We start from the raw sequence: 139,168 nt of genomic DNA on the forward strand, positions 1-139,168 counted from the left end.
TGTGTGTGTGTGTGTGTGTGTGTGTGTGTGCGTGCGTGCGTGCGTGCGTGCGTGCGTGTGTGTGTGTGTCTGTGTGTGTGTGGCACTCACCTCTCCTGCTAGTTGTCCAAACAGAGATCTGAAGCGTTCTCCAACATCATCTTCATCAATGTCCACCTGGTTTAAACAGATCATTCTTTATCGTCATCACTCAACATTTGAGGCCAACCACCAGGTGTGTTGTGACGTTTGTCAAAGCAGACGACCGAAGGCTGGTTACGCCATTGACTACTACTTTGAACCAGAAGTTCTTAAACTCCTTCATGCTTTGTCTGAATACTACTACCAGCACCACCATCTCCATAAGCAGCAGTGCACAAAATAATCTAGATTCAGCAATATCACCATCTTCTCATCTGCGCGGTAGTGAATAATGAAAAACAAACCCCCACACCCACCCACCTGTTTCACGTTACATTCCACCGGGTCGTCCAGCTCTCTGCAGGAGAACACACGTACTTTAAGCTCCTCGCCGCTTCATCAACAATAACAAACAGGAGATTTACGAATACTTTGTCTGACTTTGTCCAACAACACCTACTGGAACTCGACCTGCTTCTCAGAGAACACCCGGACACAGAAGTCTCCGTTCTTGTTGGGTTCGAAGGTGGAGGGGAGGATCAGGTACTCCCCGGGGGGCATCAGGAAGCGGCTGCACACCTCCCGCAGGTTGACAAAGGTCTCGGAGCGCGCCGCCGCCGCATGACGCAGGAAGAAGTTCTTGTTCAGATGAATGTTCCTCTGGCCGGAGAACTGGAGAGGAGAGTTATCCATCACCAATAGCCTCGTAGAACCGCATGACGACAGCTCATAAGCCTTTGTATTGACCCGCGCTGTAGCCCAGAGGCTAGAGCCTGGGAGCTATTTCAAAGAGTTTAGAGCCTAAAGGCTTGATCCTGGAGTTTAGAGCCTGAAGGCTAGATCCTGGAGTTTAGAGCCTGGAGGCTAGAGCCTGGGGGAAACTTCCTGGAGTTTAGAGGCTAGAGCCTGAGGGCTACATCCTGGAGTTTAGAGCCAGGAGTTTAGAGCCTGGAGGTTAGAGCCTGGAGATTAGAGCTCAGAGGCTAGAGCCCGGAGCCTGAGCCTGGAGGCTAGAGCCTGGAGTTTAAAGCCTGGAGGCTAGAGCCCGGGGCCTGGAGGCTAAAGCCTTGGAGCTAGAGCCTACATCCTGGAGTTTAGAGCTTGGAGGATAGAGCCTTGGAGCTAGAGCCTGAGAGCTACAGCAAGGGGTTGGAGTTTATAGGGTTTGGAGCCTTGCAGCAAGAGGCTGGACACCAGTCCACTGCCACTGTCCGCCGGCCGTCTGTTTTGCATGGGAGCTGCTCATTGCATTTGATTTGTTTCACCTCTCCCTACCCGATAAATTTTATTTGCAGAGCAGCCAGTCTACTTCATTCAACTACTCCACCCTTTTGTTTGAGTATAAAGAAGTTAGTCACCTCACAGGTCTCTGTGATAAGCACAAAGATAGATAAGGTAAGGTAATCCATTCAAATGGATTTAACTGATCTATCAAACCCAATCCCTAGGGTAGGTTTAATGTTGTCGTGCCTGTAGCCAGCCAATCTGATTCATCTTAAAGTCAAGTGTTCCAAAGTCCATCCAATCGGAGGCCAGGAAAGACGGGTGTCACATACCTCCTCAGGAACCTGGAAGACACAACAGGAGACAAGATATCAGAGAACATCCTAGACCACATAGACTTCATCAGAGGGCTGATAGACCTCGTAGTACTGTACTTAGTGTATAACATGTTTACTGTGATACAGACAGCTTCCTGCAGTAACCATCTACATATATACCTCATAGATGGCGAAGCCCATGGTATGCATGTCTTCTCCAACCTTCCTCAACTTCCTACGGTTCTTCTGGATCAGCCCGACCACCATACTACAGCCCTCCTCTCCGTCCTCGGGATCGTCATCCTCCTCATCCAGCTTGATCACAAATTGGGGGTTTGTCCAGAAGGTGTCTGGAACCCACGATAAACAAGATCAGAACTGAGGACCTGGTGTCTGGGGTTCCAGAGCTTAACTGAGGTGCCATGTCCAGCTTAATGTGGCTATGTATGGACAGGTATCAAAGACCAGTATACTATGTTAGGACAGGTATAGACCCGGTACACTAGGTATGGACATAAGACACCAGGTGTTCAGGGTTATATATGGACAGGTATAGACACCAGGTGTACAAGGCAATCTATTGACAGGTATAGAAGACAGATGTACTAGGCCATATATGGACAGGTAAAGAAGCCAGGTGTACTAGGCCATATATGGACAGGTAAAGAAGCCAGGTGTATAAGGCAATATATGGACAGGTATAGAAGCGAGGTGTACTAGGTTATATATGGACAGGTATAGAAGCGAGGTGTACTAGGTTATATATGGACAGGTATAGAAGCCAGGTGTACAAGGTTATATATGGACGGGTTTGGAGCCAGTTGTACTAGGCAATATATGGACAGGTATAGGAGCGAGGTGTACTAGGTTATATATGGACAGGTATAGACGCCAGGTGTACAAGGAAATATATGGACAGGTATAGAAGCAAGCTGTACTAGGTTATATATGGACAGGTATAGATGCCAGGTGTAGGCAGGTGTGGTGGGCGGACGTCGAAGGCAGGTAAAAGAGGCATACGGGGGTAGTTGCGGCAGCCTCCTGCAGTGGAGCCTCTCCTCCAGTTGCCGTTGTACATGGACAGAGCCCACTTGGTGATGGAATCATCAGAGAGCGCGTCAGGAGTCAGGTTACAGATCTCCAGCCTTGAGTAGTGGCGCAGGAAGTCTGTGAAGGACATCCTGCAGGATGGACAGCAAGGTGAGAGGACAAGTCAGCGGCTTTTGTCACAACATGGATGTGACTGCAGAGGGGGTAAGGGAGCAGCTAAACCATGTTCTTTGATGAGAAAAATAGAACGATTTAAATTGGTCATTTGCATTACTTTGAAATTGTAACAAAATGCAAGTGCATGTTATTCACTTTGGGGAGTATACTGAAACGGATTGAAAAACTTTAGTTTACTCATTTTTAAATTTTTATGCCCTTAAATAATCTTGCCCTTTTTGGGGTATTGTTGATGCCCTCACTGTAAGGGGCCTCAAGAATAGACAAAAAACAAAAGCAACTGCTATATAAATGCAACGTTAAAGATTCATTCATGGCCATATTTGGCAGCAATTTGGCAACTATCCGAGGCGGCTTCAAGCTCTTGAGCCTCTGTTGCTCTCGTTTCGGGAGTCTCTGTCTTAGATCGCAGACTGTGTACTGCACTTTTTACAAAGGCTGTCATCTGACAGTTGTTAACACATCCTAAGACTGTTGCGTAGTGTACATGTGTAGTGTAGTGTGCATAATGCTTCTTACCAGAACTCACCGTCCTCGGCGCGATGACTCAGTCGTTCGCGGTCGTCGTCGTTGACCTGACGCCACTGCATGGAACTGGTATCACGAGACACAGAAAACGCCATCAGCCTCCATCATGCCATAACCTTACGCTATTCAAGATCCTATCAGGCTCCGCTTAGGGGTCAGGTTGAGTAGACCGAGGCCCCGGTCTACTCAACCTGACCCCAGGGGTTAGGGGTTAAGGGTTAAGGTCAGGGGTTAAGGGTCAGGTAAGACACTGACTTGTCACTCCAGGCCCTGGTTTACTCCACCTGACCCCAGGGATTAGGAGTTTGGTTCAGGGGTTAAAGGTTATTGTAAGGTTCTGACTTGTCGCTCCAGTTCCCGGTCCACTCCACCTGACCCCAGGGGTTCCTGATCCGGACCAGCTTCTCCATGTCACCACGGTACTCCACCTGCGGCCAATCAAAACACAGCTCTCATCTGCCTGATCTTCCCTGTCCCTCGGCCTTGTCCAGTAGGAAGTTTCCTCTCACCTGCTCCGCTCCAGTCAGCGAGTAGGCGTGGCCTTTCACCAGCTTCTGGTATGTCACAGCCTCAGAGTCAGATGAGCTGGTAATCTATACGAGTCAAAACAATACAGGTTACCCCACCTCTACTCCAGCTCATATATCAAGCACATATAACCAGTTATACACAGTAGAGGTTGTTATATAACCAGTAGAGGTGAGTTATACTAGCCAGCAGAGGAAAGTTATATTAACCAGTAAATTTTAGCTAATTGTTAGACGGGTTAGTATACTGGATATATTACAGAGAAGGCTAGTTATATGAATCTTTAGGTTAGTTATATTAACCAGTATCATTTGGTTTACCAGTAGACAAATAAGTTATATTAACAAGTATCGCTGAGTTAACCAGTAGATAGGTTAGTTATACTAACCATTGGAGTTAGCTCTATTAAACAGCAAGTTAGTCACATTAACCAGCATCGCTGAGTTAACCAGTAGATAGGTTAGTTATACTAACCATTGGAGTTAGTTCTATTAAACAGCAAGTTAGTCACATTAACCAGTATCGCTGAGTTAACCAGTAGATAGGTTAGTTATACTAACCATTGGAGTTAGTTCTATTAAACAGCAAGTTAGTCACATTAACCAGTATCGCTGAGTTAACCAGTAGATAGGTTAGTTATACTAACCATTGGAGTTAGTTCTATTAAACAGCAAGTTAGTCACATTAACCAATATCGCTGAGTTAACCAGTAGATAGGTTAGTTATACTACTAACTGGTTAATGTGTAAGTTAGTCACATTAGCTTCGCTATAGTAACCCGTGGGACGGTTGTCCTACAGCTCCAGACTCACGTCGATGGAGCAGCCCATGAGCGACCCCCTGCGCAGGGCCTTCTGGATGATGTGGAAGAGGTTGGGGCTGGGCCTGAGCAGCTCATGGACCTCCGCGATGCCGCCGGTGAAGTCCTCAAAGCCCTCCGTGGTGGAGCCCCCAGAGAGGGCCTCATAGCAGCCATTCACCCTGCACACACACACACACACACACACACACACACACACACACACACACACACAGGTTATCACAGTTATGTTTTGTGTTTTGTGTTGCCAGATGGTGTGAAGCATAACTTCCTTGAAGATTGGCCCTCAGGTAAAAAAGATCAAACCGATCATATCACAATAGGGGAGACATCGCTACAACACGGGATAGACTGTAGAGGGAACTGGTTCTAAATTCAGGGCAGCCCAGAGAGCATACAGCAGGCTGACACCCTGGAACCTGTTCTACCGGCTGAGATCATACGGGGAGGAGACCAACTAATACTGCCAACCTTCTAGAGACACGCCTCCAGAGAGACAGGCACAGACAGACAGGCAGTAAAGACAGGAAGACAGAGACGGACAAGCAGGCAGTAACAGACAGGCAGGCAGGCAGTAACAGACAGACAGACAGACACCCTTACTTGGCATAGGCCTTCTCCAACAGAGCGCTCCAGAATTCACGCCCCTCAGCAGAATGGACGAATAGCAACTCTCCATCTTTGACTGGCAGGCGGTCGTCAATGACAACGTCCACCCACTCGCCGTACTGCCAGAACTATGGACACACACAAGGGGTTCGGGTTAAGTGTGTTCCTAGTGTATTCCTAGTATTCTTATTGTATTCCTACAGTAATATTCCTGGTATATTTAGTGTATTCCTAGTATTCTTAGTATATTCCTACAGTAATATTCCTGGCATTCAAAGTGCATTCCTAGTATTCTTAGTGTATTCCTACAGTAATATTCCTGGTATTCTTAAGGTATTCCCACCCCAGAAATATTCCTAGTATTAATCCTAGTGTAATCCTGTGTAATCCTATTGTTGCTACTGAATTCCTACAGCATTATTCCTAGTGTTCCTAGTATATTCTTACAATTATATTCATAGTGCTTTAAGTGTATTCCTGCAGTTATATTCCTAGTATTCTTCGTGTATTTCAAGGGTTTTCCTACAGTAATGTATTCCTACCAATGTAATCCTAGTGTTGCTACTGTATTCCGACAGCATTATTTGTGTATTCCTTGTGTTACTTGTATAATCCTAGTGTTCCGAAGTGTATTCCCAGTGTCTTCCAGTTGTCACTAGTCTGTTTCTAGTGTTTCTATTATGTTCCTAGTGTAATATTCCTAGTGTTCGCATTCTGTTCAGAGTGTAATATTCTTAGTGTTCCTAATCTGTTCCCAGTGTAATATTCCTAGTGTTCCTAATCTGTTCCCAGTGTAATATTCATAGTGTTCATATTCTGTTTCTAGTGTAATATTCCTAGGGTTCTACCTGGAAGTGGAATATTCCAGCGTATTCTCCGTCCTCGAAGCTCTGTCCGTGAGGAACGACCCTCGCCAGAACCTCCTTGTTCAGCGTCAGCGAGGCGATGGCGGCCAGCAACCAGCAGTCACCTGTTACCAACGGCACGGTACACACGTACTAGTACTATGGTATACTGCCAATGCTGTAGTGGTACATATGGTTACTACGGTAACACTCCTATTAGGGCTAGGTGGTTAATCGAAATTCGATTTTGATTTTAGCATCAAACGATCACAAAATTATCATAATCGAGTTTTCAACTTTTAATTTTTTTTTTTAATTAGCTGGATACATATCTGTACATTATTTTAGATTTCTTTTGGACCATTTCGTGTACATTTTTGAGGCGACATTTCTAAGTTGTCAGTTACAAAGTGTTTTTGAGAGAGACATGCTGAATAAATACATCATGTTTTCAAACTCCGAAAATAATCGTTTGAATAATCGTGATTTCAATATTGACCAAAATAATCGTGATTATGGTTTTTTCCATAATCGAGCAGCCCTAACTCCTGTTATACACCAGTGCTACTGTACATCGGTAGCACTATACTGTAAGAGTACTAGTTTGTCCCACACACAAAGGAAGCCTGAACACAAAGGACACCGGCTCCAAGCCCCACTTAGAAGTGTTGTGTGAGTGTTGTGTGTTCTATGACTGCTGAGGGTGTGCCGTGTGTGTGTACCTAGTGATTGCATGTATACACTGTGTGTGTCTATGCATCAAGTTTGTGTGTGTGTGTGAGTGTGTGTGTGCGTGTATCAAGCGTGTGTTTATATCAAGTGTGTGTGCGCGTGCATATCAAGTATGTGTATATCAAGTGAGTGTGTGTGTGTATTGTGTGTGTGTGTGTGTGTGTGTGTGTGTGTGTGTGTGTGTGTGTGTGTGTGTGTGTGTGTGTGTGTGTGTGTGTGTGTGTGTGTGTGTGTGTGTGTGCGTGTACGTGTGCGTGTATGGTGTGTACCTAGTCCTCCCTGACAGATGTCTGTCCTGGTCGCTCCCTCTGCAATGAACTGGGGATTGGAGGTCAGCTCCTAGACACAGGTAACAAGTAGCACATCACACACCAGGAGGGAAGTACATCATACACAAGGCAAACAGGAAATAGGAAAATAGGTGTTGCACAAAAACACACGCACACAAACAGCTTACACACAACCTAACCAACCAAACCAACCTAACAATTAAAACCCACACTGTAAGATAACTAGAACAACAGACCGGTAGACACGCAGAGGAACTAAACAACCAAGGACACACCTAACAGGTGATACTGCTGGTTCATCATATCAGACATCATCTAATAGAATAAGTCCCAACATTTGAATCGATCTATACAGACCTTGTTTATATATACGTATATACACGCACACGCACACAATAATAAATTATATTTATATATACACACGCATACAAGTTCAGGTCCATCCTTCCAGTCAAAAGAGTGGAGAAACGCGTTTAACAAGCAACACACCGAGTTGGATATTAATAATAAGAATACTTAATATTAGCATGTTTACCGTTGGTCTCATCCAGGTAACACCGCGGACTTTGGGTGACCTTGGTCCCAGATCTTTGAAGCCCAGAGCGGAGTAGGTGGCAGGGAAAGTCTCGTCCTCGAACAGCCTGCCGTAACCCAACCACTCTTCCCGCAGAGTGTCATAGTCCTGGCCCAGGTACCGGACCGCCTTGCTGATAGTCCCGATTCCGGACTTCAGATCGCGCTTGTGCTGCAGGGTTTCCGCGATGCCCGACATGTTGAGTTATTTTGGTTCGGATATCCTAACCTGTTCCGTCTCTTGACTTCTGCTCTGACTCTTTAGTTCTCTAGCAGCAACCTCTCCTCACTCCAACTGATGGAAGGTGTGGCAGCGTTCCACTTCTGGTTTTGATGACTAGTCTGTTTGTCGACTTTTAAACTCTTCCCAACGATCCTGTTGAGTCCGACAAGCTGCACAACCACATTGTAGGCTTGTTGGATATCAAGTAGCGGCGACGGCAGCGTTAGAGCGAATCCCCATTTTAGTTTTTCCATAAACACTTCTACGAGAGCATTCTAAATGAAAAAAAAAACAGGTTTTGTGGTTGTTAGGATTTTATATTATTTCACAATAAATAATATCAAACTTTTTATTAATGACAATAAAAAAAACATGAATCCGAGGATCTGAAAGGATGAATTCTGGGATGAGTTTACCACGTGACAGGCGGGCCCCAGGTGTCAGTTAATAGCCAGACACACCCACTGGAAACACAAACATACGCAATAAATACATAATAGCCACACACACACACATACACCACACAATAAATAAATAATTCACACATATACGCACACACACAATAAATAAATAACACACACACAATTCATAATTAATATACACACACATATACACAAATATTACAAACACACACACACACAAAATATGTATATACTCTTTATATATAATATAACTAGATGTTCATACTGTGGTAGGCCTATCTGGTGGAGAGCCAGTTACATGTCTAATTCCACTCTAGATGTTAATACTGTGGTAGGCCTACCTGCTGGAGAGCCAGTTACATGTCTCATATGAATTTACTAGATGTTAATACTGTGGTAGGCCTAACTGGTAAAGATCCAGGTCTGTGTATGTGTGTGCCTGTATGCAAGTATGTGTGCCCCTGTGTTTGTATGTGCGTGTGTGTGCTTGTGTGCGTGTGTATCTGCGTGTGCATGTGTGCGTGTTTATGTATCTCTGTGTGTGTATGTGTATGTATGTGCGTGTGTGTGCATGTTTATGTTTGTGTGTGTGCATGTGTGCATATGTGTAGGTGAGTTCCATCCCTCAGTGAGGATGGAGGGGCCAGGCAATCAGCTTCCCTCGAAGGAGAACAGAGGCCAGTAGAAACAGGGTGTTTCTGCTGTGTGTGTGTGTGTGTGTGTGTGTGTGTGTGTGTGTGTGTGTGTGTGTGTGTGTGTGTGTGTGTTGATGTAGGGATCTCATCTTCCACTCACATAAAGAGGGGGGGCGGGTTTCCCAAACGTGGCTTGGGTATACACTGCTATCAGGCTGACACACCTCATCAGCATGCTCAACAATGATGAGGCCACTGTAAGAGAGCGTGCCAGAGCTTCCCTCCTGCTGGACCTCAGGAAGAGGAAGGTCCCTCTGGCCAAAGCAGGCCAGGACAGCTTCCTAGGCATTAGGAGGAAAAGCAGCCGAAAAATGGACGCACAAGCTGCAGGCTTTGGAGTTCGGTCAGACTGGCTCGACCTAAATGACCTGTGCAGAAGAATGACAGTCAAACTGGAATAGACATAACACAACTCACACACAGCACCAAAGGCGTCTGATGCAGTTGTCAAAGACCCATCTGTAACAGCAGAGGCTACTGTATACCAAAACGAGGCACAACACACACTACAGAAAACAACAGTAAGGAGATTCCTTCTTAACATTAAACAGAGACCAAACAACACTGGACTGGACTTAGAATGCAGGGAAAGCTAGCATGCCTAGACTTTGCCGACCACTGCTTCACATTCCATGTAACCAAATGCTGCTGTTGGGAGGACATCCTTTGTTTCACTGCCAAAGCCAGACTGCAGCTACCTACCGAATACAATCTGGCATTACGGTACCCTGCACACCACCATCCACACTGTATAATGCACACAGACTCTGGCCATCAGCTTGAATCAGTTGCCCATATTGTAAATGGCTGTACTATGTACAAAGGACTTTATATTGCACGCCAGGACCGAATTGTCGATCTTATTTCCAGCACTGTTAAAGAAGTATTTCTAGAAAATGTGACCATGTACAAACATTCACGTATTATGCCAAAATGGTTCAGCAGCTATATTGATGTGTTTTGTAACATCCCAATTACCCTTGATGTTGTGTTTTTTTAACAGAGATAGAAGGGAAGTGCTGCTCGTTGAGATAGGATGTGTGTTTGATCTCTAGATGGAAATTTCTTTCAATGATAAAATCATTAAGTACCAGCCCATTCTGGAAATACATGGGACCTAGGCTATCAATGCAAGCTAATAGTGATTATTTTTGGCAACCTGGGGCAAGTCCACAACCGTGTTTTCAGTGGGTTAAGGCTGGCAGGGCTCTCCAGCAGAAAATCGGAACAATTAGCAAAGTTCTGCTCCATATCAGCAGTGATAGGCAGTCTGGCAGTGTGGCGCAGGAGATGTTTTTTGTACCCTTGAACAAAGACCTATCTCATCTCTGAAATTTTTGAATCCTGTCTCTTGTAATGTGGTTGGTGGATTCAAATAAAGAATTACAATGTGTGTGTGTGTGTGTGTGGGTGTGTGTGTGTGTGTGTGTGTGTGTGTGTGTGTGTGTGTGTGTGTGTGTGTGTGTGTGTGTGTGTGTGCGTGCGTGCGTGCGTGTGTGTGTGTAAATGTAGGCTGGCTACAGCACCGAGGTGGTTGACGAACCAGGAGTTAGTGATGGAGGGAGTGGAGCTTTCGCGCCTGTGAAGACATTGTGTGCGCGTGGCTTAACAACGGCTGTGCGTGTAAATGATCAATGGTCTGGATATGTTGCGTAGCGGTGGTTATGATCCAGGTCCACAAGACCACCACTAGGGGATGGTGGTTATGACTCAGGTACGTCACTAGGTTGTCGTGGTTATGATCCAGGTTAACCACAAGGGGGAGGTCGTTATCCAGTAAGATCTAAATAAATATAGATATGTTCTGTACAGTTGTTCAATCCAACAGTCTATACACAAATTGTAGCTCTGCTCTGTCCAGTAAGATCTATATGAATATAGATTTTATCCAGTAAGATCTTTATATAAATATCGATGTAACCTGTTGCTCTTGTCTATCTAGTAAGATCTATATACATATAGGATGTGATCTGTAGCGCTGTACTATCCAGTAAGATCTGTCCTTATTGTGACCATTTTGTTCTTTGATAATAATAGTAATAATAAAGATCCTATAATGATGTGTGTCTATCCGAATAGGATCTCCTTCATAACTATAACTAAAACAGGCTGGGATGCAGAGCCCCGCCCGTGGGGCGGAGAGTTCGAGAGAAACTTTCCACCAACTCTCGGATCTAAAATCTCAACATTTCTGGTGAGAGCAGGAAACGGTTCTCTCTCTCATCATGGCTGGCGTGGCTTCTACTCTGGCCAAGAAAAGGGCCCTGGCTGCGGGCTTCGGGACAAACGCCAACGCGGTGAAGTACCTGAACCAGGACTTCCATTCGCTACGGGCGCAGAGTCAGAGCCAAGGGGCGCTGTTCTGCGACCCCACCTTCGCTGCCGCGCCCGAATCTCTGGGCTTCAAAGACCTCGGTCGGAACTCCCCTAAGACCCGCGGTGTGATCTGGAAGAGACCCACGGTATGTTACTTTAGGATTTACTGACAAACGAGGCAGACATCCGATAGGCTTCATACTTGAACCACAGACAAAACTTTAGTTATTTATCAGCTCTCTGAAGTGTTTGTGACACGCCCCTCACAGTAAAGGCCTCTCCACCAGCAAGCCCTCCGCCTCCAGCTCTCGCCCTGCACTTCTGTCGACGGGAGGGTGGATGTGAAGTATGATTGGATGTGAGGTTGGATGTGACGGGTCGGTGTTAGTGGTGGGTGTGATTGGGTGGATGTGAGGGAGGGTGTGACGGATGGATGTTATTGGTGGGTGTGATTGGTGGGTGTGATGGGTGGATGTGAGGGAAGATGCCATGTCTGACGCGCATTGGTTTATTAATCCTGACAACAACTAATTAGTCAAGCACCTATCTAATAACTTAGTACGTATTACAACCAATCTAGCAATCAGGTATTACAACTCATCACTTTTAGTGTAGGGAGGTATGTAATCAGCTATTGAATATGTAAAATATGTAAACTATTCTTCCATGTGTTCTTCTTCATTTGTTGGAATTAGTCTGAATAAAATCACAAAACAACCCTAATATGTTTTGATTTATTTATTGTATTAATAAAGGTCTCATGCTGCTATCTTTGTCTTTGTTATATCTTCCATATTAATAGGAAGATGCGTGACTTGAGGATGTCATAGTAAAATGTTGTTGCACAAGAGCTGAAGGTTGTTAAAGTAACATGTTGAACTTGATCTGGAGGTTGTCATGGTAACATGTTGTTGTACAAGAGCTGGAGGTTGTCATAGTAACATGTTTAAAAGGAGCTTGAGGATGTCATAGTAACGTGTTTTTGTTAAACAGGTGTTGGAAGTTGTCATGGTAACATATTGTTGTACAGGAGCTGGTAGTTGTCATGGTAACATGTTGTTGAACAGGAGCTGGGGGTTGTCATGGTAACATGTTGTTGGGGCACAAGAGCTGGAGGTTGTCATGGTAACATGTTGTTGTACAGCATCTGGATGTTGTCATGGTAACATGTTGTTGTTGTGGTACAGGAGCTGGTGTCCAGCCCAGAGTTTATCATTGGAGGAGCGACCAGGACGGACATCTGCCAGGGAGGACTAGGTGAGTAGAGGACCCCCCTCATACCTGTAGGACCTATTCTAGGTCCTGCTCTATGACATGTAAGTCAGGTCCTAGACCGGGAACTATCCTAGGTCCTTCGACGCAGGGCTTAGACCAGGTACCATACCAGGTAGAAGACAAGGTGCTAGACTAGACCAGGTCTTAGACCCGGTTTTAGACCAGGTATTAGACCAGGTCCAAGACCTGACAAGGTACTAGACCAGATCCAAACCATGTCCTAGACCGGACAAGGCACTAGACTAGGTCCCAAACCAGGTTCTAGATCAGTTACTACTTCAGGTACTAGGCCAGGTACTTTACCAGACCTCAGATCAGGGTTTATGAGTCCTCTCAGATCAGGGTTTATGAGTCCTCTCAAAGCAGGGTTTATGAGTCCTCTCAGATCAGGGTTTATGAGTCCTCTCACATCAGGGTTTATGAGTCCTCTCAGAGCAGGGTTTATGAGTCCTCTCAGATCAGGGTTTATGAGTCCTCTCAAAGCAGGGTTTATGAGTCCTCTCAAAGCAGGGTTTATAAGTGTCCTCTCAGATCAGGGTTTATGACTCCTCTCAGATCAGGGTTTATGAGTCCTCTCAAAGCAGGGTTAATGAGTCCTCTCAGATCAGGGTTTATGAGTCCTCTCAGATCAGGGTTTCATGAGTCCTCTTAGAGCAGGTTTTATGAGTCCTCTCAGAGCAGGGTTTATGAGTCTTAGCTCAGAGCCGGGATTGTGAGTCTCCTCTCAGATCAGGGTTTATGAGTCTTCTCAGATCAGGGTTTATGAGTCCTCTCAAAGCAGGGTTTATGAGTCCTCTCAGATAAGGGTTTATGAGTCCTCTCAAATCAGGGTTTATGAGTCCTCTCAAAGCAGGGTTTATGAGTGTCCTCTCAGATCAGGGTTTATGAGTCCTCTCAAAGCAGGGTTTATGAGTCTTAGCTCAGAGCAGGGATTGTGAGACTCCTCTCAGATCAGGGTTTATGAGTGTCCTCTCAGATCAGGGTTTATGAGTCCTCTCAGATCAGGGTTTATGAGTCCTCTCAAAGCAGGTTTTATGAGTCCAGGGGTTATGAGTTCTCTCAGATCAGGGTTTATGAGTCCTCTCAGATCAGGATTTTATGATGTTCTACCACAGTAGGGTTAAGGAGTCCTCTCAGATCAGGGTATATGATGTTCTCTCAGAGCAGGGTTTATGAGTCCTCTCAGAGCAGGGTTTATGAGTCCTCTCAGAACAGGGTTTATGAGTCGCCTGAAGGAGTTAGTCGCATGTGTGACTGAGCCCTGGGCACGTCTGTTTCTGTACTGCCGCCACTGATGTGGGCGGTGTTTACTCAAGAAAAGAGTTAGTTGGGGACAGAATCTGCCGCACAGACACCCTCTCACACACACTCACACACACACACACACGCACACACACACACACACACACACACACACACACACACACACACACACACTCAAAATGGCAAAATAGCAGGAACTTCTTGGTAATCATGCACCTATGGCTCACATGCTAGAAACAAACCACGAGAAAAAGCTATCTCTTTCTCTCTCTTGTTTCTTTCTTTCCTTCATTCTTTTTTCTTTTTTCATTCTTTCTTACTTTCTTACTTAATCTCTCTGTCCTCTGTTGACATGTTATTTTATTACTGGAGAGGAGTGGAAAGGGCAGAGTAGCTTACAGGAGAGGAGGTGTGTGTATATAAGGTGTGTGTGTAGCCCAGTGTGTATTCAGAGGTGTGTAGCCCAGTTAATAAATAAAACTGTGCGTGTGCGCATCTGTGTGTCTGTGTGTGTGTGTGTGTGTGCGTGTATCTGTGTCTGCGTGTGTGTGTGCGTGTGTGTGTGTGTGTGTGTGTTTGTGTGTGTGTGTGTGTTGGTGTATCTGTGTGTGTGTGTGTGTGTATCTGTGTGTGTGTGTGTGTGTGTGCGTGCGTGCGTGCGTGCGTGCGTGCGTGCGTGCGTGCGTGCGTGCGTGCGTGCGTGTGTGTGTGACCAGGTGACTGCTGGCTGCTGGCCGCCATCGCCTCCCTGACGCTCAACGAGGATGTGATGGCCCGCGTGGTGCCGTGCGACCAGGACTTTGGAGACCAGTACGCTGGAATATTCCACTTCCAGGTGAACCGTCTGCTACTGGTTCTACTGGGGTCTGCCCAGTACAACCACCGTCTACTACTGGTTCTACTGGGGTCTGCCCAGTACAACCACCATCTGCTACTGGTTCTACATGGGGCTGCCCATCACTGCCAGCCTGCTACTGGTTCTACTGGGAGCTTCCCAGTCCTAGTTAAAATGTTACCAGCTCCAGATCTCTTGTGGTTCTGTCTCCATAGTTCTGGCAGTACGGCGAGTGGGTGGACGTTGTCATTGACGACCGCCTGCCAGTCAAAGATGGAGAGTTGCTATTCGTCCATTCTGCTGAGGGGCGGGAGTTCTGGAGCGCTCTGTTGGAGAAGGCCTACGCCAAGTAAGGTGTCTGCCTACCTCCCTGTCTCTCAGTCTGTCTGTCTGTCTCTGTGTCTGTCAGTCTGCCTGCCTCCCTGTCTTTCTGCAGTGTGAGTCCCTGCCCGCTGGTCCAGGCTAAGGTCTTGTGTGTCCCTGCAGGGTGTGTGGCTGCTACGAGGCCCTCTCTGGGGGCTCCACCACGGAAGGCTTTGAGGACTTCACTGGAGGCATCGCCGAGAACTTTGATCTCAGGAATGCCCCCCCCAACATGTTCCAGATCGTCAAGAAGGCCCTGGAGGCAGGATCACTGCTTGGCTGCTCCATTGATGTAAGGCATCACTACCTAGATATAGGTGGACCTAGAAGCTACACATAGATCTATACATCTACAAGACTAGCACTACATCACACTACATAGTTATAGGTAGATCTAGAAGCTACACATAGATATCTCCGCTAGACGACTAGTACTACATCACACTACATAGTTATAGGTGGATCTAGACGCTATACATAGATCTATATAGATCTATACATCTAGAAGACGGAATATGGATCTAGACGCTACACGTACTATACATCTAGAAGACTAGTACTACGTCCCACCTTACTAACAGAGTACCACAGTACTATCCTAGTTCCACAGTACATAGTATTAGCATATAAATGTGTTTCATGTTTTCAGCAGATCCATAGTATACATAACAGTATATAGTATTAGTATCATAATATATTTCACGTGTTCAGCAGATCACTAGGATACATAACAGGACATAGTTTTAGTAAAGTTATATACTTCAAATGTTTACTAGATCACTTGTATACATAACAGTACATAGTATTAGCATAGTAATATATTGAATGTGTTCAGCAGATCACTGGTATACATAACACTACATAGTATTAGCAAAGTAACATATTTCATGTGTTCACCAGATCACCAGTGCTTCTGACTCTGAGGCTGTGACGCGCCAGAAGCTGGTCAAAGGTCACGCCTACTCCCTGACCGGCGCTGTAGAGGTGAGGTTTCCCTTCCACTGGGTTACCATGGATACAGCAGGTCACTGAGGAGAGGAGAGGGGTCATCTAGGCTCCTCCACATCAGTGAGGAGAAGAGCACTGGACAGCAGTCTCAACTAGCAGTCCAGGGTCAGGACTGTCAGGACTATCAGGGCTATAAGGGCTATAGGGACTGTGAGGACTATCAGGGCTATAAGGACTATAGGGACTGTGAGGACTATCAGGACCATAGGGACTATAGGGACTGTCAGGACTATCAGGGCTATAAGGACTATAGGGACTGTAATAACTGTCGGGACCATAGGGACTATAGGGACTGTCAGGACTATCAGGGCTATAAGGACTATAGGGACTGTAATGACTGTCAGGACCATAGGGACTATAGGGACTGTCAGGACTATCAGGGCTATAAGGACTATAGGGATTGTAAGGACTGTCAGGACTGTCAGGATTGTGAGGACTGTCAGGACTACAAGGACTGTCAGGACTATAAGGACTTTCAGGACTAGTAAGGCCTTCTAGTCAATGTAGGCTATTCCACTGGCTACGATCGCAGCACGGCACAGAACCGTCTCCAAACCGGCACTTCGTTTAAGATACTTGCCTCTTCTATTTTTTAAGGTTGCCGGTTCACAGCCGTGTCTCAGAACACTTCTACAGCCAATCAGTTTGCATTTGCTCATGAATATTCTCGAGCTCAATTCGACCCCTATGCAATTCACTAACAGGATAATATTATACAATATTGTCTATCTAGGGTATCAATAGCTAATCAGTTGCACCTTGCTAATGGTTGAATACTACAACAACTACGACGTAGGATTTGCTAAAGGCTCACAGACAGCATTACTTATTTTAATCTAAAAGCCTACCTGTTTTGAAAACAGTTCAACACACTACACTTCAACAACACACCAACACAGTACATGTTTCTCTAAATGTTGCTCATCAATGAGGTTGCAAAGTAGTTACTATCTTTATTCATTCATTGCGCCGCTGCCGAACTGACGGAGATATTCTCTGATATTATGAATCTTAAAGACTTCATCGGGTTCTCCGACTCCCTGGTACTTCCACAAGAAGTAAAGACTCGTAGTGGGGGTTATCTCGGCCATGGTTAAGTAGAATTGGGGGAAAGGAACTTTAGCTTTGACTTTCTAAAGTCCAGATTGAACCGTGACGTGGAGGAGAAAGGGATTGTTGCCGTATGCGGGATCTGCCGCCGAAGGAGCGATTCATTAACGTTACAAAAAGTCAGTTAGGGGTGAAATATGGGTGATGAATTGTTGATCCTCGAGGCGGAAAAACACTGTCCCCTGTCCTGTGCCGTCTCTGATTCACATCTCAGCCGGAATGTGTTCGGACCGCTTCTAGTGTGGATTGCAGTACGGAACACAGCCGCTTAGCTGTCGTACCGCTTCTGAGACGGATCTGGTGGAAATTGGCCTTAAGGACTGTCAGGACTGTCAGGATTGTCAGGACTGTCAGGAATGTGAGGACTATATGGAATGTCAGGACTATGGGGACTGTAAGGACTAAAGGGACTGTCAGGATTATAAGCACTGTCAGGACTATAGGGACTGTCAGGAATATAAGAACTGCAGGACTATAGGGACTGTCAGGAATATAAGGACTGTCAGGACAATAAGGACTGTCAGGACTATAAGGACTGCCGGACTATAGGGACTGTCAGGACTATAAGGGCTGTCAGGACCATAAGCACTGTCAGGACTATAGGGACTGTCAGGAATATAAGGACTGCAGGACTATAGGGACTGTCAGGAAAATAAGGACTGTCAGGACAATAAGGACTGTCAGGACTATAAAGACTGCAGGACTATAGGGACTGTCAGGACTATAAGGACTGTCAGGACTATAGGGACTGTCAGGACTTTCAGGACTGTCAGGACTATAAGGACTGTCAGGACTATAAGGACTGAAGGACTATAGGGACTGTCAGGACTTTCAGGACTGTCAGGACTATTGGGACTGTCAGGACTATAAGGACTACAGGGACTGTCAGGACTATAGGGACTGTCAGGCCTGTTTTTTCCCAGGTGTGTGTTCTGGTCAGGACAGGTGTGTGTGTGTGTGTTCCCAGGTGGGCTACCGCGGTCGGCGGGAGAAGCTGATCCGGGTCAGGAACCCCTGGGGTCAGGTGGAGTGGACCGGGGCCTGGAGCGACGGGTCAGTACCTCACAGTAATCTTTAACCCATAACCCCTAACCCTGACCCCTGGAGTTCATAGCAAGCTATTTTCACTATGGCAGCCTGCAGTGATTCTGATTGGTGGATGATTCATTAGTACTAATGATGACATGTGATTGGCTGAATCCAGGTCATCAGAGTGGAACTCTGTCGAGGGAGAATGTCCCAACGCCAATGCAGAGGACGGAGAATTCTGGTGAGTCATGAGGATGAAATATATAAGAGTCATGGAGGTTAAATATACAAGACTCATGGAGGTTAAATATATAAGAGTCATGGAGGTTAAATATATAAGATTCATAGAGGTTAAATATATAAGAGTCATGGAGGTTAAATATATAAGAGTCATGGAGGTTAAATATATAAGAGTCATGGAGGTTCAATATATAAGAGTCATGGAGGTTAAATATATGAGTCATGGAGGTTAAATATACAAGAGTCATGGAGGTTAATTATATAAGAGGCATGGAGGTTATCAGGTTAAATATAAATGAGTCATGGAGGTTAAATATGTAAGAGTCATGTAATAATATAATAATTCTTAACTGATTGGGAAATGGGGATTTCTAAAGGGTTCCCAAGCTATTTCTAAAGTGAGTTATACAGAACTGTACTAAGGGATTTCTTAAGTGATTCCTAAAATGAGATGTTAGGGATTTCTAAAGGGATTTCTCAAGTGAGTTCTAGTGTGATTACTAAATGGTGTTCTAGTATTATTACTAAAGCGAGTTCTAAATTGAGTTCTAGTGTGAATACTGAAGTGAGTTCTAGTCAGAATACTAAAGTCAAAGTCAAAGAAAAATAGAATGAAATATATATATATATAAATAAACAAATAAAGAGAGTTCTAGTGTGATTACCAAAGTGAGTTCTAGTGTTAGTACTTAAGCAAGTTCTAAAGTGAGTCCTAGTGTATTTACTAAAGTGTGTTCTAGTGTGATTACTAAAGGGAGTTCTAAGTGAGTTGTTAAGTGAGCTCCAAAGGGATTTCCAAAGTGATTTGTAATAGTTTTTTGTCATGTGAACCACTGCCCTGTGTTCCAGGATGTCCTTCACTGAGTTCATGAGACACTACTCTCGTATCGAGATCTGCACCCTTACCCCAGACACCATCCTGGACGACTCTATCAAACACTGGAGTGTCGGGAAGTTCGACGGAACCTGGAGGAAAGGGTCCACAGCAGGGGGCTGCCGCAACAACCCCTGTAAGCTTACTGCAATGCTACCACAGAACTACTCATAATAATACTACAATACCACCTAACACTAGTACTGTAATTACCAACAGCCTATGTGGCCTACTAGAATACTTCTACAGTACTACTAATACTGTCATACTATTGCTACACCATTGTTACAACAGTGATACTAACAAGACTACAATACGATACTACATTGTACTTACATAACTATTACGGCTCCTAATATTACAACCTAGGCTATACTACTGCTGGGTAGTACTGAACCACTTGATGATGCTGGTGGTTATCATGGTGACTGACATGTAGCTGATGGTTAACATGGAGACTGAGATGATGCTGGTAGTTACTGTGGTGACTGAGATAATGCTGGTGGTTACCATGGGGACTTAGAGGATGCTGGTGCTTACCATGGGGACTCACATGATGCCGGTTGTTACCATGGTGACTAAGATGATGCTGATGGTTACCATTGTGACTGAGATGATGCTGGTGGTTGCCATGGTGACAGAGATGATGTTGTGGGTTCCAGACACCTTCTGGACAAACCCCCAGTTTGTGATCAAGCTGAATGAGGAGGATGATGACCCCGAGGACGGAGAGGAGGGCTGCAGTGTGGTGCTGGGGCTGATCCAGAAGAACCGTAGGAAAATGAGGAAGTCTGGAGAAGACATGCACACCATAGGCTTCGCCATATACGAGGTATTGATATATATATATATATATCTCTTTATGTATATAAATAAATATTTATATAAAGTCTATACTTTGTACAGTACACAGCAAACGTGGTCTATATATGCATATGTATCTGTATTTTATACTAACTATAGTATACTGTAAACCTGTTGTATACTAATTAGAATACATCTACGAGGTATATGTTATATATATATCAAGGCGTTCAACACGTTAACGCTCCCGATTAAACTCCAAACCTTGAATCGTTAATTTAGTTTTAAGGCAAAGGAACGCACTCCTCATGTCTTTGAGGAAGTGTCTTTGATATTTGAAAGAACACACTCAACTTTTTGAGGAAGGAACTGCCAAGCCCGCTCTCAGCCAAAGGTTCAAAGTTTGTTTTCCAACGTCTGCCACATTCCATCGGGCATTGTTGTTAATGAGCATTATCCATATTGATTTAGGTCCAAACAACAAGAAGAGAATCATGTGATAAGATGATCTCGTCAATATAATACAATGTCTATTACAAAAACCAATGCTAGCTACTAAGGTTAACTACTTAAACCTAGAGGTGCCTAAACTATGGGTCGGGACCCACAATTGGTTGCGATACACAGAGGAGGGTCGCGGCCTCCGAACCGAAGAACACCTTCAAAGTGTTCCGAGTTTTCAGAGTGTTCTTTTTTTGGAGCCTTCAGAGTGTTCAGAGTGCTCCGATTATTCAGAGGGTCAGAGTGCAACCTTGCTATCCTAATCTTAAAGGGGACATATTATACCAGCCTTACAAGCCGTTTCGAAAATTGGCCCCATATGACATCACTAGTGGGCGTGTCCACCTAGATCTGTGCTGGATAGATGAGCAACGTTTACCTCAGTCCACTGGCTAGGCTGCTAGACTGATCTGTCCAGCACAGATCTAGGTGTCCCCTTTAAGGTTGCCTATCATCTGAAAGCTGTTTCCTCTGACACTAAGTGGTGAATGCTAACTGCTTTTCAAATGTTAGCTTTTGCTTGTCCTGCGGTTTTGTTCTACTGTCTTCATCTTGATTCTCGTTGTTTTTGTTCTTCTCCGCAGCTCCCCCCACAGGTGAGAACTGTCACCCAGAACACAACGCAAGTGGAAGGTCAAGTCCGACACAACTCCTAGAAAACATTCCAAACAGGAAACCTAGTACTTCAGTAGTGCTCTACCAGTACAGCAGTGGTACTACTAGCAGGACTAAGCTCGTACTAACAGCTGGTGTTTGTGTGTGTGTGTGTGTGTGTGTGTGTGTGTGTGTGTGTGTGTTTCCCTCCAGTTCCACGGGCAGACGGAGGTGCACCTTGATAAGAACTTCTTCCTGTCCCACGCCCAGAAGGCTCGCTCCGAGACCTTCATTAACCTGCGTGAGGTCAGCACGCGCTTCAAGCTGCCCCCTGGGGAGTACCTGGTGGTGCCCTCCACCTACGAAGCCCACCTCAACGGAGACTTCTGCATCCGCGTCTTCTCAGAGAAACAGTCCGAGACAATGTAAGGTCTACTGAAGTCTTATAAGGCATACTCAGGGCTTATATTGCTCTACTGAGGTCTTATAAGGCTTACACAGGGCTTTGGTGCTCTGCTGAGGGCTTATTAGGCTTACACAGGGCTTATAAAGGGTTTATAAGGTTACACAGGGCTTATAAAGGGTTTATAAGGTTACACAGGGCTTATAAAGGTTTTACAAAGGGTTTAAGGGTTTATACATGTTATAAAGGGTTTATAAATGGTTATAAGGGTTTATAAAGGTTATAAAGGGGTTACAAATGTTTTAAAAAGGGTTATAAGGGTTTATAAAAGTGTAAGTGTGTATAAGGGTTTATAAAGGTTTATAAGGGTTCATACATTTGTCAGTGTATATATGCAATGATTGTGGAGCTTTGGTTGTGTAAGTGTGGTTGTGTGTATGTGTGAATGTGTGCCTAGGTATGGTTGTGTATATGTGTGTCAGTGTGTTTGTGTCTATGTATGTCTAGATATTGTTGTGTCAATGTGTGTCTACGTATGGTTGTTTCTATGTGGGTCTAGGTATGGTTGGGTCTTTTTGTGTGTAGGTGTGTTTGTGTTCATGTGTGTGTATTAAAGTGTGGTTGTGTGGCGGTGGGGTTTTACTTTACCCTTTAATATGACTCTGTGTGTGTCTCAGACCGTGTGATGATCCTGTCGAAGCTGACCTTCAAGATGTAAGTACCAATACAAAACATCTCCACAGAAATACACTACACAACCACAACTCTAGAGTGGTTCTAGATGTTGCTCTGCATGTTGCTCTAGATGTTCAAGATCTTACTCAATGTGTTCTAGATGTTCTAGATGTTCTTCTAGATTATCCTCTATGTGTTGCTCTGAATGCTGCCCTAGTTCCAGAAGAAGATGCTTTTCTGGACTTTGTTGAATGTGTTGCTCTAGATGTTGTTGTTTATGTTGCTCTACATGTTCTAGATGGTCTTGATGTCTTAGATACTGTTCTACATGTTGCTCTCGATGTTTTAGATGTGGTTTGGGATCTTTTAGTTGGTGATTTTAATGCCTTTTCCCTGTGTAGGAGGAGGTTTCTGACGAGGATGTGGATGATGGTTTCAGAGGCCTGTTCACCAAGCTCGCTGGAAATGTAAGTTTCTCGAGAATATGACACTGTCCTAGAAGAGAAAAGACTCACCTGTTTCTGTTAGTTCCTCTTGAACTCTTAATGTTTTCGTTTTTATTGTCGAAATACAGAGGGAAGACTTAGAATTTCATGTTTTTTATCCATTCTTTAAAAAACAATCACACACCTTTTGGTGTTTTTTAGGATATGGAAATCTGTTCGGGGGAGTTGAGAAACATTTTGAATAAGATCGTTTCCAAACGTAAGTGTTAATCCTTTCCTTATTTTTAATTAAAAAAAATCTCTTAATATTATAATAAAATAATAGAGTTGAACTGCTTTTATTTTTATTTACAGGAACCGACATAAAAACTGATGGCTTCAGCCTCGAAACCTGCAGGATCATGGTCAACCTATTGGACGTATCCTTCTTGCTAACGCTAACCCTGACCCTTACCCTATCCCTGAACCTAACCCTAACATAACCCAAGCCCTGGACATAACCCTAACATAACCCGAGCCCTGACACTAACCCTAACATAACCCGAGCCCTGGACCTAACCCTAGCATGACCTGAGCCCTGACCCTAACCCTAACATAACTCTCACCCTGACCCTAACCCTAACCTGAGCCCTGGACACAACCCTAACTCTGACCCTGACATAACCCTCACCCTGACCCTAACCCTAACCTGAGCCTTGGACATAACCCTGACCCCGATTCTAACCCTGAACACAACCCTCACCTTAACCAAGGCCCTAACCCTGACCCTTACCCTGGCCCTAACCATAACCCTGAACACAACCCTAACCCTCCTCCTAACCATGATGACCCTAACCCTGCAAGGTCACGGTCACCCTGTGGCACTATGGTGTTGCATAATATTTTAGTACTATGTTGTAGTATTATAAATCAAAAGTACTATGTTGTAGCATTATAAATCAGAAGTACTATGTTGTAGTATTATATATCAGTAGTAGAATGTTGTAATATTATATATCAGTAGTACAATGTTGTAGTATTATATATCAGTATTACTAGGTTGTGGTATTAACTCCAGACCAGGACAGTGGAAACGGAAAGCTGGGTCTTGGAGAGTTTGCAACTCTGTGGAAAAAAGTTCAGAAATATCTGGTAAGTCAAAACCCAACATATATATGTAATATAATAAATGTAATATCAAATAAAGATGTCTGAAACCGACGCATGGTAGTGTTATCTGTATTATTGTATTCTTTCTAATTGCTATTATCTGCTTATTTTTGTAAATTAGTAATGTCTGGTAGGGTTACCTATGTAGATTAGTACTGCCTGGTAGGGCTATCTGTATAGATTTCTACTGTCTGGTAGGGTTATCTATGTGGATTAGTACTTTTTGCTAGGGTTATCTGTGTGGATTAGTACTGTCTGCTAGGGTTATCTGTATATATTACTATTGTCTCTGTCTGCAGACGATCTACAAGCAGAATGACAATGATAACTCAGGGACAATGAGCACAACAGAGGTGCGTTGCGCTTTAAAAGATGCAGGTGAGCTCAACATGGACGCCTAATTCCATATCATGACCTTGAGTGGTTGAGATCTTATGTTGTCCCTGGCATGTTGGACATCAACCTTAACATAAAGTGTGTGTTAGTCCAGAGTTCCCCGTTCACATAAAGTGTGTATTGTGTGTGTGTGTGTGTGTGTGTGTGTGTGTGTGTGTGTGTGTGTGTGTGTGTGTGTGTGTGTGTGTGTGTGTGTGTGTGTGTGTGTGTGTGTGTGTGTGTGTGTGTGTGTGTGTGTGTTCAGGTTTCACCCTGAACAACGCCATCTACCAGATGCTGGTGTGCCGCTACGCTGAGCCGGACATGACGATGGACTTTGATAACTTTGTGGCCTGTTTGATGCGCCTGGAGATGATGTTTAGTAAGTCTGCTGAGTCTGCCCCAAACATACTATAATAGAACTAGTAGTATGTGTATATGTGGTTCTAATGGAAAATCTGTGACCCTTAGGGATCTTCAAGAAGCTGGATCCAGAAGACAGCGGTTTTGTGGAGGTCACCTTGGAAAAGGTGAGGCCTTTTCTGTTACCACTACTATTGCCTTTAGAACCCCTAGAACACAACATTACCTTCTAGAACCTTTTGGAATCGGCTAGAGCTTCCTCCAACCTCCTAGAACCTTTTAGAGCCTCCTACAACATTTCGAACCCTCTAGAATCTTTAGAACCTCCTAGAACATAATATAACCTAGTTGAACGCGTGTGAACATTTACGTTCAGGGGTTAGGGAGTCTGTGGATGACACAACAATTCAATTAAATTTATGTTGTCAATGACAGCCAAACTAAACTAATTATTTCCCTCTTGCTCTCTCACTGTGTATTTGTATCTGTATGTGTGTGTGTGTGTGTGTGTGTGTATGTGTGTGTGTGTGTGTTTGTGTGTGTGTGTGTGTGTGTGTGTGTGTGTGTGTTTGGTTGAATATGGATGTTTGGTTGTATATGTGTGTGTTGTGTGTGTGTGTGTGTGTGTGTGTGTGTGTGTGTTTGTGTGTCTCCCTCCTCTCCTGCAGTGGTTGAACATTGCCATGGTCTAAGGGGGGCGTTCCAACAGTCCAAGTATTACTCCAGCTTTACTGTCGTCCTGTTTACAAACCAAAGGTTTCATTTATTTTGTTGTTTGCGATGCTGCATGTCCACTATGATATCTATGTCAGGAATATTACCCAGCAGATTCACTTCATGTGACCTAATAAAACATAATACACACAATAGATAATAAAAAACAGAATAAAACATTACCTTAATGTCTACCGTGTTTTTTCTCGATGCACGCTTTGCTATCAATGATCATTATTCATGCGTGTACATGCGCCTGAGTGTGCGGTGTTTCACTACGTCATGACGTCATGTGTGAGAACATCTTGATGCTCTGGGCTGGGTTGCACCAACTGGGCGTAAGCCTGGTCTTAACTACGCTTGGTCGTAACTTGGCGTTCTAAGTCCGACCTAACCATTACGCCGGTTGCACCAACTGGGCTTAGCATTCTTTCCACTAAGACCAGGCGTAAATCCTACGCCCGGTCAGTGGCAGGCGTAGAGTCGAAATTCCAGGCTGTTTCTATAGCAGTTACATCGAATCCATCCAGCACAACCATGGCACGTAATACATGTACGAGCAAGCATTTAGACGGGAAAGAGTAATTAGGGACAGAAGCAATCCATTGGACATTTATGATGACGAGGAGCTGATTGAGAGTTTTCGATTCTGTAGGAGAGATCTGTTCGAATTAATAGAAGAGCTGTCACCGGATTTACAGTTCGTGTCGGCCCGCAATGCAGCGCTACCACCATCCTTGCAACGGCTCATTGCGCTTCGCTTCTATTGTGGCATCCCGCCCCTTAAACCTCGGCCCGGGTGGGTCCGAGGATCAGTGGTGGACGGCGTATACCGCCGCCACCCACTAACCGGCGACATAGAGCATCACTTCTCTCCCCCCAATCAGCGAGATAGGGGACACCTGGCCGGAGGGAGGAAAAAGCCCAGGAGCCATTTTAAAAGGGACACCAGGATGGGAGAGGGAACACGAGTGACACGGGGGATCAGCTGGAGACCCCAACCGAATAGAGGCTCTCGGAGACCCTATATAGAGTACATGTGTTCTCCGTCTTGAAGGAACTTGATAATAAATGCTGTGTGTGGCTTAAACCCTGACTTCGCAGTGTGATCTATCCTTGACCCCCGAGACATTGGGGAGCGGGTACCACACTATGCAAACGGGGCATTTCAAAACACAGCCGGCGATGTGATCAGTGCCTTCATGGGGAGATGCGGATGAACCCAGAACGGGTCTGCACAGTAATAGCTGTGTGCACAGTCCTGCACAACATCTGCATCTCCAAGAGAATCCCTCTCTCCAGAAACCATCAGCCACCGGCAGTCCCCGTGGCCCAGTGCTTAACTCAGGCGCGACGGATCAGTAGATACAATCTTAGATAACAAAATATTTCATTAACTATTGTATCTTTAAAGTTTGTTAACTCTTTGATAACAAAGCGTTTAAGCTGTGTCGACCCCTAAACAGAACAATGTTGGACCAAAAGGGTTTTGATAAACATGATGCTATTGTTACAGATGTGACCTTGCGTTGTGTTTCATCAATTACCACGAACGCAAGTTCCCAGTTCACTTGGTTCTACTGTTCTTTTCCACGTATATTCAGCAACACTTGCTGAGGTAAGTTAAAGTGGAACGCTACCCACAATACAAAATACAGCATAATTATGTGACAGACACACAGCTCACTAAGTGACTATGCTTGTAGCATTGCCTCCAATGTCCATAGAAAAGATAGTGTAACTTCAATTGCAAAATACCTATTTGTCAATGTCTATACCTCGGGGTAAATTTACATTGGCGAAATTATAAACTTGTGAACCAGATTTATTTATTTTTTATTTCTGAATATGAAATGCGCCCTGTAAATAAAATGTCTCAATCAAAAACTTGCTTGGGCACGTTAGGTTGGAACGTGCCGTGCACGTACGCTGCGTCATTCCCTATAGGAACTTGCGTAAATGTTTTAAAGTGACGTGACACCAATATACACTTAGACATGTCTGGCACAATTACCAGTGGAAACATTATCAACCCTGCCACACTAGCTAAACAGCCAACTTGTTGAGGCATTGTGGAAGGTAGTTAATAGATTAGGAGGTTGCCTATCCTCTACGAGGACAAAGTTCAACTCTTCCTGAGTCCTAGTCAGAATGTGCCTGGAGCAGAGACTATCCGGTCTGGGCTGGGCCCACGGCCTGCGTCTGTTGTGGGCGGTTTTCACTGTGTTGTAAACGGTCTGGGACTACTTCATGTCCATAGATGTTGCTCATGTTGCTCATGTTGTGCTCTTCTAAGCAGCAGGGAGCTCTGTTAATAGTTTTCAGGTTGAAAACAGCAGGATGTTCTCAGCTTCACTCAACGACTTAACTCAGCACCAGAGGACTTCAGCTGAGATTCATCCTACCTATTCCTACCTGTCTGAACTCCTACCGTCTGGCCCCCAACCAGTCTGACCCCTACCTGTCTGACTCCTACCTGTCTGACCCCTACCTGTCTGACTCCTACCTGTCTGATTCCTACCTGTCTGACCCCTACCTGTCTGACTCCTACCTGTCTTACCCCTTCCTGTCTGACTCCTACCTGTCTGACCCCTACCTGTCTGACTCCTACCTGTCTTACCCCTTCCTGTCTGACTCCTACCTGTCTGACTCCTACCTGTCTGACCCCTACCTGTCTGACCCCTACCTGTCTGACTCCTAACCTGTCTGACCCCTACCTGTCTGACTCCTACCTGTCTGAATCCTACCTGTCTGACCCCTACCTGTCTGACCTATACCTGTCTGACTCCTACCTGTCTGACCCCTAACCTGTCTGGCCCCCTACCTGTCTGACCTATACCTGACTGACACCCTAACTGTCTGTGTGCCAGGATGTTTGGGGGCATGTCAGCTCTTGTATGGAGATACCGCCAGCTTGCTGAGGGTTTGGTTTCTCACCATGTAACCTGTAGTAACACAAACCTTCAGTTACACTAATTAACCAGTTATTATGTTTACCTGTCAGTGCACAGGTACTGGTAGTTACACAAGCATAACTAACCTGTAGTTAACCTAACTAAACTAAGCTCTATCTAAAAGATTGATGGGGATAAAAAAAGTAAAGACCTTAAAGAAGGTCATATTGAGACGAAATTCACACCATTCGCACTCCATCATGAGGGCATGCTATGACGAGATTTGCAAGTCTAATGGAATTTGAGAAATATTTCAAAATCAAAAGAGGTCAAATTTAGGCAAAAAATAGAGCTTAATGAGCCTTAATGACATACAATAAAATAAAAATTAAAATTCATCCTGTATACAGTTATTAGAGGAATATAATAGGATATCCCTCTAGGTCCCGCTATGTGAGTCTGTCTCTCTGCTTGTCTGTCGGTGCGTCTGTCTACCCTTCAACACAGCAGACAGGATTCTCCTTGGAGAGATGCCATTACAATTAGCATGAAATAAGTAAACTTTTGTCTGGGAATATTGTAGTTTTCAAGCAGTGATGTATGCGTCTGTGTGGTGTTTGTTAGAAAAGTTTGTTTGTGCGGTGAAGTGTGGGTGGAGGAAGTGAAGTAGACCAGTGAGAGAGGGTGTGTGGGTGTGTGTGTTGCTTGTTCTATCGGGGGGAGTGGTAAAGGACGCTCCCCCCCTCAGGGAGTGTGGCGAAATGTTCCAGTTTACTCCCCCCTGATTGGACACAGCTTGACTGCACTCAAACCGATACAGACGACGTTCCACTGCTCATTATTATAATCATACTTTTATTACCAACAGACCTTCCCTCTAACTCGATCACTTCAACACAAAATCAACTGACGCGCACTTCAATCAGCAACATTATCATCGTAGTCATTACTAAATTGGCTGAGTTAACAGTCTACAGGCTTGACAGATTTCAGGGTTAACAGATTGAGGCGGGTGTTTTTGTGCCCCTGTATTTGCATGTGTGGACCGCCGCTCTGGAATGTTCTGATGACTCACCAAGAAATTACCCGAATGGCTGTCTGTCTGACTGACTTAGAATACTGGCTAGCTGACTGAGTGACTGTTGATCTTGCTGGGAGTTGATCTGACGGACTGGCTGTTGGTCTGGCTGGGTGTGTCAGGAAAGCCTTAATGAGTCAGAGCACGATCCCGTGGCTCCCAGACCGCTGGTATGCGTTTGTTTAAACATGAGGAGGCTCCCTGAAATACAGCAGGGAATGGAATTCACCCGCACGGTTTTGACATGTTGTCAAACGTTGTTCTTGAAGCGGATCTATTGGCACCTATCTGCCTTCAAACACACACCTTCAGTTGTCTCCTCATATCGTGTTTGTTTTACATAACTAGAAACAATAAAAACAAAGTATTTAAACAGCTGTGGTCTATAGACCCCGGGCCCCCCCTGGTGGAAGCTTTAGGAACACACAGCGATGGTTCGAGGAACTTGTGGTTACGAGGAGTCGACAGAGTAGGTCTTAATGCAATTCAAATAATGAAGGCCAAACAGTTCATTATTTGGGCCCTAGCAACAGCTTAAAACCTTTGACCATTACATTATACTCATGATATTGTGCATTGAATTGTATAGGCTACTGTATATAGCAAGAAGCATCATCAGAAGCTGCTTCAAGGTGCATATTCCTACAAAGTTAGCCTTGCTTCTCCGAAATCCAAAGTGCAATTAGTCTGGAACTTCTCCGTTCATTTTCGATTTCCAAAGGGCATCACCAACGGGCGCCGACCAAGCACTGAGCAGTGTGCGTCGAGCGACGAAAAAACTAATTTCTTCCCAACATTAGCTCTACGGGCAGTCTGTTATTTTAGTTAAAATATACCGTTCAGTTCGTTTAATACTGTCTGATATTGGTACTCAACCCACCGTCTCACATCCGCGGCAGACATTCTATGGTTGCCAACGGCACTCCCGTACCGATATCCTATTTTCCCGCCTCAGGTTAGATAAATGGTTAACTATGATTGGTCGGCCTATTTCGTACCTTATTTTTGTTATTGGAGCGGCCTGAAATTAAACATGAGGTTGCGAGACTTGTCTGGCCAATTAGTGGCTGGCTAATGAATCAAGGTTAAAGGTCCCATGGCATGCTACTTTATGGATGCTTTTTTTTATGGATGCTCTTTTTTAATTGTTGCCCGCGATTGTTGACCGTGATTGACTGCCGCCGGTAGCGGGGCCTCGGGGACAACAATCGCGGGCATTCCGGGCAACAATCCCTTTCTCCTCCATGTAGCCTACTACAGGGAGTCAAAGCCAAAGTTCCTTTCCCCCAATTCCTTGTCAACCATGGCTGAGATAACCCTCCATTTCTATGGAGCCAGTATCCTGCTATAATTCAAACCTGAAAAATAAAGTTTCAAAGGCTTGTAAGTCTGGGTTTGAAAACTCAACACCTTGTAAAAAAGGTTTTGCAACACTGAAAAAAGAGATTATAGCCTGAAAAGAGTTTCAAAAATGTCACCAGCGCATTTGCAGAGTTTCAAATCTGGCACTGTTCTAACAGTGTATTTCATTGTTTCCCGGTTTTGAAACCTTGTAAATGGGATTCTGCAAACAGGTGTTCATACATTGAGAAATAAGTTTTGAAAGGTTGAATATTTATTTTTAAAAACTTGTAAAGTTGTAAATTTACACCATTGCAATGTATTTTTTCAGAACTGACTTTTCAGCACTGACTTCAGAGATTTGACCACACAGGCGCAAGCTTTGAGTCACGTGATTATTGACAGTGTTCTGTCGCGCATTCGTTTTAAAACTCCCTGACAGTCAAAGGTCTGAAATCTTTGTGGGTCTGCTTGGTGTAAATTTACACCTTTACAAGTTTATAAAAATAAATATTCAACCTTTCAAAACTTATTTCTCAATGTATGAACACCTGTTTGCAGAATCCCATTTACAAGGTTTCAAAACCGGGAAACAATGAAATACACTGTTAGAACAGTGCCAGATTTGAAACTGCAAATGGCGCTGGTGACATTTTTGAAACTTTGGAAATGTGTTGGTGAAAATGATGAAGATAAAATAGAACACAAAATCATGTTTGCAGATGTTTTAATTTTTTTTCAGGCTATAATCTCTTTTTTCAGTGTTGCAAAACCTTTTTTACAAGGTGTTGAGTTTACAAACCCAGATTTACAAGCCTTTGAAACTTCCTTTTTCAGGTTTGAATTATGGCAGGATACTGGCTCCATACATTTCCACATCAATCTGAAGTAGACTGAACCGCGACTTGGAGGAGAAAGGGATTGTTGACCCCGATTGTCTACGTCTACCGCCGGAGCCCCGCTGCCCAGGCACCACCGCCTCGGCAGCGGGCAGCGGGTAGCGGCGCTCCGGCGGGAGCAGGGACGCGGGAAGTGGGGGTGCATAGGGTGCACCCCCCCCCCCCCTGGCTGTAGCTGCAAGTGAGAAAGTTTTCTGAACAAATCAATACTTTTTTATTTTTAGAGTATAACTTTATCATACATGATCTTTCATTAAATTATTGACATCCATCCTTTTTATGATATTTATCATATTATCATTTCATTTTATTTGGAACATTGTCTGTGTAGGCTGACGTGGGCTATGACGCACAACGCAGAACAATGCTATGCGCGGCGGGAAAATTCAAAAAGTTAAGCTTGTTACAAGTGCAACATATTGCAGAAAAGATGTATTTCAGATTTTTTTGGCCGGAAGAAGGCAAAACTTCGTCAAAACACCAGCCGGTCATCCGATTCCCTGTCAGCAGCCCGCTGTCTCCCCAGCACCCCTGAGGAAGAGAGTTCATGTTCACAGACGCTATTGCTGCAAGACGGCGCCGGCAACAATGGTGCTATTGCTAGCCCCCGCCCTCCGGTCGAGCCGATTATCCACTGCGCCGGCAACAATGATGCTAACCCCCCTCCGGTCGATCCTAATATCTTGGCTTTGGCTAACGTGCAACTGCCGGCAGTCGCAACAACTATTCTGTTGGTGAAGAGCCCTGCCAGCCAAAGGAGTTTCACTTCCCAGCCAGGTGATCGGCAAGTGAGAACTTTAGCCGGTCATTTAAGGTTGGTTGGTTTGGCCAGTGGACGTGGCTACACTACGTGGGGGAAACCGACACCGCGTTATGCTTCGTGTGCTGCTCTGCAATAGAGAAAAAGCTTGTCAGGGCAGACGGGATAATTAATGCTCTCAACTTCATGAAAAGGAGGGTTTGGCAATTGGGGGAAGGCAGGTGAAAAGTTTCGGGAGCATGAAAAATCTTGTTTCCATACTGTGGCGAGCAGCACGGGAAGGACGAGACGGGAGCCCAGGATGAACAATTATGCAGTTCCGTGCCCCATACACCGCACGACTACGGACTGCCTTTATTAACGAACCGAACGTAACAGAAACACGGGACACCTGACCAACACACGCAACACTCTCACTAACGGTCCCGATCACACTACACATCACACAACAATGGAACAACACACAATTAACACACATCATCCCGAGAAATTAGCCCCAACAACAGAACAAATCAACAAAACCCCCTTTGTCAACTGACTACCCCAACTCCCAGAATCCCCGCGGCTCCGAAACATGGCGCCCACACCCGTGGTCGCCACAATACAGAAGCCATAAGCAAGCTGGCGGCATTGAAAAGGACCCCAATTAATCCGCTTATGTCACAAGCAGTAGCTAAGGAGCATATGACTTCGCAGACTGTTTTGGACAGACTGGTTGGCAAAAAAAAGAGCAAAGACGGACAGTTCACTTGACGGAGAAGCCGTCACTTGCCTCATAGCAGACAACTCGTAACTCTGGATGAAAATTAAGGCTTTATTTTATTGTCACTTTCCTTTGTAAACCTTTAGAAATAACCTCCTGAATCCTTGTTATAACGCTGTGTATAATCCCGGACCGCAACAGTTTATCGGCATGTTGTTAGTGTGTGCAATTCAGCACAGTATCAGCCGAGTTGACTCTAATTTCCACATTGTTTACTTGCTAACGTTTGTGAATAACAGTGGCTAGTTGGCAGAGTTAGTCTTTTTACACACCAGTAGAGTGTTTATCAGAGCGGAGCCCTGAATTTGACGTCACCTGTCATCTCGTCTCTGTAAACATGGATGTTGCGCAGCATTTATTATGACGTCATTATATAGACTCTCTCAGCACCCCCCCCCCCCCCCTCGGACTGACTTCCCACGTCCCTGGGCGGGAGACAATTGCGGGCAACAATCCCCTTCTCCTCCATGTCGCAGTTCATGTACTTCAGGGAGTCAAAGACAAAGTTCCTTACCCCCAATTCCTTCTCAACCATGGCTGAGATAACCCCCACTACTAGTCTCGTTTTGGAAATACCAGAGACGTCGGAGAACCTGACGTGTTATGCGCCATAACACCAACAGCAGAACGGTTATCCAAATAACAAAGAAGTGTACAACACTTAGGTCACAGTGTTTGTATTCACACACACACACACACACACACTGTTACGGCTCCAGGATGTTAGCTTGCTACGTCTAGGGGGGGGAAGTAGGGGAACCATAACACATGTAACTGTTGGACTGACTGGGAGAACAATAACGCATGGCACAACAGCAAACTAGTTACATAGGTATTTATTTGGCGAGCATTCCGCCAAGGGGAATAGGGAACTATAAGCGGAGCCAAATCAAAGAAAACAAGATAAAGTGACAACTAGTGCACACATACAACCTAGCTAATACATACAGAGGGTGGCCCCCTCTGTATGGAAAAACTACGTGATGGTAGTGTACACCCAAGGGTATCTTACCTATTCACCTAAACCCCTATGGCATCTCAAAAACAAAGGCAACAGCATGACACAGCCAACAAACAGGCAGACAATGGCGTGTTACAATGGAGACAGGCAGGTGCAGGTTATCAAGGCCTGATGACACTGATTGGCCATCAGACAGCTCCCAGATTGGACAGGGGGTTGGACGATGGTGGAGGAACAGCCAATGGCGTGAGACCTACAGAGAACACAGGAAGACACAGGAAAACAACCACACACGTAACACCCCCACCCATAAGAGCAAACATCACACACGAGAAAGGGCATCCACGCACACATTTTCGGAGCCCTTGTGACGAATCACCAGGTTGTACCCCTGCACAATCAGCGCCCACCGCATGAGGCGCTGGTTCTGATTATACATCCGGTGGAGAAATACCAGGGGATTGTGATCCATGTAGACCACAATAGGCCTAGAACTCGATCCCAAATAAACTTCAAAAAACTGGAGCGCAAACAGCAAAGCCAGAGCTTCCTGTTCGATAGTAGAATACCATCTCTGGCACTCATTGAACTTCCGCGAGAAGTAGCAGACCGGATGGTCCAGACCGTTGGAATCCTTCTGGATAAGAACGGCACCGGCGCCTACAATACATGCGTCTACCTCCATCTTGAATGGCTTCTCAAAGTCAGGAGCCACCAGAACAGGGGTACTACATAGCAGAGCCTTAACGGAAACAAAAGCTTTTGAATTGATTGAATAAACTGCGTAATCCAAACGAACCCCTGGCTACAAACACAAACTGCTAGTGAGGAGACCGGGTGGGTTAACAACGAGATAAGTGATTATGATTGGCTAGGGCAGAGTCATGTTTCATGGTAGCCAATCGGAGCCAGTGTTTTTACACACGACAGGACACGCGCGCCACACACACAGACACGCGCACGAACACACAAAACATTCGATGAAGCAGCAGAAATGGCGAGTCCGGAGCAATCCGATGAAAAGTTGGCATTTTCTGTAGTATTCGGCAGATGTTCCACAGCCGTTGCAACCAAGCAAATTAAAATTCAGTTGCAAGTATATCAGGGCCTTGAATGGGCAGTTCAACCATTTAACACAATAAGGCCAAGTGAAAACTGCTCAGAAAAATCCAAATTCTTTGACATATAGCAACTTTCTGTTTTTTACAGTAACCCAAATAGTTACTTTCGCTGGTAACAAGTTATTTTTATTATAGAGTAATTCAGTTACTAACTCAGTTACTTTTTGAAACAAGTAGTGAGTAACTATAACTAATTACTTTTTTAAAGTAACGTTCCCAACACTGATGACGACATATGGGGCCAAATTCGAAATCAAAGCATCTGAGCTTTCATTCTTCCAAGGCGGAGCAGGATAGTGCTCGTTCTACACCTAACGTCATTTCTAGCCACTGGGGGACCATAGGCAAGCTAGGGGAACTCATGTTAGAAAACCTCATAAACTGAAATTTTCATGCCATGGGACCTTTAAAAATTGAGCTAACAATGCAGCTAAATTAGAGCTAATGATGCAGCTATTCTCTATAACATTCCAATGTTACATGTTCTTCATGTCTCTTCACTCTTACATGCTCCTTACGTAACTTCACTAGTCTTCTCTATCTAATATTACATTCCTATATAACATGTACCATGTCTCTTCACTGAACACATTAGATGCCGACACTTTCTGATTGGCTGATTCCATCTGATTTGTTGTGTCTCCCTTGGCTCTACATCACAATGTGTGGATAACGGTGTCTTCACGACAGGGATTGTGGCATAGGATGACAGCCCTGCTAGACCAAAGAAGACCCATGAAAGCATGACCCAACTATTACTGGATGTATAAAGATATAAACACTGCCAATACTGCCTGTCTGACAGAACTGATATATTCATTACTATCAAGTAGACTAGACCATCGGAACGACGTTGAAAAAAAATGCTGTTATTTAACTATGCAGTAATTACTATTTTAATCCTGCATGAAAACATTTGGAACGGTTTAGGAGCTACTGATAGGATAGTATTAAACTGTAATAAACAAATACATTTAATAATAGAGACTTTTGGGAATGGTCTTTGTAGTAGCTGCCAATAGATTGTTATAATCCAATGAATTTCACCAGGAAAACTTTGATATAGTTTACTACATACCTAAAATATTAATAAAGCGAACTAAGATCGTCAATTCTCTTGAGTTTGTGAACGCATGACATCTTCCATCCATGTGTCCATGGGTCGGATAAATAACTTAGGCCCTCTTTGAGGCAATCAAAACAAACAGATGCAACATACTAAATACTTTAATGTTCCAACATCCACTACTTTGTTCAGACCTCCAATACACATAATCTCAGCTGATTAAGAGTCCACCGCCACGACCCCTAGAACCATCTCGGCTACAGTTTATTTGGACTTGGTCTCCTTCCCGTCCATCAGTCCCAGCAGAACAGCGTCGGCCTCCAGCAGGGTGGTGTCAGTCGCGGCCCCTAAGAACCGCGATGTGAGCTCCAGGTCCTGCAGCCTCAGTCGGACTCTGGACCCCCGCAGGTACCGCTCCGGGTCCTGCGCAGGGCGCTTGCACACGCAGTGAAACTTGCCCCCGAAGTCAATGTACAGGTCGTCCTTCACGACATGGAAAATTCTGCCCACAACGACCTTGTCCTTGGCTGGACCCATCTGGATGAGAGGAGAATGCCGGAGCAGCGAGGCAAAGGAAGACTCATCTCTTGTCCAGCTGGTCCTGCTGGAGCCGGGTTGGTCTCTCTGCTGGATGTCCGTGTGCTGCTCAAACGCCGCAGCGAAACCGCTTTTTGGTTTACTGGCAGCTGGTTCATCGCTCTTTTCTCCTTCAGACCCACCCGACTGTTCGGTGCTGTAGCAGGTGTTTTCGGTAGGTTGCAGGACTCTGGGCCTTAACCATGTTAAAAAAGTTTTATTCCGCGAGGATCTCACAACCTTACACAAGGTCGCCATGTTGATGTATCCCACAATGCAGAGCGACATCTTTCTGAAGCTCAGTCCTCTGGAGCCCCCTGGTGGTGATGGTTGGCACCGCGCAATACTTTCAGGAATTTAAGTCATAAAGTGTAACGTATCAACTAGCTCGTATCTTAAAACGACTTTGACGTGTTTTTTTTGTTTTTTTTAATGGTTCTCTCCTGTATTGTTTACATTCTTCTCCATATTAATATCAGTTTCTAGTTTGTATTTTATACAGTCCAGATCTTCCAGCAGAGAAGAAGAGGCGGTCCTCCAGCAGAGAAGAAGAAAGAGGCGATTCTTCAGTAGCGCAGAAGAAGAAGAAATCAACAACATGGAACTGTTTGTTTCTAGCTCCGCTCTCAGATTCTCTAATGTTTCTCTTGTTTCTCTACCCGTTGGCTCGAGGGTCGGAGACCTGGTCCAGGACGTCCTGACTGATCATGTAAGTATAATATTCTGCTGATTGGCGTACTGAAGACGAGGACATGCGTCCAGCTGAACTGAGCTTTGTGTTGCTATTTAGCTTAGCACACCGTGACCAAAGTCTTAGTCAGACACCTAAACTACGAGCAGTCGTTATTGAGATATGTGGTTGTTGTTGTCGTGTAGATATACGGCTAGCTAGGTTGTGGTCTGCTACAAGTTATTGAAGCAAAATGTAACGAAACTTCTGGAACCTTAAATTGACCGTTCAGTCTTCATTGAAACTTGTTTTTCGATGTGACGCGAGGGGATCGATACATAGAAGTGCCTCTCTCCCTAGAGTGGGAAGAGTTAGTATCTGGTTAGTTGATGTACTTTGTACTTTGGTCCCCTGTACCATGTACTTCAGGGTCTTCCCACTGATGATTTCTACGTCACGACCAACGGGCGTGTGTCCGGGCAGGCGGAGCTGCTCCTGCAGGGCTCTGTCTACCACCTGGAGCCCCGGCTATGTGGAGGGAAAGGAGGTGAGGCACTCACTCGCACAAACGCACACCAGGGAGGGTGGCTTTATAGGTGTGTGACTGTTTGTGTGTATGGGATGTGTGACTGTATGGTATTCGAATGTGTGTGGGTCTGTGGGACTTCATGGGATGTGAATGTGTTGCAGGGTTTGGCTCGATGCTCCGCGCTCTGGGAGCTCAAATCGAGAAGACGACGAACCGCGAGGCGTGCAGAGACCTGAGCGGGCGCCGCCTCCGAGACGTCAACCATGAGAAAGAGTAAGACGCCTGTTGTCATGGCAGTGCTTATTCCGTGTTTCCAACGGAGGGTGCGGGTCGGTTCAGTTCGCAAAGGTGCTGCACGGATTGTGTTTCCACCGCCAAAAGTGACCGTGAGCCGGACTGAGCCGTACTCATCTCGCAGTACTCCTCCGTTGGGGTACTGAGACGCCTGAAAGGGTGCCGGCAAGTTCGAGCTACACACGCCGGCCGCTGTTTGGTCGACAGAATCGCACTTCCGTGCGACGGGGATAATAACAAAAAAACACATTATCCGCGAGGTATTTCTGGACAACGGCGAAAGCGTAGTTTATTGAAGAAAATGTTGCGCAAAAGTATGGCGTCCTTCTTGGACGTCTAACATGGTTGATCTTTGTTCATTGTGCACATTCTTCTTTTTCCTTGGATTTATTAGCAGGCTACACTGTGTCGGGTAGCTATGAGGTCACGATGCTAACGTGGCTATCGCCATCAGGCTTAAACCCCCCCTACCATAAGGGTACTGTCGGCGGTGGAAACGCGAGCCATGACTGAGCTGCGCTGAACCGCATCTTCAATACTCCACCAAGCCGCACCTGACCGACACGCACCCTCCGGTGGAAATGCGCCATTTGAGAACAAGAACCTCTAATCTTTATCTGAATCCCATCAGAGTGAAGCATGACGTTCTGAGGGGTTTCTCCATCAGGATGGCGGAGTGGCTGAAGAAGCAGGCGGAGCTAGAGGGGGAGAAGGACCAGCGACGGGTGGAGCGACTGCAGAGGAAGCTGGTTGAGCCCAAACACCACTTCACCGACCCGGACTACCAGCAGCAGTGCCACGACCTGTCGGAGCGCCTGGAGGACTCTGTGCTGAAGGGTGGGTGAACCGGGCCTGGCCATACACCGGGCCGCTGAGTCCAGCGGATTTTAGAAACCATCAAGGCTTCATACAAGACCGGAAGGACGATCCTTTGTCTTCACTCCTTATGAATACCTTTTGTTGCGTTTCCACTTTTTGAAGCTAAACCCAGGACCCTAAAGCTAAAGCCTAGACCCATAAGCTACACTCTAAAGCTAAACCCATCGCTTAACCCTGGACCCTAAAGGTCTCTTTACCGTGGACCCTAAAGCTAAACCCTAAAGCTTAACCCTGGTTCCTAAAGGTACCCTAACCCTGTGTTGTGGATGTGGTCTGTATGGGGCATGGCCTGGGTAGTGGGCGTGGTCTAAGCTCTACTGCTGGTGTTTCAGGCATGCAGGCCTCCTCCTCTGGGGTGGTTAGTGCGGAGGCGGGACCTAGTACTAAACGGGCCAAGCAGCATCCAGCTTCAGTCCCCAAGAAGAAGAAACGCTTCTGGTAAGTCAACCAAATACTTTTCCTGTTTGATTTAGCGTAGACATAGCTTTGGTGAGTAGTAGTACATATATAGATAGTGGGTGTAGTAGTAGATATAGATGCTACTAGCTGTATGTATATAAATTGGATGTAGATAGATAGTGGAAGTAGTAGCTATAGCTAAAGATGTAGCTGGTAGTAGTTGTATGTGGACTCTGATTTTCTCAGGAGCGGGGTTGGAGATCTAGACCTGGACAGTGAGGAAGAGGATGAAGAAGAGGAGCTACCCGGTCCATCTCACCAGACCAGGTACAGTCATGAAAATCTGAAGCCCAACTGGGTTCACCCTGGTCCTCTCCACGAGGTCCTTGTGTTGGACCCACATGGCCGCGAGGGTCTGTCCCCCTTCTAACGTAGACTCTCTAAACCTTCCTCAGACCCAAGGCGGCCGTGCCTTCCAGTAGTACTCCTGCCAGACCCTCTGCAGAACCGGTCTCTACTGGCTCAAAACAACGTGAACCGGTTTCTACCAGCTCAGACAAACTGAAACCTGAAGCGGTTTCTACCAGCTCAGACCAACCGGAACCTGAACAGATGTCTACTGGTTCAGACCAACCTGAACCGGTCTCTACCAGCTCAGACCAACCGGAACCTGAACAGATGTCTATTGGTTCAGCCCAACCTGAACCGGTCTCTACCAGCTCAGATCAACCGGAACCTGAACCGGTCTCCACCGGCTCAGACCAACCCGAACCCGAACCCACGACCCAGATAAACCAAGACCCCCAGCCAACTGAGCCCCAGCAGACGCAGTCCGCACCACAGGTAAGACCCTGGGTCCTCTCTAGCAGTAACTCACCTGACCGGCTGTGATGGTGTTGGTCTGACGGTGGTTCTGCCGCCCCAGCAGGTGCTCCCGCCCTTGGACCTGGACGCTGCAGGCTCCCCTGAGGACCTGGAGGCTGCGGGTCTGGACCAGCTGAAGGAGGCGCTCCGGAGCCGCGGGCTGAAGTGCGGCGGGACCCTGAAGGAGCGAGCGAGCCGCCTGTTCTCGGTGAAGGGTCTGGCGCCGGAGCAGATCGACCCCCTGCTGCGGGCCAAGACCAGCGCTAAAGGCAAGAAGTGATGCTTCTCAGCCACGCCTACTTTTTTTAAATGAGTCTCAATGTTCTTCAACTTTATTTCAATGTACATTTTATATTTACATTAAACTCTGCACAACCCATCTCAAGTTTCCTTTCTTAATTCTGACAGAGCGCGGAGGCTTGCTCCAGTAACTAGAACCAGACTGTCACGGCCTTCTCTGCCCTGTTGCTTGTTCCGAATTCACAACGCACGGACCGTCCATAACCTAGCAGGTCTAGAAAGTCTCATCAGATGAGCTGGGGTCTTGAAACCCGGGTTCCACCGGATGGGCTGGGGTTCTTTAACCCAGCGGTTCTAGAAGCCTTGGTTCATCAGAGGAGCTGGGGTCTAGAATCCCAGGTCCCATCGGTTGAGCTGGGGTCTAGAAGCCCGGGTCCCATCCGATAACCTGGGGTTGGCTGACCTCCTCGTAGCAGACGATGACATCACCAGGGCTGAACTCCAGGGCGGTGTCGAGCGAGAGGCCGCACTCCACCCCCGTCCCCACCTTCTGCACGTCGTCTTTATGGTGCTTCAACGCTGTCAGAGAGCCTGGCGGTGGAGTTACAATATACTATTATACAGGGTGTTGTTGTATGGTGTGATCACATTATATTAATACAGCCTCGGAGCCTGTTATTATATATTAATATGGGCTGTTTAGAATTACAGTAATCATGAAATAGGATTTTTAGGTATTCACAGTATCTGGATACCTTTTGTTCAGGTATTTTTATTTTAGGGTTAGGAGTGTAGTATGGTGCCAGTTCACCCATAGGGGGGGCTGTAAGTCAAGTTTAAAGTTAAACAATCAGCTCTGCTAGCCCGATGCATATACAATTCTGATACTTGGTGTACATGCCTTATGCAAGCTGAGCATTTTTGCCTCTTGGAGCCATAACGTCCGTCTTAGGTGTTTTCTGTACAGTGAAGACTTTGTGAAAACATCTCATGTTCTTCTAAATAACCATTGCCTCAAATTACACATTTAGTCCACATGATCTATAGATGTGTCTGATTTTAAGTTTAGCAGGGACTTAAATTGCCTAAAAAATTAATAGAGTTATGGCCAATTCAAAATATCTTAATTCGCTAACATTCCATCAACCACAAGTCCACTTCAGAATGAAGTGGACTTGACGAAGTCGGAGGCCTAGTTGAGACTGGTGTCGGGGTGGGCTGAATCATGCTGCTTGTTATAATGATAACACCTCTATGCATGAGTCCTCACCCTCCCATAGCGTTTCCTGGTCCCTCAGCAGACGGAACCTCATGCGTCGGTCCAGCAGCCCGCTGCGGACCCTACAGCCGGCCACCAGAACCTTCTTCTTCCCCACGCTGACCTGGAACACGGCTAGAACCGCTGCCTCTCCTGGGGACACAGCATGGGCCGGGGCTCCATTAGCGCACATTAACCACATGGGAGGAAGGGCTCAAGTGTAGCAAATACAGGATCAGGATCAGGAGGAAGAAGCACATCTTGCAGTGGTCTGAGGAAGGTCCCTAGTGAGGCAGATAGAGCCATGTAGTCAGGCAGGAAGAGCCATGCACTGATGTGAGGAAGGTCTCTAGTGAGGCAGATAGAGTGATGTGAGGATAAACTAAAGTCTGCACGTGTAGCGTAGCATAGCGAGTGTAGCGTAGCTAGCATGTGTAGCTAGCGAGGGTAGGATAGGGTATGTAGCATAGTGTGTGCAGCTAGCCTGTGTAGCATAGCACAGCTACCGAGGACGTTGTGCGACAGCAGGGCCGGCAGCGTGCGGCTCAGCTCCGCCTTCAGGCCGTCGATCAGCTTGTAGATGACGTTGTGGAGGTGGATCTGGACGCCCTTCTTCTCCGCCAGGCGCAGGATGGACTTACTGGCCGACACGTTGAAGCCGTAGATGGAGCCTGAGGGCGGGGGGAGTTAGTGCTCCGTCATCAGGAGCCGTCTGAGCTCCACCAGCAGCCGTATCAATGAGGCAAGACAGGACTAGGGTTGCTTCGCAAAGTGTCTCTGCCAACGCATTGTGCAAACATCAAACCAGCCCATGTCACCATGGTAACATGTTAACCCCATCCTCTCGGGAGGAGTACATCCATACATACTTGTGGACGGCTGCCCCTACCCGAGAAGGTCTCCGCTAGGTTCACGTCTTTCTCCGAGATTTCCCCGACGCCGAAGTGGACCAGCTCCATCTGACACTGGTCGTGGGCGTCGTAGCTCTCCAGCAGGCTCAGGATGGCCTCCACAGAGCCGTCCACGTCCCCTGAGGTCAGGGGTGAAAGGTCGTCAAGATCAGTTACAACTCGGACCATATTAACACTTAGCCTAAACATGACACCCTCGCCACCTAATGATACGGTCAATGTCATGATATTTGAGTTTTCACATCCCTAGGGTACCAGAAGGTGTACAAGGCCCTAGGACACTAGATGTTTTAGGAGGCCCTAGGACACTAGATGTTTTAGGACACCCTAGGGTACCAGAAGGTTTAGAGGGCCCTAGAACACTAGTAAGGTACTAGGTGGTTCGGGGACCAGGTGGTTGGGGTACTAGGTGGTTCGGGGACCAGGTGGTTGGGGTACTAGGTGGTGAGGTACTAGGTGGTTGGGGTACTAGGTGGTGAGGTACTAGGTGGTTCGGGGACCAGGTGGTTGGGGTACTAGGTGGTGAGGTACTAGGTGGTGAGGTACTAGGTGGTTCGGGGACCAGGTGGTTGGGGTACTAGGTGGTGAGGTACTAGGTGGTGAGGTACTAGGTGGTCCTACCTTTGACGATGAGGGGCAGACAGTGCTGGTTCTTCTCGGTCTTCTCGCTGGGCCTCATGGCGGCCTGCTGGCGGTTGGCGCGGTACAGCGCCGCCTTCCTCTGGCGCCAGCTGAGGTGGGCGGTGCTCTGCCGCTGCTCCTGGTAGCGCTCCTGGTGCTCCTGCTGCCGCTCCTGGATCACCTTGTGCTCCTCCTTCAGCTGGGCCTGCTCCTCCTCGTAGCTCCTCCACTCCACCACCTCCCGCGCCCGTTGCTGGCAGATCAACCGTGATTGGTTCATTTTGTTAAATGGAGCATGAGGAGGTGCTCAGGAGAGGAGAACCCTGGAGAACCTTCAGGTAAAACTACGACTGGACGGGAAGCTGGTATAACCAGGTTACCATAACCAGGTTACCATAACCAAGCTAGCATAACCAGGTTACCATAACCAAGCTACCATAACCAGGTTACAATAACCAGGTTACCATAACCAAGCTACCATAACCAGGTTACAATAACCAGGTTACCATAACCAAGCTACCAAAACCAGGTTACAATAACCAGGTTACCATAACCAAGCTAGCATAACCAGGTTACCATAAACAAGCTAGCACAACCAAGCTACCAGAACCTGGTTACCATAACCAGGTTACCATAACCAAATGAGCATAACCAAATTAGCATAACCAAGTTAGTATAACCAAGTTCGGTGACCTCTCACCTCAGACTCCACCTCCAGTAGCTCCTCCCCCGCGGAGGGGAGGTCCTTCCAGCCAACCACCTGCACCGCCCGGCTAGGCCCCGCCTCCTCCAGCGCCTTGTCCTGCTCGTCAAACAGGAAGCGCACCTTGGCCCAGCTCCGCCCCGCCACCAGCACACACCCCCTCCTCAGAGTGCCCTGCTGGACGATGACGGATGCCACCGCACTGCACACACACACACATCCAGAAGCACACACACAAGCGCACACACACACACACGCACACACAAACACAAACACACACCTTAGACACTCATAAGTGCATATACAGTATGCTACACACACACAGAAGGTGCTATAGTGTAGTTGTGCGGGAGCCATGGTAACCCACCCCTTCCCCCGGTCGGTCCGGCTCTCGATGACCACGCCCTCCACCGGGCCGCCGGGGTCCGCCTTCAGCTCCAGGACCTCCGCCAGCGCCACCGTAGCTTCAGCTAGCAGCATCAGGTTGTCCCCCTGCCACGGCACACACCCACCATGTCACCACATGACAATCACCCTGCCACGACGCGACACTCACCCTGTCACAACACACTCACCATGTCACGACATGACACACTCACCCTGTCACAACACACTCACCATGTCACGACATGACACAATTTCCCTGTCACGACATGACACTTCTTTCTGAACACACTCACCCTGTCACGACAAGACACACTCACCCTGTCGCAACACACTCGCCATGTCACGACATGACACAATCACTCTGTCACGACATGACACTTCTTTCTGAACACACTCACCCTGTCACGACATGACACACTCACCCCGTCACAACACACTCAACATGTCACGACATGACACAATCAGCCTGTCACGACATAACACACTCACCCTGTCACAACACACTCAACATGTCACGACATGAAAGTCCTCTCCCAACACACTCATGACTTAGCACACTCCTAGTTACCTAGGAAGGCCCCTATGTGCTGAGTGATGCCCCCAGCCTCCTGGTTAGTTAGTACTAGTTAGTAGTTACCTAGGAAGGCCCCTATGTGCTGAGTGATGCCCCCAGCCTCCTGGTTAGTTAGTACTAGTTAATAGTTACCTAGGAAGGCCCCTATGTGCTGAGTGATGCCCCCAGCCTCCTGGTTAGTAAGTACTAGTTAGTAGTTACCTAGGAAGGCCCCTATGTGCTGAGTGATGCCCCCAGCCTCCTGGTTAGTTAGTACTAGTTAGTAGTTACCAAGGAAGGGCCCTATGTGCTGAGTGATGCCCCCAGCCTCCTGGTTAGTTATTACTAGTTAGTACTAGTTAGTATTTACCTAGGAAGGCCCCTATGTGCTGAGTGATGCCCCCAGCCTCCTGGTTAGTTAGTACTAGTTAGTAGTTACCTAGGAAGGCCCCTATGTGCTGAGTGATGCCCCCAGCCTCCTGGTTAGTTAGTACTAGTTAGTAGTTACCTAGGAAGGCTCCTATGTGCTGAGTGATGCCCCCAGCCTCCTGGTTAGTAACTACTGGGTAGTAGTTACCTAGGAATGGTAGAAGTGTCATGTCGTGACCTCACCCTGTCACGACATGACACTCCTCTCTCAACACACTAACCCTTTCACGACACGACCCACTCACCCTGTCACCATACACTCCCCCTGTCACGAGGGGCTAGTACAACAAATGGAGGCGCTAGTCTGACAGTGGGAGGAGTCAGTGCGAAAGTGGGAGGAGCCTTGTTTCCGCGGCGCTGCTGACCTTCAGGGCGGAGACGGGGATGACCTGGACGTCTCCTCCATGCTCCTCCCCCACCACGCCGTGCTCCAGCAGCTCCCGCGCCACACGCTCCGGCTCCGCCTGCGGCTTGTCGCACTTGTTCACCGCCACGATGACCGGCACTGACACGCGTTAGACACGCGTTAGACACACGTTACAAACACCTTACAAACACGTCTCAAACACACGCTACAAACATGTTACAAACACACCTGTCAAACACACGTAACAAACATATTACAAACGCACATTGCAAACACCCGTTACACACACAAATTACACTCACACGCTACAGACACACGCTACACTCACACGCTACACTCACACGCTACAGACACACGCTACACTCACACGCTACAGACACACGCTACAGACACACGCTACACTCACACGTTACACTCACACGTTACACTCACACGTTACACTCACACGTTACACTCACACGCTACACTCACACGCTACACTCACACGCTACAGACACACGCTACACTCACACGCTACACTCCCATGCTACACTCACACGCTACAGACACACGCTACAGACACACGCTACACTCACACACTACAGACACACGCTACACTCACACGCTACAGACACACGCTAGACACACGCTACACTCACACGCTACAGACACACACTACACTCACACGCTACAGACACACGCTACAGACACACACTACACTCACACGCTACACTCACACGTTACACTCACACACTACAGACACACGCTACACTCACATGCTACACTCACACGTTACACTCACACGTTACACTCACACGCTACACTCACACGCTACACTCAAACGCTACACTCACACGCTACAGACACACGCTACACTCACACGTTACACTCACACGCTACACTCACACGTTACACTCACACGCTACAGACACACGTTACATTCACACGTTACACTCACACGTTCACACACATCTTACAAACACACAGTGCGTTCATAACATGTCTAACACACTAGTGTGTATGTACCTCGGGCATTCTTGGCGTGTTGAATGGATTCCACCGTTTGGTTCATCACGCCGTCGTCGGCGGCAACCACAAGGATGATGATGTCGGTGGCGTTGGCTCCCCGGGCCCTCATGGAGGTGAAGGCAGCGTGACCGGGCGTGTCCAGGAAGGTGATCTGCTCACCTGTCGGGAGCGCCACTACACACACACACACACACACACACACAGTTGGTAGTAGATAGTAGTTACCTAGGAAGGCCCCTATGTGCTGAGTGATGCCCCCAGCCTCCTGGTTAGTTAGTACTAGTTAGTAGTTACCTAGGAAGGCCCCTATGTGCTGAGTGATGCCCCCAGCCTCCTGGTTAGTTAGTACTAGTTAGTTCTACTTAGTAGTTACCTAGGAAGGCCCCTATGTGCTGAGTGATGCCCCCGGCCTCCTGGTTAGTTAGTACTAGTTAGTTCTAGTTAGTAGTTACCTAGGAAGGCCCCTATGTGCTGAGTGATGCCCCCGGCCTCCTGCTCCACCAGCTGACTCCTCCTCAGAGCGTCCAGCAGGCTCGTCTTCCCGTGGTCCACGTGGCCCATGATGGTTACCACGGGGGGGCGCGGCCGCAGACTGGCTGGGGCCAGAACCCTGCACACATAGAGATACAACGCCTAGAACATGAGCACAAACACATAGAGGTACAACGCCTAGAACATGAGCACAAACACATAGAGGTACAACGCCTAGAACATGAGCACAAACACATAGAGATACAACACCTAGAACATGAGCACAAACACATAGAGATACAACACCTAGAACATGAGCACAAACACATAGAGATACAACACCTAGGACATGAGACAGCACCCTGAACACATAGAGATACAACGGCTAGAACATGAGCTAGCACCCTGAACACATAGAGGTACAACGCCTAGAACATGAGCACGAACACATAGAGGTACAATGCCTAGAACATGAGCACGAACCATTGAGGTACAACACCTAGAACATGAGCCAGAACACATAAAGATACAACACATAGAACATGAGACAGCACCCTGAACACATAGAGATACAACGCCTAGAACATGACCTAGCACCCTGGGCACATAGAGGTACAACGCCTAGAACATGAGCAAGAACACATAGAGATACAACACCTAGAACATGAGCCAGAACACATAGAGATACAACACCTAGAACATGAGCCAGAACACATAGAGATACAACCCCTAGAACATGAGGAAGAACAAATAGAGATACAACACCTAGAACATGAGCAAGAACACATAGAGATACAACACCTAGAAAATGACAGAGTACCGTGGACACATAGAGATGCGACACCTAGAACATGAACCAGCACCCTGGACACATAGAGATACAACACCTAGAGATACATCACCTACAGATACACATGAAATTGATGCAAGTCCCTTCTCCGTGCGTTGCCATGGTAACCATACCTCCGGTTGGCGTCCCTGTTTTCCCGCTCCTTCTCCTGGGCCAGGCGCGCCCAGCGGTACTTCATCCCGGAGCGTGTCACCACCTCCTTGATCCAGCGCTCCTCCAGCACCTCCTCCTCCTCCAGGGTCTGCGACTCCGCCGGGGTGTTGAGGAGCGCCTCGAACACATGGTCTGCACACACACACACACATTATAGAATATACACACACACACATTATAAAATATACACACTCATACACATTATAAAAAATACACACACACACATTATAAAATACACACACACACACATTATAAAATATACACACACATTATAAAATATACTCACACACATTATAAAATATACACACCACAATATACACACACATTATAAAATATACACACCACAATATACACAAACATTATAAAATATACACACCACAATATACACACACATTATAAAATATACACACACACATTATAAAATATACACACACATTATAAAATATACACACACACACAATTACAAAATATACACACACACACACATTATGAAATATACACACACACACACACACATTATAAAAAACACACACACACACATTATAAAATATATACACACACACATAAAATATACACACACACACATTATAAAGATACACACACACATAAAATATACACACACATTATAAAATATACACACACACACATTATAAAATATACACACATTATAAAATATACACACACACACACACATATAAAATATACACACACATAAAATATACACACACACATTATAAAATATACACACACGCACACACATTATAAAATACACACACACACATTATAAAATATACACACACATTATAAAATATACACACACACCTTATAAAATATACACACATTATAAAATATACACACACTCACACACGTTATAAAATATACACACACATTATAAAATATACACACACATTATAAAATATACACACACATTATAAAATATACACACACACATTATAAAATATACACACACACACACACATTATAAAATATACACACACACATTATAAAATATATACACACACACACATAAAATATACACACACACACATTATAAAGATACACACACACATAAAATATACACACACATTATAAAATATACACACACACATTATAAAATATACACACATTATAAAATATACACACACACACACACACATATAAAATATACACACACATAAAATATACACTCACTCACACACATTATAAAATATACACGCACACATTATAAAATATACACACACACATTATAAAATATACACACACTCATACACATTATAAAATACACACACACACATTATAAAATATACACACACATTATAAAATATACACACACACACATTATAAAATATACACACACATTATAAAATATACACACACGTTATAAAATATACACACACACCTTATAAAATATACACACATTATAAAATATACACACTCACACACGTTATAAAATATACACACACATTATAAAATATACACACACACATTATAAAATATACACACACACATTATAAAATATACACACACGCACACACATTATAAAATATACACACACACATTATAAAATATACACACACACATTATAAAATAAACACACACACATTATAAAATATACACACACAGTATAAAATATACACACACATTATCAAATATACACACACTCATACACATTATAAAATACACACACACACAATATGAAATATAAACACACGCACATACATTATAAAATCTACACAGACATACACACACATTATGAAATATACACACACGCACACACATTATAAAATATACACACACGCACACACATCATAAAATATACAAACACACACACACATGATAACATATACACACGCGCACACACATTATAAAATATACACACACACATTATAAAATATGGACACACATTACAAAATATACACACACGCACACACATTATAAAATATACACTGACAGCATAATAAAAAGTATTCACACACACACACCACATTATAAAATACACACACACACACACACAATACAAAATACACACGCACGTTATTAAATACATACCCCCCCACACACACACATTATTAAATATATACCCACTACCTCACACACACCTTATTTTAAATATACCTCCACTGAGGGGGTATAGGTGGTCAGATGTTCTAGATTCTAGGTAATTTGGTAGTAGGTCAGGTGGCCTGGAGGTCAGATGTCAGGTGGTCTAGAGGTAATTTGGTTGTAGGTCAGGTGGCCTGGAGGTCAGAGGTCTAGAGGTAATTTTGCTGTAGGTCAGGTAGCCTGGAGGTCAGAGGTCAGGTGGTCTAGAGGTAATTTTGCTGTAGGTCAGGTGGCCTGGAGGTCAGAGGTCTTACCAGGATCTTTGTTCATGGCCCGAGCGAGTTCCGCTACGGTCATCCGCTTCCTGATCTCCACTTCCTGTTTGTCAGCATTGACCTTGACCTTCTGATGACCCTTCTTCTGACCCTTCACCTGGAAGCACATGATCTCAGTAAGATGACCCTGGAGCCCCTTGTCATGTCTCCGCTGTTGTCCTTTATGTTTACATGCATCATTTAAACCCATGTTAGTAATAGTTTAGCAATCATGTGTTATTATCCTTAAGTTTTCATGAATGATCTCAGCCCACATCAGTATTAGTTTAGTAATCATGCATTATTATGCTTACGTTTACATGAATCATTTCAAATCATGTTAGTATTAGCTTAATAATCCTGTTTTATCATCCTTATGGTTACATGAATCATTTAAATACATACAGTACCTATGTAGTATGTTGGCAATTAATATTGCAGCAGGTGTGTGGAAGCATGTTATTAAGGATGGGTATGTTGATGGCATGTTATTGGTAATGTTACGGTGCCTGCACACTCACACACACGCACACACACATGCGTAAACAAACAGGCAAAAACACACAAACGAACATGCACACACACACACACACACACACACACACACACACACACACAGTGTGAGATCTACCTGTTTGGCAGCGAGCTGTCTGATTGGCTGGCGGAGGAGAGGAGGAGAGAGGAGAGGAGGGAACAGGAGCCGTGCCAGTAGGGAGGATGGGGCCTGGAGCCGGGTGCTCCTCACGACGCCCCACATACCTGCACTCTAACACACACACACACACACAGACACACACACTCACAAACCTGACTCACTTGCACACACACACCTGAAATCACACAAACAAAAAATCTCACAAAAAGAGTCTCATCAGCAGGGTGAACCCACGGCCCACATGGCTCTGGTGGACCGGGTTGTTGTGGTTCATGTGCTGGTTGTTATATATTATAATACTTGTAACTAGCTTCTAGAAGGCTGCAGTGAATCTAGAGAGGAACCTCAAACGCTCTTACAAACATTGACATTAAGCACGGTTGTGTGAAACCACTCATCCAAGTCAAGTTTAATATCTCACCTTCAATGAAATGTATTTATTTCTCTTCATTTCGAGTCAAAACAGTTTGATGAATAAACTTGTGACAGGGCGCCGCCATGACACTTTCTTGCTCTAATACAACATTAGTACAGCGCGACCCCTCTAGTGACCCCTCGTGGCCATTAAAAATATATTTCCCCTAGCGGACATTATAAAAGTAACGCCTCAAGATTGGTGGCCTCTAACTCCCCCTAGCGGACATTATACATATTGATAGCATCTAGTGGATAGGAGGGGAACTTTAGTTCAGCACCAACACCAGTCACTTATTTATTATTAAAGGCCCTTTTAATTGTATACATTACCGACTGAAGTTAATTGAATTCACGTTTTTATGCCGTTCATGGAGACAATTGGTCAAATTAATTAAAGCTAAATAACATATTAGACATATATCTTGAAAGAATATGTGATCTAGTGTATATACCAATTGAAGATACAGTGGGGCAAAAAAGTATTTAGTCAGCCACCAATTGCGCATGTTCTCCCTCTTAAAAAGATGAGGCCTGTAATTTTCATCATAGGTATACCTCAGCTATGATTGACAAAATGCAAAAAAAACACACATTGTCTGATTTTTGAAGAATTTATTTGCAAATTATGGTGGAAAATAAGTATTTGGTCAATAACAAAAGGTCATCAATACTTTGTTACATGCCCTTTGTTGGCAATGACAGGTCAAACGTTTTCTGTAAGTCTTTACAAGGTTTTCACACACTGCTGCTGGTATTTTGGCCCATTCCTCCATGCAGGTCTCCTCTAGAGCAGTGATGTTTTTGGGCCTTCGCTGGGCAACACAGACTTTCAACTCCCTCCAAAGATTTTCTATGGGGTTGAGATCTGGAGACTGGCTAGGCCACTCCAGGACCTTGAAATGCTTCTTACGAAGCCACTCCTTCGTTGCCCGGGCGGTGTGTTTGGGGTCATTGTCATGCTGAAAGACCCAGCCACGTTTCATCTTCAGTGCCCTTGCTGATGGAAGGAGGTTTTCACTCAAAATCTCACGATACATGGCCCCATTCATTCTTTCCGTCACACGGATCAGACGTCCTGGTCCCTTGGCAGAAAAACAGCCCCAAAGCATGATGTTTCCACCCCCATGCTTCACTGTAGGTATGGTGTTCTTTGGATGCAACTCAGCATTCTTTCTCCTCCAAACACGACGAGTTGAGTTTTTACCAAAAGGTTCTATTTTGGTTTCATCTGACCATATGATATTCTCCCAATCCTGTTCTGGATCATCCTAATGCTCTCTAGCAAACTTCAAACGGGCCCGGACATGCACTGGCTTTAGCAGGGGGACACGTCTGGCACTGCAGGATTTGAGCCCCTGGCGGCGTAGTGTGTTAGTGGTGGTAGCCTTTGTTACTTTGGTCCCAGCTCTCTGGAGGTCATTCACTAGGTCCCCCCGTGTGGTTCTGGGATTTTTGTTCACCGTTCTTGTGATCATTTTGACCCCACAGGGTGAGATCTTGCGTGGAGCCCCAGATCGAGGGAGATTATCAGTGGTCTTGTATGTATTCCATTTCCTAATAATTGCTCCCACAGTTGATTTCTTCACACCAAGCTGCTTACCTATTGCAGATTCAGACTTCCCAGCCTGGTGCAGTTCTACAATTGTGTTTCTGGTGTCCTTTGACAGCTCTTTGGTCTTGGCCATAGTGGAGTTTGGAGTGTGACTGTTTGAGGTTGTGGACAGGTGTCTTTTATAGTGATAAGGAGTTCAAACAGGTGCTATTAATACAGGTAATGAGTGGAGGACAGAGGAGCCTCTTAAAGAAGAAGTTACAGGTCTGTGACAGCCAGAAATCTTACTGGTTTGTAGGTGACCAAATACTTATTTTCCACCATAATTTGCAAATAAATTCTTAAAAAATCAGACAATGTGATTTTCTGGATTTTTTTTTTCATTTTGTCTCTCATAGCTGAGGTTTACCTATGATGAAAATTACAGGCCTCTCTCGTCTTTTTAAGTGGGAGAACTTGCACAATTGGTGGCTGACTAAATACATTTTTTCCCCACTGTATAACAAAAAGGTATGTGGATGTGACATTTTATCTCGAAAACCCAAAAGGTGAATAGATGACTGCAACATATTTAAAAAGTTTTTTATTGGACTGGTTGATTGAGGTCAGCATGTCCAAACCGTAAATTAATTATCTTCCACAGGCACAACACAACAACAACAACATCAACAACACATTTGACCACACCACGGTACCATGCCTGCTTCCTCTCTGTAAACATGGACACACAGAACTGGCTGGTTCTGGCCGCAGCTGCCTGTTCAACACAGCTTGGGAGGAGTGAGGAACTTTTATTGTGTAGGAACCCAAACCTCCTTCAGGAGTTCAGTGACATCAGCCTGTTAGAAGGTGGGCAAAGCTTACCCTTAACATCTGACCCCTAACCCCTGACCCTTTAGCCCTAACCTGTAACCTTTAACCCTTAAACTCCTAGAGGCCAGGTTCCTCCAGGCTGGTTGAGGGCAGAGCTCCTCTTGAGGCCAGCAGCAGCAGAACAATATTAAAATAGAGAACATAAACCTACGTTTACATATTTACACAACCTAACAACCTGGTAACCTAGCGATGCCTGGACGGATTCAGACTCTGTGCTGCTGTAGTTGCGGAGGAGGCTGAGGACAGTTCAAGAGTGTGGTTTGATTCCCTCCCTTGCCAAAGGGCGTATCAGCAGCTTGTTAAGGTGATACACCGCTGAAGCCCCTCCCCTTGTGTCCTAGCACCACAGCAGAGCTTCTGTCTTCTGATTGGTTCGACAGGAGCTCCTGGAAGGCACATCGCCATGTCAACCAAACTTCATCCTGTACAGTCTCTCCTCCCTGGTCTTTGCGTCCTTCATGTTGGATCAATTTGGACTTTTCTATACAAAGATCAATTATTCATGGTGGCTTGTTCACATTTAAGACCTTAGGGACCAAGAGAGTATTGATCCAACGTTGTGACATAAGGCAGCGAGAGGTCAGAGCTGATCACCCAGCTCTGCTTTAGAAAACATCCAGGATATCTAGATCTAGAACTAGATACATGATCTAGATCTAGAACTAGATACATTATCTAGATCTAGAACATCTAGATACATTATCTATATCTAGAACTAGCTCCATGGTCTAGATCTAGTACTAAATACATGATCTAGATCTAGAACATCTAGACCTAAATACATGATCCAGATCGAGAACATCTATATATATACATCATCTAGATACATTATATATATATATATATATATATATATATATATATATATATAACTAGAAATATATACATTATCTATATCTAAAATTAGATCCATGATATCTATATCTAGAACTAGATAAATGATCGAGATCTATAACATCTAGAACTAGATATATTATCTATATCTAGAACTGGATCCTCGATCATATCTACATCTAGACACATGATCTATATCAAGATATATAACTAGATACATGATCTAGATCTAAACAAGATACATGATCATGTCTAGATCTATAACTAGATACAAAATCATATCTAGAAGAACTATCTCCATGAGCTACCTCTAGAAATAGATACATTATCTAAAGTAGATATGATAAGCTGTAGATATAAGCTGTAGAATTAAGCGCATGATCTAGAACTAGATCCATGATCTCGATCTCGATCTAGATCCATGATAATATCTACATCTAGAACTATACAGACAGATATTTAGGTTCTAATACATATCATCTCACCCTTCCATACTCAACACAACTACCTGACGACAACAACACATATAGTAATAATAATAATAGCATTTCATCATTATAGAATAATATTATGGTCTGTAGAGAGTTTGGCCATTGGAGCTGTTGTCAGTGATGTTGCCACGGTGACCAGACAGAGCCGCTGCCGTCTATTGGCTGAGATGCTTGGGTCAGAGGTCAGGCAGCGACCAATACCCACAATCCTCCTCTGCGCCTTCACTGGCACCTCCACACAAATAAACTGGAACACACGCACACACAAAATGTTAGATTTTTAGAAAATATATTATGTTATTATTATTAATAATATATGAAATGATATATTATTATCTTTAAAGATAATATATATATATATATATATATATATATATATATATATATATATATATATATATATATATATATATATATATATACACACATATATAACAAATAAATATATATTATATATAAAAATATATATTATACATATGTATATATATAATATATAATAAGTATGTATTTAATATACTATAAAAGCATAGATGCTCTTTTAGGAGCTGAGTAGCTTGCTGATTGGATTCTTGTCAGCACTCAGCAGCTCCTGATAGGATGAGAGTGTGGACCCACCTACAGTCCCGCCCTCCAGCGCTGACCACATACTTGTCATCAGCAGAGAAACGCACATTAGTCACATGGGCTGAGTGTCCGAAATAACGCTTGTGTTTCACCTGGAGGGGAGAGAGGAGAGGGGAGAGAGGAGAGAGGAGAGAGGAGATGTTTGAATCATTTCTGGGTGGTGGTCTAGAACTTACTAACTACAGGAGTTTTTATTCAGGTTTATCAAGTTCTCACAAATTTCTCGGGACAGGGGAAGTCGAAGAGTTTGATGAGTCCGAAGTCATCGCCGGTCACCAGATTGAGACCAGCGTGGGAAACGCTGACGCAGTTAACATCCGCCTTCTCAGCATTCCTGGGCCAGATACCCAGAACCTCATCTCCCAGGACGCTGAGAGACAAAAAAAACAACAAATAAACAATGAAACCACAACCAAAATATAAACCACCAGACCAGACCTCCAAACATCCAAACCAGCCATCACATAATAATCACCTGAAAGGACTAAAGGTGACATATTATACTGCCAGGTGTGAGTGTGATTAGCCGTTACAAGCCGTTTTGAAACTCTGCCTCACAAGTGGGCATGTCCACCTAGATGTGTGCTGGATAGATCAGTCTACCAGCCTACCCAGTGGACTGGAGCAAACGTTGCTCATCTATCCAGCACACATCTAGGTAGACACGCCCACCCGTGATGTCAGAAGAGGCAGATTTTCAAAACGGCTTGTAAAGACTAACCAAACCGACACCTGGTGTTGTAATGTGTCACCTCAACAGCCAAGTGTTCCTACCTGGTCCAGGTGGCCCAGGTGATCCTTTCGACCACTGCTGGCTCCGTTTCCACCTTCCCAGAAGGCACCTGGTGCACCTGCCGCGTGTAGGTGCTGCTAGACACCTGCAAGGACACACATGAGGACATACGTGTGTTAGACTAACAGACAGTGTGAGGACACACATGAGGACATACGTGTGTTGGACTAACAGACAGTGTGAGGACACACATGAGGACATACGTGTGTTAGACTAACAGACAGTGTGAGGACACACATGAGGACATACGTGTGTTGGACTAACAGACAGTGTGAGGACACACATGAGGACATACGTGTGTTAGACTAACAGACAGTGTGAGGACACACATGAGGACATACGTGTGTTAGACTAACAGACAGTGTGAGGATGTGTGTTTATATTAACAGTCGTATGAGGAAGGTGTGAGGACGTGTGTTTATATAAACAGATGGCGTTAGGACCTGTGTTTATATTTACAGACGGTGTGAGGATGTGTGTTTATATTTACAGACGGTGTGAGGATGTGTGTTTATATTTACAGACGTGTGAGGACATGTGTTTATACTTACGGACGTGTGAGGATGTGTGCTTATATTTACAGAGGGTGTGAGGATGTGTGTTCATATTTACAGACGTGTGAGGACGTGTGTTTATATTTACGGACATGTGAGGATGTGTGTTTATATTTACAGACGTGTGAGGATGTGTGTTTATATTTATAGACAGTGTGAGTATGTGTGTTTATATTTACAGACAGTGTGAGGTGAGTGTTTATATTGACAGACAGGATGTGTGAGGATGTCTGTTTATATTTACAGAGGGTGTGAGGATGTGTGTTTATATTGACAGACAGGATGTGTGAGGATGTGTGTTTATATTTACACAGTGTGAGGATGTGTGTTTATATTTACAGAGGGTTTGAGGATGTGTGTTTATATTGACAGACATGATGTGTGAGGATGTGTGTTCATATTTACAGGATGTGTGAGGATGTGTGTTTATATTGACAGGATGTGTGAGGATGTGTGTTTATATTGACCGACAGGATGTGTGAGGATGTGGGTTCCAGTGATACTCTGTATAAACGTGGGGCTACCTGGATGTGTTTGCTGTCGGCAGAGAAGTCCATCTGCAGGATAAAGCCGGGTATGTCCTTGCAGTATCCGATGCGGTTGAGTGACGGGCCGAGAGTCAGGTCGTAGAAGTCCACAGAGCTCTCCATCGAGCCCACCGCCAGCAGACGGTTGTCTGGGCTGAACCTGAGAGGAACCGACACAACTATCAGAACCAACTCAACTAACAGAACCTGAAAAGAACCAACACACCTATCAGAACCAGAGAGGAACCGACACAACTAGCAGAACCTGAGAGGAACCAACACAACTATCAGAACCAACACACCTATCAGAACCTGAGAGGAACCAACACACCTATCAAAAAGTTAGTGAGGGTTAGTTAGTGGGGGTTAGTGTTGGGTTAGTTAGGGGCGTAAGTACCGTATGTCCTGGATGGAGGCGCTGCGGTCCCTCTTCTTGCCCCAGACGCTGAGGGAGCTGACCATCAGGAGGATGAACTCTCCGTTCTCCAGGCCGATGGACACCATCTCCCCGTTGGGACTGTAGCAGCAGCACTTGGCAGGGTGGCCCAAGCTTACCTTGTTGAGCAGCTTCTACATGATCCAAAATCAATACATAATCAATACATAGTCAATGCATAGTCAATGCATCTATCAATACATATATTAACACATCTATCAGGACATATTCAAGATATAGTCAATACATATATTATCACATATATCAATCCACAATCAATACATAATGAAGACATTCATCCATCTATCAATACATCAATTATTATATGAATAAATCTATCAAAACATCTATCATACTCAATCCATAGATGAATACATCCATCAATACATGTCCTGTCAGGTCATCAATACATATCTTCTCATGTCATCAAAACATATCTTCTCAGGTAATCAATACATCTCTCAGGAGGTCATCAATACATCCCATAATAGCTGGCCGTCCTACCCTGTCCGCCAGGTCCCAGAGGCGGATGGTTCCGTCGTCGCTGGCTGACAGGAAGACGTCCTTGTAAGGGTGTGTGCTGAGGCCCCAGATGGCCCCCTGGGTGTGGCCGTTGATCATGGTGTTGGACGCTGCATTCTTCTCCCCCACCTCGATGATCTCCCCGTCCTTAGTGCCCACCAGGATCTTCCCCTGGGGAGGCAGAGAGACAGGCAGAGAGACAGGCAGAGGGACAGTCAGAGGGACAGGCAGAGAGACAGGCAGAGGGACAGGCAGAGAGACAGGCAGAGAGACAGGCAGAGGGACAGGCAGAGAGACGAGTGAGAGCACTGATAGTAGTGATAAAGTAGTGATAGAGGAGTGATAGGGTGATGAAGAAGTAACAGGGGAAAAAAAGGAGCAGTAGAAGGCTGATATAGAGGTGATATAGGGGTGATAGAGGTGCGATATACAGACGATAGAGGATTGATAAGTGGTAAAGAAGTCATAAAGGGATAAAGGGATAGTGACAGAGAGGTGATTGATAGAGGGATAAAAGAGGGGTGATACAGGGTGATGGAGGGGGATCAGAGGAGTGAGAGGAGGCGTCAGCGTCTACCTTTCCTCTGCAGACTGAGCGGACGTTCTCTGTCGGCTGACCGGTCTCCAGCTGGAAGGCTCTGCAGCGCTTCATCTCCTGGTCCCACAGCTTCACCGCTCCGCCCTCCTTGGTCCTGACACACAAAACAATCATCGCACACACATGGTAAATGGACTGCATTTATATAGCGCTTTTATCCAAAGCGCTTTACAATATTTCCTTCATACATTCACCCATTCATGCACACATTCACCCAACGACGGCAGCAACAACCATGCAAGGGCGACAGACGCCCCGTCTGGGTGGGGCGTCTTGCTCAGGGGCACCTCGACAATCGAACTAGCACCCTTGCGGTTACCAGCTAACCCGCTCTACCTCCTGAGCTACTGCCGTCCACACATTGTACAAAGGATGAAGCTCTCACACACACACCACATACACACACACACGCAGGAAACCACGCAGCCCAACGCAGCTACACCATAACGAGGTGCGGGAGGGCGGAGGTACTGACGGTCTCTCCTTGCCCCCGGTGACGATGAGCCCGTCTCGCAGGGTGGTGTACATGGTGAAGACGGGGCCGCTGTGGGCCTTGGCCACCACCCTCACCAGGAAGTGCTCCCGCCACACGTAGACGTCGCCGTTGATGGCGCCGCTGAACGTCAGGTTGTTCTGAGGACGGAAGAGGAGGAGCCATGTCAGCCTGCTTACCTGAACCCCTGACCCCTGACCTCTGACCTCTGAACCTGAACGGAGCCAACCCATAGATTTGCACTACAGATGAAAAGAGTCCATTTTTTCCCTTTGCTAATACGAACAGAAAACACCTATGTAATGACAACACTACCTGCCTGCTACATACTGCTAATACCAAGAGGTAACGCGTACGCAATGATAACACTAGCTAGCTACATAGTGCTGGTCCAGAACCACCCTGATCTAGACCCCCCCGGCAGGGCCAGCTTGTACTCACCGCGCCAAAGGCCACCGACAGCATGGTCTGGACACGCCCCTCCTCCACAGAGCCAATCACACCCTTCTTGTACATGAGGGAGCCGCCCACCAGGGTCCAGAACTTGATGTGTTTGATGCCCACCGACACGAACTGAGTGTCTGAGTCTGGTCTGAACTCCACCACAAAGATCCGCTCACTGTGGCTCCCCCTGCTGGTCACCTTGGTACCTGACCCCACAGGATGCGTGTTACCGTTACCGTGAGTTAAGGGCGTGGAACAGGCGCGTATTACAGGCGTGTGTTACAGGTGTGTATTACAGGTGTTTATTACTGTGAATTACAGGTGTGTGTTTCATATATTTGTTACAGGTATGTTTGTGTTACAGGTTTTTATTAAAGGGGAGTGTTATAGGTGTATATTACAGAGGTGTGTTACAGGTATATATAACAGGGGTGTGTTACAGGCGTGTGTTACAGGTGTTTATTACTGTGTATTACAGGGGTTTATTTACAGGTGTGTGTTACAGGGGTGATTTAGACGTGTGTGTTACAGGGGTGATTTACAGGTGTGTGTTATAGGGGTGATTTACAGGTGTGTTTGTTACAGGGTGAGTAACAGGTGTGTTTGTTACAGGGTGATTAACAGGTTTGTTTGTTACAGGGTGAGTAACAGGTGTGTGTGTTACAGGGGTGATTAACAGGTTTGTTTGTTACAGGGGTGATTAACAGGTTTGTTTGTTACAGGGTGATTTACAGGTATGTGTGTGTGGTATAAGTTGGTACCTTCTTGCCATCTCCAGACGGTGATGGTATGCTCCGGCTCTACCCCCACAGAGAGCAGTAGTTTTCCCGTGGCGCTGAAGTTGACGTAGCTCACGCCTTTACCATGGCAACAGCGCAGAATGGACAGGGTCTGCTTGGTTCTCGCATCCCACACGTGGATGGATGGAGCTAGCCCTGGGAGGAGACAAAACACCATGGCAACCAGGAACCATGGCAACCAGGAAACATGGCAACCTTCCCTGGACGTGTTGGAAAAGGTTCTGGATCTAGAGGGAATGGGAGGGGAACATGAGGAGGAGGAGAAAACGAGGAGAACGAGGAGGTGGAGAAAACGAGGAGAACGAGGAGGTGGGGAAAACGAGGAGAAAGGAGGAGGAGGAGTAGGAGGAGAAGAGTTTCTGGTGTTCCACTGGGCCTAATACTCCTTCTACTGTGTTTGGCTCAAGTCCTATGGATGCAGACTCTCATCACAGATAAACATGGGGACGAGGTTCACTGTGGTAACCATGGAAACCATGCTGATTACTGACGATCCTCACCACCGACATCAGCCTCTACAGGCCGAAGGTAAACCACCAACCTCTGATGAAGTAATCTGATGATGTAATCTGATAAGTAGTCAAATGGAAGGGGGCATGTTCTTTTATCTGATAGGCATTCAGATGGAAGGGGGCGTGCTCTTCAATCTGATCGGTAGTCTGATGAAAGGGGGCGTGCTCTTCAATCTGATAGGTAGTCTGATGGAAGGGGGCGTGCTCTTCATTCTGATAGGTAGTCTGATGGAAGGGGGCGTGGTCTTACCTGGCAGATCACTCAGGTCACCTGGAGATGAGGCAGCGGCATCACATGACATGAGCAGTGAGAGAAATATACATGTAATGGTTTAACATGCATGTGATACGCATGGAGAAGAGTGGACTAGGCAAATCAAGAAACATGAATTAAAGCGTGAATGAAGAAGCAGTGCAGGGTTGAGATGTCAGAAATGGACTCGTTCAAGTGTTTGTAGCACATACAGATCACTTTCTAGCATGAACAGATCTGTTTCTAGCATATACAGATCAGTTTCTAGCATAAACAGATCTGATTCTAGCCCGTACAGATCAGTTTCTAGCCCGTACAGATCTGTTTCTAGGACGTAGGGATCCGTTTCTAGTACTTAGAAACTGGTTTCTAGCCAGAACAGATCCGTTTCTAGTACGTAGAGACTGGTTTCTAGCCTGAACAGGTCAGTTTGTAGTATGTAGAGACTGGTTTCTAGCTTGAACAGGTCAGTTTCTAGTATGTAGAGACTGGTTTCTAGCCTGAACAGGTCAGTTTCTAGTATGTAGAGACTGGTTTCTAGCCTGAACAGGTCAGTTTCTAGTATGTACAGACTGGTTTCTAGCCTGAACAGGTCAGTTTCTAGTATGTAGAGACTGGTTTCTAGCCTGAACAGGTCAGTTTCTAGTATGTAGAGACTGGTTTCTAGCCTGAACAGGTCAGTTTCTAGTATGTACAGACTGGTTTCTAGCCTGAACAGGTCAGTTTCTAGTATGTAGAGACTGGTTTCTAGCCTGAACAGGTCAGTTTCTAGTATGTAGAGACTGGTTTCTAGCCTGAACAGGTCAGTTTCTAGTATGTAGAGACTGGTTTCTAGCCTGAGCAGGTCAGTTTCTAGTGTGTAGAGACTGGTTTCTAGCCTGAACAGGTAAGTTTCTAGTACGTAGAGACTGGTTTCTAGCCTGAGCAGGTCAGTTTCTAGTGTGTAGAGACTGGTTTCTAGCCTAAGCAGGTCAGTTTCTAGTATGTAGAGACTTGTTTCTAGCCTGAGCAGGTCAGTTTCTAGTACGTAGAGACTGGTTTCTAGCCTGAACAGGTCAGTTTCTAGTACGTAGAGACTGGTTTCTAGCCTGAGCAGGTCAGTTTCTAGTGTGTAGAGACTGGTTTCTAGCCTAAGCAGGTCAGTTTCTAGTATGTAGAGACTTGTTTCTAGCCTGAGCAGGTCAGTTTCTAGTACGTAGAGACTGGTTTCTAGCCTGAACAGGTCAGTTTCTAGTACGTAGAGACTGGTTTCTAGCCTGAACAGGTCAGTTTCTAGTGTGTAGAGACTGGTTTCTGGCCTGAGCAGGTCCATGGGAGTGGGTTAAGAGAGGCGGAGGGTAGGGGTGTACCGATCTGTCCCGTGGCGATGACGTTTTGGTACTTGGGGTGCTGGTTGATGGTCAGACACAGGATGTCATCAGTGTGCTCCAGGTAGAAGCTCTGGACTCCTGTTGGGGAGAGAGGAGGGCTGGTGAGGAGGGTCTAGAGGAGGGCTGGTGAGGAGGGTCTAGAGGAGGGCTGGTGAGGAGGGTCTAGAGGAGGGCTGGTGAGGAGGGTCTAGAGGAGGGCTGGTGAGGAGGGTCTAGAGGAGGTCAGCTGAGGAGGGTCTAGTGGAGGTCAGGTGATGAGGGTCTAGAGGAGGTCTGGGGAGGAGGTTTGATGAAGAGGGTCCAGAGGAGGGTCTAGAGGAGGTTTGATGAAGAGGGTCTAGAGGAGGTCTGGGGAGGAGGGTCTAGAGGAGGTTTGATGAAGAGGGTAGTGAAGAGTGGGGGTAGTGAAGGGTGGGGGTAGTGAAGGGTGGGGGTACTGGAGGAGGTGGGTACTGAAGGGTGGGGGCACTTAACGGTGGTGCAGTGGAGGTCGAGGTACTGAAGGGTGGGGTAATAAAGGGTGGGGGTTCTTAACGGTGGGGCAGTGAAGGTACTGACCCGAGGAGAGGTTCTGGACGATGACGGTGGCGGCGGTGTGGAAGATGATGTCAGCCCCGTCGTTGAGGTAGTGAAGGTTGTTCCGGCAGTCAAAGCCCCTGTAGCCAAACACATGCTCCAGAACCAGCTCCTACACACACACACACAAACACACAACATCAGGCGGTTAGTACGAACTAATCCAGGCTATTTTTTCAAACTAAACCATGCGTTTAGTTCGAACTAAACCAGGCTATTTTTTCAAACTAAACCATGCGTTTAGTTCGACCTAAACCAGGCGGTTAGTTTGAACTAAACCAGGCGTTTAGTTCGACCTAAACCAGGCGGTTAGTTCGAACTAAACCAGGCGGTTAGTTCAAACTAAACCAGGCGGTTAGTTCAAACTAAACCATGCGTTTAGTTCGACCTAAACCAGGCGGTTAGTTCGAACTAAACCAGGCGGTTAGTTCAAACTAAACCAGGCGGTTAGTTCAAACTAAAACTCGGTTAGTTCAAACTAAACCAGGCGGTAAGCTGCTCGTTGAAACTCACCTCCACCACTTTCTTCTTCTTTGTCACGTTGTTCTTTAGAAGCTTTTCTGGAAGTGGAGCTGCCCTGCTGACAGGGGGTCTACACACACACACACACACACACACACACACGGACATACCGAAACAAACAAAGGCATACACACAACCCCCCCCACACACACACATGAACACACACACACATTAACAACATGGCACGAAGCCTGGTTAGGAAGTTAGGACGGTATCAGAGGAAGGGAGAAGGAAGGAAGAAGGGAAGAAGGAAGGAAGGAGGAAGCAGGAAGCAGGGTACCTGTCGTCCAGAGGAACATCTCTGTGCTGCAGGTGGGGTTTGGTTCCCGTCATGTTCCTTATGCTAGCGGAGAAGATCTTCGTGACGTAATCCAGGGACTTCTCCTGAGCTACATCACTGTCGTAGCCTAAAGACAACACAAACCTGCGTCACTGTCGGAGCCTAGAGAGAACATAACGCTATGTCACTGACGTAGCCTAGAGAGGACATAACATTACGCCACTGTCGTAGCCTAGAGAGGACATAACACTATGTCACTGTCGTAGCCTAGAGACAACACAAAGCAACATCACTGTTGGAGCCTAGAGAGGACATACTGTAACACTAAGTCACTGTCATAGCCTGGAGAGAACACAAAGCTAATATTGTTATAATTAGCAAGGCTGTATTGCAGACCTAGCCTAGGAAGACATATTAATGCTAATACTACTAGCTGGGATGTGCTGCAGACCTAGCCTACAGAGAACATATTAATGCCATTATGCATATAATGCATATTACTGCAGAACATCTAAAATATGCCAGCTTTAAGCCGTAAGCTCGATAGTATTGACAATCATCGACTTATTGCATTACCCAGTATCTTGTCTAAAGTACTGGAGGGAATACTGTTAACTGTTATCAGTTTGGGTTCAAAAGAAAGCATGGAACTGACCTGTGTATCTATCTTCTTAAAAAGATTATTTTCAGGTTCACACGCCTGAATTCATCTGAATTCCAATGTTTTATTGGCGGGTAAAAGGCACTTGATAGAATAAATCATGAACAACTGTTTGTAAAATTGCTAGATAGAGGTGCCCCTAAATTTTTTGTGAGGACTTTAGTGTTTTGGTATGCCCATCAAACGTTTCAGGTTAAATGGGACAATGTTGTATCTGCTCCGTTCTGTGTTAGTAACGGAGTGTGGCAAGGAGGAATTTTGTCTCCTATTTTATTTAATGTTTATATGGATGAATTATCGGATCAATTAAATAGGTTAAAAACGGTCTGTCTTGTGGGCAACACTACTGTTAATCATCTTGTGTATGCAGACGACCTGGTCCTGCTCTGTCCATATAGTGCTGGGCTGCAGCAGCTGCTGAAGGTGTGCTCTCATTATGGCCTTGATCATGACGTAAAGTATAACACTAAGGAAAGCCACATAATGATAGTTAGAAGCGCTGAGGTCAGGAAATCAACTTTTCCGACGTTTTATTTGTCTGACAGTCCTCCTGCTGTGTTTGAGGAAATTAAATACCTAGGTCATGTCATATCCGATGACTGGACGGATGACAAAGACCTCTACCGACAGCGCTGTAAAATGTATGCTCAAGCTAACATGGTTATAAGGACGTTTTCTATGTACTCTGACTCTCCCTGTTTAGAACCTACATCACACTGTTATATACTGCTCAATTTTGGTCTAACTATAAGAAAAAGAGTATGCATAGGCTCAAGGTAGCATACCATGATGCAATGAGGTTGCTGCTTCGTGTCCCTAGGTGGCATAGTGCCAGTCAATTGTTTGTGTCCACTAGAGTGCCGACCTGTGAGGCACTCTTAAGACAACTGATGTTTAGTTTTATGTGTCGCCTAGACAAGTCAGAGAACCACATAATTGAAGCCCTAGTCAGCCCTCTGAAAAGCTGCTATAGATTAACTTCTAGGTTAAGACGGCATTGGTGCAATAGCCTGTATATCCTATAGGGCCAGGCTAATATGCAAGTTTTATGTATTTTTGTAACTGTACTATTTATACTGTATGGTGTGTTATATGGACCTGTGTCTGAAATAAAGCTTTATTATTATATTATAATTATAATGCTAATGCTACTAGATGGGATGTGCTCCAGACCTAGCCAAGAGGGGACATATTGATGCTAATGCTACTAGCTAAGATGTGCTGCAGACCTAGCCTAGAGAGGACATATTAATGCTAATGCTACTAGCTGGGCTGGGCTGCAGACCTAGTCTAGAGAGGACATATTAATGCTAATGCTACTAGCTGGGCTGGGCTGCAGACCTAGTCTAGAGAGGACATATTAATGCTAATGCTACTAGCTGGGCTGTGCTGCAGACCTAGCCTAGAGTGGACATATTAATGCTAATGCTACTAGCTGGGCTGGGCTGCTGACCTAGCCTAGAGAGGAAATATTAATGCTAATGCTGCTAGCTGGGCTGGGCTGCAGACCTAGCCTAGAGAGGACATATTAATGCTAATGCTACTAGCTGGGCTGGGCTGCAGACCTCCGTCCTCCTCTGGGTCGTCGTCCGACTCCTCGCTGTCCACCGCCTTGCTCTCCTTGTGACCTGGCGCCTCCAGGGACCAGATCATCAGGGCCGTGTCGGCTCCGCCCACTGACAGCAGCAGGGCGTCGTCATTGGTCCACCGCACATTGGTCACGTTGGCGCTGTGGCCCACATACTTTTTAAACTTGGCAAACTGCCCCTGAGGTTAGAGGTCAAAGAGGGAGAGTTTTAACTCTGAATCTTAACGATCAGGGGCTTAAAATGTTTTAACTCACCAAAGACGGCTAACTAAAAGGTGTTACCCACCCCAGAGGCCTAGTTAAAGGTGTTACTCACCCCAGAGGGCTAGTTAAAGGTGTTACCTTACCCCGGAGGACTAGTTTAAGGTGTTACTCGACCTAGAGGACTAGTTAAATGTGTTACCCACCCCAGAGGGCTAGTTAAAGGTGTTAACTCACCCCGGAGGACTAGTTTAAGGGGTAACCCAACCCAGAGGGCTAGTTAAATGTGTTACCCGACCCAGAGGGCTAGTTAAAGGTGTTAACTCACCCCGGAGTGATAGTTTAAGGTGTTACTCACCCTAGAGGGGTAGCTGAAGAGCTTGATGAAGCCGAAGTCGTCCCCAGTAGCCAGCAGCTGGTGGTCTTTAGTGAGGCAGGAGGCGTTGACCAGACTGAGCGCCGGCCAGATGCCCTCGCAGGTCGGACCCAAGACGCTGGTCCAGGAGGCCCAGTCCACCTTCTCAAACTAAAGACATGCATACACGTTAGGGCAGGGCGGTAAACGCGACGCAGGTACTGGCCCGTGAGACGGGCGCTGGCCCCTAGACGTCCACTTTCAATCAGACGAGTGGTGCAGAAGAGGAGCGCCTTGTGGTTGGATGTCAACCAGCATCGTGAAACTGTATACGCTGCCTTTGGTTATTTATGGTGTTTAATATTTTAATTGTAGTTTTGGCTCAACTTATTTGTCCCAATGATTCATTGATCAACTTGTCTGGTGTGCAAAGCCTCTCAAATAAATTCCTATCAGTAATGAATGAGAAGTTTATGCTACTTTGCAGTTGCCTGGGCTGGATGTGTGTAGCAGCGGAATCGCAGAGCGGGTCAATTGGTATTGGTAAATGCATGAGTGTGTGTGTGTGTGTGTGTGTGTGTGTGTGTGTGTGTGTGTGTTTGTGTGTGTGAGCATGAGCGTGCCCGCATATGTGTGTGTGTGTGAGCATGAGCGTGCGTGTGTGTTCGTGCGTGTGTGTGTGAGTGCATGTGCGTGCGTACGTACCTCTGAAGTGTTGATGTTCTGTTTCCGACCCCGCGGTGCCTCAAAGAACAGCTGCTCCTTCGCTCCCGAGTTCACCTGCAGAAGTTTACCTGGAGGACACCATACATGACCTGTGACCTCACGCTGAGCAGGCCGGATATAGCCCTGTTTCTAGAGATATCAAACTAGTGTATAGGTGTGACCTCATGGCCCACGCGGCCTGTGATTGGTGGCCTCACCTCTGGCGTCCCAGTCGATGTGCGTGATGAAGCCCGAGGCACCCTTACAGATGCCCACCCTCTTGCTGCTCAGCACGTTGTAGATGTCCACGAACGAGTCGTGGGACGCCACCGCCAGGTACTTCCCCGAGTCTGGACACAGGCGGAGCCCCTTAGTCCGGATCTTAGTCCTGCACTTAGTTATAAACTTAGTCCTGCACTTAGTCCTGCACTTAGTCCTGCACTTAACCTGCACTTTAGTCCTACACTTAGCCTGCACTTTAGTCCTACACTTAATCCTACACTTATTCCTGCACTTAGTTATAAACTTCCCAGAGTCTGGACACAAGGACAGCCCCTTAGTCCTACACTTAATCCTGCACTTAGTAATATACTTAGTCCTACATTTAGTCCTACAATTTGTTAAATACTTAGGCCTATACTTAGTTATATACTTACTCCTAAACATAGTCCTACACTTAATTAAATACTTAGTCATACATTTCGATATATAGTTAGTCACACACTTAGTTATATACTTAGTCACACACTTATTTATATCCTTCAAACAGAGAGTGTTGTGCGTTAGACCGGAAGTGACGTGCATCCAACAGGAAGTACCTTGGGAGAAGCGGATGTCTGAGATGAGCTCCTTGCGGTGGTGGAAGGTGACCAGGTCCTCCAGCGTGTCCGCGTTCACCACCAGGAAGCTGCCGTCGTTCAGCCCCACGGCCAGGGCCTTCGCGTCAGGGGAGAACGCACAGCAGCGGCTCCCTGGAGGGAGGGAGAGAGAGAGAGAGAGAGAGAGAGAGAGAGAGAAGGAAAAATATGAGTGAATACTAAGATGCCAGACTGAGGAAGATAGGATGGAGGAGGGTTCTACCTCATAGAACCAGACTGAAGGAGGTAAGCTGGAGGAAGGTTCTACCTCTTAGAACCAGACTGAAGGAGGTAAGATAGAGGAGGGTTCTACCTTTCTTGAGTTTCCGCACGGCAACCATGCGGTGATTGGCTGACAGCTCCCAGATCCGCAGCGTTTTGTCGTCGCTCACCGTAGCAACCACAGGGAGCAGGGGGTGAGCTGCGAGCCCCCATACCTCGCCCTCCATGTGACCCTGAAGAAAACAAACACACCCCACTTCAGATCGCTGGTAATGTATCTGACTCTCTCAATAAAACAAACGCACCCTGTCTTCAGATCTCTGGTAATGTCTCTGACTCTCAATAAAACAAACACACCCTGTCTTCAGATCTCGGTAAATGTTTATCTTTTTTATTGGTTATCTAAGATCATCTTTCATCTATCACCCTCACCCTCAAAGGCCTACCTGAACCAGTAGGGTCATGGGCCTACCTGAACCAGTAGGGTCATAATCCTACCTGAACCAGTAGTCACAGGCCTACCTGAACCAGTAGTCACAGGCCTACCTGAACCAGTAGGGTCATGGGCCTACCTGAACCAGTAGGGTCATAATCCTACCTGAACCAGTAGGGTCACAGGCCTACCTGAACCAGTAGGGTCATAATCCTACCTGAACCAGTAGGGTCATGGGCCTACCTGAACCAGTAGGGTCATAATCCTACCTGAACCAGTTGGGTCATGGGCCTACCTGAACCAGTAGGGTCATGGGTCCACTCTTGTCTATCTCCAGGATCTCTCCATTTTTGGTGCCCACCAGGATGTGTCCGTGGCCCAGAGAGATAGCTCTGATGGACGGGTTGTCCTCCAGCAGCAGGCCTACCACACACACACACACACACACACATTATACACATGTCATCCTCCTACCACACAGTGTGTGTGTGTGTGTGTGTGTGTTTGTGTGTGTGTGTGTGTGTGTGTGTGTGTGTGTGTGTGTGTGTGTGTGTGTGTGTGTGTGTGTGTGTGCGTGTGTGTGTCTTAGGCCTACCTTTAGAGGCAGGCGACAGGGCCGCCCTCTTGATGGCGTAGCTCTTCAGACATCTGTCAAACATGTCGTCCCACAGCTCAACGACACCGTCACGACCCCCGGTCACGAAGCCCTGCACACAACCGTCATCCCAACCATGATGCTTGTCGCCATGGAGACTGGGGTGAGCTACAGTAATGCTGGTCACCGTGGAGGTCAGGGTGAGATACAATGATGCCGGTCACCGTGGAGACCGGGGTTAGATACAGTGATGCTGGTCACCATGGAGACCGGGTTGACCAGGAGCAGGGATGGGCAACTGGCGGCCCATCCTCACTCAGTCAGGCCCGCACATAATTTTTATTAAATAAAAAAATAAATAAAAAAAGAATCGAGTTACAGAAAACTCGGTTAAGAAAGAAGAGAAGCAGAGTATCTGTTCATAGAATTCAAAGGCAAACCCATGTGTCTAGTTTGTAGTGGTGCAACGGTTCACGGGTTACCCGTGAACCGTACGGATCAACCCCCACGGTTCGGGACGCAAGTGATCCGCGGATCGGCTGATAAAAAAAAAAGTTGTGCGTTCACGTGATCATCGCATGTTTAAAGGACAATTCCGGTATTTACAACACCATCAAGTAGCGTAGCGAAATAGTTTCTGTCATGTTTTATTTGGCGTTCCGTAAATCCCGTTGAAACGGAAACCGGAAGCGGAAATGTTTATGTTTGGTTGTAGACTTTCGCTTGGTTCTCCGTATCAACAGTAGGGCTAGAACCGAGCGAAAAGACTACAACCAACCCCCCTTGCAATGAGCAATGAGTCTTCCAACAGAAATCAACGGATTTACAAAATGCCAAATAAAATACGACAGAAACTGTATTTCGCTACCATACTTGATGAAAAAAAAGATGAGGATGTCTGCATTGCCTGGGGAGAGTGTAGACTCTAAACTCTCCTCAGGCAATGCAGACATCCTGAATTTAATTCAGGATTATTTACTATCGATGTTAATAAGAAGAAGGAATAATGCCTTAGGTTGCAATTATTTTAAATATTGACTATGTTTAAAGGAAATAGGATTATTGTCTAATTTTTCACTTTATTTAGTTTTTACACATTTGAAGAATTATTTAAAGTCACATTTGTCTTATCTTTTTTATTGTTGTTGATCCGAAAATGATCCGACCCGTGACTCAAAAACCGTGACACGATCCGAACCGTGAGTTTTGTGATCCGTTGCACCCCTACTAGTTTGCTTAGAAACGATATCAGTCATGAAAGATTTCCACTTAAGTCGCCACTACAACTACTACAACTGCCCTGAAGTGAATATCATGCTTGTTGGGTTTGAGTTCATTGAGTTGTTGCACTTAAGATTGGGCCAATGTTTTTCAGTTTTGTGACATCATTGAATGATGATGTATGTGAGCCCTTTGCACTGATAAAAATACTAACCAATCATGTGGCTGTTTGAGCATGGAAAACATGAAATGAATGTATGTTGGTTCAATTAACATACCGTACATAGGTTATGAATCTGGAAGATTTTGTAGGTAGTGGCCATCCCCAAAATGCACCAGAATACAGGAAATCATATCCAACAAATTCAAAAATTTGTAGCTTCTCTCAGTTCACGTTTAGTTGAAGTGCACAGTCACCTGGCCCTCTGATGGGGATGATGAAAAATTGTGGCCCTCTTTATCATGAAAGTTGCCCGTCCCTGACCTAGAGTGATGCTGGTCACCTTGGAGACCCGGGTGAGCTACAGTGATGCTGGTCACCGTGGAGACGGGTACCTTGTCCAGGGAGCACATGGCGAAGACGGGTCCGTCGTGGGCCTTGATGGTCTTCACCAGGCTGGTGTCGCGCCAGATGTACACGTCCCCGCTGGTGGCGCCCGAGAACACCAGGTCCTCCGAGCGCCCGTAGCACGCCGACATCATCGTCTCCTGCTTCCCGCCCTGGCTCCCAAGGATGCCCCGGCGGAACGTCAGACCCCCCCCTGAGAGACACACACGCATGCATGTGCACACGCACACACACACACACACACGCACACACATACACACACAGGAGGAGGTGAGGACGAGGAGTTGAGAGAGGGGAGGATGGAGGAGTTAAGAGAGGGGAGGTGGAGGAGGTGAGAGAGGAGAGGTGGAGGAGGGGAGGTGGAGGAGGTAGAGGAGTTGAGAGAGGTGAGTTGGAGGAGGCGAGGTGGAGGAGGTGAGGTGGAGGAGGAGGGGAGGTGGAGGAGGTGAGGTGGAGGAGGAGGGCTACCTGAGTGCTGCCAGAACTTGATGTGCTTCATGCCCACAGTGAGGAGTTTATCCATGCGGAACGGGTTGCTCTTCACAACAAAGATCTTGTCCTTGTGTCCCCTGCAGACAAAAGCCTCGTTAGCGCCTCATTACTACATCACACTCTGCTGTAACTACTACAACTGTTACTACAACATCTACACTATGCTGTCACTGCTATATCTGTTACTACAACATCTACACTCTGCTGTCACTACTATATCTGTTACTACAACATCTACACTCTGCTGTTACTGCTATATCTGTTACTACAACATCTACACTCTGCTGTTACTGCTATATCTGTTACTACAACATCTACACTCTGCTGTCACTACTATATCTGTTACTACAACATCTACACTCTGCTGTTACTGCTATATCTACACTCTGCTGTTACTACTATATCTGTTACTACAACATCTACACTCTGCTGTTACTACAACATCTACACTCTGCTGTCACTACTATATCTGTTACTACAACATCTACACTCTGCTGTTACTGCTATATCTACACTCTGCTGTTACTACTATATCTGTCACTACAACATCTACACTCTGCTGTCACTACTACAACTGTTACTACAACATCTACACTCTGCTGTAACTGCTATATCTGTTACTACAACATCTACACTCTACTGTCACTACTATATCTGTTACTACAACATCTACACTCTGCTGTCACTACTATATCTGTTACTACAACATCTACACTCTGCTGTTACTACTATATCTACACTCTGCTGTTACTACTATATCTACACTCTGATGTTACTACTATATCTACACTCTGCTGTCACTACTATATCTGTTACTACAACATCTACACTCTGCTGTCACTACTATATCTGTTACTACAACATCTACACTCTGCTGTTACTACTATATCTACACTCTGCTGTTACTACTATATCTACACTCTGCTGTTACTACTATATCTACACTCTGCTGTTACTACTATATCTACACTCTGCTGTTACTGCTACATCTGTTACTACTACAGCTACACTCTGCTGTTACAACTACATCTGTTACTACTACATCTACACTCTGCTGTTACTGCTACATCTGTTACTACTACATCTACAGTCTGCTGTTACTGCTACATCTACAGTCTGCTGTTACTGCTTCATCTTCTACTACTATATCTACATTCTGCTGTTACTGCTACATCTACATTCTACACTGTCGTAATTACTTTCCTAGTCTAAATGTTGGGGGGTCCTATATGTTGGGGCATTGTACCTGGCTTTGGCCAAACGTTCTCCTTTCTTCCAGTCCCAGACCACGATGGAGTGGTCTTCATCGATGCCCACCGACACCAAAGTCTTCCCATCCACTGACCAGTGGGAAGTGGTCGTTACATAGACAGGAAGTAGTCAGCACATAGATTTGAAGCTGTCGCCACACAGACAGGATTCAGTGTGTGTGTGTGTGTGTGTGAGTGAGTGAGTGAGTGAGTGAGTGAGTGAGTGAGTGAGTGAGTGAGTGAGTGAGTGAGTGAGTGAGTGAGTGAGTGAGTGAGTGAGTGAGTGAGTGAGTGAGTGAGTGAGTGAGTGAGTGAGTGTGTGTGTGTGTGTGTGTGTGTGTGTGTGTGTGTGTGTGTGTGTGTGTGTGTGTGTGTGTGTGTGTGTGTGTGTGTGTGTACCTGTGAACTCCAGGGCACACACTCCTCTGCTGTGATGTCCCTTCAGCAGAGAGAGACACTTCAGAGTCTGGATGTCCCACACATGGATGGCTGGGTCCCGTCCCACCTGACACACACAAATATAAACACATGTACACACATAATTAAGAAACACTTGTACACAAAAGTGCTGTGTGTGTGTGTGTGTGTGTGTGTGTGTGTGTGTGTGTGTGTGTGTGTTTGTGTGTGTGTGTGTGTGTGTGCGTGCGTGTGTGTACCTGTCCTGTAGCAGCGTAGTCTTTGAGGGGGTGCACAGTGAGACTGATGATGTCATCATCGTGCGCCAGGTAGAAGCGCTGGCTGTGCAGCTGGCGGTTGTAGACCACGCCCACCGCGGCCACGTGGTACACCACCTCCCCACCCTGGCTGTACCACAGGTTGTTCCTGCAGTCACAGCCCCGATACCTGCACCAGCACAACCACAAGAACCATCAGTCACAGCAGAACCACAACCATCACAGGCCCACCCACCCAGCCCGAGAGAGAGTGACAGAGAGAGAGACGGAGAGTATGGTTGCCATGCCGTTACCCGTGTACGAACTGCAGCCGTAGCCCCGCCTCCGGAGCTTTCTGCCGCTTCAGGGAGCCAATCAGCTTCTTCCGGAGCTGAGGGAGATCTTCCTTGTACACCTAGAGAGACAGGAAGAGAGCTGGTTTAAGGTGGAGGGAAAGCTGGAGGTGGAGGTAGAAGTGGAGGAGGAGGAGGAGGAGGAGGAGGAGGAGGAGGCGGAGGAGGAGAGGGGTAGAGGAGGAGGAGCTGGATTGAGGTTGGAGGAGGAGGAAGAGGCAGAGAAGGGGGGTGGGGGGGGTGAAGGATGAAGGTTGTGTAGGTGGAGGTGTCTGGTTCCAGGGCTGGCGTGTTAGCCCCAGTCGCAGCTGGCCGTCCGTGGTATCCATGGTTACCTGGCGATCGTAGTTGGTCTGAGCTTCCTGTTCGATGTCTGAGTCAAGTTCTGGAACGTCGGAAACATCAGAGTCCGACTCTCCGCTGTTAGAGTCAGCGTATCCCTCTGGAGACGCAACACACACGGACAGGAGCTGTAACATTTGCGCGCGTGCGTGCCTGTTTGTGTGCGTTTCCATGTGTCTGTGTTTTTGTTGTGTATGCGTGCTTGCATTTGTATGTGTGTGTGTGTGCATGCGTGTGCGTGCGTGTGCGTGCGTGTACCCTGCAGCAGGGGCTCCAGCACCCCGTTCATCACCCCCTCGGGGAGGAAGCGCCACTGGAACACGGCGTGGTCCGCCCCACCGGTGCTCACCACCCACTGCAGGTCGCTGGACCACCGCACGTTGGTCACGTGGGCCGAGTGGCCGATGTACTTCTTGAACTTAGCAGCTGGAGACGATTCAGCTCATTATCATCAGCGTTGTTATCACATTATTATCCAGTTCATTATCATCAGCGTTGTTATCACATTATTATCCAGTTCATTATCATCAGCGTTGTTATCACATTATTATCCAGTTCATTATCATCAGCGTTGTTCTCACATTATTATCCAGTTCATTATCATCAGCGCTGTTATCACATTATTATCCAGTTCATTATCATCAGCGTTGTTATCACATTATTATCCAGTTCATTATCATCAGCGCTGTTATCACAAGATCATTATCATCATGGTTATTATCATCCAGTTCATTATCGTCATAGTTACCATCTTTAGCTCATAATCATCATGGTTATTATCATTCAGCTCATCAACATAACTCTCTTGCAGCTCATTATCATCATAAGAATTAACATGAGATCATTATCATAGTTATTATCAGTCAGCTCATTATCAACATAGTTATCATGCAGCTCATTATCATCATAGTTATTATGAGCTCATTATCATGATAAGCATTATCATTAGCTCATTATCATTGTTATTTTCAGTAGTTCTTTACCATCATAGTTATCATTCAGCTCATTATATTCACAGTTATTATCATTCAGCGCGTTACTATCAAAGGTTATTATTAAAAAGCTTGTTATCATACGGCTCATTATCAAACGGTGTCTGACCTTTCTTGAGGCAAGGGAAGCGGAACAGTTTGACCAGCCCCAGGTCGTCCCCGGTAACCAGCACGGCGCTGCTGAAGTTAGCGTCCACAGAGTTGACCTCGCTAGAGCTGGAGTATTTAGGCCAGATCCCGTTAACCTCTGCTCCTATCACTCCGGTCCAGGTCATCCAGTGGATCCCTTTCGCCTCCTCCTTGGAAAGCAGCTTCCCTGCTGGGAGACATTAAACCACACTGGGTCATAAACCAGGTCCTGAACCAACACCCAAACAGGTCTTAGACCTGGTCAGACCATACAGGGCCATAAACCAGGTCCTGAACCAACATCTAAACTAGGTCCTAAACCTGGTCAGACCACACAGGGTCATAAACCAGGCCCTGAACCAACACCTAAACCAGGTCATAAACATTGTCAGACAACACAGGGTCCTAAACCAGGAACTACACCAATTCCTGAACCAGGTCTTAAACCCGATTAGACCACACAGGGTCCTAAACCAGGTCCTAAACCAGATCAAACCACACTGGGTCCTAAACCAGGTCCTAAACCAGATCAAACCACACCGGGTCCTAAACCAGGTCCTAAACCAGATCAAACCACAACAGTTCCCCTGGCATGGAGGCGGTTACCACGGTAACCCGGCACCATGCGGCACCACAGTTCCCTGTCACGGAGGCGGTTACCACGGTAACCCGGCACCATGCGGCACCAGTTTCCTGTCACGGAGGCGGTTACCACGGTTACCCGGCAACATGCGGCACCACAGTTCCCTGTCACGGAGGCGGTTACCACGGTTACCTGGCATGCGGTAGAAGAGGCGCTCGCCGGCGCCGTCGTTGGACTGCAGGAAGCGGCTGTCCACGGACCAGTCCAGGTGGGTGATGAAGGAGGAGGAGCGGCTGCACTCGCCCACCTTCTTGTAGCGCTGGCCCACGGCGTACAGGTCCACCGGGCCGTCGTTGGAGCCCACCGCCAGGTAGGAGCCGTCCGGGGAGAACTTCAGCTCGTGGATGGCCTCCTTCCGGTCCTTGATGTGCACCACCTCTGTCATGTCCCTGCAGGGGTCAGAGGTCAACTAGAGCCACTTTCCTTGGAGACGCAGTGGGACAGCTCACATCCAGCTGTAGGTGGTTTCTTACCAGACTCGTAGGTGCACCATAATCCTAGTATAATATGTAGAATTATGTGGTTCTGATAGCTTAAAGCTAGGTTATATTGGTTATGGTAGCTTAAGGCTGGGTTATCCTGGTTCTGTTAGCCTAAGGCTGGGTTCTCTGGGTTCCGTTAGCTTAAGGCTGGGTTATCCTGGTTCTGAAAGCTTAAAGCTGGGTTATTTTGGTTATGGCAGCTAAAGGCTGGGTTCTCTTGGTTCTGATAGCTCAAGGCTGGGTTCTCCTGGTTCTGTTAGCTTAAGGCTGGGTTATCTTGGTTCTGCTAGCTCAAGGTTGGGTTCTCCTGGTTCTGCTAGCTTAAGGCTGGGTTATCCTGGTTCTGGTAGTTTAAGACTGGTTTATTTTGGTTATGGTAGCTAAAGGCTGGGTTCTCCTGGTTCTGTTGGCTTAAGGCTGGGTTATCTTGGTTCTGCTAGCTTAAGGCTGGGTTATCCTGGTTCTGGTAGCTTAAGGCTGGGTTCTATTGGTTCTGATAGCCTAAGGCTGGGTTCTCGGGGTTCTGGTCTTACCGGACCCGTAGGACGGTGAAGGAACCGTCCTTCATGCCGAGGGCCAGCTGGGAGCCGTCGTTGTTGAAGGCCACGCTGCGGACCGCCTCCTCCATGTTGCAGCGAGCGAGCAGCGTGTGGTCCGACAGACTCCACAGTCTGCAGGGAGAAGCATGGTGAGACCCCTATCCCTACACCGGACCTCTACCCCTGACCTCCTGACCTCTACCCCTGACCTCCTGACCTCTACCCCTGACATCCTGACCTCTAAACCTGGCCTCCTGACTTCTAAACCTGGCCTCCCCTACACCGGGTGTAGCTGTGATACAGGGCAGAGTGTCTTCTTACCGGACCGAGCGGTCGTCACTGCCCGTCACTGCCACTGCCTGTTTGGGGTGGAGGTCAAGCGCCCAGAGCTCCCCGTCACTGTGTCCCTGCATCAGCAGAACCGGCTTGTCCCGCTCCCGCACCATCACCTCAAAGATCTCACTGTCCTGGGTCCCCGCCAGCACCCGGTCCGCCCGCCAGCACACGCTGCGGATGGACAGACCTGCGGACGCATGGACCAGATAGCACTGGAGCTCACAATACAACACTGGAGCTAACAGTCGAGCTTGAACCCGGAGCTAACAGTACAACGTTAGAGCCAACAGTAGAGAAAGCACTGGAGCTCATAGTACAACACTGGAGCTAACAGTAGAACTAGCACTGGAGCTCATAGTACAACACTGGAGCTAACAGTAGAACTAGCACTGGAGCTCATAGTACAACACTGAAGCTAACAGTAGAACTAGCACTGGAGCTCATAGTACAACACTGGAGAAAACAATAGAGCTAGCACTGGAGCAAACAGCACAACTCAAGTTAACAGTAGAGACAGCACTGAAGCTAACAGTAAAGCTAAAGCTAGCAATAGAGCACTGAAGTCCACGGTACAACAATAGAGCTAACAGTAGAGACCGAAACAGAGACGGATATGATCCTATATAACTTTGAAGCCCTGCTCACTATCTTTACGATGGCTTTATATTTATACATATTTTATAATTGACATGTTACATATGATATACTGTGATAGTTACATGATCGTATATACCTTTATAGCCCTGCTCAGCCTCCCTCAGGTCTATCTTGGTGATGGGTTTGAAGTCCAGGTCCCAGAGTCGGACACACCCGTCCCTCCCTCCTGTAGCAAAGCCCTCCTCACACACATGCATGCTGAAGATCCCTGCCTACACACACGCACGCACGCACGCACACATAGCACACGCACACACACACAGGCACGCACACACAAACGCACGTTGAAATGTTTCCATATACTCCTGGAAGCTACACTATCAATGTTGTATATACAGGCTGTATGTATATATATTTATGTGCGTATACATGTTTATATATATGTATGTGTGTATATATATTTCTGTGTATATATGTGTATATATTTATATATATATATATATATATATATATATATATATATATATATATGTGTTTGTATGTATATGTATATATTGATGGTATATGTGTGGATATAAGTACCCCGTGAGCAGCCTGGACGGTGCGCGTCAGGTTGAGGCCCTTCCACACGTACACATCTCCGTTCAGCGCTCCGGAGAAGGTGAGCTCCTCCTTGGCCGTGGCCAGACACAGGATGGTCTGCAGGTCTCCGGTCTTCCCAAACATCCCCCGCTTGGGCGTCAGAGCGTTCCCACACAGGGTCCAGAACTACAGGGAGGGACCAGCAGCCAGAGTCAGGACTTAACCCACACAGGATCCAGAACAACAGAGAACAGCACCCAGAGTCAGGACTTAACCCACACAGGATCCAGAAGAACAGAGAACAGCACCCAGAGTCAGGACTTAACCCACACAGGATCCAGAAGAACAGAGAACAGCACCCAGAGTCAGGACTTAACCCACACAGGATCCAGAACAACAGAGAACAGCACCCAGAGTCAGGACTTAACGTGTGTTGGCTGAGGGGCGTGGCACTAACCTTGATATGTTTCACTCCACAAGTGACCAGTCTGCTGGTCTGGTAGGGATCCCAGGAGATATCGAAAATCTGCCACACAGAACCCAACACACAGAAACAGTTCATACCAGTTAAAATCTTTAAAACCATTTAGAACCAGTAAAACAAGTAAGAACCATTTAGAACCAGTTTGAACCGTTAAAACCAGTTAGAACTATTATAACCACATATAACCCGTTAGAAGAGGTGAGTACACTCAGTATAAACTCCAGAACCTTTTGGCAAGGCGTTTCCTAACTACTCATATGTCAAGCAGTGGTGGAGGTGGTTACCCGGTCCGAGTGTCCGGTGGCGGTGGCCAGGACTCGTCCTCTTCTCCAGTCCCAGACACACAGCGTGTTCTTGGCATCCAGACCCACCGACGCCAGCCGCTGCACACACACAGAACACTGACCAATCAGAAACCAGACCATCACACTGACCAATCACAAACCAGACCAACGCACTCTGACCAATCACAAACCAGACCAACACACTCTGACCAATCACAAACCAGACCAACACACTCTGACCAATCAGAACCCAGACCAACACACACTGACCAATCACAAACCAGACCAACACACTCTGACCAATCACAAACCAGACCAACACACGCTGACCAATCACGAACCAGACCAACACACGCTGACCAATCACGAACCAGACCAACACACACTGACCAAACACAAACCAGATCATTACAGACATCATTCCAAAGGTGCACTGCGAACACAGCACACACTTGTAAGCATCCATTCACAAAACCATGACAACCAGTGGTCTCACGGGTACACAGTGGGCTGTGGCCAGGCCTGGCAGTCATATGACAGACCTGTCCGTCGGAGTCGAAGGCGAGGCCCGCCACGCCGTGCGTGTGAACGTCTCGCAGGATGGAAACGGTCTGCATGGAGTAGCTGTCCCAGATGCAGATGTAGGGGTCTTTCCCCACCTGGCCTGTGGCCACCTGCACCTTGTCTGGATGGATGGCAAGACTGGACACAAACACACACACACACACACACACACACACACAAACACACACACACACACACACAGACACACACACAATCACTCAATTAAATCTGACCCCAACATAAAACAACCCAGTCCCGTGTAACCTCTCCAAAGCACGAGACCAGCTGGTCCGTTGTAGTGAGACTCACCTGATGATGTCATCGTTGTGACCAAGGTAGAACTTCTGCGTGTGCTCGCGGCTGTTGTAGACCACGCCCACCCCGGCAACGAAGTACACGAGCTCCTTCCCCGCCGTGTAATACAGGTTGTTCCGGCACTGGTGTCCACGGTACCCGTGCACCCACTCCAGCCTCAACTGGCACCGCGGGGCCGTCTTGTCGCTCATAGCGACGACCACCCACCGAAACCCACCTAGCAGTCACCACCACCACCTCCACAACACACCAGCCAGAGAGCAGAGGGACCACCACCTCCACAACACAAAACCCAGGGAGCAAAGCGGCTCATGTGGACCACAGACTGACTGCTGCGGTCTATCAGAGCTCACTAGCAATCAGTGTTCATGTTGTCAACCAACAGGCGACCAGGCCGAGGCAAATCTGGCTTTGGTTTACCGTGTTGGTAATGTACCAAGACTAGTTCATGTGAATAGGGCTGGGTTTAGGTTCCGAATAGCACTCGGCTTTTCAAACGGCACATTTTAATCCCAGATGGTCGAGCGTTAGTCCTTCATGGACTACAGGGCTTCGCTGAGATAGCTGACAACAAGATCTCTGATGTCCTCATTGTCGTCGATCATCAAGTCGTTGATTTACTTCCAGCATTACAGGTGAAATCAGGAGACTCCAACGCCGAACTATCTCTGCATCTCTATATCTCTGTATTGCTGTATTCTGTATCTATGTCAATCTGCATCCACAAACCAAACTCCGGGCGTATTTAGGGCTCATTCTGTTAAATTGTAATGGGCGGCGAAGGACGCAAAATAGGCGATAAGAGCAAAAAAGATTCACAGACGTCAAGAAAGAAGGCAGATGGTAGGAGATAAATGGTAAAAAAGGAGAGAAAAGATTTAACGTCCGTTTCTTCTCCCGGATAATATCCTCCTGTCAAGCTGCTCGTCTGGTCGGAGCGTAAACTCTTCCAGAATCCCGGATCCACTTCGCTCCCTGCGCTACGTAGCCTTCGTGGTTAACGCCGCGATTGCAATGCATGCTGGGATTTGTACTTTTTTTCTTATTTTGTGACCATGGGATTGTCTGAAATTGAGTTCATAAAAAACTACACCTCCCAGAGGCGTATGCTCTCCATGGTGCTGAAATACACAGCTAGCTTGATACAACTGAAAGACAGCGAACTGGAAACGTCTTCAGATAAGAGATAAAAACGACAATATTAAGGATACTGAGTGTGAGTGTCTTATGTTACGTCAAATATCCACCCTAGAACAGGAGATTAACGTCCTTTAGCAGGGCTATAAATCCCCGCTGGGATGTTTCTTTACTTATTGTTGTGTGTTGTATTGATTATTACAGCCAGAGTCGTGTCTCACGAATAGGTTATATTAATTAATGAAGGAATTTAAATAAATCATGTGTTTTGTGTGTGAATTGTCCCAAATGGTTTCATATCTTATTTCCTACTACTAAGACACACACAACACAGTATAAACGTTTCAAAGCTTTTAATGACATCGCACATATTTAAATGAGATAGAGGTGGTGATAGATAGTAGATAGATAGATAGATAGTCAAAGTCTACAGGTGCAATTTAATACATGAGGAAGCTAGCTTTAACTTCTGAATATATTTGGCTCAAAATACCAAGACGTTGCAGTTTTCTTCATTCCTATGGAGTGGTGTTGATTGTGCAGTTAAGATGTCAGTATGGTTCAGTACACTAGAGCAGGACAGCACTATGTAGATATACAGAGCAGAAAACACCCCATCACGCCAGGCTTCAAGCAAGCAGTGGGAGGATGCAGTTATCAGTCTCCCTTCGAACATCCATCCTTCAATGTCTATTATTATACAGCGCTTGCTTTTACAATCTGTACTACAATATGAAACATTACCAACGTAAAAATGAAGTGTGGAGGTAAAAATCAAATATAGCAAATGAGACTTTCCTTCCTGGTCTAGACAGGGAGAGTTAGAGAAACATCCTTCATTTAGTTTGTGTAGTTTGAGCTACTTAAGCTTAGCTTAGCATGCAGGGAAATCAGCTTAAATCATCCTTCCAGTATCACCCCTTCCCTTCACGCTATTGGCTGTTCATATCAACCAATCAGGGGTGGCTGTTGAGTGCAGACAACCTATGATATCTCACTATGGGTCCAGTTTCCTTCAGGAGGAGAGGAATGTGTCTTACAACAAATTATAGAATATATAAAAAAAACACAAAACATCTTTATATTGTGACTTCCTGGTGAAGATGAAATATAATAAGGAATATAAAACTGCAGTGAAATCAGAAGGTAGAAAAAAGGTCCCACAACAACTCATCCAATGGGAGTCTGTCCTGAAGACCTGGCCACCAGAGCCCTACAGAGACCCCTACCTCTCAGACCTGGTTCACAAGAACCCCTACAGAGACCCCAAGCCACCCAGACCTGGTACACAAGAACCCCTACAGAGACCCCTTACCATCCAGACCTGGTCCATCAGACCCCCTACAGTGACCCCTAGCCACCCAGACCCCCTACAGAGACCCCTACCTACCCTACAAAGCACCCAGCAGAGGGGAGGAGGGGGTGGAACCAAAGGAAAAGGAAGGTAGAGAACCTAGAGAACATACAGAACGTAGAGGACAGAGAGTGTAGAGGATAGTGTAGAGGACAGAGCACGTAGAGGACAGAGAGTGTAGAGGATAGAGAAAGTACAGAATATAGAGAACGTAGAGGACAGTACGTAGAAGGCAGAGAACGTAGAGAACGTCGAAGGCAGAGAACGTAGAGGACAGAACGTGGAGAACGTAGAGGGGCAGAGCGGTAGGACAGCAACAGGAGTCTACTACTTCTTCTTGCTGAACAGACTGAATCTCTTCTCCTTGTCCTTCTCCTTGTCCTTCTCCCGCTTCCCCGGACTGGACTCGGTCGTCATGGTGACGGAGGCGGGCAGGGTGTGCGCCCGGACAGAGACGGGGGTGCTCTGGGTACTGCTGGGCGCCTCGGAGCGCTCTGCTGACCCCGCACTCATTATGGCCTGGATCCATGAGCTCATCTCCTCCTGTAAAGGGTTACATTAACCAGATTAACTAGTGCTCATTATGGATCATCTCCTGCGGGTTACATTAACCAGATGAACTAGTGCTCATTATGGATCCTCTCCTCCTGTAGGGTACATTAACCAGATGAACTAGTGCTCATTATGGATCCTCTCCTCCTGTAGGGTACATTAACCAGATGAACTAGTGCTCATTATGGATCCTCTCCTCCTGTAGGGTACATTTACCAGATTAACTAGTGCTCATTATGGATCCTCTCCTCCTGTAGGGTACATTAACCAGATTAACTAGTGCTCATTATGGATCATCTCCTGCGGGTTACATTAACCAGATGAACTAGTGCTCATTATGGATGATCTCCTCCTATAGGTTACGTCCACATTAACCCAAAAGGTAAATATATAGGTCTTAATAGACCTATATTCAGAGTAAATATCACGGTAGAAGGTGAGTTAATATGAAAGTATAAGGTGAGTTAATACCACAGTAGAAGGTAAGTTAATATCACAGTAGAATGTGAGTTCATATAACAGTAGAATATGAGTAAATATCACAGTAGAAAGTGAACCAAATATTACGGTAGAATGTGAGTTACTATCACAGTAGAATGAGACTTACTTCGTCTTTGGCTTGGAAGAGATATTCATTTCCATCAGTGAGTCTGAAACAGGAACAAACATCAATTAACTTAAAATGAACCAATAAGCTTCTCCTGCGTCCATATCCACATTAACCAATATACTGTATATGATATAGTTATCTGAATATATATTTATACTGTAAATATCTATACATGTATATATATATATATATATATATATATATATATTGCTGTGTTACCGAAGTTTGAAGACGTGTTTCTTCTTCTTGTATTCGGAGGCGATGTCGCAGACAGCCTCTTGCAGGCTGACTGGCACCTGGTTGTGGTAGGCCGCGCCCTGGGCAGCCATCTTGCTGTCTTTATAGAACGCCAGCTCCTGACCGTTGATCACGCAGTACACGTTATGCCAGGACCTGCAGAGATAGGAAAATACCTGTTAGCCAAGCTGCAAGGTTAATAAAGAATGCAGAGGCCGTGAGCAGACCTATTGCTGGTTTAGCCTGACTAATAGGTTAGTAGAGAAGCCAGATAATATTAGCCTGGCTAAATTGTATTTTATATTTCGCCATATTATCTGTTCGCTTATTTGCTAGGTGTTGTTAACCTAGCTGCTAGGTGTTGTTAGCTTAGCTGCTAGGTGTTGCTAATGTACCTGTTGGAGGCCTTCTTGTTTGGCGCCTCCCATTCATGCTTGCGATATAGGAATCCTTCCATTTGATTGGTTGAGGCCTCCTGGTTCCTGGAGGGCAAAGTCGATGATTGGCTGCCTTTAGGTCTCCTCCCAGGGGTGGGGGAGGGTGTTGGGCTAGGCTCTTTGGAACTTCTCTCTGCCACTCCGTTCACCAGACTACCAGCTTCCACAGCATCCTAGAGAGAGAGAGAGACACAGAAATATGAGCAGGGTAACAATGGTAACTAGGTTACAACTGAGGTTGTTCTAGATCAGGTTACCCACCCTGGGTGACTCCTGGTCAGAGGGCAGTCCATTCTGGGAAATCTGCTCCCCTTCCCTGGGGGATGAGAGGGGGAGGGACACGTCAAAGCCTGTGTCAGATGTAGTGTGACAGGTGTGTTGTACCAACATGTGAAGACAGGGCGGTGTAACATCTTAATACATGCGTAGTTTAACAGGTGCAGTGTAACGTGTTTTTGCAGGTGACCCACCTCTGTAGTGGTTCTTCCACGACAGGCTCTGGAGTAGGAGGTCTCCTCAGCCTCTCCTCTTCCTCCTGCAGTCTCCTTACTTCCAACAGCTCCATCTACATGTACAGAACCAACACATCACAATCGTCCCCACACCTAGCTCTGTCCCCTGATCCTCCTACCGGTCAGTCTATCTAGTCGTCCTCCTCCTTCTCCTCCTACCGTGGTCAGTCTCTGTCTAGACCTCCTCCCCCTGATCCTCCTATCTTTGTCAGTCTCTGTCTAGTCCTCCGCCTCCACCTCCTATCGTTGTCAGCATATCTACTGCTCCCCCACCTGCTCCTTACTTAGTCACTCTATATCTAGTCCTCCAGCTCCTCCTATCTCAGTCTCTATCTAGTCCTCCTCCTCCTGATCCTCCTACCGAAGTCAGCCTCTATCTAGTCCTCCTCCTAACTCAGTCAGCCTCTATCTAGTGCTCCTCCTGATCCTCCTACCGTAGTCAGCCTCTATCTAGTGCTCCTCCTGATCCTCCTACCGTAGTCAGCCTCTATCTAGTGCTCCTCCTGATCCTCCTACCGTGGTCAGCCTCTATCTAGTCCTCCTCCTACCATAGTCAGTCTCTATCTAGTGCTCCTCCTGATCCTCCTACCGTAGTCAGCCTCTATCTAGTCCTCCTCCTGATCCTCCTACCGTGGTCAGCCTTTCCAGGGCGGAGAAGCGCTCCTCCCAGGTGGCGGCCGACTTCTCGAAGGCCTCGTGCCTCTTGATGAGCTTCTCCACCTCGTCCACGCTCTGGCCCACCTCGCGGCCCGACAGGTAGGGCTCCTGGCCCAGCAGCCACGCCTCCGCCACACCTGCGTCCCGCGAGAACTGGTGCACCTCCAGAACTGAGGGAGGGAGGGGAGGAGAGGAGGGGAGGGGAGGAGGTGGTGGGACAAGAGGAGCTTGAGTCAGCCTGTTCATTTCAATCAAACTCTTAAATTCTATTGCTTGATAATGGGAAAACAAATATAAGGTGGGTGGGCCTTACTCAGTCTCAACCATTCCCATCGGTCCTCCCACTTGTCAATCATATCCTTCCTCTTGTCTGTCAACTGCAGCAACTTTTCTTTGATCTGTGAACCAACCAGGAGGTACAACAAATGTCTTAATAAAAGATAATTACAGTGTTATAGTATCTATACATCTAGGATTCAGATATATACATTAAAAAAACATACAATAAGTGTTACAGTATCTATAAATCTAAATCTATAAATCTATATCTATCTATAACAAGTCTATTTGTATTCAGTTGAATGTCTACATGAGTCAATCATGGTTGTGTGGGAGGTGGCGCCCCCTACCTCCTCGGAGGCGTAGTGCTTGCGGGCTAGCAGGGCCTTGCCCAGCTCGATGCAGGAGGTGAAGCTGTCGTTACGTGCGTCAATCTCCGCCTTGATGCCCTGGTGGTTGTTCATCAGCAGCTCCACCGAGGAGACATCCCTACACACACACACACACACACACACACACACACACACACACACACACACACACACACACAAACACAGTTAGCATGTTTTTGGCACCACATTAGCATGTGGTTAGCATGGTGCTAGCATGGTGTTAGCATGGCATTAGTCTACTATCAGTCTCTATCAGCCTGATGATAGTGTTAGCATGGTTTCGCATAGTGTTAGCATGGGACCTACTTGGGGTTCTCCTGGTTCTCGATCAGCCTGATGACTCCCTCCATCCACAGCAGGAGGTCTCGGACCAGGCTGAAGAAGCGGAACTTGTCCCCCGTGTCAAGGAGGCGGAGCCTGCGGCCGTCACAGGCCTCCAATAGGCTGCTCCAGGCCTCTAGCACCTCCCCCTCGCGCCGCTGGATGTCGTCAGCCTTGTCTCCGGCGTAGGCGGACTGGAGACGCACGGCGTCCTCTTGCAGCTGGCGCACCTGCAGGCCAAGGGTCAGAGGTCAGAGGCCAGAGGTCATGGGTCAGATCCCAGGCTGGGACCCTCTTATATATATATTTATAGATATATACCTGTGTTCCAAGAACCTTGATATTGTGCTGGAATGTGCCGTTTATATATGTATATATGTGTGTATAAAGATATATGTATATATAATGTGTATAATGTCTTTATAATGTATATACAAATTATCTATAATATAAAATGTAAATATAGTGTATATAATGTATATAATGTGTAAATAATGTTTATATAATGCAGATAATGTATATAGTGTATATAATGTTTATATAATGCATATAGTGTATACATAATGGATATGGTGTATACAGTGTGTGTGTACCTGGGTTCCCAGGGCCTGGATGTCGTGCTGGAAGGTGCTGTGTATATATATATGTATATACTGTGTATACAATGTATATAGTGTATACAGTGTGTGTGTACCTGGGTTCCCAGGGCCTGGATGTCGTGCTGGAAGGTGCTGTGCATCCTCTGCAGGGTCTCCACGGTGTTCTGGTCGCGGCCCAGCTCCTCGGGCAGCTTCTTGTGCTTGTCCAGGATGCGGCCCAGGATCTCCTTGGCGTCGTGGTAGAACTTGTGGAGCTCGAAGGAGGCGGCGAGGATCTGCGTCCGCGTGTCGATGAGCTCCAGCAGGTCGGCCCAGGCCTCGTTCAGCCCGTCCTTCCACTCCGCCACCGTGGCCGCGTCGCCGTGCCCGCCGTTGATCAGCTCGTCCGCCTGCCGGTTCACCGCGTCCACGCGCTCCTGGCCGATCGTCCCCGTGTCCCGGGCGAACTCCCGGAAACGCTCCTGCAGCATCTGCAGGGTGGGGGGGGGGGGGTCAGAGGTCAGGATGGAGTCACCCCGTTGCTAGGGTTAGTGCTACCCCTACACAGGGACAGCAGAGGATGCTAGGCTGCTTAGTAGTGCTGGCATCACTAGCAGTATGAGATCCGATCCGCATAGAGTGACCATCTATGCTACATTCTAGGCTACATGCTAGAGCTAGGGGGACCTACATGACCGGTAGGCTGCATAAGAGGCTACATGCTAATGTATACGCACCTACAGTGACATGCTAGGCTACATGATAGGCTACAGGCTAGGCTAGCTAGAACTTAGGTGAGGTGCTAGGCAACGGGCTAGCCTACAGGCTAGGCTAGGCTACATACTAGGCTAGCTTGACCTACGGTGATGTGCTAGGCTTTGAGCTAGGCTACGGGCTAGGCTAGCTGGTTCCTACGGTGACTAGCTAGGCTACAGGCTAGAGAGCTGGACCTACAGTGACATGCTAGGCTACATGCTAGGCTACGGGCTAGGCTACAGGCTAGGCTAGCTGGACCTACATTGACATGCTAGGCTATGGGCTAGGCCGGCTGGACTTACGGTGACGTGCTCGTAGTCCTGGCCCAGCTCGTGGGAGCCGGCGACCACCTCCCTCTCGGCGACCCACTGCTCCAGGTCGTCCACCTCGCGGTTCAGCTGGAAGAGGCGGAAGCGCTCGTCCAGCTTCCCCCGCCGCTCCTCGGACAGGTCCTTCAGCCCCGCGTACAGCTTGTCCACCTGGGACTGACGCATGCCCATACGCTCACTGCACACACACACACACACACACACACACACACACACAAACACACACACACACACACACGCAGATGGGAGCAGAATGGAGCAGAGGAGAAAAAAAACATTGTGAGTGAGTACGTGTGTGTGTGCGTGCGCGTGCGTGCACGTGTGTGTGTGTGTGCGTACGTGTGTGTGTGTGTGCGTACGTGTGTGCGCGTGTGCGTGTGTGCATGTGCGTGTGTGCGTGCGTGCGCACGTGCGTGCGTGCGTGTGTGTGCGTGCGTGTGTTGACCTCTGACCTCTCGGGGTGTCCCTGGGCCACCAGGCCCCTGCTGGTCTGGGACAGCAGGTGGACCGTGTCTGCGTAGTCCTCCACCGCCTGCTCCACGATCTGGTGCTTCTTCACCATGGCAACCGAGCTCTGCTCATCCTGCACACACACACGCACACACACACACACACACACACACACACAAGCTCTTTACCACAAAAAAAAAAGTTGTTGTGATGGTGGAGATGGGAGAAGGGGTGTAGCTGACGGGAGGTGTGGTGTAAGTGGTGTAGGGAAGGGTGCTGAAGGTTGGTGGAGGTGATGGAGGTAGAGGTGGAGTAGCTGAAGGGTGGTGGAGGTGATGGAGGTAGTGGTGGATTAGCTGAAGGGTGGTGGAGGTGATGGAGGTAGTGGTGTGGATTCAAGGTGGTGTAGGTGGTGCTCACCTTGGCCTTCTCCTCTGACATCATGTAGAGCTCCTGTTCGCTCATCCAGGCCTCGGCCTCGGCCGCGTCGAAGTAGTACTGCTGGGCCTGGTGGGCGTGGCCGAGCCGGTCGTCACGGCGACCCACCTCCTCCAGCAGGAGGCGCCACAGCTCCTGCAGCTCCTTCAGCCGCTGGGGGACGCCTCCTTCCGAGGACTCCTCCGGCAGCAGGCTCCGGCTGCGCTCCATGATGTCATCGATGCGCGGCTGGTGACCCTGGAGCTCCTTCTGCAGGGTCTGGACCAGAAAGCACAGCTTAGACAACCCTCCATCACCCCTCCATCACCCCTCCATCAACACTCCATCACTCTCTATCACCCTCAATCAGCCCACTATCAGCCCCCTATCAGCCCACTATCAGCCCACTATCAGCCCACTATCAGCCCACTATCAGCCCACTATCAGCCCACTATCAGCCCCCTATCAGCCCCCTATCAGCCCACTATCACCCTCTGCAGGGTCTGGACCACAAATCACAGCTTAGACACTCCACTATAATGCTCTATCACTCCGCCATCCCTCCTCTTCCACCACTACTCTATCACCCCTCTATTACCACCCCATAACACCTTTATCACCCTCATTACTCCTCTATCAATACTCCATCACCCCTCATCAGTCCTCCAACACCCCACACCACTCCTTGATCACTCCTCTCTAAAACAAGCGGCGCCACATCCAGCCCACATAAAGACAGACAGACAGACAGTCAGACAGGCAGACAGGCAGACAGGCAGACAGGCAGACAGGCAGACAGAGAGACAGAGAGACAGAGAGACAGAGAGACAGACAGGCAAACAGGCAGAGAGACAGGCAGACAGGCAGACAGAGAGACCGACCTGGTTCTTCTTGATGAGCAGTTGGACCGTCTGCAGGTTGTGTCCGTGGTCAGTAGACGTAGCGAGAGGCATCCTCTCCTCCATCCACAGCTACAAACATGTTAAACACAAGTTATACACACACCAACACCTTACATACACACAATGTCATGGAAACACACACTTTAAGTTATACCGTATAAAAAAAACAACATTTTTGGTAATTTATTAAGTGATGCCAATATTTTTTTCTTGACAAGGTCATCTTTTACTTATAAACCTCTAATGTAAATTAGCCTATGGGCTTCACATCCTCAGGGCGTTAACAACTTCATCTTCTAGCACTCAAACGCAAAGAGTAGCTGAGACCAGTGGAGACTGGGAGGACAGCGGTGTTACGTACGATCTCATCCTCCATGTCCCTGTTGAACTGGTGAACTTCTCGCGACGCCACCAGGAAGTCCTTCCTCTTCCTGAGGGGGTCCAGCAGGTCCTGGAACTTCTTGGCCACCAGCTGCCGTCTCCCGTCGACCTCCACCATGTCGTTGCCCTCCTGGCCCAGCGCAGTCACCTGGGTCTGCAGCTCCAACACCTCCCTCTGGCGAACCTCCACCTGCGACTCCAGCATCTACAAACACACACACATACACATAGTCAGAGACTCACAATACTTTAGTCAAGGTGACTTGAGCTTGTTTGTAGATAAAAAAAAGTCTAGGTTTAAGTATTAGGTATCAGTACAAGGTAATAGTACTGGTATTAGTACTATGTATCACCATTAGGTATTCGTTTTTGGTTTGAGTTCTTGGTATTAGTACGAGGTATCAGAACCAGATATCAGTACTGGGCATTATTACTGGGAAATAGCACTAGGTATTAATAGTAGGTATCAGTACTAGGTATTAGTACTAGCTCTCGATACATGAGTGTTTGTGAATCTATCCATGAGGGGTGAATCAACATCCCTCAAATTTAGACACCAGCTGTCTGAATGAATGAAGGACATCTAAGCCAGTCTCTGGTACCTGGAGACAGGTACATCTTATCTAAACCAGTCTCTGGTACCTGGACACAGGTACATCTTCTTGTCCTTCTCAATTGACCCTGACAGGAAGTGAAACTTGACAGGAAGTGAGCCGACCTGCTGCTTCTTCAGCAGGATGTTGACGGAGGTGAGGTCTTTGCCGTAGTCGTCAGACTGGATCTGTCCCTCCAGGCCGCCCATCCACTTGTCCAGGTCCGTACAGCTTTGGGTGAAGAGCTCCGCCTTGTTGGCGTCGAACAGACACTGGGCCTTGGTCTGGGTGGTGGACTCCAGCTCCGCCCACATGGTCTGCAGGGTCCCCAGCTGCTCCTGGACCACCGCCTCCGTCTCCGGCTTCTCAGACACCAGCAGCTTACCGTCCTGCAGCCAATCAGCGCCAGAACAGCAGCCAATCAGAAAGGACGTAGGGCCAACCTCTGAACTATCCAAATGAGGAGCTTTAAATGGGTCTCTGTCCCTCCCCCCTTTCTCCCACTCTCTCTCATCCCTCCATTCATTCTCTCTCTCTCTCCCTCCCTCATCATTCTCCCTCTCTCTCATCTCCCTTCATACCTTCTCTCCCTCTCTCTCTCCTCTCCCTATCATCTCTCCATCCCTCCTCTCCCTCTCATCTCTCCATACCTTCTCTCTCTCATCACTCCATACCTTCTCTCTCTCAACCCTCCATACCTTCTCTCTCTCAACCCTCCATACCTTCTCTCTCATCCCTCCATATCATCTCTCCATCCTCCATACCTTCTCTATCTTCTCCAGCCACTCCTTGTTGGCCTGCAGCTCGGCCATGAAGGCCTGGTGTTTGAGCCACTTGCTGTGGAGGTTCCTGGCCTCATCGTAGGTCAGGTCCTGGGCCGTCAGCATCTTCTCGTTCACCCACAGAGACAGCTGCACAAACACATGGTACACATGTTACATAATATCATACACACACACACATTCATTATTATATATACACGTTATATACATTATAACGTGTGTGTATTGCACGTTTGTGTGTGTGTGTGTGTGTGTGTGTGTGTGTGTGTGTGTGTGTGTGTGTGTGTGTGTGTGTGTGTGTGTGTGTGTGTGTCTACCTCCTGCCCGTCCTGGAGGAACTTCTGCAGGTCTCTGTTGTCCTTCAGTCTCATCAGCAGATCAACCGCCGCCTCGCGGTTCTTCTTGTGCCTGGAGACGGGTTGGTTAGGTAGAGTAGACAGGTTAGGTAGAACCAGTTGGGTAGAACCAGTTAATTAGAGTCACTCAGTTAGGTAGATTCAACCAGTTAGGTAGTCACCCAGTTAGGTAGAACCAGTTCGGTAGAGTCACCAAGTAAGGTGTAACCAGTTAGGTAGATCCAGTTAGGTAGTTTCACCAAGTTAGGTAGAGTCCACCAGTAAGTTAGAGTCCACCAGTAAGTTAGAGTCCACCAGTAAGGTAGAGTCCACCAGTAAGTTAGAGTCCACCAGTAAGTTAGAGTTCACCAGTAAGTTAGAGTCCACCAGTAAGTTAGAGTCCACCAGTAAGTTAGAGTCCACCAGTAAGGTAGAGTCCACCAGTAAGTTAGAGTCCACCAGTAAGGTAGAGTCCACCAGTTAGTTAGAGTCCACCAGTTAGTCACCAGAGTTAGTCAACACAGTTAGAGTTAATCTAAATCTTAGCTAGCCCAGCGCTAACCTAAGGTAGCGTAGCGCTCACCTCTCGTCGATGGAGGTCACTCTCTCCTGGATTCTCTAACTCTAAGCTAGTGTAGCGCTAACCCTAAGCTAGCGTAGCGCTCACCTCTCGTCGATGGAGGCCACTCTCTCCTGGATGCGCTCGGCGTTGATGTTGCCGTCGCTGGCGAGGCGGCGTCCGGCCTCGACCACGCCCACGATCTTCTCCTCGTTGGCGTCCATAGTGGTCATGAAGTCCTCCTGCCTCTTGATGGAGGCCTCAGCCGCCTGCAGCGTGCTGGGCATCTCCGTGTGGGCCAGGACGTACTCCTGCTCACACACACACACACACACACACAAACGCACACACACATTGTTAGCACTTTGGTAGTATTGTGTATGTTAGGAGTGCTATAGTAGTATTTTGTATGTTAGTAGTACTATGGTAGTATTGTCTATGTCGATAGCACTATAGTTGTGTTGTGTATGTTGTAATATTGCTAGTACTATAGTAGTACTTTGTATGTCGGTATTACTATGGTAGTATTGTGTATGTTGGTAGTACTAGAGTCGTATTACTATATGTTGGTAGTGCTATGTTAGTATTGTGTATGTTTGTAGTACTAGAGTAGTCTTGTGTATAGGAGTACCTGGTTGTTGAGGAAGGCCTCTGCCTGCTTGTGGTATTACTATATGTTGGTAGTACTATGTTAGTATTGTGTATGTTGGTAGTACTAGACCAGTATTGTGTATAGGGGTATCTGGTTGTTGAGGAAGGCCTCTGCCTGCTTGTGGTATTACTATATGTTGGTAGTACTATGTTAGTATTGTGTATGTTGGTAGTACTAGACCAGTATTGTGTATAGGGGTACCTGGTTGTTGAGGAAGGCCTCGGCCTGCTTGGTGTCTCGGAGGAACAGCTGGTACGCGTGCGACTGGGACAGCAGGTTCTGCCGGTTCTCCCACATCTTGTGCAGCTCGTTCCAGCCGGTGTCCAGCGCCTGCAGCCTCTGTCGGAGGAACATGTACTGGGCGTCCGTCTGTCCCTGCGTCACCATCTCGCCCATGTCCCTCATCTTCTGGTAGTCCTCCTCGTAGTTGCGGATCTCGTTCTTGATGCCCTCGTGCTGCGCCAGCAGCTTCTCCGCCTCGCCCAGCGTGTTGGGCATGTCCTCCGAGGCGATGGCCGTCTGCGTGCGCGACAGCCACGACTGGAAGTCGTCCAGCTCGCGCAGGAACTGCTGCAGCTTGCTGGCCTCGCCCAGAGACTCCTCCCTGGTCTTCAGAGTTTCCTGGAGGAGACACAGGGGGACGAGACCACAGCGTTGGCCACAGGCGGCCCCATCGTACCGACGCTTCCCAGTATCGAAGCCCCCCGGCAGTGGGGGTTAGGGGTCAGGACCCCGACCGTACCTTCATCTCGTCCCAGACGGAGGAGATCTCCACCAGGCGCCCCCTGATGGCGCCAGCCTGCTCCGGGTGCTGCTCCGCCAGAAGCTCCGCCTCCTTCCCCAGGCCGGCCAGCTTGTCCTCGATGGCGGCCAGGTCTCGCTCCATCCCCGTCAGCTTCCTCTGAAGAGCCATCACCCCGGCCAGGTCGTTCCCCAGCTCCTGGGTGGACTCGATCACCTGGGGGGGGGGGGGGGGGGGGCGCACTACTGAGTACTGTGGCCCTAGTGGTACTATACACCTAGTGGTACTACTGACCTACATACATAGTAATACTACACATCTAGTATTCACACTCAGTACTACTAGTAAATGTATTAGTACTAACAGTAATAGTGGAAGTGGTATTGGATTTAGCAGTACAAGTACTAGATGGATTAATATTAACATTAATAGCAGTACTAGTATACATACTACTTATCGTAATAGTGTTAGCAGTAGTAGAATTCCAGGTGGTAGTTTTGCTAGCAGTACTAATAGTAGATGAAGAAGTACTAGTGGTACATATAGTAGTACAAGTACCTTGGTCTTCTCCCTGATCCAGGACTTGGTCTCGTTACAGTCCAGGTGGTAGTTCTGGACGCCCAGGGCTGAGTTCAGGGATTCCTTCTTCTGGTCCACCAGGTCCCTGAACTGGCTCCACCTGGTGGTCAGGGAGGGAGGTGTTTGTTACTGGGACTGCGGGACATGTTACTGCTTCTAGAAGGACATTGAGCTGCTACTGAAGCCATGTTACTGTAGGCTATAGAGTACCCTGTCCAAATCGGAGTAGGCCAAGATAACAGGCTCATATACAACATGTGCTGTCACCCCCTGAGTAGGCCAAGGCAACAGACTCGTATACAACATGTATGTCAGCAGCGGTACCGACCGGTTGTTCAGCTGGTCCTGCTGGGCCTTGATGTCCTTCTCGCCGGGATGTCCGTTGTGGATCAGTTGCCTAGCGATCTGGTTCACCACGGCAACTCGCGACGCCTGGCTGTTCATCTCTGGCTCCAGGCTTTCAAACCTGCCACGGAGGCCACCCGCCAGTTAGCAATCAACGCGTCCAAAAACATTAACGATAAGAGAATGATATCCGATCTCGACCCTACAGTCGGTCAGGCCTCCACCCTGCCCCCCCCAGACGGACCTGTGCTGCACCACCTCCAGGTCCTCCAGCCTCTCGGGGATCTCCATGCTGACCAGCCACTGCTCCTTCTCCTGGATCCAGGCCTCGCAGGCCTCCGCCTCGCTCACCATCTTGTAGAGCGCCAGGGCGTCCTGCAGCGCCTGCTTCCTGAGCCGCGTCAGCTCCACCACCTCCCTGTAGCGCTCCTCCATGCCCGCCAGGCGGCCCCGCACCTCGTCCGACCCCGCCTCCTGGCTGGGCAGCGCGGCCGCCGCCTCGTGCAGGGCGTCGACGACGGGCCGGTAGCCGTCCACCTCGGCCGCCGCGTCCTTGTGCTTGCGGACGAGCGCCAGCGTGGAGAACTCGTCGTGGCCCGTCTCGCCGCTGGACACGATGCGCAGCGCGTCCAGCGTCCAGGCGTCCACGTCGTCGGCGTCCGTCTGGAACTGGTGCATGGCCAGCGCCTCCTCCAGGCGGCGGCGGCGCTCGGCCGCCAGCTCCTGCAGCGCCGCCCACTGGGCCCGGAGGTCCTCGGCGCGCTCCCCGATCTTGGCGGCGGCGAAGTGGCCCTCGTCGACCATCCGGTGGCCCTCGGCCAGGCCCTGCTGGAGGTGGGCCCAGCGGCCCGCCATCTCGTCCTCCAGGGCGCGGTGCTGCCGGAGCAGGCGCAGCGCACCCGTCAGGTCCTTGCCGCGCTCCGCCGACGACAGGATCTGCTCCTTCTCCCGGACCCAGCCCTCCTCCTCCGCCATCTCCCAGAAGAACCTCCACAGGCGCCGGGACTCCTCCAGCCGGCTGCGGCGCTCCCCGGCCAGCTGGCTCAGCTCCTGGTAGCAGAACTCCATGTGGGCCACGCGGTCCTGGATTATCTGGGGGTCGCAGGGCTTGTAGCCTGGAGCACAGAGACCCACACCGTCAGGGGTCAGGGGTCAGGGCAGGTTAGGGTCAGCTAAGTTAGGGTATGGGGAGGGTCAGGTCAGGTTAGAGTCAGGTCAATTCAGATTAGATCAGGGTCAGGTTAGGGTAAGGTTAGATACGATAGTACTTTATTGTCCGTTTGCATAGAATTTTTCATTGCAGTACAAGCTCCCAACAATTAAACATGAGGACATGAAACCACATTAAAAACATAAACAACAACAATGAATAATAAATATGATGGGGGGGGTCCAGCCCTGCAAGGTTAAGTCAAGTCAGGTTAGGGTTAAGTCAAGTCAGGTTAGGGTTAAATCAAGTCAGGTTAGGGTAAGGTTAGGGTCAGGTCTGGGGAGTTAGGTTAAGGGTAGAGCCAGGTCAGGTTAGGGAGATGGAGCCCTCACCGTCTCCAGTGATGGAGAACTTGTGAGCGGTGGAGTTGACTGCCTTGACGCGGTCGGACTGGATGGAGATGTCTGCCTCCACCAGGCTGTGTTTCTGCAGAAGGTCCTCCACCCCCAGCAGGTGTTTCCCGTAGTCCTGGGACAGCAGCAACATCTGCAGAGACACACAGAATGACTCATCCATGACGCCTCCACCCACAACACTACGACTTCCAGTCCTGCGTCTAGTGGGTGCATCTATTCTCTCTCTCTCTCTCTCTCTCTCTCTCTCTCTCTCCCTACAATTCTCTCATCTCTCCTGTTTCCTTATATCTCCCCCTCTCTCCTCTCTCCCTCATATTCCCTCTCCCCCCGCCCCTCCCTACCTTCATCTCGTCCATCCAGTCCATGATGTGCAGCATCTCCTGGAAGACGTGCTGCAGGCCCAGGGTGAGCTCCAGCCGCTGCCGGCGCGCCTTCAGCAGCTCTAGCAGGTACTCCCACAGCCGCAGCACGTTGTCCTTCCTGGCCGTCACGCGCTTGATGTCGTGGTACGACTCCGCCTCCAGCTCCCTCGCCACGGACACCACCGCCTGCACGCGCTCCTCGTACGCGGCGATGTCTGTCTCGATGGCCTCGTGCTTCTTGGTGGCGGCCTCCACCGCCTGCAGGTCCACGCCAAAGTTATCCTGGAGGAGAGAGGGGAGGGGGAGACGGGAGAAGAGAAGGGAGAAGGAGAGAGGGGAGGAGGAGAGAGGAGAAGAGAAGGGAGAAGGAGAGAGGGGAGGAGGAGAGAGGAGAAGAGAAGGGAGAAGGAGAGAGGGGAGGGGGAGAGGGGAGAAGAGAAGGGAGAAGGAGAGAGGGGAGGGGGAGAGGGGAGAAGAGAAGGGAGAAGGAGAGAGGGTTAGGGAGAGGAGAGAGGAGTAGTTTAATTATTCAACAGGATTCCTGGCCCTGGTAATTATTAATCAATATGATTGGTGTTATAAAGCTATACAGGCCCAGTGGGTGTGGGTTTGTGTGTGTGTGTGTGCGTGTCTTACCTGTGACACTAGTCTCTGGTTCTCACTCAGCCAGGTCTCCCTCATGGCCGCCTTGCGGTCGAAGCGTCTCGCCAGCTGCTCCAGTTTCTCCTGGCGAATCAGCTCCGTCCTCAGAGCCAGCTCGCGCTCGTGCTCCGCCTTCTCCAGACGCTCCCAGGCCTATCACAAAACAGCGTTCGGTCACCTTTTGTTACACAGCATCCAAGTGCAGCCGCTGTGGGGTCAGTGGTCATGGGTCAGGGGTCAGGAGTCAGGGGTCAGGGGTCGGGGCTCACCTTGTTGATGTCAGAGATGAGCTTGCCCTCGCGGGGGGTGTACACCTTCTGGTTGTTGGCCCTCATCCGGCTCTGGATGGTGAACAGAAGGACCTCCAAGTTCCCCTTCTCTGTGAACCTGAGACCACCGCCACCACAATCATCATCAGCATCGGCCTCTTATCACCACCACCATCATCATCATCCTCTTATCAACACCACCATCATCATCATCCTCTTATCACCACCACCATCATCATCATCCTCTTATCACCATCATCATCATCCTCTTATCATCACCACCATCATCATCATCCTCTAATCACCACCGACATCATCTTTAACCTCTCATCGTCTTCACATCATCATCAACCTCACCATCATAATCATTCTATCATCTTCATCACCATCCCCTCATCGCCATCATCATCTTTATCTCTCATCATCATCTTCTCATCGACACTGTGTGTGTGTGTGTGTGTGTGTGTGTGTGTGTGTGTGTGTGTGTGTGTGTGTGTGTGTGTGTGTGTGTGTGTGTGTGTGTGTGTGTGTGTGTGTGTGCGTGTGTGTGTCTTACTTGGGGGGCTTCTCCACCGTGCGGTAGGAATTGAAGGCTTGTAGTTGCTGCTGGACGCCCGTCAGAGAGTTGGCGAACTTGCGGTTGTTGAGGATTATTATGGTCTGTTCGATCCACTCCAGCAGGTCGGAGGACAGAGACTCATACTTGTCGATCAGCTTCTGGGACTCCAGAGCGTTGTCCAGGACCTGACCACCAGGGGGAGACAGACACCGTTAGTAGAGGTGGCGTATAGCAGCCAGTAGAGGCAGAGTAAGCTAGGAGAGTGGAATATGCGTGTACTTCGGTGGAATGGGTCCTAGTTTAGTAATATGTGTGCACTAAGAGTGAATGCATACTAGTAAAGTGTAATGTGTGTACTAAGGGTGAATGAGTATGGTGTGGTATTATGTGGTACTTGAATGCATACAGTGTAGTACTATGTGATACTTGAATGCGCATAGTGTAGCATTATGTTGTACTTGCGCGTACCTTTCCGATGCGTTTCCCCTCGACCTTCAGGGCTTTCATCTTGGAGAAGTAGTGGTAGTATGTGACAACGTAGGTGATGACCGACTTCTCGTCTGGGTGGTCAACGCTGATGTCTGCACACAGAAAACATGACATTATATATAAGTAGTGCTAGTACTACTACAGTATCCACGACACTACTACTAGTGTGTATAGTGGTACTAATTATACTACAGTATCCGTAACACTACTACTAGTGTGTACAGTAGTGCTAGTACTACTACAGTATCCATAACACTACTACTAGTGTGTATAGTGGTACTAGTACTACAGTATCCATAACACTACTACTAGTGTGTATAGTGGTACTAATAATACTACAGTATCCATAACACTACTACTAGTGTGTACAGTAGTACTAGTACTACTACAGTGTCCGTAACACTACTACGAGTGTGTATAGTAGTACTAGTACTACTACAGTATCCATAACACTATTACCAGTGTGTATTGTAGTACTAGTACTACTTCAGTATCCATAACACTATTACCAGTGTGTATTGTAGTACTAGTACTACTCCAGTATCCATAACACTACTACCAGTGTGTATTGTAGTACTACTCCAGTACCCATAACACTACTACCAGTGTCACTCACCCTCAGCGTCCAGCAGCTTGGTGATGCCCAGGTGTTGCTCCGCCAGGTTGAAGGCGTTCTGCAGGTTGTGGTGGGCGTTGGACTTCTTCAGTCTGTCAAAGTCTATCAGGTCCGGTCTGCACACACACACATACAAACACACACATTACCTTAAGGTATGCATCAGTAACCTGTGTCTTTGTATAAGCTGTGTGCCAACTACCGCGTTAGCTATGTGCTAACTAGCATGTCACTTTTCTGCTAACTAGCCTGTAACCCTCGTTACAAGCTTGTTAGCTGTGTGCTAACATATGTTAACTAGCCTGTGGGAACTCTGGTCCTCCTGCCCCTGTTCTCCCATAATGCCTCGCTCCTCTGCAACATGCCTGGCTACTGCTGGCGGCTCGAATCCGATTCAAGTCACTGGTACTAGCTGAATGTATTGTGTCCACCAAGCTCTGTGGCCGTCCAACAGTTTGTTCCCACTGACTAAAGAAGCCTCCCACTGACTAAAGAAGAGCTGAAACCTGTACATCCTCCTCGCCGACTGGAGGATGCAGTTTGCTTATTTGACTATATGTACCCACATGATTCTTCAGTTTCTGGGTCGCATCTTCATGGGTGATCCACTTATTGCAAGTCACTTTGAATAAAACCTAAATCAATGTCACATAAGTGAATTTCAGCTTTTTGCTAACTAGCCTGTTAGCTGCGTGCTACCTAGAATCTTAGCGGCACGATAGCTAGATTGTTACCTGTGTTTATGAATGAGGGCGTTGAAGGCCATGCCGTCACGCCAGCTGGTGGAGAAGTTGTGGATGTTGACGTTTGGATATCTGAAAAAAAACAATTAGATTAGTTTGTAGTATATTTATTCTAGCAGTAGTATTAGTAGTCGTATTTATAGCAGTATTGTCAGTAGTAGTTTTTATAGTATGTAGTATATTTACTTCTAGCAGTAGTATTAGTAGTAGTATTTATAGTATATAGTATGATTACTTCTAGCAGTATAATTAGTAGTAGTATTTGTGGTATGTAGTACGATTACTTCTAGCAGTATTATTGGTAGTAGTATTTATAGTTTGTAGTATCAGTACCCAGCAGTCTTCATCTGGCACCAGAGCAGCAGAGCGTCCTTAGCGGATCTCTTCTCCTTGTTGTCTTCTGTCTCCACGCGGATGTCTTGGATCTGTGAGACAGACAAGATAGGTAGAGACAGACAGAGAGAGAGACAGACAAAAAAAAAAAAATGGGTCAGTGGACTATATACTATAGACAAAGCACTAGTGAGATAAATGGATTGAGAGACAGATAAAGATAAATTGATAGAGAGATAGATAAAGATAAACTGATTGAAATAGATAAAGATAAACTGCTAGATGCAGAGATATGCTAATGATGAGAGTTATAGATATGTTGGAGTATATGTACTTTGCAGTAATACAATTGTAGAATCTAATCTAATAAAAATTGAGGGACTGGACATGTGGATTTGGAGCCATGAGGAGCATTCAACAGCTAGTAAGTGTTACCCGCTTACTAACCCTTAGATAACCACTAGATGGGTGAGACCGAATCCCAGGTTAGGTTTGACCATGCCGTGTATGTAGTCTCTGGAGCGACTACAGGCTAGTTAGCATTTAACTGTTTGTTGTTTTTTGTCAGAGCCTAGCATGTAGTTTAGAAAACTGTGGATGTAGTCCGTGGAGTGTTAAGCAGCTAGTTCGCATTTAGCCACTAGTTAGCGTTGAGCCTCTGGTGTACCAGGCGGGGGCATATATCTCGACTCAAAGGTCAAACCATAGCAGAGACACTGTTGCTAGTGGGCTGTATTGCCATGACAACTATCTGGCGCTCCACGGCCGATACAACAAGCTGAGTGTAGACGTTCCGGAGAGGAGCAGACTTTGACCTGAAGGGTTGAGTTCTTGCTTAAAACAATTGGATTATCTGATGTGTCGACAGCAAATAATTACCTGAATGTGTAATGATGAATATTTGTAAAGTTATACATCATCTGAAGTTTATAAGTGTATGTGTTAGAGAAGGCGCGTCTACAGTTGGCTCGACAAATGTAATTATTGTAATTCACTTTGGATAGAAGCGTCTGTTAAATGCATTAAATGTAAAATGTAAGAAGATAGTTGTGTTTGCATATAATCTGATATGGATAAGCTTTGAGGCTGTGTCTGTGATGAAGGACAAACTTTAACTCAAGCCAGTTTGTGTTACCTAGACAGGTGTGTTACCTGAAGGGGTGTGTGTCTGTTACCTTGAGAGGTGTGTGTTACTTGGAGAGGTGTGTGTCTGTTACCTTCAGAGTTGTGTGTTACCTGGAGAGGTGTGTTGCCTGGAGAGGTGTGTTTAACTTACAGGTGTGTGTTACCAGGAAAGATGGGTGTCTGTTACCTGGACAGGTGTGTGGTGCCTGGACAGGTGTGTGTTACCTGGACAGGTTTGTTACCTGGACAGGTGTGTGTTACCTGGAGAGGTGTGTTTTACCTGGACAGGTGTGTGTTACCTGAACAGGTGTGTGTTACCTGAACAGGTGTGCATTACCTGGACAGGTTTGTTACCTGGACAGGTTTGTTACCTGGACAGGTGTGTGTTACCTGGAAGCGGAGGATGATGGTCCAGATGAGGCCCAGCGTGAGGCGGTGGTTGCCGTCGACGATGTCGTGGGAGCCCATGTTCTCCAGATGGACCCGCTGCTCCTTCAGGAACTGCAGCGCCTTGTCCACGTTCTCCAGGCAGTGGATCCGCATGCGCCCCTTAGTGGGCTTGGGCTGGTGGGGTGGGGGCGACATGTTATTATTGTCTGTAGGTAATGAGGCCTTTAGTGGGTTTGGGCTGGGGGGGTGGGGGCGACATGTTATTATTGTCTGTAGTTAACGAGGCCCTTAGTGGGCCCTTAGTGGGCTTGGACTGGGTGGGCACGACATGTTATTACTGTCTGGAGGTCATGAGGACCTTAGTGGGCTGGGGGGGACATGTTATTATTGTCCTTAGTTAATGATGCCCTTAGTGGCCTTGGGATGGGGGGGGGGGGGGGGGTGCATGTTATTATTGTCTGTAGGTAATTATAACTATGTAGAAAAGTCTGTCAGTCTGGGGATGTGGTCACTAGGGGTGTGAACGGTTACAAAAAATTGTAAACGGTTACACAACCCCTTTTTTTTCGTGTACACGGTTAACCGTTTTTTTATTAATTAATGAATTTTTTTTGAAGTGGACCGCAGTCACGATATAGGGGGATTATTTATCTATCAACACAGCAGATGCGCGAGCAGAATGACCGCAAAAAGAATATTTGTTTGACCGTTGCCATGGTTATCTCCGTGTGGTTAATTTGCAGTTGCGGTGTTAATTAGGATGTTGTCAGCTTACTGTTACATTAAACTGTAATCAGAAAAAGCGGTTATATGCTATAGACCCTAGAATATCTGTGGAATAAAGGCTGGGACGAATTTCGAATTATAAATATGTACACTTTATGTTGAAAGTATGGACCGTCGCAAATCCCATTGAAACCAATGGCGCGGTGATTTATTATTTTTTTTTACGGTTTTCGTTTACTTATTTTTCCTCAACGGCTATGATTTACTAACCGGTTACACATGTACAAGTGTACCCGTGCACACCCCTAGTGGTCACTGTCTGTGTGTCCAGTCAGTATTGCCGTTGTAACCCAGCAGGTGGGATATAAAGTGACTGCATGGGGCTGACCAGCTATGTGACCAGCTATGTGTATCTATATGGGAGGATTACATTGTGGTTTGAGGGGTTGGAACAGCACTCCTCGTACTATATGAGTCATAGAAGCATGGAGGATGGGATCTTCTCTAGTCAAGGTCAGATCAGGTTCTATTGGGTTTTATAGGCCCCTCTTATCTCTGCCTTGAACAGCACACCCTGTTATGATGCTGATGTTGTCGGTCTGTCTGTATCTTTGTGCGTGCGTGCGTGTCTGTGACTCACCAGCCTCTCCCCGGACAGCACCTCCAGGAGTTTGATGAGGGAGCGCCCATCGCGGAGGTCCAGGTAGAGGTCACTGATGCGGCATGAGACCCTCGACAGGTGAGAGTTCACCCACTTAAGGAAGGTCTTCTTCTGGACCGCCTCCCGCTCATCTACACACACACACACACACACACACACACACACACACACACACACACACACACACACACACACACACACACACACACACACACACACACACACACACACACACACACACACACACACACACACACAGTAAGTGTGTTAATTGCACATCTGAGCAGTGTTATCCGGGGGTCTGCCTCATCACCATGGTTACAGAAGGGTAATGATCGCGTAGGATATCGTTATCATGATTACAGGAAGGTGTGGATTGTGTAGAAATGTGTTACAATGGTTACAGGAGGGTTTAGATCATGTAGGAGATTGTTAAAATGGCTCAGATATATTGATGATTGATGATTGATGTCTACTTGTGAAGTCACAAATCCTAGTCCTATCTCCACTATGATTAAATCTTTCTTTTCTTGTCATCCAATCAGCAGGTTGTTGAGGTGTGTCTGGGGGGGTCAGGACAATCTGTAGGGTCAATGGTCGTCTGTTACTTCCTGTTCTGTTAAAGCAACATCCTGTGTTAGAATGGAACGCTGAGCACGTCCTGTATCTTGGTGAGGTGTGGCCCAAGTGTTCATCCTCCTCTGACACACACACGCACGCACGCACGCACGCACGTACACACACGCACGCACGCACACAAACAGAGAATCAAGCCGACCCCAGCTTGTTCTAAAATTGAAAGTGCAGAGTCCCAACACTCAAAAGAACCTAAACGGACCACAGTTCGGGACTGGTCCAGTTTCTCCCCTCTCCAGACTCACTGGGATATCAATGTCTGTCTGTCTGTATCCAACCAGTTCTCTGGGCAAATCATATTGTTTCCTGTTCCATCATAACGTTCCCTGTTCCTTCATAACGTTTCCTGTTCCATCACGACGTTCCCCATTTCTTTGTGACGTTCCCTGTTCCATCATAAAGTTTCGTGTTCCATCATAACGTTCCCTGTTCCATCACAACGTTTCCTGTTCCATCACAACGTTCCCTTTACCATCATAACGTTCCCTTTTCCATCATAACGTTTCCTGTTCCATCACAACGTTTCCTGTTGTATCATAACGTTCCCTGTTCCATCATGTCGTTTCCTGTTTTATCACAACGTTCCCTGTTCCATCACAACGTTCCCTGTTCCATCACGACATTCCCTGTTCCATCACGACGTTCCCTGTTCCATCATGACGTTCCCTGTTCCATCATAGCCTTCCCTGTTCCACCCTAAAGCTTTCTGTGATTTTGGATGTTAGGACAATTTGCACAAGGAGGGCGCCTGGCAGACATCGGGGTTTCAACCCAGAAGCTTTCCGTTGTGAAGACCCAATGCACTACTGTCTGGCCCTTGATATCAGCTCCTGCCAGGACCTTTGAGTCGTGGGGTCAATATATAATCAATATAAGGACTGTCAGATATTTGCACAAGATGCTGTAGACTGAGCTAAGGGTTAAATAGTTGTATTACTTCATTAATCAGTTTTGTTTTTTTCAGGTCATGCATCTGTCTCCGCCTACATCTGCTTGTCCTCTTGTCTCTCTGTCTGTCCTCCTTTCTGTCTGACTCTCTGTGTCTCCCTGGCCGTCTTACTGTCTGCCTGTCTTACCTTGTAGCTGTTTGAAGCGTCCCTCCAGCAGGTTAAAGTTGAGCGTTGCCTGGTCGGGACCTCCCGGGTAGGGGGAGTCTGTAGCCCCCCAGTCTAGATCCATGCCTCCAAGCACTAACAGTATTCCAAACACCCTAGTTCACAACAGTATTCCAAACACCCTAGTCCAGAACAGTCCAAGGACCATTAAGCATGCAGCCTAGTCCAGTCCAGTCCAGTGGATCCTCAGACCAGCTCTCTGCTGAAGTCCTCAAGGCAGGCAGCTCGGGAAACTTTGGAGCAACTTCACAGGAAACCGTAGAGCAACTTTATAGGAAACCTTAGAGCAACTTTATAGGAAACTTTAGAATAACTTTACAGGAAGTTTATAGGAAACTTTGGAGCAGCTTGGTGGCTCCAAGAGTTTCCCGTGTGGCTGTGAGGAAGACGAAGCTGTGTAGCCACACCCCCCCCTCTCTCTCTTACACACTGACCCCTGCTCACTCGCTCTCACACACAGACTCTGACCCCTCCCTCTGCTCAGAGAATGGAGGGAAACGGCATCGCACACACACACACACACACACACACACACACACACACACACACTAAACACACACACACACACTCAACACACTAAACACACACACCAAGCCAATATAGCAGATCTTAACAGTTCCCTCAGAAAACAGTGCAATAAAAAATGAAAGACTTCTCTCCCTCGCTCTCTGTGTCTCTCACACAGGGTGGGGGTAGGTTGTAATTTGACCACTGGCTGGTGATGTCAGCTTGCAGCGGGGGAGGGGGGGAGGCGTTTCCCACTATTGTTGATCGTCCACAACACATCCCAGATACTTCCTGAACACACCCACAAACATCCTACTCCCTCTCTCCCTCCCTCGCTCTCTTTTTATATAAAAAAAAGCTTTGTTAATCTTTAGCTACATTCCAGGTCAAAAGGAAAGGAGATGTAGCAGCTGGGCTCTGAGGGAGTGGAGCCGCGGAAGGTTTTGATTTTTAGCGACCTCGCCCCAAGGGGGAGCCAGAGAGGAGTGTTGTAAAGGCCCAGAGAGAGCAGCACAATCTTGGTGTCGGGGTTGATGGGGGTTGTATTTAAAACGTATGTGATGTGGAAACAGTTGGCACCGGGATAACTGTCAGTATCAACGTCTATGGTTTTGTAGGGAGGGATCTGACTCCGGTTTTGGTCACGGATGATCACTACGGGTTTGATGGAGTGAATGGTTCCAATCCCTCACAACGCTTGTGGGATTGAGTCAGTTAACTTTGAATCTCGTCTCCTTTGGTCAATGCTTCGGGTTGGTGGTTACACTTGGCTGTCTGCACTCAGTATTGAGGGTGCCGGGACTTAAAGAGGCCGAACTAAGAACGTGCTGGAGTCTAAGATGTAAAGTAAGCTGTGATGATGTACTCGCGGACTGGCCGGACAACGGAGAAGACCTGTTGTTTGAGGTGGCTTCAGATTGGGGTTTCTGTGTGGGACAGTTCACCTGGCTCTGTCTCTAGACGCTGGACTACAGAGTGTGTGAGTGACTGTAATGAGGTCCAGGGCCTCTCCGTGGTTCGTTCTGCAAGCAGGGGGCCCGGACCCCGGGGCTGAGGGAAGTGCGTGGGAGGTGGTGCTGGAGATGAGGGCTGGAAAATGACGTAATCCACGTCCTTAACCCAAACCTTTAGTTGGACGGGGCAACCATGGTTTGGGTCCGGACGCAGATTACCTCTAGTCTGTGGGTGGAGGGGATGCGAGCAAGGTGTGGTATTACTACTTTAGAGCGTACTAGAACGTTCTGTACTCCAGAACTAGAATAAGTACTGTAGCATTAGTACCAGTACTGTTGGCTTAGTACTAGTACTGCAGCATTGGAACTAGTGCTGTAGTCTGACTACTAGTACTGTGGTATTAGTACTAGCAGCCTACCTGCTAGAGCCTTGATGCGGGGGCGTTCTATTTCTGTAGTATCAGTACTAGTACCGTAGTCCTAGTACTAGACCTGTGCAGTAGCCTACCTGCTAGGGCCTTGATGCAGGAGTGTTCTAGTACTGTAGTACTAGTATTAGTACTGTAGTAGTACTGTACCAGCCTACCTGCCAGGGCCTTGAGGCAGGAGTGTTCTAGTACTGTAGTACTAGTATTAGTACTGCAGTAGTACTGTAGCAGCCTACCTGCTAGGGGCCTTGATGCGGGAGTGTTCTAGTACTGTAGTACTAGTATTAGTACTGTTGTAGTACTGTAGCAGCCTACCTGCTAGGGGCCTTGATGCAGGAGTGTTGTGGTACTGTAGTACTAGTATTAGTACTGTAGCAGCCTACCTGCCAGGGCCTTGATGCAGGAGTGTTCTGGTTCTGTAGTACTAGTATTAGTTCTGTAGCAGCCTACCAGCCAGGGCCTTGATGCAGGAGTGTTCTAGTACTGTAGTACTAGTATTAGTACTGTAGCAGCCTACCTGCCAGGGCCTTGATGCGGGAGCGCTCGAAGAGGCGTGCCGAGCTGTTCTCGTTGTCCCACTCGTCGTCCCAGCGGTTGTTGACAGTGTCGCTGCTGTACTGCAGCTCCATGTGCTCAAGCTCCCCGGCCACCGTAGTCATCATGACCTCTGAACTCTGACCTCACAGCTCCTACCTCTGCATCCGCTGCTCCGACCACGCCCTGCGCACAGAACACATCCCATCACTTAATACAACACAATGTACATAACAGGTGAAACGTATAACACAACAACAACAAGACCATGCCATACACACATAATACATCCTATTGTATCATATTACATGACATACATCACATCACATAACAACACGACCACGCCCTGCACACAGAAGGCATCCCATTATTAATATTAAATATAAACACAATGTACATAACAGGTCACACGTATAACGTAACATATGACATAACAACAAGACCACGCCATGCAGACATAACATATCCCATTATTAATATTAAATATAAACACAATGTACATAACAGGTCACACGTATAACGTAACATATGACATAAAAACAAGACCACGCCATTCAGACATAACACATCCTATAATATCATATAACATAACGTACATGACGTACATCGCAAAACAACACAACCAGACCCTGCCAAGAGATCACATCGTCGTTATATCATATAACATAATGTACATAACATAACAACAAGACCACTCCCGCCTACAGAGCACAACCCATCCTTGTGCTTAACTGAGTGCATCTCTTGGGCATCAGATCCATTAGTTACAGGAAGTGTGTGTACTTTAATGGTGTGCTCATGTTGTTTGTGTGCGTGTGTAATTTAGAGTGTGTTTTGAATGTTTCGTGGGAATGTTTATATTTAACATTTTTCCCTTCCGTCTTTTTTTAGGATATTCTTCTTCCCAAAGCGATCTTCCGCTAATGGCCTTCCTATCGATGTCCGGTACATTCTACTGTGATCTCCAATCAATAAGTTCTTCTCAGATCTTATTTGATCGTATCAGAGCCTTTCATCTCCGCTATGAGGCCGCATTGAGCATTGATCGCTCCTGCAGTAGTTACCGGAAGAGGAGTAGAAGTAATGCATTGACGACCTGTCATAATGAGACTGAGATCTCTGCAATTGGCTGCTGAGTTAATGGAGTCAGGCTGCACTCCTATTGGCTGCTGTTCAGCTGACCCGGCTGATGGAGTATTCTATTTGTGAACGCAGCATAAACTCATTGTATAGAGAGGAGGAGAAGGAGGAGAGGAGGGGAGGAGAGAGGAGGCAGAGGAGGAGAGGAGTAGAAGGGGGAGAGGAGAGGCGAGAGAGGAGGGGGGAGAGAGGAGGCGCAGGAGGAGATGGAAGAGAAGATATGGGGAAGGAGGAGAGGAGGAGGGGGGAGAGAGGAGGAGATGGAGGAGAAGGAGAGGAGAATAAAAGGAGAGACTAAGTGTTAGCGGAAGCTGAGAGCAGCTTGTTAGCCATATGTCTCCACATGAGGAGCAAGGAGGAGCGTTGAAGAACAAGCCCTCCTCTGTTAATGCACGCACACACACACACACACACACACACACACACACACACACACACACACACACACACACACACACACACACACACACACACACACACACACACACACACAATCTTTTCAACTCTAAACAGGCCTTGCAACGCGACGCTATGCTATGCTAAGCTACACTACGAGCTTGAGACCTCCATATGACCTGAAAGCCACACAGAGTATCAGTGTGTTCTGCTGGCTCTCCTCCTATCCCCCGAGAGGGCAAAGGACCTTCTGGAACAACCAATAACTCCTCTTCCACTAGCTCACCAAAGAGCTAGGGCTGCAGACTAACAGCTAGTTAGTTCAACCCAAACTACTCATCTCCTCTAGATCTATACTCGATATAGCCTCCAACACTGGGACACACTTATGACACTTTTCCATGAGGGGGACTTTAATCTGTGACCCAGCAGTCATTCTATGTTACAGCAGAACCTCTCATCCAGCAGTCCTACTGTGTTACAGCAGAACCTCTCATCCAGCAGTCCTACTATGTTACAGCAGAACCTCTGACCCAGCAGTCCTCCTGTGTTACAGCAGAACCTCTGATCCAGCAGTCCTACTGTGTTACAGCAGAACCTCTGATCCAGCAGTCCTACTGGGTTACAGCAGAACCTCTGACCCAGCAGTCCTACTGGGTTACAGCAGAACAGGGAGGGGAGAGGGCACAGAACCTGGCCTGGAAACCAACATCAGAACGGGGCAGAGTTACGCCTTGCTTCCTTTCAGAAGGGATTCCTACAATCAACAGTGTTGATTGGAAACCTTTCAGAGCCCTTTTTTACCAAACTAGCACTGGCCCAGTTTGTGTTTGCTTTTAAAAGTCAATGATGTGCTTGCAGGTCCCCCACTCTGACACGTTGCCTTGGTGATCCACATTTCCAACTGATTTGAACAATTAAAAAGTCCACAAAAGAGGCAATCCAAGCAAACTGTTATGGATCGAATGCAGAGAGACTCCACCACACTGGACTAAAGTTATCATAGCAGCCATGTCTTCCTCTTCCAGATGTAATGAGCTGGGGACGTCCCTACGTCATGAGGTGGAGACGTCCCTACGTAATGGGGTGGAGACCTCGCTACTTCATGAGATGCAGACGTCCCTATGTCATGAGGTGGAGACGTTACCACGTCACAAGGTGGAGACGTCGCTACATCGTGAGGCGGAAATGTCCCTTCATGAAGTGGAGACCTTCCTCCGTCATGAGGTGTAGACCTCGCTACGTCACGGGGTGGAGGTGAACATTCATGTCCACATGCAGTGGGTGGACGTGAGCTGGGGTGAACTCAGAGGGCACACCGCTTTAAACCCCACCCACATGGTGAGACAGAGCAGCTGCAGGCGGAGCTACGGGCTGCTCTAATCTGGGAGGCAGATAGACACATTCCTGGAGGGTGAGCGAGTGTTCGGGACGTGGGTGGGAGTGTGGGTTGGGGTCTGTCTCCCTTATCAATTTTTAGAAACACTAGTTTGTCAGTAAAGACTCCAGCCCCCATCAATGTGTGTCAGCCACGGACAGCAGCTCCCAGTAGAACCAATAGAAGACTGCCGGTGTACTGGGCAGCTCCGAGGAGAAGACCGTGGTTGTTATGAGATACTTCTCTGTAATGAATAAAATATAAACAAAAAAAATCCATTTGGAGAGAGAGATCTCTCGCCCATTCCCAGAGGGCCGTGTGTTTCCTGTGTTTAGCCCCTCCCTCTGAAGTCCACTTCACGCCACCGTTCAGCTACAGCCAAGCTCCCCCTCTCCTCTCGGTTCTCCTCCTCTCCTCTCTGTTTTCCTCCTCCTCTCCTCTCCTCTCTGTTCTCTTTCTCTCCTCTCACTCCTCCCTGTTCTCCTCTCTATTCTCCTTCGCTCCCCTCATCTGTTCTCCTCCTCTCCTCTCCTCCTCTCCTCTCTGTTCTCCTTCTCTCCTCTCATCTGTTGTCCTTCTCTCCTCTCATCTGTTGTCCTCCTCTCCTCAGTGTTCTCATCCTCCTCTCCTCACTGTTCTCATCCTCCTACTCCTCCTCTCCTCTCACTCCGCCTCTCCTCTCGGTTCTCTTTCTCTCCTCTCATCTGTTCTCCTTCTCTCCTCTCATCTGTTGTCCTCTCCTCAGTGTTCTCATCCTCCTCTCCTCTCACTCCTCCTCTCCTCACTGTTCTCATCCTCCTCTCCTCCTACTCCTCCTCTCCTCTCACTCCGCCTCTCCTCTCGGTTCTCTTTCTCTCCTCTCTGTTCTCCTCCTCTCCTCACAGTTAGGTCCAGTAGGCTCACATCCCAGACCCTTCAGGACGCACTAGAAGAGATTTGGATCTTCCAGCCGAGTCACCAATGTCAGAACCATAAACCCAGTAAGACCAGCTCCTCCGGAACCATTAACCAAGTAAGACCAGCTCCTCCAGAACCATTAACCCAGTAAGACCAGCTCCTCCAGAGATGAACCCAGTAGGACCAGCTCCTCCAGCCACTGGTCGTACAACACATGAGTCTTTAGTTTGAAGCTAGATGGCGAGTCTCCCAAGCACATCCTAGCAGACTTGCATAGCCTAGGAAGCTAGCCTAGCGAAGCAGACTAGCATAGCCTAACAGACCAGCACATAGCCTAGTTCATCAGACTAGCCTAGCGTAGCCGTCCGTATCTGAAGATGCCAACAGCTGCGTAAACAAGAAGCTCTCTGACACACACGCACACACACACAGCATGTGTCTCCCCCCTTCCATTTATTTTGGGTTCATATGCAGCTGTTTCAAAGCAGGCCTGCAAACATACACATTCCAGCACACATACCCGAACTGTATTTATTTGATAGGCCCTCCAACATGTATTGCTATGATATTATTTTCCTTTATTACGTATGAAGACCCTCAATACTTTATAGAAACCACTGGAAAGACCATGACCTCATACAGCTGGTCACTGCAGTCTGGGTGGAGTAAACACACCCACCCACACCCACTAGATAGAGATAATAGAAATAATAGAGATAGATAGATAGATAGATAGATAGATAGATAGATAGATAGATAGATAGATAGATAGATAGATAGATCTATGTCTTTAGATCTAGATATAACTATGTCTTTCTATATATAAATATATCTATTAGAACTTAAGAGCATCAGGCCTCTTAGTAAACAACTAATGAAGACGATAATGATTTTGAGGGAGTCGCCCATGACTCGGAATCTTCCCGGTGAAGTTCCGTCCATGTTGCGGACATGTTGAAAGAGGGTTGGACCAAGCGGAACCAGGCCGAGCCGAGCCGAGCCGAGCCGGACCGGGCCGTACGAGGCCTGAGTGTTTGCGCAACATTTTTACCGGATGCTCAAGATGCGCGAGCCCAAATCACCGCCCGTGGTTACGTAACGAAGTGATGGAGGATGCTCGGTTTAACAACATGACATCTTTGTGGCGATTCCAGAACTCTGGGACGACCTGATGTCGACATTTCAAAACTGCGGACCTCAGGGAGTCCTTGTGATCGGGCAGAAGCTAGCGAGCCAACATGATAATATCTAGCGGGCCTTTATATGTGTATACATGTATGCGGGTGTTCCCTTATACGTGTTTACATGTGTTAGTGTTCCTGATGATCGGCGCCCTGGTGTGAAACCTAACATGGAGGTCGACCACGCCTCGCGTCCATGGCGGCTGGTCTGTCCTCCGAGGGGAGGGGGGGGGGGGGGGGGGGGTTGGGGGGGGCAACGAAGGACACAAAAGCAACATGCACTCGGACGGGAATCCCCTCCTACACACAAACCCATCACAACACGCACAGAAACAACACGCACATTAACTACACACAGATGCTTATGCGGCGGGTCGTGATTCTAAGCCACAGATTGTTCATCATCAAGGTCGAGAAACTAGCGGAGCATCTCCCAGATTTCAACATTTCAGTCTCCAGCGCCGCTATCCAGCTCATCTGTTCATCTTACAGTCCCGCCCTGCGACACCGGAGCCACGACCCCCCTCCGACAGAATGCATCCCATTACAAGAAGAAGAATAGGGATGCAGACTCACCACAAAAATAATGAGAGCTCCAAACTTCACCGCCGCGATATTCAGCAACTGACGACGACCGAGGGGCAGACGAGAGGAGAGACAAGCAACAATCCGCACTGGCTGGCTCCCCCTCCTGCCCCGCCCTCCTCCTCCCTTCCGACGGCTGCTGCACCGGAGGGGCGGGGCTTGGCGAGGCGGGGTGGAGAAAGAGGAGGAGACCTCGGTGAAAACACCAGAAAGATGCTGTAGAATAGCCCTACAGATATACAGATTATATACATACAGATAATATATAGAATATATATAATGTATAAAAAAATACATTATATATAACACATGAATATATATAAAAAACATATCGAATATATATAATTTATACATATATATATGATGAGATATATTTCTTGCATATATATAATATGTGGAATAATATAATAATATATATAAAATATGGAATATGAAGAATATATATACGTATATGATAAATGACATGTATTGAAAATATAGAATCAAGAGAATATATAAATATATTTATAGATGGAATATATGAGATATATAATATATGTAATATAAAGAATAACGAGAGCATAAAAATATATAGCCTATCATATATGGAATATATAAATACACTTGATATATGGAATATGTAGAATGGAGAATGCATTAAAATATATGGCATATATAGATTATATTGAAAAGAGAATATGTCTAATATATAAATATGTATTCTATATATATATACAATATATAAATATATATTTTAGATATTCCAAATTTTATCAAATATATAGATATTTATGTTGAATAAAAATAATATATACTTTAAATATTCTATATACAGAATATACATTTTCTCTATAAAATAAATGTATATATATATAGTATATATAGAGAGAATAAAGAGAATATAGCACCAAGAGGACAGGGAGGTCTGATTCAGGATCAGCTATAGAAATGCCATGTACATCTACTGTATGTATTTTTTTAATAGCAGAAGGAATACGTTGAAGTTTCCTCAGAAAAGAACACACAACAAACAACAAGAGTCCCCGAACAACAGAGTGATACAGGCTTTGTAGAATGTTGTGCATTAGAGATAATAGCCTCATGTACCTCATGTACATGATTACTAGTAATAGCATTAGTACTAATAGTATTTATTTTAATAGTTTTGTCATTATACTAGCAATAGTATTACTCACTACCAGGCACTGCTCACTACTAGCTGCTCACTACTAGGCTCTGCTCAATGCTGACATTAATATGGTGACAGGATTATGGTCTGGAAGATGAAGAAACATGGTTGCTATAGTACGTAAGTCAAGGTGTGGGGGAGTCTCACCAATCAATCCATAATATTGTTTGTTTAGATTACCTCTTTTTTGTGGCATTATCAGTATTACATTCTAACTGTGTGGCCCACAGTGTTCTGAACACGGTGCTCGTTCACATTCTAGCACTAAACCCTAATGGAATAGTGACATAACGGACCCAGAGTCAGAGCAGATAAGACACTGGTGGTAGTGATGGGCCTGGTGGTGGAGATGGGCCTGGTGGTGGAGATGGACCTGGTGATAGGGATGGGCCTGGTGGTGGAGGTGGGCCTGGTGTTCGAGGTTGGCCTGTTGGAAAGGATTGGCCTGTGGTAAGGATTGGCCTGGTGGTAGAGGTTGGCCTGGTGGTTGGGATGGGCCTGGTGGTGGAGATAGGCCTGGTGGTGGAGATGGGCCTGGTGAAAGGGATGGGCCTGGTGGTGGAGGTGGGCCTGGTGGTAGGGATGGGCCTGGTGGTGGAGGTTGGCCTGGTGGTAAGGATTGGCCTGTGGTAAGGTTTGGCCTGGTCGTGGAGGTTTGCCTGGGGGTTGGGATGGGCCTGGTGATGGAGATGGGCCTGGTGGTGGAGATGGGCCTGGTGAAAGGGATGGGCCTGGTGGTGGAGGTGGGCCTGGTGGTAGGGATGGGCCTGGTGGTGGAGGTTGGCCTGGTGGCTGGGATGGGCCTGGTGGTGGAGGTGGGCCTGGTGGTAGGGATGGGCCTGGTCATGGAGGTTGGCCTGGTGGTAAGGATTGGCCTGTGGTAAGGTTTGGCCTGGTGGTGGAGGTTGGCCTGGTGGTTGGGATGGGCCTGGTGGTGGAGGTGGCCTGGTGGTAGGGATGGGCCTGGTGGTGGAGGTTGACCTGGTGGTTGGGATGGGCCTGGTGGTGGAGGTGGGCCTGGTGGTAGGGATGGGCCTGGTGGTGGAGGTTGGCCTGGTGGTTGGGATGGGCCTGGGGGTGGAGGTGGGCCTGGTGGTAGGGATGGGTCTGGTGGTGGAGGTTGGCCTGGTGGTAAGGATTGGCCTGTGATAAGGTTTGGCCTGGTGGTGGAGGTTGGCCTGGTGCTTGGGATGGGCCTGGTGGTGGAGGTGGCCTGGTGGTAGGGATGGGCCTGGTGGTGGAGGTTGGCCTGGTGGTTGGGATGGGCCTGGGGGTGGAGGTGGGCCTGGTGGTAGGGATGGGCCTGTGGTAAGGTTTGGCCTGGTGGTGGAGGTTGGCCTGGTGCTTGGGATGGGCCTGGTGGTGGAGGTGGGCCTGGTGGTAGGGATGGGCCTGGTCGTGGAGGTTGGCCTGGTGGTAAGGATTGGCCTGGTGGTGGAGCTCAGTGTCGGGTTTTGAAGCCCTTCAGCTCTGGCTCTTTGAGGTCTCTCTCATTGGAGAAGACGGCCCGGTCGATTCGAGAGCTGGGACTTCCCACATTCCTCAGCCAGTCCCTCCTATGGGAGGGGGAATAATCTGTCACACACCAACTACTTCATACCAGAACTAAGCCAAACAACTCCTCAACAAACTAACCCTAACATCTCTTCAACTAACTAACCGTAACATTTCTTCAAAAAGCATCTCTTCAACTAACTGCCCCTGACGTGTTTTCAAGTAACTAATTCTAAAACCAATGCAGTTTATAGCATCACCATGACAACATGAATGTAGGAGCATTGTCTGTCGCCGTGACAACATGATAGAATCAACGTCCATTAAACTGTCAGCCCAATGCATCATGGGAAAGGATAACTGCATTAGCAGCTAACCCCATTAGCTAACCCCTTTCGTGCACACACACACACACACACACACACACACAAAAGGGGGGGTGTGTGTGTGTGTGTGTGTGTGTGCTTGTCTAGATTTTCTTGTTGATTGAGCTGTTAAAGGTGCTGTAGGGGTTAGAGATTTAAGAGCTAGTGTTTGAGTATCATTTGTTGGAACTGACAGCCATCTGTCAGCTGTGAGTAAGCGCAATGCGCTTTGAGAATATCTACTAGTTGATCTGAACTAGTACAGATATTCTGTACTAGTGTACTATCTCCTCTGAATGAGACCGTCAGACCTTAGAGTGCTCCCGGCTCATTTCTACACTTTACATAACCATACACTTTACAATAACGGTACAATAATGAACAACTAATTGACATTAATTAATGCAGTATCAAGCATTCACTAACAATTAAGTAACAGTTGTAACGGTTTTTATTTATACGTTATTTAATAATTCAGAATTAACATGAAAACTATTAGTAAATATGAACACATTACTTAAAGATTACTACACCATTAGTTAACTGTTAAACAACTCTTAGTTAATGCTTTTTACCGCTTTAACTAATCTTAATATATCGTAAAGTATGGTACCCACATTGTAAAATGTTAGCAGTGAGTTAAATGCAACACCTCATGGAGAAAAGGAGGATTTGGGATTCTAAATCTCTCTCTCTCTCTCATTATACTCTGGAATTTAACATCTAAATTCCGAGTTGTCACAGAGACTAATAGCTAATAGCTGACAGATGACTAAGCTATTTCTAACAAATTACACTTAATAAATAGCTCTTGAATCACAGCAACTTTAATGCGGTGCACTTTGTGTATATATATATATATATATATATATATATATATATATATATATATATATATATATATATATATATATATATATATGTGTACTTATTAACTTTTTCTTAGTATAAGTGATTCTTATCCTGCTGTTGATTTCTGATAAACAAATAAATAAATCTAGGGAGTGTTTTTGTGTAGCACTTTAAAGATGAGCCAGCATCAGCTGCTAGTGCTAAAGTGCTAGCATCATCGCTCCCAGTGTTAGAGTAGCGGGGTACTGGAAGTAATGGAAGAGAGTGGAGGCCTGTTTTAATATTTAATGAGAGGTGGCCATCGTCAAGGCTCCTGGAGGGAGGGAAGGAGGAGAAGAGCTAAGAGAGAGGGAGGGGGTAATGGGGAGGGAAGGGGGAAGGGAGGAGAGAGAGATGGGGGGAGAGAGAGGGATATAGAGGGAGAGAAAGGGGTAGGGGATGGATTAACTACATGAATACCAGCTGGAAACACCTTTCTAACGTTACGTTCTGTTCCATTAGTGTGAGAGTGTGATCTTCACGTCCTCCCACCTCCTCTCCAGTCCTCCCACCTTCTCTCCCCCAATACACTTGTCTGCTCTCCCCTATCCTGGAATACAGTCCTACTGCTTTTACACTCTACAGACCTACTGCTGTACAGACCTACTGCTTTTACACTCTACAGACCTACTGCTGTACAGACCTACTGCTGTTACAACCTACAGACCTACTGCTGTTACACTTAACAGACCTACTGCTGTTACACTCTACAGACCTACTGCTGTACAGACCTACTGCTGTTACACTCTACAGACCTACTGCTGTTACACTCCACAGACCTACTGCTGTACAGACCTACTGCTGCTACACTCTACAGACCTACTGCTGTACAGACCTACTGCTGTTACACTCCACAGACCTACTGCTGTACAGACCTACTGCTGTACAGACCTACTGCTGTTACACTCTACAGACCTACTGCTGTACAGACCTACTGCTGTTACACTCTACAGACCTACTGCTGTACAGACCTACTGCTGTTACACTCTACAGACCTACTGCTGTTACACTCTACAGACCTACTGCTGTTACACTCTACAGACCTACTGCGGTAACACTCTACAGACCTACTGCTGTTACACTTTACAGACCTACTGCTGTACAGACCTACTGCTGTTACACTTAACAGACCTACTGCTGTTACACTTTACAGACCTACTGCTGTTACAACCTACAGACCTACTGCTGTTACACTTTACAGACCTACTGCTGTTACACTTAACAGACCTACTGCTGTTACACTCTACAGACCTACTGCTGTTACACTCTACAGACCTACTGCTGTTACACTTAACAGACCTACTGCTGTTACACTTAACAGACCTACTGCTGTTACACTCTACAGACCTACTGCTGTTACAACCTACAGACCTACTTCTGTTTCACCCTACAGACCTACTGCTGTTACACTCTACAGACCTACTGCTGTTACACTCTACAGACCTACTGCTGTTACACGCTACAGACCTACTGCTGTTACACTCTACAGACCTACTGCTGTTACAACCTACAGACCTACTTCTGTTTCACCCTACAGACCTACTGCTGTTACACTCTACAGACCTACTGCTGTTACACTCTACAGACCTACTGCTGTTACACTCTACAGACCTACTTCTGTTAAACTTTACAGACCTACTGCTGTTACACTCTACAGACCTACTGCTGTTTCACCCTACAGACCAACTTTTGTTTCACCCTACAGACCTACTGGTCAGCCTGGTTACCACTAGTAGCAGTCCTATCACCATGAGTAGCAGCCTGGTCACCACTAGTAGCAGCTTGGTTACCACTAGTAGCAGTCCTGTCACCATGAGTAGCAGTCTGGTCACCAATAGTAGCAGTCTGGTTACAACTAGTAGCAGTCTGTTACCAGTTGTAGCAGCCTGGTCACCACTATTAGCAGCCTGGTTACCACTAGATAGCCTGGTTATCACTAGTAGAAGCAGGTACCACAGAGTGACTGACATTTGGTCAACCTTTCCGGTGGCTCCCTGGATCTGACCAATAACAGAGCCTCGTCGGGTGTTCTGGACCCACCCACTCAGGCCCAGGCTCCGCCCCTCCTGCTCCGTGTACTGGACAAGAAAAAACATTTGAATAATGTGGAACAAAAAAACGTAAGGACCCGAACATTATTAAGAACATAACTTTAATATAACCAGCATAGTTATACAACTTGCATCGGGTTCGCTAAAATCGAGTGTTTACCAGTACTGAGTGAATGCACAGTAGGTCTACTCACCATCCTGAAACAGACACCTAGAGAGAGCCAGACAGACAGGACGGACAGACAGACAGACAGACAGACAGACAGACAGACAGACAGACAGACAGACAGACACAGACAGAAGCACGCACGCACAGACACACACACACACACACACACACACACACAAACACCCCACACACACTCGCACACAGACGGAGATATTTTAGTTAATGTCGGCTTGACAAAATGCAACATTATTATTCTTCATTTGTCTCACCTACCCTGGACATTTCCGAAAATTTCAAAGTCTACTGACTTGAGTTTGGCTTGGTCGGACATGACGATCTTAGAGAAACAAAGTAGACCTACGATCAGCCACCCAACCGCTGACATTAAGAATTAAAGATACATTAAAAACCAATACGATACACAAGACCATTAATATACATTAAGAACCACTAAGATACTGTTGAAGCAACTCTGAAACGACGGAGTGAGCTGCGGCTACAGCTTTTGTCTCAGCCGCATTCATTTCTATTTTAGTCCTGAAACCTGACAGCCGCTGCCACTCCGCTCCGGTCGATTCAGATTTCAAACCAAAAGCCTCCGTGGAAACCCTGTGGTTACAGAAATAACAAATAAAAAAGTGTTCATCAATTGTTGTGATTTGTGATTTTTCCGTTGCAGACAGACTTTTATCTTTCTAATCGCTGCAAAGAGCCGCAGCTGTTCTTGTAGATGGCCACTAGAGAGCAGCACAGTCCCATTTATGTTACACCACAGAAAAACGGATATAAAACGGGCCCTCTTCTTCAAGGCTCATTTGTTGACAAAATATATTTTTAAAGATATTTTTTATAAAGAAAATCATGTCATTTGAAAAATCATAATTAAAACACAGTCGGGCGAGGATATCGAACATCCAGGACGCTGGTCTATACTCTTCCAGAGGAGAGATGTGGAAGGGTGCGCGCACACGCCAGACAGCAACTGCTAAAATCACGGAGTTCGTATGATAGTAAGTGCGTGGAACCTAAGATACAGTGACGGAAATTAGCTGTCTACTAATGTAGCCTTTTGTAATGTTGTGGTGTGCAACAGTAAACATACAATTTGGCGCGTGCACCGCAAAAGAGTAAAGAGCCATTAAAAAACCTTTAACTCAAAATACGGTAACTTGCGGCCCAGCTCTTACGGGGAAAGGTAAGCAGCATAGAACTAGATAGAGTTGGTAAAACGAAAGGTACGCTTTTTATTACCAGGAGTTTGTGGGATGTATATTCAGGGTGCGATTTGCCGGTGGGGATGGTGGGGATTATCCCCCCCTCTGGTTTACACGTCCTACCCTCTGCTGAATTATTTTTATCCTCGGTGGGGATAAAAATTATCCCCCCCACCCAAAGTATTTTCACCATTACATCGTAATAATTAACAACCAAAATACACAGGGTCCGTCTTCATTTTGAAACATTTTAAAATGTTTCTCAAAATTATCCCCCCCTCTGGTTTTTTCACAAATCGCACCCTGTGTATATTGATATTTAAAAGTCTAGACCCCGAATGTAAGACGACCCCACTTATTCAGTCAAATTTCCAAGAAGGAAAACTCGTCTATATTCGGGTCAGTAAAGTAACTGAATACTTATCACTTTACGTTTACGGCTGGTTTCACAAATTGGGAACGAAATAACTAACTATCCTCTAGTTTTCGCCAGCTCAGTGTCTGCGTTTAGGCTACTTTTCAAGAAATAATGCTCCCAAGTAACTGTTATTGATGGGTTGTACCAACGGTAAATAAAACATAGAGTTGCTCTTGTTAACCACACTTAACTGAGGGCTCAGTTGAGTGTGTCATCGGGTCATCGACCTCCAAGAAACACATCTTGTGAGCTGACCACCAGGGACCCCAACCCAGTCTCACTGAAATACGTGACACTGTCACGTCATTTGATCTATTCATTCGTGATCTGGGACACATCATTTCAATTTTTTCGTGCCAAAAAAGCACAAATTTCATGGCAACGTCCGCTCGCGACACTGAGGCGTCGACGTGGATTTTATTCACATAGCCTACAAATAAACAAGACAATAGATGGCTAGATATTGTTAGTTATCACAGACAATTTTTCTGTGTTTGTGTTGAAAAATCTTGAAACCAATGAGAAAAATAAACAATAAATTATCTGTAGGCCTAAGGACATTAGGTACATGAGTTTGAAATTTGAAATGACGTGTCCCAGATCACGAATGAATAGATAAATTAAATGACTGACAATGTCACGTATTTCCGTGAGACTGGGTTGTCTCCTGGTGTGACGTCATCTAATCACCCTAATTGGATTGGTTCTAGGGTTGTTGGCATCCAGTGTGCATAGTCCATGAGAGATACGTAGCTTTCTTTATGAATTTATCAACACACTTTTCGATGTAGAATTGGGTGACCAGGGACTATTATACGAGATATTTGTAAATGGCGTTTGTAAATCGTTTGTGTACTTGCAGACAGTATCCCAAATGTGTCTAACATGTAGTGGCTAAAACTCCCTTCTTGTGCATTTGTAAATTGCTCTAAACATATTCAGTCGATTAACCACTCTTTGACAGAAAGAACGAGATCTACGCGTGTTTACTGTTGAAACGACGGTAGAAAAAACAGTGCGTTCGCTCCGTCTTTACTGAATTCCATAAAAAGATACAAAACAGTTTTACTCTCCCTCAATGCTACGGCATAACAGCGCCCTCTATAGCAACCAATGTCCTATGCATCTCTAATAAGTATAAGCAATGAAAACAAGTACACTAAACAGTTATTAAACTAAAAAGCAAAACTCTGCAAAACAATTAGTTAATCGATATAATAAACAATCACTAAATATTAATCTAAATATATAGTATCTAAATCCTAATAATATCTAAGTCTAAATTACAATATGGCAAAATGGCATATGGAACATAACATGTTCGTGATGTCCGTCTTTATATTCAGTTTTATTTTTGATTCATTCGCGCTACAAGTGTCTCATGTCAGCTGTCGGACAGGTCCAAGCTGAACTTGGACCTGTCTTTTTTTATTTATGTATTCGTCCGAGAGAACGACGACATTTGCGATCGATAGTGTTTACCATACACTATTTTTGGACTATTTAAAGTGGTGAAATTTCATTGTAGAAATGCGTGCAACACACTGAATGCTGTCGCTGTCTCTCGCCAACACTTACAGCGGACCGTCTGTGATTATAAAAAGTAGAATTGAAACATGATCAGGCGCGGAATGAAGGATTGACCATTGGTAATCGATTTCTGTGGAAACAATGTATCTGGTCACTTTATACAGTTACAACATCATTCAACATTATCAAAAAGTAATTAGTAGCCTACTGTGACAGTTTTTCCCACTGATTACATTCATAAGGAGACCTGTTCTTCTTCTCGTGTCCATATACACAGCTATTCAGCTTATATAACGCCCAGCCAGTGATTGGTACATTGCTGTCCCTTGTTGTTGTAGAGTGCTAGGTGCTTTGCTCTGCAGGGTCTACCTAACAGAGGGCATCGAAGGAGGTACTCCATGGTCTGGGGTTCTGTGCCACAGTCACATGTGGTTGGACCACTAAGGTAACCCCATCTGCTTAGGGCTTCTCTGGAATGGCCAACACCTGAGCGTAGTCGGCTCAGGCACTTCTATTTAGCCCAGTTGTTTTCTCCTGGCGGGAGGGTTTCGGCAGGGGGGGTGATTACGGTCGAGTTGTGTGGGTGGTACGACAGCTTTTCCTTCCACATGTTCAGGCGGGCTTCAGCAGGGTTTGTCTTTAGTGGAGCAGTGCTGGTCAGGAAACTTCTCCGTCGTTTTAGTCGACTGGGGGCTGGTACATGGCCATGTAGGGGGTGCCTCTCATCTGTGGCTTGCCTGCGCCGCTCCACTTTGCTGCTCACCGCTCTTCTGATGTCTGGAGGTATGAAGGTATTATTGTAGCAAAAGTCTGCAGATTGTGCTAACTGCAGATTGCGTATGCGTACACTAAAGTCACAAATGTGTAACAGTAAATTTGAAGTCGTAAATATTTATTTTGCATGTGTACTTCAAAGTCACAAATGTGACAGCAGCACTCGAGATGAGGGGGGATGGCACCTCCCTTTGGAATTAAAATGATCAAAATCATCCCCCTTCTGAAACAGCCATCCCCCGTTCCCATCCCCTGTTATTTTATCAACTAATGTGGAAATATTACCGCTATTTCATTATAGTGGTTCCCTTTTTCAATTCGGCGCAACGTTACTTTCCCCAGGGACAGATTTGACAGCGACACTGCATTCTCGGGCAGTATGCTATTGCGCAAGCACGTGCCTTCACGAGCTCTCATTCCACACCGTACGAGACAGACACTGGTAGCGTGGAGCTGTCTCTGCATCTCAGACATCGCTTCCGCAGACAACTCTGTCCCCTTTTCTCCCTTTCATTCCAACCCGTGAGCAACGCTAGTCTCCCTTCTCTGCCGAATGCATTTATGAAAAAAAGAATAAGAACTTTTTAAAATCCTTAAAAGTGATGCATGCCTCGAATCGTGTGATACGTCCGATGAGCTGCGTTTTTGGTGATAAAAAAATAAAATCTTATTTTATCCCAAAAAATATATAATGTAATAATACTACTACTACTAATATTAATAATAATTATCACACCGTTGGTCTCCCACCATATGCGCTGTTATCAGCACAAATTATCTGTCCCTAAAAGTTAAAATCCACCATGCCCCCTGGCTTTTTTTTACTACTCGACCGCTGTGTAACAGTACATTTGAAGTCGTAAATATTTTTTCTACCATTGTAAACACAAAATAGGGTCTACGAGTTCACAAGTCTGTGTTACAGGTGCACAAATCCATACAATCATTGCAGCGCAGTTGGTGCAAAACACATTCGCACACCCGTGTTTCATAATCTGAGAACATGCCCAAAATGTGTGCATTCGTAAACCCAAATGTGCACTAATGCATCAGAAGTTGCACATCTGTGAAAAATTTCCTCACAAATAAAATGATATAGAACGCTACAAATTAAACATTTGTGACTTTAGTGTACGCATATCTGCAGTTACAGGTGCTAAAGACTTTGACTACAATAATACCTTCATATTTCAACGTCATGTGTTGAAGACGCAACTCCCATGTTCCCACGCACCACGAGTCATCAAATGGCTTCTGTTACTCGTCCCTCAAAGACAGTTTACCGTGGAAAAAAATGCTGACTCAGCGACTCCCGTTCTGGCCACAAAATGATTTATTTGGATAAAAAAAAAAAATCGTCAGAATGAATCTGAGTAAGACAGGCAAACAGCAATTTACTGATAATTGTATCCCTTTAAGTTGGTCCTCTGTGCTATTCTCACAAGCATCGCGGTATGTAACCTTTTATCTCTCGATAAATACTTTGAAGAGATTTTTGTTTTGTTTTTCTTTAGGCCATTTATGAGTTTTATCTCTTCATGCTAAAACCTTTTTTCGTTCTTTCTACAAGTACAGATTCTTTTTATGTGAACTTTTGCCCAATGAGTATGTCACCTGCAAAGTATAGGTCATAGACTTTGTAGTCTCCCTCCTGTAGACAGAGACGGACCATCTTCCACCATTTACAGACGTTTTGTCACGGTAAATACAAGTAATGGTACAACAATAAATAAGAGTGATAAAAGTGGAATGATTCAGCAGTTCAGAACATGTTATGAAGGCTGGATAGTTCTAATGGGGAGTGACTAGCTAATGAGCCTGACTAAACCCAACATTAGCCTACGTTTCCTGGTGCCAAACCTTTTATATGAGACGCTCATATCGGGATAAACAACAAGTGAGCAGTCATCGCCAGATCGTACTTCGAGATACCATGGTAGTTACTCGTACCTGGCTCCAGTATATACAATTTCTAGTTGTTTCTCCTGCTGAAATCTCGTGCCTCACCTTTGTTCTCTTTTGTCTATAGTTTTGTCTGCTTCACAATCCCAGTCTGATGCGCCCCACTCTCCAACCTGCCCCCTGCCTCACTCCTGGTTATACCAAATTAACCTGTTCACCTTCACTCCAACTCCTGTCCTCTCTCTGTGTTCTGCTCTTGGGTCCAGCAGCTGTCGCTCCCCTAACAAAGTGTCTAATATAATCACGGCACTTATTCTGGGAGTGCTCTTTCTATGTGTCACCCAGGGCTAGGGAGTAAAGATAGGCTTAAGACTTAAGTGACAGACAAGATATTAGTAAATGGCATTTGTGTACTTGAAGTATCAAATGTGCTTAGGACTGGAGGATTGCAGTCCCTAATGACTCTGTTTTGCCCACTGATAACACTGCGGAGCCAGCCATCATAAATAAAGCTGTAAAATAATTACTTATCGTTATCTATAGCAGATATTCCCAAAGTCTGTGACGGTACTGCGGGTTGTCCGTGGAAAAGCAAAATAAAATATAAAATATAACCGCAAGCGGTGATTAACAAAATTAAAAGTCAAGAATACACTAATGGAAGATATATAAATATAACAATTGTCATATTTAAGGAAAGATGTTCCACTTATAAACCTGAACTGCAGCCTCATTCACATGGTCAAAATGTTTATTGATAAGCACAGAACATCCAGAAAACTCAAGGCACACATTTCTCAAGTGAATTAAGGACTTTCTTCAAAGCATATACCTGAAAAATCTCTGAAATTCTGGGGAAATCAAACATTTGTAGTCAAGAACACTAACGAAAGAAATATAAATATGACAGTTAATTATAAAGGAAAAATGGTTAATGAAGAAGTTCCCCTTAATGCCATACTGTGTCTTGGCAGTCTGATTCTTGGAAACTAATGAGCCGGAATGTTGATTGCCTGATAAATTTCAGGTGATGTTCAATGTTGTGTTTCTTAAATGAGTGGCAATAGCAGAATGACATGTTCAGCTTGTTCATAGTGCTCTAATCAAGATTCGAACTCTCAACCTAAGGACCACCAGTACACTGCATTATCCCGTTAAGCCACTGACATTCCTGAACTGCATGCAGCCTCATTCACATCGTGACAATGTCGATTGATAAGCACACCTCAAGAAAACTCCAAGCACACATTTCACAAGAGAATAAATGGCTTTCTTAATAGAGTACAGATCTGAAAATGTGCACTGTTAATGGTATCTACCTAATGATAACCGCAAGGTAGTTATACAATAACAAAATGGTCATACAGGCAAAATTGGTTGAGACTGTGGACATTTGGCTTTTCTTGGAAATTGTGGGAAAAGTAAACATTTTTAGAGCAGAAGACCAGGGTGAAAAATATGCATCTGATTCTAGAGATTAATATTCTGAAAGAATTTTGAGTCCAGGTCAATCTGGTGAGGGGAAATAAGCCTAATTCATGATTTTTTACAATAGCACCACCTTTGGGTGCAGTACCACAAATTTGGGTTGATGTGTAGTGGGGGTTATTGGTAACCATACCTGAACATTTCAAGAGTTTTCGACTTACGGTATAGGCTGCAGTATGACTTTTACAGAATTTGAGTGAAAAAAAAAACGTTACAGACACAATAGGGGACCAAGCAGCTTCGCTGCTCGGACCCCTAAATATTTTGTTTTTGCATTCATTTTACCAGGAAATTTCCATAAAAGTATGTGGCAGCCGTTGTGTGCATACTTTGTTTTAACAAGCCTGTTGTACTGATGCTATGACCAGTTATTTTTAATGCTAGTAGGCCTATTAAGAGGTGCAGGTAATTCAGGTAAGACGGGTGTTGATATATTTTATTAGGTGTATTATGAGGTGGTCCGAAAATTCTTGATTGCAAATAGTGGTCCACACACACACACACACACACACAATGTTTGAAACCCCCTGACCTATAGCTCTATTTGTGACAAACCAAAATCGAGGCACGTTGACGCTCCGGGCCATAACAACACCAACAGTACACAGCGGATATAAATTAAAATTGAATTTATTAAAAATAACACTAACAATGAGCTAAATACAAATGCATCTTCAACACGATTCTACGTGTAAAAAAACATATACTGGTTGGCAGGTGGCTTCAAACGAGTGCTCTGAAGAGGAAGGAGAAGGACGCTCCGAGGGCCAGACCCATCGACAGGAACAGCGCCATCACCGCCCCCGCCGTCTCTGCCTCGTGCGGTGCCACCTTCCTGTGGAGGGAGGGAACAGCCACGGTGAATACAGGCTGAATGCAGGGAATAATGGGACATTGGGTGTAGGGGGTAGGGTTAGGAGCTAGGGGTAGGGGGTAGGTCATTAATAAGTTGGAAGGCCCTACTTGGGCCCGAAGCACATGCAGAGGCTGGCCAGGTATCCATTGCTGAAGCCGAACAGCGCCATGAAGAAAATGTAACAGGCATCGTGGGGGAACAGCACCGGCAGGTAGGCTCTGGGCTGGACGTTGCACATCATGAAGAGAGGGAGGAACAGCACCCGGGAGGCCACCAGAATGGGCAGCAGCCGACTCTCTCCCCCTGGCTTCTCAAACAAACACAGCCGTTGCATCAATGTATCTGTGCCTGTCTGCCTGTCCGTCTAGACTATTATGTATGTCTGTGTGTGTTCCTGTTTGTCTTTGTGTGTGTGTGTGTGTGTTTGTCCTTGTGTGTGTGTTTGTGCATGTGTGTTTGTTTGTGCGTGTGTGTGTGTGTGTGTGTTACTGACCCACATACACACGGCAGTGAGGCTGCGCCCGAACCAGTCACTCCCGTTGAAGAGCAGGAAGCAGCAGACCGGGATGAAGTAACGCTCTGGGGTGCAGATCACAATGTTATTCATATCGCAGATCACAACGTTACTCATATCGTAGATCACAACGTTACTCATATTGTAGATCAATATGAGTAACGTTGTGATCTACGATATGAATGACATTGTGATCTACGACGTAGATCACAATGTCATTCATATCGTAGATCACAACGTTACTCATATCGTAGATCACAACGTTACTCATATCGTAGATCACAACGTTACTCGTATCATAGATCACAACGTTTCTCATATCGTAGATCACAACGTTACTCATATTGTAGATCACAACGTTACTCGTATCATAGATCACAACGTTACTCATATCGTAGATCACAACGTCATCTGTTTGATTGAAGTTACCCTCACACCACTTTTCATCTACAATTACGTGATGAGGGTTTTCCTTCTGGAATATACTATTTATAGTTATAATAAACAAACATACATGCTATATTCATATAGGTGATAACAGAATTTTATATTAATTAATGTAATTTCGAACCCCAGGAAGTTCCCGCCCCGATAGTCGTCTGGACGTCCGACGTGATGGCCGGAAACGTTCCTATGCTGACGGTGAAGATGAAGCACACGGAGACCGCTAGGACCCAGACCTACGTCACCATGGCACAACAGATTACACATGAAGGAGATGAAGGAGAGTTGGTAAAGGTCTGAGGTGATGAGGGGTGAAGTGGTGAAGGAAACCGGTGATGTGGTGAGGTGGTGAAGTCATTAAATGGGACAGAGTGGTGGTGAAGAAGAGAGTGAATGTAGGAGTGTGAAGGAGGTGAACCTTCTTGAAGATGGTCATCATGGAGATGCTGGGCTTGGACACCTCTTGGCACGGGCTGTCTAGAGGAGGACACAAACATTACCTCTGCCGATCTACTGTTGTGTGTGAGGCGCCCCTGATCTACTAATTTACTCTTCCTGAAGCTCCTGGCTATCCAAACATCTCCACATGACTCTCTCCTCAGAGAGCTGAGGTCAGACGGGAAGCTGGAGCCGCTGGGCTCTTCATGTGTCCATTACCCTTTCCCTAACCTAACCCTGTCCCACTCCAACCACTCTGTGCTAATTGTAGTCGTACTGCGAAGCCCAAAGCATGCGACCCAGTCAGAACGGACCAGAACCAGTCCAGTTTCTTTACTTTCGCCTCAAAAACAGAAATGTAATACGAAGTCAGAAGATCAGCCCTGCTAGATTCACGCTGCACGTTCTTTGTTCCCTTAAACAATATGATTCTCTTCTCTTTGTTATTTGTGTCGCGCTACAACCATGAAGCCGTATTTGTCCTTTGAGCTAACGGTCGTGTACCGATCTTCATTGGGTTGAGGCTGGTCTCTTCGTTGCAGTCTGCAGGACTGGCCTTGATCTTCTGGTAATGTTGGTAGAACTCCTGCCAGATACAGAGACAGAGAGATTATGTAGGTAAAAGGCCTGCCAGATAGAGGAACAGGGAGGTAATGGGCCTGCCATATAGAGGGACAGGGGGGGTCAAACCACTGCAGCCGTAAGGTGTTTAGGAAGAGCAGCTAACGAGGAGACATCAGGCACTGTGTTTATTTCTCAAAGCATTCTCATACCATTCCACGTACCATTTTTGGGAGTGCGATATAGGAGAGAATAGAGAAAAATATGACAACACAGGCTGTTATGAAGTATCCAAACGCTGCATCATCAATGGCAGATCCACCTGGAGGGAGGCAAGAGAGAAAAGTTAGCGCAAGCAAAAGGTAATCTACAGCCTACATCAGAGCTAAAACCATTACCCTCCAAATGTGCACTCTGAGCTCATTATAAGCTGCTCCCGAAGTTAGATTAGATACTGACAGGCTGAAGGCGCTGATAAGGGCCAATACTGGCGCTGTAGTATCTCATGTTCTGTGGTGTCTCATAATGTTCTGTGGTAACTCAAGGCACTGCGGTACCTCATAGTGTTCTGTGGTACCCCATAGTGTTCTGTAGTACCCCATAGTGTTCTGTGGTACCTCATAGTGTGCTGTGGTATGTCCTAGTGTTCTGTAGTACCCCATAGTGTTCTGTAGTACCCCATAGTGTTCTGTGGTACCTCATAGTGTTCTGTAGTACCCCATAGTGTTCTGTAGTACCCCATAGTGTTCTGTGGTACCTCATAGTGTTCTGTGGTAACGCAAGGCACTGTGGTACCTCATAGTGTTCTGTGGTACCTCATAGTGTGCTGTGGTATGTCCTAATGTTCTGTAGTACACCATATTGTTCTGTAGTACCCCATAGTGTTCTGTAGTACCCCGTGGTGTTCTGTGGTACCCCATAGTGTTCTCTGGTACCTCATAGTATGCTGTGGTATGTCCTTGTGTTCTGTAGTACCCCATAGTGTTCTGTGGTACCCCATAGTGTTCTGTAGTAGCCTAAAGTGTGCTGTGGTACCTCATAGTGGGCTGTAGTACCTCACAGTGTTCTGTGGTACCCCATAGTGTTCTGTGGTACCCCATAGTGTTGTCTGGTACCTCCTAGTGTGCTGTGGTACCTCATGGTGTGTGGACTTACTAGCCAGGGCGCAGATCATGGCGACGGCTGCAAAGGTGCCGGCCAGCCCCTGTCCGCTCATGATGGGAGTGGTGTAGGGGGCGGGCAGCAGGCCTGCCATGCCGAACAGGCTGCCCTGCAGAACCGCGCCGCACGCTGGACAGGAGAACCACACCGGGAGACACCCAAGAAACACATATATATTACATACGTATTCCTACTGGGCTGGACCCCAGTGAAGCCGAGATACACTGGTGCTGCTCCGGGCCATGAAGAAGTCCCCCGCCTCGCCCTGGCAAAACTAACCCTGCGGCACATGAGATAGAACGTAGAGGAACGTACCAGAAGGCAGCTATACCTGCTCAAATGGAAACGAGGCGTAAGTGTCTTAACAAAGCTCAACGGGCCCAACTCGCCAAGCAGTTTCCCCGCCCACGCTTGCGTTTACGACCAAGAGTCAGTTCTTTTCAGGTGACACTGTGAAAGGGACGCGGACTCACAGTTGATGATGACAATCTTCAGCATGGTGACAGTGAAGAAGGGAAGGGGGTCCATGGCCACCTTGACCAGGACGCCGGTAACCATGAAGACGGCCATGATGAGAACTAGACTGCCCATCACTCGCAGCTTCTGAGGGATCCTGCAGGAGCAGAGACACACCCACCACTTATTATTCTCAAGGCTGAGAACAGAGGATCTGGATTAAACATCTGTAACGGTCCCACCCCGTCGATGTTCAATTGACATTGCATTGCATCTGTTTGTTGACAATGTCATCTTGTCACCCAGCGTAGTAAGTAACCCTACCCAACCCTAACCCAGGGGACCCGAACCCTCAGAGCTCCTTTCGTTAGGGGTTTCTGTGCATTGTCAGGTTGGGACCAACGGAAGTTGGATCGTGAACCCCTTTAGGTCCAACCCCATAGTTTAAGAAATGCAGGATTGACCCTCTAAGCACATCCCCCAGTGTGGTGTCTCGGTGTCATGGTTCTTCTGTGTGGCGCTGTGTTGTGATGAGTTATGTGAGGTGCGGGGGGCTCACAGTGAGTGGAGAACAGAGTTGAGGCAGGTGAAAATGAGGAGCGGCACCATGGCACACAGTGTCATCACATTCTTGAACTTTGATTCAAGGAGGCTTGGCGTATGCTCCGCCTCCGCACTTTGATTGGCAGCGGGGTTCGGAGAAGATGGCTCCTTCAGACGCCCTGTAAAGTACTGGAGGAAAAGAAAAGGGGTTGTGACCTCCATGGTAGCACAGTTATGACTATATTTAAGAACACAAGGACTTCACCACCTCCATAATATCACAGCTATAAGAACAGGTACATCCATGACATGCATGTGTGCTGCAGTATTATCTGTTCCACTCAGCTGGACAGATGTTTTAGGACATGAGGTGGTCCAAAAGGAGGAGGAGAAGAGGGAGGAGGTAAAAGATGGAGGAGGAGCAGAAGGAGAAGGTAAAAGATGGAGGTGTACACGGAGAAGGTTTAGATGGAGGAGGTGCAGAAGGAGGAGGTGCAGAAGGAGGAGGTGCAGAAGGCGGAGGTGCAGAAGGCGGAGGTGCAGAAGGAGGAGGTCCAGAAGGAGGAGAAGAGGGAGGAGGTGCAGAAGGAGGAGGTCCAGAAGTAGAAGGTGCAGAAGGAGGAGGTCCAGAAGTAGAAGGTGCAGAAGGGAGGAGAAGAGGGAGGAGGTGCAGAAGGAGGAGGTGCAGAGGGAGGAGGTGCAGAAGGAGGAGGTGTAAACAGACCATGGAGGCCGTCATGAAGAAGTTCCATGGGAGGAGCGTCCCCAAGCCCAGCATGAAGAAGATCAGCCACACAGACTTGTACCTGGCAGGGGGGCAAGAAGAAAGGTGGAGCGACAGACAGGTGGGCCGACAGACAGGTGGACAGACGGATGATGGTAATGTTATAGTAGTACTAGGAGCTGGTACAGTAATATTATAGTGATGCTAGTAGTACTCACTTGTCTTTTGGTATAGTGTTAGACATTTTGGGTTCTCAATGTCGCCTTAAAAAAAAACCATGAGAGCGATAGAGAGAGGTTTGGTGGGAGGGACAGAGAGAGACAAATAGAGATTGGGAGAGATGGGGGAGAGGGAGAGAGAGGTAGAGCGATATAGAGAGATGATTATACAGATTATACATTTTATAAAGAATTCATTCAGAATCTTATCTTAAAAAAAACAAAAGAAAATTACAAATATATATAAACAAAAACATTCTGGCAAATACAATTCAAAGAAAAATATCACATAACAAATAAGTAAATAATAACCAAGTAAAAAATGTAGGCACATCTCCTTTCCATGCATTTATTGAACAATTCTAACCCCCTTACCCTCAGGAATACTGGTACTTTTTATAATATATAAAGTTTGTATTCTTTATATTTTTACTATGTACACTACTGTGAGTTTATTTTGCAGCATTTGCTTCTCCACTCAGGCCCAAGAGCCCTCCAGGGCCTGTCAAATTGACCTTTACTACAACCAAACTATTAAACTATGGGTCAACTGTAACCAAGCTATCAGTAAACTACCACCAAATGATCAAACTACCACCAAACTATCAGTAAATTACCGACAGACCATCAATCAACTATAACCAAGCTATTAGTTAACTATAATCAGGCAGTAAACTGCCACCAAAGTTTCGGCCAGCTGATCCAGAGGACGATGACGACTGTTGGTCAGATAGGAGAAGTGAAAGCGCTAGCAGGGATGTCTGGTCTTAAACATTTTACTACAGAGAGTGTACTAAATACTGTTTACTCAATATTGTGTACAACAAACAGTGTACTCTGACATTGCATATTAATATCATTAATCTGAGAATTAAAGATTGGACTGTTGAAGGGTTCTGCTGTTACCTTGAATGGTCGGGGCGTCTGGCCACCTACCCTTCTCCTCCCCTCCTAGTTCCTTCCAGGTTTCCAGCCATCAAGAAATTAAGTGTCTTCTCAGCTTGAGCATGTGACTCATTTCCCCTCTCTCTCTCTCTCTCTCTCTCTCTCTCTCTCTCTCTGTCTCTCCCCCCAGTGCACTATATTATCTGTTGTTTTGCGGCCGTGGTTTTGACATGTGACAATGTTGTCTGCTGTATCCATCGTTTAGATGTGTTTACGGTTTATAATATTCATTTTTAGAATTCATGTTATATTATTAATGTTTATTTAGTCAATTTAGTATTAATATATAGTGTTAATATCTGCATTGTTGATGTAAGCATTAATATATTGCATTAAAGGTGTGTGTGTGTGTGTGTGTGTGTGTGTGTGTGTGTGTGTGTGTGTGTGTGTGTGTGTGTGTGTGTGTGTGTGTGTGTGTGTGTGTAGGATTTAGTGGCATCTACTGCCCCTCGCCTCCCCCTTCCCAGCGTGAAGTTACAGTGGCTGGTCCAAGTAGTTACTTTCAAAATTACCATTCGTATTTCATGGGATTTTAAACTAATCAAACATACTAATGAATATTACAATCAATTTCTGCCAAATCTTTTTGGCAGGACGCCACTAAATTCTACAAACTGCACCATTACTAGATATAAAGTTGATGTAAATATTGTTTAGACGTAAGTGTTGACTAGCTTATAGTCTGAGTATTTAAAATGATAACGAGGAGCTGATTACCTTGTAGTATTTAACATGCTAAGCAGCTCTAACTAAATCAACTCTCCTCGTAACTTACTGATCACGTTATTAAACTAAAAGGTAAGAACATATTTCAACACACATTTCCTCATAAGGACAACGTGGAGTTCAGAGCAGTTCTTTAGACTGCATTGTATAGACTGTAGTTCAGTGCATGATCTGAAACCACATGATTCTCAGCAGAGCAGACAGTAGATAACATTAGAAACAAATATAGCAATACAAAGCAGCTCACCTTCTTCAGTTGTTGCTTCTGTCCTCTCTCGACCCTATACCACAAGTCCAAAGTTTGTGTTATCTGGTGGCAACATTGTGACCCAGAACCTTTATCTCTGCTCCCTAGGCATATGACGCCCCTCCTCCTCAAAGTCAACCGTGACATGCTTAATTAGTTTCCTATACTAAGTTTAATGGGGCGACATATAACAGTTGTTTAATCAGAACACACACAAATATATGATACATTTTGTATTTTATATATATACATATGTACACAATATCTATATACACAATCTCTCAATCGGGAGCCACAGCTAACCTAGCGTTTTGATTCTAATAAACATTGAAATCGAGAGAGAGAGAGAGAGAGAGAGAGAGAGAGGGAGAGGGAGAGGGAGAGGGAGAGAGAGTTCATTGGATTGCAACCTAATCCCAAGACAATTCATCATAATATCACCATAAAAACCGAACAGACTCATACTCATTCTATACAAAGCACCAAGCAGTAAATCCGGTGTGGACCAAGAAGCAGAAAGTAGGATCGCGCTAGGAGCAGAACTGGCGCCCTGTGACCAGGTAGTGCATGGTGTTAAAATGCATGGGGGTAAAAACGTAATGTCTTGCAAATTAAAACGTTGCTGTATTTGTATTCAACAGAGGGGGCGATAACGTCGCCAGATGGCAGCTGAAATTAAAAATGTTCCCTAATTTTCGCATTAGTATACAAACAGGTGTGTTGTAGAGATACGGTTTGAAAAAAGTGTTGACTTTATTTTGCTCTCTATTTTCGCCAGTTGTCGCGCACAGTGGTTGTTGGTTAATAATCGCCCCCTGGTGGACATTTGGTATCAGGACACGTAGGATGCGGAGATGTCGCTGTGCTTTTGTTTGAGTTTGCGTCGATCCGCTTCTCGGAGTGGATCATCCAGCTGATTTATTCAATAAAACGGGAAACACAAGTTATCTGGCCATTGACCAAATACATATATGTGTGTGAATAAAGGCACAATGTGTACGATTTCTGCATTCAAATATGGAAAAACGACTAGAATGTTTCCAACCATTGCTAATAGCAGGGTAATCCGTACTTTTAAAATGGAATCGTCCTGGGCAATTTTGTCGAGTGTTAATGCCGTAATTTTCCCTTGTATTGCTATTGAAAACATAAACACGTTAAATACTTAAACACATACACATGTTAAATACGTACAGTTAATACAATATAAATGCATTTAGGCAAAGTTAACAGGCTATCTCATTCGTTTTTATTTGCTCTCATCAGGGGCAAATGTAAAGACATGACAAGTGACAGGCCGTGAATTTGACTGATTGCATTACATTATCTTTATTCTAGATAAGCATCTCATGTGAACATCCTGTCCTAAGTAACGCAAGCTCAACCCTTTCACAACCACATACAAGTGCGAAGTGGGATTTTCTGTACGCTAGACTCTCCTCTTTATTCTCCTCTCTAATCGTATTTTATGTGGTAAATACATTGATTGTTTGCTGTTCAAATTGATTGATTGGCTGTTTGATTACAATAGCACGTAAACACAAGCCTACCTTTTTTGCATGAATCTTTGAAAATGCTTTCAACTAGAAGAATGTTTTTATTAGTACTGAATGTTCCTATGTTTCTGATCATTTTACTTCTAACATTGAACAAAAACATTGAGATCAGAAACATTGAAAAAATATTTTTTGTATTATGTTTTCAATAGCACATGCATACTACTAAGTTGGGATTTATCTCATTGAAATGGCTGGTTTAAGATATAAGGTAACAAAATATAAGGTGATGCGGAAATGGCAGTAAAAATGGTCAGGAATCTTGATTTATGCACTCATTTGATCTCACGATTTATAGATAAGGCCTAGTTTGAAGTGGGTCACGATGGTTTGTCATTTAAAAGAAATGGGTCACCAGAAAAAAAGTTTGAGAAACACTGATGTAGACAACTATGTGTACTAGTGTGTCGACTACTGTGTAGACTACTATATATCTCCCGAACTGAATACATGCCCCACATATATAGACGAAAAGGCTTGCTTAGTTTAATATTGTTGCACCCAAGATATGCACAAGCACACACCCACACCCACACACAGGCACGCACACACGCACGCACACACATACACACATATACATAAACAAACACGCACACAAACATACACACTCACACACACACACACACACACACACACGGTGCTCATTATGAGTAAATTTGAAATGACTTGATAAAAATGTCAAAGTGCCATTCTTCAACCACCGAGGGGGTCCTAACTTACAGCTCAGTGGAGCGAACACACACACACACACACACACACACATTCAGGATGACATGGATGACACATGTGCTGATGGGACCAGGTCTGACATAAAGGTTCTGGATCACAAGGACTGGAATCTCGATCCCTGATTCCTCTTATACATGCTGTGGTGAAAAAACAATACCAGCAGGTTAGATAGTACAGAGACATTCAGGAGAAGGTTGGGGTTAGACAGTACAGAAATGGGTAATGAAGAAGCAGGTAGGGGTTAGACAGTACAGAGACGGGTCCTTAAAGAGCAGGTAGGGGTTAGACAGTACAGAGACAGGTCATTAAGGAGCAGGTAGGGGTTAGACATTACAGAGACGGGTCATTAAAGAGCAGGTAGGGGTTAGACAGTACAGAGACGGGTCATTAAGGAGCAGGTAGGGGTTAGACAGTACAGAGACAGGTCATTAAGGAGCATGTAGGGGTTAGACAGTACAGAGACAGGTCATTAAGGAGCATGTAGGGGTTAGACAGTACAGAGACAGGTCATTAAGGAGCAGGTAGGGGTTAGACAGTACAGAGACGGGTCATTAAAGAGCAGGTAGGGGTTAGACTGTACCATAGCAACAGACCTGGGGCCTTATGCATGTAATCCTGTGTTGGTGTCTGCGCAAATTCCTTCTCAAGAAGAAAGTTGGAACTTCTGTGCATTTAAAGATTTTCTGAGATGGTCCACCATAACACAACGTTACAGGGCTTTGTATTTTTACCAAGGGTGCTGAGATTCAACCTACACAATACGGGGCGCCCATTATTGAGCCAACACTGTTCTAGAAACAGCCGTCATTACCTAGTTTAGCATTTTTAAAGCAAAGGGAAGGTCAAATAGGAAATGAAAATGTTGATTACGCCGATTAAGTTTGGAGCCGTTGGCCTGTCCCAGCGCAGCACTCGACAGGAGTGTAGTCATCCCAGCATCTCCCTGCTCAGGGGGGCTGGCTCACCAACCGGCCGAGTGTCCTGTGGTCTGCCTGCTCCAAAG

At 46.5% G+C, this 139,168-nt stretch overlaps 9 protein-coding genes across 13 annotated transcripts in view; 2 read left to right on the forward strand and 7 right to left on the reverse strand.

The window, feature by feature from the left end:
- The window catches only part of LOC307070979 (calpain-2 catalytic subunit-like), a 12,606-nt gene extending 4,379 nt beyond the window's left edge, over positions 1 to 8,227 (reverse strand). Inside the window, exons 1-14 of the mRNA XM_079729798.1 lie at positions 7,776 to 8,227; positions 7,220 to 7,289; positions 6,222 to 6,343; positions 5,368 to 5,501; positions 4,757 to 4,925; positions 3,926 to 4,009; positions 3,759 to 3,844; positions 3,408 to 3,482; positions 2,682 to 2,842; positions 1,842 to 2,011; positions 1,677 to 1,688; positions 581 to 792; positions 442 to 478; positions 91 to 156 (exon numbers count right to left, since the gene is read on the reverse strand). Coding sequence (XP_079585924.1) covers positions 91 to 156; positions 442 to 478; positions 581 to 792; positions 1,677 to 1,688; positions 1,842 to 2,011; positions 2,682 to 2,842; positions 3,408 to 3,482; positions 3,759 to 3,844; positions 3,926 to 4,009; positions 4,757 to 4,925; positions 5,368 to 5,501; positions 6,222 to 6,343; positions 7,220 to 7,289; positions 7,776 to 8,012 — 1,635 coding nt within the window. The 5' untranslated portion in view covers positions 8,013 to 8,227. The remainder of the gene's footprint in view (positions 1 to 90; positions 157 to 441; positions 479 to 580; positions 793 to 1,676; positions 1,689 to 1,841; positions 2,012 to 2,681; positions 2,843 to 3,407; positions 3,483 to 3,758; positions 3,845 to 3,925; positions 4,010 to 4,756; positions 4,926 to 5,367; positions 5,502 to 6,221; positions 6,344 to 7,219; positions 7,290 to 7,775) is intronic.
- A 3,099-nt stretch (positions 8,228 to 11,326) lies between these two features.
- LOC307091837 (calpain-2 catalytic subunit-like) lies at positions 11,327 to 25,672 on the forward strand. Its single transcript, XM_079758665.1, has 21 exons — positions 11,327 to 11,615; positions 12,657 to 12,726; positions 14,724 to 14,842; positions 15,058 to 15,191; positions 15,329 to 15,497; positions 16,106 to 16,189; positions 18,291 to 18,376; positions 18,528 to 18,593; positions 19,442 to 19,602; positions 20,129 to 20,298; positions 21,356 to 21,367; positions 21,579 to 21,790; positions 22,446 to 22,482; positions 22,845 to 22,910; positions 23,091 to 23,148; positions 23,244 to 23,308; positions 23,952 to 24,020; positions 24,338 to 24,416; positions 24,679 to 24,795; positions 24,885 to 24,943; positions 25,445 to 25,672. Exons 1-21 carry the CDS (start codon positions 11,379 to 11,381, stop codon positions 25,466 to 25,468), a joined length of 2,094 nt encoding a protein of 697 aa, XP_079614791.1. The 5' UTR covers positions 11,327 to 11,378; the 3' UTR covers positions 25,469 to 25,672.
- Positions 25,673 to 36,558: 10,886 nt separating this feature from the next.
- Positions 36,559 to 37,237, reverse strand: mrps28 (mitochondrial ribosomal protein S28; the record flags this gene model as incomplete). Its single annotated transcript, XM_079728868.1, has 1 exon — positions 36,559 to 37,237. The coding sequence occupies one exon, from the start codon at positions 37,235 to 37,237 to the stop codon at positions 36,638 to 36,640; it is 600 nt and encodes a 199-aa protein (XP_079584994.1). The 3' UTR covers positions 36,559 to 36,637.
- A 276-nt stretch (positions 37,238 to 37,513) lies between these two features.
- Positions 37,514 to 40,963, forward strand: sde2 (SDE2 telomere maintenance homolog (S. pombe)). 2 transcript variants are annotated; one of them, XM_079728771.1, is made up of 8 exons: positions 37,514 to 37,658; positions 38,049 to 38,166; positions 38,310 to 38,421; positions 39,110 to 39,279; positions 39,654 to 39,759; positions 39,967 to 40,047; positions 40,176 to 40,563; positions 40,646 to 40,963. In XM_079728771.1, the coding sequence occupies exons 1-8, from the start codon at positions 37,548 to 37,550 to the stop codon at positions 40,862 to 40,864; spliced, it is 1,305 nt and encodes a 434-aa protein (XP_079584897.1). In that variant the 5' UTR covers positions 37,514 to 37,547; the 3' UTR covers positions 40,865 to 40,963. The 2 variants fall into 2 exon arrangements, with proteins under 2 accessions (XP_079584897.1, XP_079584898.1); XM_079728772.1 differs by having other exon boundaries at positions 40,649 to 40,963.
- Positions 40,964 to 41,049: 86 nt separating this feature from the next.
- Positions 41,050 to 52,055, reverse strand: mtif2 (mitochondrial translational initiation factor 2). Its single transcript, XM_079728770.1, has 14 exons — positions 51,969 to 52,055; positions 51,524 to 51,722; positions 50,893 to 51,010; positions 48,496 to 48,667; positions 47,514 to 47,671; positions 47,059 to 47,235; positions 46,052 to 46,191; positions 44,685 to 44,809; positions 44,315 to 44,519; positions 43,615 to 43,867; positions 42,972 to 43,112; positions 42,589 to 42,753; positions 42,095 to 42,235; positions 41,050 to 41,415 (listed from the first exon to the last, which is right to left on the reverse strand). The coding sequence occupies exons 2-14, from the start codon at positions 51,647 to 51,649 to the stop codon at positions 41,246 to 41,248; spliced, it is 2,091 nt and encodes a 696-aa protein (XP_079584896.1). The 5' UTR covers positions 51,650 to 51,722; positions 51,969 to 52,055; the 3' UTR covers positions 41,050 to 41,245.
- A 3,806-nt stretch (positions 52,056 to 55,861) lies between these two features.
- Positions 55,862 to 81,655, reverse strand: eml6 (EMAP like 6; the record flags this gene model as incomplete). Its single annotated transcript, XM_079729211.1, has 41 exons — positions 55,862 to 55,964; positions 56,333 to 56,433; positions 56,558 to 56,711; positions 57,116 to 57,219; positions 58,213 to 58,375; positions 58,613 to 58,785; positions 59,156 to 59,344; positions 59,751 to 59,865; positions 60,247 to 60,404; positions 60,706 to 60,914; positions 61,470 to 61,643; positions 63,623 to 63,721; positions 64,202 to 64,331; positions 64,733 to 64,811; positions 65,022 to 65,148; positions 67,248 to 67,449; positions 67,830 to 67,997; positions 68,532 to 68,620; positions 68,750 to 68,881; positions 69,350 to 69,502; positions 69,702 to 69,843; positions 70,339 to 70,466; positions 70,639 to 70,750; positions 72,415 to 72,620; positions 72,896 to 72,996; positions 74,166 to 74,259; positions 74,569 to 74,674; positions 74,826 to 75,012; positions 75,137 to 75,237; positions 75,511 to 75,617; positions 75,776 to 75,943; positions 76,619 to 76,825; positions 77,408 to 77,670; positions 78,297 to 78,434; positions 78,624 to 78,825; positions 79,372 to 79,507; positions 79,818 to 80,003; positions 80,275 to 80,343; positions 80,586 to 80,684; positions 81,128 to 81,287; positions 81,459 to 81,655. 41 exons carry the CDS (start codon positions 81,653 to 81,655, stop codon positions 55,940 to 55,942), a joined length of 5,853 nt encoding a protein of 1,950 aa, XP_079585337.1. The 3' UTR covers positions 55,862 to 55,939.
- A 1,284-nt stretch (positions 81,656 to 82,939) lies between these two features.
- Positions 82,940 to 114,679, reverse strand: sptbn1 (spectrin, beta, non-erythrocytic 1). 2 transcript variants are annotated; one of them, XM_079730165.1, is made up of 38 exons: positions 114,575 to 114,679; positions 108,990 to 109,192; positions 104,813 to 104,964; positions 103,447 to 103,620; positions 101,932 to 102,023; positions 101,590 to 101,670; positions 100,856 to 100,971; positions 100,219 to 100,331; positions 99,748 to 99,935; positions 99,192 to 99,309; positions 98,917 to 99,075; positions 98,260 to 98,562; positions 97,895 to 98,048; positions 96,597 to 97,467; positions 96,336 to 96,473; positions 95,987 to 96,107; positions 95,429 to 95,644; positions 94,888 to 95,307; positions 94,143 to 94,345; positions 93,458 to 93,548; positions 93,123 to 93,269; positions 92,484 to 92,747; positions 91,746 to 91,970; positions 91,364 to 91,453; positions 90,486 to 90,761; positions 90,068 to 90,198; positions 89,589 to 89,793; positions 88,647 to 89,021; positions 87,938 to 88,182; positions 87,590 to 87,728; positions 87,274 to 87,358; positions 86,934 to 87,130; positions 86,262 to 86,356; positions 86,053 to 86,107; positions 85,750 to 85,964; positions 85,337 to 85,510; positions 85,115 to 85,157; positions 82,940 to 84,498 (listed from the first exon to the last, which is right to left on the reverse strand). In XM_079730165.1, exons 2-38 carry the CDS (start codon positions 109,132 to 109,134, stop codon positions 84,283 to 84,285), a joined length of 7,032 nt encoding a protein of 2,343 aa, XP_079586291.1. In that variant the 5' UTR covers positions 109,135 to 109,192; positions 114,575 to 114,679; the 3' UTR covers positions 82,940 to 84,282. The 2 variants fall into 2 exon arrangements, with proteins under 2 accessions (XP_079586291.1, XP_079586292.1); XM_079730166.1 differs by lacking the exons at positions 108,990 to 109,192; positions 114,575 to 114,679 and adding an exon at positions 106,546 to 106,939.
- A 2,513-nt stretch (positions 114,680 to 117,192) lies between these two features.
- Positions 117,193 to 121,106, reverse strand: acyp2 (acylphosphatase 2, muscle type; the record flags this gene model as incomplete). The annotated part of the gene is made up of 4 exons (XM_079729470.1): positions 117,193 to 117,307; positions 120,470 to 120,579; positions 120,747 to 120,763; positions 120,995 to 121,106. The coding sequence occupies 4 exons, from the start codon at positions 121,104 to 121,106 to the stop codon at positions 117,193 to 117,195; spliced, it is 354 nt and encodes a 117-aa protein (XP_079585596.1).
- A 7,555-nt stretch (positions 121,107 to 128,661) lies between these two features.
- Positions 128,662 to 136,022, reverse strand: LOC307071007 (equilibrative nucleoside transporter 1-like). 3 transcript variants are annotated; one of them, XM_079729841.1, is made up of 13 exons: positions 135,881 to 136,022; positions 133,963 to 134,007; positions 133,745 to 133,826; positions 133,037 to 133,209; positions 132,495 to 132,634; positions 132,016 to 132,150; positions 131,085 to 131,182; positions 130,804 to 130,885; positions 130,280 to 130,338; positions 129,989 to 130,097; positions 129,397 to 129,482; positions 129,011 to 129,210; positions 128,662 to 128,882 (listed from the first exon to the last, which is right to left on the reverse strand). In XM_079729841.1, the coding sequence occupies exons 2-13, from the start codon at positions 133,986 to 133,988 to the stop codon at positions 128,771 to 128,773; spliced, it is 1,302 nt and encodes a 433-aa protein (XP_079585967.1). In that variant the 5' UTR covers positions 133,989 to 134,007; positions 135,881 to 136,022; the 3' UTR covers positions 128,662 to 128,770. The 3 variants fall into 3 exon arrangements, with proteins under 3 accessions (XP_079585967.1, XP_079585968.1, XP_079585969.1); XM_079729842.1 differs by lacking the exon at positions 135,881 to 136,022 and adding an exon at positions 134,869 to 135,858; XM_079729843.1 differs by lacking the exon at positions 133,745 to 133,826 and having other exon boundaries at positions 135,881 to 136,021.
- Between the last annotated feature and the right edge of the window lie 3,146 nt (positions 136,023 to 139,168).

Source organism: Pollachius pollachius, assembly GCF_949987615.1.
Source record: "Pollachius pollachius genome assembly, chromosome: 2".
Taxonomy (NCBI): domain Eukaryota; kingdom Metazoa; phylum Chordata; class Actinopteri; order Gadiformes; family Gadidae; genus Pollachius; species Pollachius pollachius.

Bases quoted from the DNA above. Each gene is read 5' to 3' on its own strand.
- LOC307091837 (XM_079758665.1), top strand. From the start codon at position 11,379: ATGGCTGGCGTGGCTTCTACTCTGGCCAAGAAAAGGGCCCTGGCTGCG. The intron at 11,616-12,656 runs GTATGTTACTTT...GTTGTGGTACAG, and splicing joins TGATCTGGAAGAGACCCACG to GAGCTGGTGTCCAGCCCAGA. The intron at 18,594-19,441 runs GTGAGTCATGAG...CCTGTGTTCCAG, and splicing joins GCAGAGGACGGAGAATTCTG to GATGTCCTTCACTGAGTTCA.
- sde2 (XM_079728771.1), top strand. From the start codon at position 37,548: ATGGAACTGTTTGTTTCTAGCTCCGCTCTCAGATTCTCTAATGTTTCT. The intron at 37,659-38,048 runs GTAAGTATAATA...CATGTACTTCAG, and splicing joins AGGACGTCCTGACTGATCAT to GGTCTTCCCACTGATGATTT. The intron at 39,280-39,653 runs GTGGGTGAACCG...CTGGTGTTTCAG, and splicing joins GGAGGACTCTGTGCTGAAGG to GCATGCAGGCCTCCTCCTCT.
- mtif2 (XM_079728770.1), bottom strand. From the start codon at position 51,649: ATGTGGGGCGTCGTGAGGAGCACCCGGCTCCAGGCCCCATCCTCCCTA. The intron at 47,672-48,495 runs GTATGGTTACCA...CTATGTGTGCAG, and splicing joins AACAGGGACGCCAACCGGAG to GGTTCTGGCCCCAGCCAGTC. The intron at 44,810-46,051 runs GTCAGCAGCGCC...GTGCCGTGGCAG, and splicing joins TCCCCGTCTCCGCCCTGAAG to GGGGACAACCTGATGCTGCT.
- sptbn1 (XM_079730165.1), bottom strand. From the start codon at position 109,134: ATGATGACTACGGTGGCCGGGGAGCTTGAGCACATGGAGCTGCAGTAC. The intron at 100,972-101,589 runs GTAACAATCTAG...GTGTGTGTGCAG, and splicing joins GCCCTCATTCATAAACACAG to ACCGGACCTGATAGACTTTG. The intron at 99,310-99,747 runs GTAAGACACACA...CGGTGGTCTCAG, and splicing joins ACGGTGGAGAAGCCCCCCAA to GTTCACAGAGAAGGGGAACT.
- LOC307071007 (XM_079729841.1), bottom strand. From the start codon at position 133,988: ATGTCTAACACTATACCAAAAGACAA. The intron at 133,210-133,744 runs GTCTGTTTACAC...CTTTTCCTCCAG, and splicing joins TCTTCATGACGGCCTCCATG to TACTTTACAGGGCGTCTGAA. The intron at 129,211-129,396 runs GTCAGTAACACA...TTGTTTGAGAAG, and splicing joins TCACTGCCGTGTGTATGTGG to CCAGGGGGAGAGAGTCGGCT.